Source organism: Diadema antillarum, unplaced genomic scaffold (genome assembly GCF_040938485.1).
Source record: "Diadema antillarum isolate AM-2024a unplaced genomic scaffold, OU_Dant_1.0 seq00000720_RagTag, whole genome shotgun sequence".
Classification (NCBI taxonomy): domain Eukaryota; kingdom Metazoa; phylum Echinodermata; class Echinoidea; order Diadematoida; family Diadematidae; genus Diadema; species Diadema antillarum.
Window position 1 is genome coordinate 2380922 of NW_027271624.1, and position 128314 is coordinate 2509235.

The window sequence follows — 128314 nt, forward strand, 5'->3', positions numbered from 1 at the left end:
GTACAAAATCAGTTTGCTAAAACTAATACACACCAGCCAAATGAAAATTGTGCATAAGTTTAGTCAGGTTTGCACAGATCCTCTGATATTGGAAGTTAATTGCAATGTTATCATAATTTTTAATGCCAAACCTGTTTTATTCTCTCCAAGATTTTCAGGTACACATTGCCTCCAATACAGAATCCAACAGTTTTCACTCATGAATGGGTAAACTATAATTTTGCCTTTATTTTATATATTGGCATTTTTCAAAACTTTTACACCCTTTCAAGGATATTTGGACCATGGAATGTTTCAGGAAATTTATTAAAACTAGAAAATTTGACTAATTATCATTTTGAGCTATCTTACATGAAAGGAGGTAGTGTCCCACCATGCTGTAACCTAATGATAGCAATGAAAACTTCAAGAAATTTTATGAAGATTAAATTTTCTAAAGTACTGTATAATATTTCATGAACAACGTGATTGCTATGTGATCTAAGTATATTAAAGCTTCTTAAGAAGAAGAAGAAGAAGAAAAGAAAAACATGTTTACTGATAAACAATATGATCTGTTTAATAGTAATGTCTCATGTGTGTAAATGAGTTTGTATGTGTGCGTGTGAGTGTATATAATATGTCAGCGTTTTTATGCACCTGTGTATGTGTAATGCACTGATCAATACATGTATTATATCATTGTGTGTGTTCATGTTTATGATCATCTTTTTTATGATGCTGATGTGATAAATGGCCAAGGCATGTAGAATAATATTTTAATACACTTGGGTATATTGAATCTTCATAACTATGTGTGTGCGTATGTGTGTGTGCATGTGAGGGTGTGTGTGTGTGTGTGTACAATAAGATTCTCCCACATGCACGCGGACACACACACAAACAAACGCACTGAATTTTTTCTCTTTTTTTTTGCCTTGAATGATTAGTCATTTGATTAATAACATGTTTTTGAACAGAATATAAGGCATTTGCCTTGACCTCTGACGGTCAGTCAGTGCTCTCTCTCTTATGGTCTCGAGCCACTTTGCTCTTGTCTTCCTTTGCATAGCCAGCATCAGGAAAAGCTGAAACATGAGATATAATGCAACTATTAAACCAAAACTTTACTTTTTTTTTTCTAGGTATATGGCTAAAAGCAGTGCTTTACAAATGTGTATACACTGTATGTATTTCAGCTTAGAAACACCATGGGAACTATACTGCGGCTAGCATCCCCATACGCATAACTGCGGGCAGCAGCCCCATACGCATAGCGTCATGGGGCTGTGAACTGTAGCATACAGGATCATGACGGAAGTTTTATCGCGGACAAATATCAACTTAAAATTGGGAAAAAAATCTTCAATTTGAAGACTTATTAATAAATTTGAAGTATTGATAACAGAGTTCGTGCAAGGGTTGCTTCTGCAAATAGTTCCTTTCTGTTCAAATTGATGACTAAATGTGACTCGGTCGAGAGGAAACTGGGAGAACTACACTGAATTGACGGCCAGCGCATGCACACACAGACAGCTTAATATCCAGTCAATGGATTCGAAATTTGTGCGCAGTGATGTGTGCGCCTGCGCTGACCGTCAATTCAGCGTAGTTCTCCCAGTTTCCTCTCGACCGAGTCACATTTAGTCATCAATTTGAACAGAAAGGAACTATTTCCAGAAGCAAACCTTGCACGAACTCTGTTATCAATACTTCAAATTTATCAATAAGTCTTCAAATTGAAGATTTTTTCCCGATTTTAAGTTGATATTTGTCCGCGATAAAACTTCCGTCATGATCCTGTATGCTACAGTTCACAGCCCCATTACGATATGTGTATTGGGCTGCTGGTCGCACTTTATAAAATATGGATTTTCGCAAAAACTACAGGATATTTCGAGGAGAACTTTTTACAGTATATTTAGGATGTACAAAACATCACATTTCCGCATTCAGAAAGTAGTGCCAGTGTTGCTGGAACGAAACCCATTTTCTAAGCCTCTTTTTCAGCTTCACCCCATGGCCTAAAACCCACAGTAAACGAATCAACCTAACGAGGATGGCCATGTACTGTCTCTTTCGAAAATATATAATTTTCATTGATATTTTCTTGCAGTTATTGATCAACATCTAAATCCCCAGTTTTGTTTTACGGAAGTGATAATATGGGGATTCGATATTTTATGAGTTGTTGACATTTTAACGCATGAACTTTCGTTAATAAACACTTCGTATACATGCTAATAAAAACGCAGCAAACCATATGATATTATGATCCAACTGACTGTGATAGGTTGCAATTGGAAAAAAAAAAACCCCGAACACAATGATAAACTTTTGGTGCAGCCTTTTCAGGAGCGGTCGTATCATTTATTTTTGAGGAGAACATTTACCTTTATCTGTGATTAAAGAAAGTAAAAACGATTTAGGGCTGCGATGATTTTAGTGGTACTCTTTAAAATGTGAATCAACTACAACTCGCCGATGATTATAATGTGTGAACAAATGGTGAAACGCTGTCTCTCTGAAGTGTTTTATAACATTCAATGCCAGACTTTTTTTTTTCTCAAACGACATCTTATGAGAATTTCAAAGAAGACATGCATTTCGAGAATATTTCACTGAATTAACTCTTTACGAAGAGGAGAGTAGTCTTGTATTGTGATAATTATGTAGATTCAGATATAGTAATCACCGTTCGCCAATTGCGTTGAGAAGATGCAAACCTCGCACAATAAGGGGTTGCATCTTTGTGCAATCTTCAAATGTTTATTCAATTATTTTCATAATCCGTTAAAAAAGTTCAAAATAAAGGAAAGTATTGCTTAATGAATATGTTTCTTACGGCCTAACATGTATGTTATGCGGCAACTTGTACAATTTCCCTAATTTAATCAAGTCTTGCGGAATTTAATTTTTAACCAATCAGACAGTTTGATTAAACTTGCTTCACGGTTGGTGGCATGCGACCATTCAGTGTTTAATGCTCAAGCCTATATTTCCAAGCATTCCGTGCTTAATATTGTGTGTTTGTGTCGAATGCATCTGCATTTTATACGTTTTTGCCGAAGCCGATTAGTATTTTTTTTTAATGCATCCTTTTATTTGCTTTGTTGTTTTGCTTTCTCTTCGACTTTGGTCATTTTATTATATCTCATCCATTTGTTTTCATACGAATCATGTAGTGTGCGAATATGTTCTTGTATCCTTCAAATTCTTAGAAGGTCATTATGTCATGTGTTGCATATACCCTCTCTCTCTCTCTCTCTTTCTCTTTCTCTTTCTCTCACTAGTGTAAATGATGTACAAGAACTTTTGAAATGTTAATGTACAGTAATGTGTTCATCGTTTTCTGCAATGCCTTTGCAAAGGTTACGTGTAAGATGAATAAAATTATCATTGTCATTACTTGGCTTTGTTATTTTTACAGGTTTGTGTGCGTTCTTTAACAGTGTCGTCATTAATTTCATAGTTTACGTATTCATCCACCCGTTCTATACAATGTCATAATTGAATTCTTATGGTCTGTTCCTTAAATGCATATTTCCCACAATTACTGACAATAGGTTAAGATGATAGAGCAATGCGAAGCAATAAACGGGCAAGGTAATAATATAGTGTTCTTAAAAACATATCATCGGAGTATGCAAATAGCCGCAGTAGAACACATGCAACTTTGGGGTTTCATGTGTTTTGAGAGCTAGAGAGAAAGCAATACTAATGTGTAGGTGTGGTGTGTGCAGTTGTGTGTTTGATAGAGGTCGAGAGACGAAGGGAAGCCTTTCAACTTCTCTCTAGGCACGAATGAAAGAAAGAAAGTAGCATTGACATATTTTAATGTGACCATGTTTAAAGCTGCATTCAAGGACAAAAGCTAGTCTTACTTCCGAATTCCATGTTCTGTCAGCGCGGGAAAGGTAACGGCATGTAAAGAAGTGCAAAAGAGGTGGATCGGGGAGAATGATGAACACACAGAACGCATTTGACTGGATTAACATATACAAGATTGATATACTTACCTAACATATTAGCCGCCCGAGTGAAAAATATAGTATCATCTGTGGCATTTTACAAAACAGGGTTTTTGCTTTGAGCCTGTTCGCTAAAACACAATGACGAGAATAGGTCCAATAGTACATGCACGACCTCTTTGAGAATAGTAGGTATTGTTCAAATGCGAGATCCTGTATCAAACAAGGCTGACGGCATTTTTCCGTGATCACATACAATATTGCAACCCGTGTATTGCATTTAGTTTTTGCCGCCATGCACGCCTAAGCACGCATTATATAAAAGGTAAAACTACGCCTCTTCCCGTCAATACGAGTAAAGAATAGGAGAGAGGGAGAGAGAGAGAGAGAGAGAGAGAGAAAGGGAGAAAGGGAGAGAAATGGACAGCGAGAGAGGCACTCACGGGCCCAGTATACGAGTGCAAAATAACTCGGCAAACATTTACCCAGCGATGTCGCATAATATGGAGGGCTACGTTCAGTCGTTTTCCCTGCCCTAGGGAAGGACTGAAGAATCCAGGTTTTTTAACCGAGTCTTCTTTCATTCTTCAAGGGGGAACAAAAATGATTTTAAAGCGGTGAAAGTGAAGCATTAGTGCGCGAGCCATGGATTTTGTGTCTCTACTTGGAATGGTCGTACTTTTGGCTGTGGCAGATGTAGCCCTGACCCAGACAGGTAAGGAGTGATTTCTACATACTGCAACAAGTGTTGTTTCCTGTAATAACAAGTTGCAATCATTATAACGGTTGGACTGCTGTCCACAATTACTACTTTATCCTCCCTCATCACAGAATATATACGTGCTATTTTATGTTTCATTATTTTTTGTTCTGAATACATCAGTATCTCAAGTTCATGATATTCATTGCAAAATTGTTCATATTATTAATGTGGGAAGAATCACTACACTACTGTTAAATGCGTATCAAATTCTTAAAATGTATGTGTTGTGTGTATGATTATCATTTATATTTGTGTGTATGATTACCATAATATTCATATGTGTGTATAATGCAGGCCCTACGTGTATAGCATTCTTATGAACGTGGAGGTGACGAGGCCTAAACGGAAGTCCAGTCTTTCGCATACTGCTTCTGTTTTTATTGCTGCTCCTATTGATCTTAAAAGTATACATCTAACGATAACAATGATCACATGTTTATAATCATCATATGCATAGATTATAAACTGTCAGCGGAAGAAGGCATAAACAAAATACATTCAGTCCTTGGTTTTTATTTTCATAATACACTTGGTTCTAATGACTTGGGGGAAGGGAAAGGGAAAGCAGACGAAGTATTGTCACATATCTTTCTGAATGTCGTTACCCCGTTCATTCGCTACGTTGGCGGACGGTGTCACCCATGCGGAAATCACTATAGGAAACTTAATGTTACATGCAGTTCGATCTCTGTAGGGCCTATACAGTCCAGCAAAAGACACAATTGCATTGCCCCCCCCCCCCCCGGTGTAAATAGATGATTAAAGAAATAAAGGAAAAGAACAGTTCTCGTTGTCCAGATCAACATTACACTTCTTTATTTTCGTTACCAATTTATGCTCTCTCCAAATTGCAGATGCAGGTTGCGGAAAAGAGCAATTAGCCTTCATGTTATCTTTCACCAGATTTTATAATATCTGTTAACTCTATAATTACAGTATACAAAGGTAAAAGATATAAAAGAGGGTGGGGGAGAGTTGTAGTATGCCTCAAGTATTGCCCACAGTTCATAGGCAGTTAACAAATATTATGACACTTTTGCCTGGTGTATCTAGTTACCCATTCATTCTCACATTGGCACCCATGCATGCGGAAACATTCCCGAGAGCGGTGGTTTCGTTTACCCACGGCGAAGACCAGTATTGTGCTTTTAGATTCACACAATGACAGGTCCTGCGAATACCACTCATTCAGCCATGTCCCCCAGTGTGGAAAAGCGCATAGTGTTGGATCTTTTTTCATTCAATCCTTTTGACATATAAACCGAAAAAAAGTTTGTGGACAAAGCTTTGTTCCCGTCATTCTGAATCTATAGCTTGCGCATAAAGGACTGTTTTCACTGAGCAGGCGATGGATTTGCATGCGAAGGATGCGACAGTTGAAAAAATAGCAAAATTCCAACATTCGGAAAAGATTTTATTCGAATGTGTCCTGAAAATGGAGCCGAAAATCATTTCTGCGCAGTTTGTGCTTATATAGTTCTCACGACGTATTCGGAAATGGCGTGCGTTTCAAGACGTTTTTGAGAACACTATGATGAGCAAATCACGACCCAGAATGTGGACAAGTTCGAAAGAAATTTCATTCGCAAATCTCTGAATGTATCCAGGAAGAAGCATGAATTGTGTGTGTTGTGGTTTAAGACAAACGACGCGAAAGAGCAGTTGCTACAAAGTGATTGAACAATCTTTATAGGGATTAAGATAATTGCCATGCTTACAGTCGCGCGTGAAATGGATACTGGTCCTCCTAAACAGCGGGTTTTTAACCCATCAGGGTTTCTGACTTTGTCCTACAAAAATGCGCTAATATGTAGGGGTGCCTACCATTATCCATCTCTGTATGTCTGCAGCTTTGTTGTATGAGGGGTGATGAGGAAGTGTATAGCTCTACCCCTCCGTATGGAAACGCAAAAGACTGATCAGACACGAAAAAAGGGACGAATTCCCAAATGCGAAACGAGGGTGTAGGCGAAGAAAATAGACTAAGACACGCAGACCTTCACACATAAGCACACGCACGCACACACACACACACACACACACACACACACAAAGTTGGCAAAAACCCAAAACATATTACACTGAGCAAGGATGATGACAAAGGAGGCTCACATATTTCAGTCATGTAAGCAATGTAATTCCTTTACAATCTAACTTGCTTAACAAGTTAATCTGTATAGTACGCACACTTTTTTTTTCTTTTGTTCTGCTTCCTTGAGTACCCAATGACGCATTCTTATGTGAAGCTGCTATGTCATCCTTGTTCATTGTGATTTGTTATGAATTTTGAAAACATTCTCATTCCTTATTTCATTATTATACTAAAGATTATGTTAAAACTCTGTACCTGGTATAACAAAGTTATAGATATTCAAATATAAAAGTCTAAAAATAATCTGGAGGTCTCCTTTAATCGTCTATGATGAGTGCACCGTGGCATAGTGGATATGACTCCCGACTCCCAATCGGAGGACTCGAGATCGATTCCCGCCCAGTGCTTATGTCCCTATCGACCCAGATATAAATGGGGACCTGGCAATGCTAAGGTAGTAAAAATGGCAGGGCCCTCTGGTACAGAGAGCGGTAACAACACTGAAGAGGCTACGCTGGATAAAGTAGACCTTATTATTGTTATTGTTATTGTTATTATTGTTATTGTTATTGTTATTGTTATTGTTATTGTTATCTCTTTTATCATTATTATTATTATTATTGTTGTTGTTATTATTATCATCACTAGGCCTATTACTATACTACTATAGTATTACTATTATTACATTATCATCATCATCATCATCATCATCATTATCATTACTACTACTATTAATGTTCACGTGATCAATTATGAAAAATGGTGTATCCAATCTCCCACGCGCGTGGGAGATTGGTTGTATCCAATCACCCACGCGCGTGGGAGCATTTTTATTTTTAGAATCGAAAATCTGCGATCTAGGCTCTGGTCCATGAAAAGATGGAAATAGACGTAACTCAGAAAATCAAACGTATTAATGATCAATGGCATGTATCGACCAAAAATGAGAACTGAGTATTCAGAGACCAATGTCGAATTTTCGGGCTTTATATTCAATTCAATTCAATTCATTTCATTTATTTCATTCTTCTCTTTTTTTCCAACAGAACACAACACAATATAAATTAGGAATTATATCACAAACGTATGCATACAACTTTGCAAATGATATCAAATGATACAAATAAAGTGTTATATATATATGCATGCATACTTGCAAATATAATACAAGGCTATGTTTCAGTTGAGAAAAAAAGAAAAGAATTGAGAGGTCCACTAGAAAGCAAGCTTGTAGATTGTGGACCACTCAAAGGAAAATCTAATGAAATTCTTTTTTGTATATACCTAGCAAAAATATGATTCAAGACAAGACGGAACAAAACAGGAGACACAGCGACATAACACGACTAGACAGAATGGATGGAAAAATGGAAGGAAAGAAGGAAAAAAGAGAATGCCTACACGCTGATCAAGGAAACGAAAGAGGGAATTGAAGAGGTGCTTCAAACAGCTGGTGGCTGCACACCGTGCAAAGATTATGATGGCTATTTCATTATAATGAATTCAGAGATTAATTGATTGATGGTTGGATGATGAACCCTGTGGCTGATGAGACTTAGCTAATGAAAACGAAACATCAGAGAGGGTTTAACAAAAAGGATTTCAACTTCCGCTTAAAAGAAGACAAAAAAAAAAGACCAAAAAAAAAAAAAAGACAGAGGAAAGTTTCATTTCGCAGCTTAATGAATTCCAGAATCTAGGGCCTGTGTATATAAATGTACTCTGAGCCAATAAAGTTCTCAGGAGGGGTAAGTGAAACTCATTAGATTGCCTAGTGGGAAAATTATGAAAAAAAAAAACTGGTTCCGTGTAAACATTGAATTGAATATACAGGGCAGTGCATTTGCGTTGAAATTAAACTGATCAAGTTGAAAAAAAATACAAATCTTTGATTTTTAAAATCTTATATTTAGCAAATAATGGATCTGTATGGGAACGTGGCGGGACGCCACAAATACCACGAAGTGCCCCCTTTTTTTGTAATAACAGTAGTCTATCTATATGGGCGCTACCCCATGCTAAAAGTCCGTAATTAAGATAAGGTAAAATCAGAGAAAAATACAACGTCAGCAAAGAAGACAATGGAACATGAAACTTGAGTCTATTAACGATACCAATATTACGTGAAATCATTGTACTAATGTTAATAATAAGAATGTGGCCTCCATGAAAGTTTATCGTCCACTGTAATCCCTAGGAATGTTATATGAGATATACGTTCTAATTGAGTGTCACCTAAAATAATATCTTTGCGTAAAGCTTCTGTGGAATTGCTAAATAACACATACTTAGTGTTCAAAAGATTAAGTGATAATTCATTAGCTCTTATCCACTAGGTCACTTTTTTTCAATTCGGAATCAACAATGACCGTGTACGAGAGTATCTGGATTTTGATGTGAAAAGAAAATATTTGGATCATCAGCAAAAAGTATAAATGACAACACGTCGTATGATCTGCAAAAGTCATTGATATAAATGATAAAAAGTAACAGTCCTAACAGGGAGGTGGGAAGAGCACCTCCCTGGTCCTAATAAGCTACCCTGTGGGACGCCACATTAATGAATTCGAGACTTGAAACGTTCTCGTTCAAAGATACGTATTGTTTTCGGTTTTGCAGGTTGCTCCCGAACCACTCCAAGGCTTTCCCCCGTATTCCATAATGACACAATTTGTAAAGTAAAATTTCATGATTAATTGTATCGAAGGCCTTGGAGAAGTCCAGGAATATACCAATAAGATGAGAATGATTATCAATAGTATGCGCTGCGTGGTCGATGAACGTCAAAAGGGCATGAATGATACTGTTTGATCTAAACTTTTTTTTTGCAACAGTTGAGCTCTGATGCAAACTGTTTGAGAAATCACAGAATTTTTTTGAATGAAGAAGTAAGAAAAGTAAATACTCAGGGGAATGCGGAATGGCTAAATCGAGGCATGACTATTAAAATGCATTGAAAAAATCCAGTCGTCAGTGTGTGATATGAAAAAAACAAAACAAAACAAAACCCTATTCCAACAAGTGGCCGCTTCTCAAAGGCACAATAGGCAACCCGCCGGTGAAATAGATGGTCGCTGATGTAACGATTATGTTACTCCTTCCTGCCGCCCCTCACGTTCATCGATCATAATGCTGACTGCAGAGTATAATATCGATATAATACTAGTAATGGGTGTGTGTTCATATTGTATTTCCAGTGCAACAGTTGGAGCTTATCTGAAAATCATGTCGTATACAATAATTGAACTTCAGAGCTTCGTGGATTAGAATGACATTATCGTAATTTGAATCTGTGTATCTCGGGGAGAACATAATTAAACAGTAACATATTTGGGGAAAAAAAGTTAAATCTGCATTAACTTCCTGTCATTAATAAAAAAAGAGCACCCAATGTTTATTTAAATTTCCGGAGTAATCCATGTAAATACAAGCCCTACTTCAATTGGATTTCCCACGCATTATCTGATTATTTTGGTTGCATGCATTGTACATGTATTTCGTATATTGCTTGATAACCTCAATTATTATAATAAACTAGTTTAGCTTATGATGGAAATGACAATTATCTTGCTCTTTTGCTGTTAGTCTACCAGTTATGTAAGCACGACTCTGTCATTACTTTTTTAGTAGAAATGTGTTTACCAAAATTCATTGAATATCACAATCACAATGTTTGAAAACAAAAAGAGTTCTTTACTCCGCACTGCGTTTCAGCTCCCTCCTTCAAAAAATAAAAAGGCCGTAAAACACACCCACATAATACTAGTGAATGCTTCCTCCAGATTCTTAGAGACACACCAAGGATGGAAATAGGTCAGAATTTAAACCTCTATGTACGGGCTTTTGGAAGGGAAGACAAGGAAAATTACCTCCTTTGCACAGGTTTTTGGAAGGGAAGCTGTACAGTGTACGTGGGACCCTGTGGAAGAGCAGTCATAATATTGCAAATATGGCTGAATGGGCAATCCCCTGTTCTTTGTTATATCCCCCGTTATGTATTTTTCTTGCAAATTGTGTATATCGAATCTGAAGACGAAAATAATAACAACAACAACAACAACAACAACAGTTGCAGTGCATCTGGCGAAATGTTCCTACGAAAAGAAGGCTAGCTGTGTATGTTTTGCAGTGAATCATGCACAGCAAGTTATAGTAGGCCTACGTACATTCAAGAGAATCAGGGCAAACACTGAGAAACCGTATGACCCCCTTTTTTTTGGAATTTTTCATCGGGTTGCAACTAGTACAGTACTAGTAACCATATATATATATATATATATATATATATATATATATTTTTTTTTTTTTTTTTTTTTTTTTTTTTTACGTTACGGTTTCGTTCGCTTTCCATCCTCATTGTCGCAATATAAAAGGCAGTATAACAATACGAGAAAAATGGAGCTAGACAAAACAGTATGTACGTTGTCTAACACTATGTACTGTTTTTACATATGCTATTGTGTTGGATTTGATAAACGTGTGCTATTTTTAACTTGTTTTTAAAACTAATCCGTCTTTAAAGATTCACTATTTTGTTCCTTTCATAAAATGAAGATCCACCGGCAGACCCATGCGATAGTGATCCTTGTGAAAATAGCGCCGCCTGCGATTCAGGAGGGGGCAGGTTTCTCTGCCACTGCGTACGGAGTGAGGTAGTTCGAGGGGAATTCATTACTACCTTCGCCTATCAGGGAGACACCTGCGAGCAGTCTTTTGGTAAGTTGTCCTATATACTTTCATATTCAAGAAACCACTTCAGGTAAATGAAGCAGAAGCAGATTCTGTTAAAGGGTGTGTACAGTTCTGGTCGAGGCGAGGATTCAGCTTTTAACATTTTGCGAGATAGCCTATTCATAAACCACTGTGTGAGATGTAAAAGAGCATGCAATTCTAAGGGGTATCAAAAGTTTATTCGATGAAAATCGGTTTTGAAATGGCTGAGATATCCAAAAACAGGGTGAAAAAGAGACCCTAATTGAAAGCGTGAACTGCGGTCTTTAATTATCATCACTTTTGGGGATATCTCAGCCATTTGAAAACCAATTTTCATCAAATAAACGTTGAACCCTTCTTAAAATTGCATGCTCTTTCATATTTCATAAGAGGTTTATCATTATCTCACTTAGGAATGTTCAAAACACGAATCCCCACCTCAACCAGTACTGCACAGTCACTTTAAAACTCATTATAACATAATGTGATCAGTATCTGTCAATTTAGTAATTAAAATTTAGTATAGAGTAGAACTATATAACGATAAGAGGAAGATAGAAAGTGCATGAAAGATGAAACGTGTGTGTGTGTGTGTGTATGAGAGGTGTCGGGGAGAGGCAGCTTTGCCCAGCGGAGAATTACTGACGTACCTTTCAAAACATCTCAAATATTCTGAGCAAATGTATTTAGACTCTCTCCTCACTTTCTGTCTCTCTTTAATAGCGAGTTATCAGTTGGTATTTTGAAATGATATGATACAGATATAGAAAAGGGAATGACTGAAGACGTTTCAGTGTGCTATATAGTCAAGACGGAGTAAGAGTTGAGACAATGACATGATGGACACTCGAATGACCAACGAAGTGACGAAATAATCGAGGGAGAGAATGATGATCACGAATGCATTTTTCTTCTTCCCTTCCTCCCCTCGCTTTCTCTCTGTCTGTCTCTCTATAATCTTGTGTGTGTGTGTGTGTGTGTGTGTGTGTGTCAGACAAACATACCACTATTTCATGAAAAATTCTCTAGCGAATTAAACGGATGATTGATGTGGCAAGTGAAGGAAGTAAGGTGCATAATAATGCTTTCGTTGGCACTGATCTCTTTGCAGAGGTCAACTGCGGGGAAGATTTTTCCACCCCGACCGGGGTAATCACTAGCCCCGACTATCCCAATGATTATCCTGCCTCGAGCCAATGCCTGTATCTCGTGCGAGTCATCGGCGCCATCGACATCATATTCACCGTCAACGACATGGCGATCGATGCCGGTGATGACCTCGTAATAGGCCCGGGTCCTACTTACAATGTCAGCTTCAGCGGGACAGAATCCGTTACAGGAGCTGGGACACAGATCACTGTCACTGGAGATCAGGCGTGGGTGTACTTCTTGTCTCAGAGCACAACACGAAGAGGGTTTAATATTACCTTCATAGCAGGTATGAAAGTCAGTCTCTTAAGTCCACGTCTCTATATAATTCATCTTGATCCTCAAATTTTGACGTTTGAGACTATATTTACAATAGCTGTTATTCATATTGATATCTATTGACAGAGTAGGGACGAAGAGGTAAAAATGTCTACCTGACATGGATAGTCGACTTCATCAAAAGTTTTAATTGAAGATGTTGTTGGTATTAACTTCAAATCTACAATATCCCAATATCAGATTAAATGTTTCTCGTCTTTTTTATGACATTCAGAGAGAGAAAAATCAAACATCATCAAAAGTCAAGTAGGTAATAGAAATATCATTTTCTACACCGTTCTCTCGTGTGTAGAGCACATAGTTGATTTGTTACTAGGATAACGCTGTAATCTCTGTAAGCACCGTTATGTATGTCATCGTGACGGTCCCCTGCATTATAGTTTTAGCATTGTGAAACAAAAAATGCACAATTCTTGGTATCCTGTATCGAAATGATTTATTGAAAGTTTGTAAAATGTAATTTTTCTCTCAAATTTAACATTTTACCACAACTCAAATTATCATTAGTGTATTAAGGTTTGTATATTGTATTCTTGAAAATGAATGGCAATGGCAATGAATTCAAATCGAAATTTTGATTGTAATTAAAACTGACTTAAAAACATAATTCTATACTTTTGTATTTTTTTACCATTCTTTACCTTCCAATCACTTTCTAGTGATTTACATGATCTCTACGATTTTTGTATGTCATATATGATGCACTGTCTGCCAGTGTTTGATGATGTTGTTTTGTGTACGACCCATCCGAGAAAAATGCACCAACTATCTGACCGTTATAAAAGTATCACTTATACCATGTATACACTCACAGAAAATATTTCTGTCTTTGGCCAGAAACTGATGAATGTGCCGAAGATCCGTGCCTTAATGGAGGAAATTGTACAGATCTCCTCTACGACTACCAGTGCTCATGTATGCCCGGATGGACGGGGGAGAACTGTACCATAAGTAAGATAATATCATAAGAGTCTGTGGCAATCTACTGAAGTTACTTCCTATATGTGAGGAACATTCCGTGATTCTACCTGATACAGTCGTCATGGTCGTATACTTGTAATGGGAGCTTTTTCCAGTACTTTGATAATCTGGTTTCGATAATGTGTGACCAACGCGTTTAAGTATAATAGTTGAGCCAAAATCGCGTCAGATCTGATAGACCTCAGATTTGTTAGAAGGTACACCCGGTCCCCTTTGATGCTTTGAAATCCCACAAGCAAGCTAGGTGTTAAAATAAGCCCCACTTCCTTACCAAGTTTTTTAACGGGGACAGGACCGAGTATCAAACTGACTTCATTCCTCTATTCTACCTCGGAAACGTAGGTACTATGTGTAAACTAATTAAGCCAGCACCACAAAACATTTCGAATACGTGTATACACATAACTGTTGTTCATAGCACAAGCCAAGACATATCTCACTTTGCTGTTTCGTCACTCTCGGTAAATGATATAATTACCTCGTTGTTTATTTAATGGTTATTACCAGCAGCGTCATATGCAAAAGTCCGTTCGATTCAGAGCAATCGTGTCTTTTTAGGAAACGAATAACAAGCGAAACTCTACACTTTAAGAAGAGCTAATGCTCGCAGACCTTTAAAAAAAAAAATGGTGTATCGCATTCACATGCACGTTTTCATAATCACAATGTTTTCCACATGGTATCAAATGCAGATATCAACGACTGTGTTTCGTTCCCGTGCATCAATGGCGGTGTTTGCATTGACGGAGTGAACGAGTACACGTGTGACTGCTTGGGTGGATTCACTGGAACCTTCTGTGAATTGAGTAAGAAACAAGTGATCCTTAAAACTAATCACTTCATCAAACTGGCTTCCCCTTCTCAATTTTCTAGTTACGGTGATTAGAATATGTTAGATGTGATTATCATGTGATAAAAATATCCCTAACTTAAAGAGGAAATCCATCCCGAAGTAAATAACTTCAAAAGAAAGAAAAATATTCCCTACAGAACGATACAAAGATGGCAAAAATCGGATGAGACATAAGGAAGATAGTAACTTCGTAAAAGCCCCTGTTCCACAATGCCGTTCTCGCTACGATTTGACAATTTTCTCAGATCGGAAGGATCGGATAAAACCTGAGCCGATGTGGACACAGTACGATGTTAAATTGCGTCAAATGATCGTGGTGGTAGGTTGACGGTCAATGACAGTCCCATTATATTTTGGTTTCAATTGCCATTCTCACATTCTCAACTTTCACTAGGAAAATCTATCATCGATATTGTCTGTTAAGAATGATAGATATAAATCCACAAGAAGGTCAGTGAAACGGTCAACAAAGTATTCTACAATGATGTTTTCCAGCCATAAATTCTGATCTTTTTAATCGGCTTTATAGATTGGAAAATATATATCCTCCATCCAGAGAGGGTAAAGGATCAACCATCAGCTGATGTTCAAGATCTATTAACTTATTTTAATATGTAAATGAAGGGTCATGCTGACCCAAAAGAAGAGAAAGTGAATACATGGGAAGCGGGGTGAGAAGCAGACTCATCACAGACAACTGTGTGGAACATACGAATTGCATAATCATTAATGCTATAGTATTATCATTGTTCTTGACGTATCCAGTATAATTGGTTGCTTATAATGGATTGAAAGTAAGAATTCCCTGTCGTATCCAGATATCGATGAATGTGACCCGAATCCGTGCCAAAATGGAGCTTCTTGTTTCGACGGCATCAATGGCTACACCTGCCTCTGTGTTGATGGATACACTGGCGATCAGTGTGAGACAGGTAATTAGAAGCAGACCAGACAAACAGCCGACTTTAACGCACATTAAAGAGGAAAATCCAGGTCGGTCAAAATAAATGCGTAATGCAGATATTCTGTGACACATTTGCACGTTTTTAGATACTTCGATGAGGATCAATACAGAGGAATTATTTACATACAGCATGATATTTGTACAATAGGTGTTATACTGTGATTGTCGCTGGAATCACTTCATCTTATACACGTACAAGCATAGCTAACATTAATTCCCAATATTTGATATTAGACAGTCCTCCAGATGGGATGTATAGGCTTACATCCATCGATTACTCGCTTTTAAGTCTCTATTCCATCTTGGCATGAGGCCACGTAAAACAAGTTTACAATTATAGTTCAATTAATTTCAAGTCAATTCATAGTACATGAACATATAAACATTCTAAATTCAAGAAACGTTGCATTATATTCTTACTACTTCAAACATTACAACACTCCACATCTAGTTTTCTTCTTCAAATTTTCTTATATACTTTGATTTCCCATGTACATGCAAATCAGATGATTATAAAGAGATTATTGTCAAATTTTCCCCTCTAATTGGCAAGGTTGTTTTAATATGTAAATGGAAAATTTGTCTCCCAAATAATTTGACTACTATAGAAATCGACGAATGTCAGTCAAACCCGTGCTCACCAAACGGTCGCTGCAATGATCTGGTCAACGCTTACTCCTGTACCTGCAACCTCGGATTCACGGGGGAGCGCTGTCAGACTGGTAATGTGAACTCTATAAGTCAAGCATTAAACTTACTTTGCTTTCGTTATTTGTAGATCTGTTCTAGCTGTGCTTTCAGATTCAAATGGCGCAGATCTGTGCTACAAGTACATCATGCACACAGTTTCTCCCTCTCAATGTTATGATAATAACGATTATTACTACAATTTTTTTTTTTACTGACAATAATGATGACAATAATGTGCTTTAGCTCGACGCGAAAGAGACCTCATGGCTCCACAAAGTATAGGCACATGCAAATACATTGAATGTCCAAAAAAAAAATCTTATTATTTGCCTTACATGGAGTAGCTATGTATGATCATATTCCTGTTCTTGATTTTTCTCATCTGAAAAAAAAGCGCTCTCATATCTATGAGCCTGTTGCAAGTAAAACATTTGCTCTCACTGGGAAGTTCGTGGTCTAATGCGAATCTTTGTTCCAAGGTGACTAGCGGCCCAATGCGGATGCAATTTCGACAACGAAAAATGATGATCATCAGGTGTACAATAGTGATGTTTCATAAAGGTCGAGTTCATGATTGGGTTTTTGCTTGTTCCCGTCTATCGTAATAAAGCCCTTTTTCCTGTGATGTGGACACACCTGCACCCTCCATTTTCTTTCCTTTGGTCCTGTGTATCATACAAACCAGAACAGCAATTCAGAATCAGGAAAAGGATAAAAACGGTTCAGAAAATGTTGAGTTCCAGATGTTTATAATAGTGATATAATCTGGAGTCACGAATTGGAAAGCAAACGAGATGATGTTTTCATCGTTTTCATCTCATCATTTTGTTACATAATACATAATACACATCGTTATGATAAACCATCTTTTCCTCTTTTTTTCGAACAAAGCGACCGACCAAAAATGCGAGCCGATGGGGAACTTGTGAAGGCATGACATAATTTCCCCATTCACTCTGCATGTGTGATTGTCAACGATATTTCTGTTTCAATGTAATGTGAAAATGTATACACAATTCCGTAACCTTCCTCTTTCTACGATATCAATTAAGTTTTCCTGGTTCTAATTGGTATATCAAAACCTGTTAGTTCGTGGAATGGAGTTTCAATTGAATTTTCCTTGAGGAAATAAAAATAAAATAAAAAGAATCGTTATCTGAAGTATTCATCTTCCCATCGTCAACCTATTCCTTGTCTAAATGGACTTCTTATTCTTTCACCCTTTGGCATCTCAAAGACATCGACGAGTGTGCAAGCTCTCCGTGCCGGAATGGGGGCACGTGTTCAGACGATGGTCTCATCAACGCTTACATGTGCTTCTGCCCATCAGGATTCACTGGTCCTACGTGCAATGAAGGTAAGGGAGATTGGCATGACTTGATTTTTGAACCTCTTTTCCAGGCCATGTACCCAGCTCTTCCACACACAGTCACAGGGGAGGATCTATCGCCTCTCCACAACATTGAATGAAACAGTTTCACGTGCTTATTTACTCCTTGCAAAGGTTCATCTCCGATTCTTTTGGCGGTCATTCTGTTGACGAGAGTAACGATTAAAATTTTAATACCAGCATACATCACATTACAATTATGGTATGCAATGTGATACCGAGATCAGTTCATTCTTGTCCACTGCCAATTAGGAGGTCTGATTTAGTGCCTTGGCCTACATTATGAAAAAAAAGAGAAATGTATTAGAAATGCCAGTTATTTATCAAATGTTTTTATTCCCAATACCAATGTAAGGATTACATCAATAATTGTGGACCATACAACAATTTCTCTCAACAGAAATCAACGAATGTGCAAGCGATCCCTGTCAAAACGGTGGAGAATGTACCAATTTAGTCAACATGTTTGCATGTAATTGCAGCGAGGGGTTCACTGGAGTAACGTGCGACACAAGTAAGGCGATTAACACTTCATTCTGCTTTTTTCCTATTTTGAAACCGACATATTTTTTTTTTAGCGTGTATTTCTAACGTGTATCAAAAACGTTTATTTTCTTTCAACTTTGATGATAAGTTCTAGAACTCCTAATACGACGGGAAAGCTACTAATAAGATGTGATTCTCTATGTTTCCTTGTGTTGGTAAACTAATGTACTATACTTATTGTATATTTTTTCGTTTTTCATTTATTTGTGTATAATATGTATTTTGTTCTATGTCGATAAGTACTCCCTCTGTGTCTCTCATTCTGAAAAGACATCGATGATTGTGCCAGCAACCCTTGCGAGAATGGTGGGATTTGTTCTGACGGTGTGGCTCTATACACCTGCGATTGCCCCCAGGGTTTCACAGGCTCGCGATGCTTAACAGGTTCGTGAACATTTTGGTAAAGTTCATACATCTTGTGAGAACATGAACGCGTGAAATATCACAACTTGTATATAACTTGAATTTGTTAATACAAGGCCTGTCTTTTTAGGAAATGATTTCAACCAAGTGGATGAAGAACGAGATAGCTCAAAGCTCCCCGTCTGTGCTGGCGACCTCTAACGATGATGACGATCCCACTATGTTTTTAATATCTATTTTTACAAGTGTGAAACATGATTAATTCATGTTTTTCCATCATTTTTTCTTAATCCTCGAAATGTTGACAGTGAATTATTGCATGATTTGTGGTGAACGATGTCATCACCCTTTTGTTTACACAGTGATAAGTTGGGGGTTTTTTTAGTCACCTTACACGCTGTGCTCTGGAATATTGCATTTGCATATCGCACATTTCGCTTTTGCTGAAATGATAGCATCAGAGTCTTGTGAACAAACTAGCTTAATGTATTATGGAATGGAGACTTCTTTAACCTGTCTTTGAAGCAAAATCAGAATAGTCCCTAAATGAACCATTCACCTTCCCATGATATTCCTCCTCTGAATGGACCCCTATTCTTATGCTCTTCGTAAAGACATCGACGAGTGCGCAAGCTCACCGTGCCGGAATGGAGGCACGTGTTCAGACGACGGTCTCGTCAACGCTTATGAGTGCACCTGTGCGTCAGGATTCACTGGTCCCACATGCAGTGAAGGTACGGGAGATTGACTTAACTTTATTTACAACGTGGGAGGATCTATCACCTCTCCACAACTTTAAGGAAGCCAGTTTAACGTGTTATTGAAATGATGGCAAAAGTTCCTGTCCGATTCCTCTGTCGGTCATTCTGTTGACGGGCGTCAAGACTAAGTACCTTCACATCTCATCGCAGTGTGGTATGCAATATGGTCCAGAGATCTTTTACTTCTTGTAATAGGATGTCTTTAGGATAGAAGTCTTTACATAATGGAGAAATCTGTATTAGCACTGTCAGTGATGTCATTACTTTCCCCTGCTGTTTCAGTAAGTTCTTCGGACACAACTAGAATTCGTGTTTGGGGTGATCTCTATTTTCCTTGCAAAAAAAAGAAGAAGATATTGAGTAAATATATAAATCTATACAAATCACAATGTCTCTCATTTTGATTAGGTACTTTTTAGGGCCACACTCATTCACATCCAAGAATGAATTCTCATGGTGTACCGTGAAACCACCCACCACCAAATGTTGAACCACCATGGAAACCCTCCGAGGATAAATCGATGTGATCTCAACAGAAATCGACGAATGCTCAAGCAATCCCCGCGAAAACCGTGTAGAGTGTATTGAGTTATCTTCTAGTGTTTCTCACACATTTTATTCTACAGTTGACATGTTTAGTCATAATATATCCATGCATGGCGTCAACATTTGTTATACTTGAAACTATCTCCGACTTGACATGATGGCTAAAAAAAAAATACATTCACGAATGAAATATTCTTGTACATTCCCTTCCCAGATATAAACGAGTGCGCCAGTAGTCCCTGTCAAAACGGTGCCACCTGTCAAGATGAGATCAATGGATACCAATGTGACTGTCTCCCGGGGTTCACTGGACTAGATTGCGGCACTGGTAAAAAGAAAAAAAAAATAATGATAATGCTTTTTGGTTCAAAAAGTCAGCCTAAATGTAAATTTCTTGTGCTCGTGTTTGTGTTCATGTGTTTGTGTGTGTAGTATGAGAATTTTTATGTCTGTGTGTATATGTGCGTGCGTCCGTGTGTGTGTGTGACTGTGCGTGTGTGTACGTGTGTTTCCTTTGCGAACCACTGTCTATGCCACTCAACAAAAATTGCCAGAGTGTCATATTGATCATTTTGATCTACCTTTTTTTAAAGCACTTTTAAAGATAGTTGATTTATTCATATCTGCAGTAATCTGTTTACAGCATGAAGAGCTTGAGGCGTAGTGGCAAAATACTCAAATGTGCTCCCTTTCGTTTGTGCCATATTGTGATGCAGGGATGCTATCCCTTGATGATGCAACGAATCTAATTCAAAATACCGACGCAATTCCCTTCGCGGTGTTTTGTTGTATGTATGTATGTACGTACGTATGTATGTATGTATTATGTATGTATGTTTGTTTACTAATGATGAGCTTCAAAGCAGGGGTTTTGTCAAGCAGGCCTTACTAAAATCATAGCTCTGCATAATTGATACATCACTTTGCATCAAGAAATTTCTTAACCATGTTAACAAAATAAACATTTATTTTAGAATATCAAGACTAAAAGCAATTAATGTCTCTTTTACGTAAGTAGTCCCCCTTTTTTTGAAACAACATGAAGCTCCTAAAAGTGTATCCTTTACCTGTGTCAGCTAAACTATGCAAAGCGAATTTTCCATATTTAACTTGGAAGGCTTTGAGGGAAGGTCATGGATGACCCCTCCCCCTCTCCCCCCCCCCAAAAAAAAAAACAAAACAAAACAAAAACAAACAACCAAACAAACAAACAAACAAACAAACAAAATCACTGGAAGAAAGAAAATTTTATAACGACCACGAATGCATCTGTTTGCGTATTATTACTACCTTTAATGTCATTTTTTTTTTTTTACAACAGATATAGACGAATGTGCCAGCAATCCGTGTGTGAATAATGGAACCTGCATGGATGCTGTGAACGGATTTGTGTGCTACTGTACTCCGGGTTACACTGGTGAAAATTGTAGCTCAGGTAAAGAAATTACTTTGATTTAGAAATATATTACTTTCTGCATTTCAATGACAGTTTGTAAAAATAATCGCATCATCAAGTTTTGTCATAAATGTTTGTGTTTGTGGTAAGCAAACACACACACACAAAAAAAAAACAACAAGTAAGGTTTGCGTACTGCGTTTCATTTACCAAAAAGTTCGAAATGAAACTCGTGATGAGTGTCTGATGTCATTTTTTGTCTACCTCTTGTTTTAGATAATTTAAGGAAACGAGGTATAAGTCCTTTCATTTAGGTTCATTGTGACTAAAAACAAATAATCCATACATATTTTCAGCCATGTATTATGTAAAAATAGATTATCGCTTATATTCTGTTGCAAAGTATGATGAACGTGACAAGTCAACGCACTTTAATGTTGCTTCCTTTCGTCTATCTATCTGTCTTGTCTTGGAACATACAAAGACATCGATGAGTGTAACAGCTCACCATGTGAAAACGGAGGCACTTGTATGGACGGCTTAAACTACTTCACTTGCCTGTGTCCTGATGGGTTCACCGAGTCGCGCTGCCAGACGGGTATAAGTTACAAGACACATGAAACAATTAAACTCTGCATTATCTTTGAAGAGTACAGAGACGCTTACGCCGGACAAGTGCACACATTTCATAATTCATTTATGCCTTTAGACCAATCCCATTACTCCTTTCTAACGATAAAGTTCTTTTTTTTTTAATGATTATTATAGCAGTAAATGCTTTGTTGGCCTTTTTCTTGATATATGCCTGGATCTTTTTACACTATAGCACACGTTTTGAAGTGTCTCGATCGTTTTTCTATTTGTAGTTGTTTTTATTCTTGAAACATTAAAACAGATGGGAAAGGTGGGACCCACCTTTTATCAGGACCACTTTATTTTACTTTAGTTTTTTTTTTTTAACATCTCAGCCATTTCAAAACCGATTTCATCAAATAAACTTTGAATTCCTGCTCTTTCTTATTTCATATAAGTGGTTCCTAATTATCTTGTAAAAGATTAAAACCTAGATCCGCTTTTTAACCTAAACTATACCATCCCTTTCACGTCATTTTGTTTTCCAACAGATATAGACGAGTGTGCCAGCAATCCGTGTGCAAATGGTGGAACCTGCGTAGATGCTGTAAACGGATTTGTGTGTGACTGTCCTCCGGGTTACACTGGTGAAAATTGTAGTTCAGGTACAAGAAATGACTTTGATTTAGAAATGCATTACTTTCTGCATTTCAATGAAATTCGTGCAAATAAACTCGTTATCAAGTTTTATCATTAATGTTTGTGTTTACGGAAACAACAACAACAACAAACAAAAAAACAAACAAGCAACCAAGCAAACAAGGTATCATGCGTTCGATTTAAAAGAAAGTTCGAAATAAGACACATGGGAAAACATGTGGTATTATCTTTTGCCTGCCTCCTGTTTTAAGTAATGCAAGGAAGCATAGTTCAAGATACTTAATAATTTAGTTCATCCTGAACAAAAAAATCCATTAAATTTTTCAGCAATCCGCTTTAAGTAAAGTTTTAGAATCGATGGCATTCCTGGATCATCATGGCAAGATCGCTTCTTCTCGTGCTGTATTGCGAGCTAAGTCAAAAAAAAAAAGAGACAAATTGACGTTTATCAATGTTGCCTTTTGCTTTCTATCTATTGTATCTGTCTTGTCTTGGAACGAAGACATCGATGAGTGTGCCAGCTCACCATGTGAAAACGGAGGCACTTGTATGGACGGCTTAGATTCCTTCACTTGCCTGTGTCCTGATGGGTTCACCGATTCACTCTGCCTGGCAGGTAAAAGTTGCATGACACATGAGACAAACTCTGTATTAACTTTAAAGAGTACAGAGAAGATTACGCCAGAGAAGTGCATCTATCCCGATAGATTTTAAGACTCCCATCATTCCGGTCGCCCTTTATGAACTAGAACGCTCATTTTTGAGAGATTGCCATTGCAATAACTATGTATCAGCTTTCTTTGGCCTCTTTCTTGATACAGGCATGGATCTGTGACGTATATAACCACATATTTAAACTATGGCCAACATAAGAAGTGTCTCTATCACCTCATTATTTGTAGTTGTAAATTGTTCTTGAAACAGACAAACAGATATGCCTAATTCATCTTCATCTCCTATGCCAGATATAAACGAGTGCGCCAGTAGTCCCTGCCAAAACGGTGCCACCTGTCGAGATGGGATCAATGGATACCAATGTGACTGTCCCCCGGGGTTCACTGGACTGGATTGTAATACCGGTACATAGGAACACAAAGAATTCTTTTTCAGATTCAGATTCAGATTCAGATTTATTCAACACTTTCAGTAAATAACAAACAAACAGGAGAATACAGAAAATTGACAACACCATAATAACAAGAAAAGAATGATCACAATAAGCATCAGTACGAAAATACAATACATTTGAAAGTGTTCGGAGACAGACAGAAAGGCTATGCCTTATATAAAAGTCCTGTCCCCATACTATTTCATTCATAAGATATTAAAGTATTGAATGAATACATTTCTTTATGAGTTAATACACACATACATACGCGCACACACACATACACACACTGACATATTTTACAAGAAAAAAAGTTTATCACACCATTTCGGCATACTGATTTAAAACATGCAATCTTAATTTTCTTTTAATCTTCTTTTTCATCGTGTTCTGCGATAAATTACGCATAAATCTGTTTTTTTTTTCTTGATATCATTTTTTTCTAAATCTTACGACAAATCATATTGATACGTGGGTGCGCAGTTTAGTTTTATTGTATCATGAAATGATGTTTCAAGTCTGTCATTCATTTTGTCCAAATCCTTTGTGTATGTTTTGCGTTCCATGTCTTTTTCCACAGTATTTGTTCCAAGAAGAATGTTTGGTCGTATTTAGGTAATGCTTATGACCCCGGCATTTAAATATACAAGCAGCCTGATGATACATACAGAGTACTGTGTAGATAGCTAGAACACTTCCATGTGACTCGATCACCTGAATGGATATAATTGTCCCTTCATTTTGGGGAAAAGACAATGTCTAATTCTTCTGCTTCTTCTTTGACAGATATAAACGAGTGTGCCAGTAATCCCTGTCTAAACGGTGCCACCTGTCGAGATGGGATCAATGGATACCAATGTGACTGTCCCCCTGGATTTACCGGACAAGTTTGTGGAACGGGTAGATATTTATGCATGTGTTTGCATATTATTATGTGCAGGTCAGGGGTTTGTGCTCAGGATAAAACTTACGAAGCTTACGACATACCGGTATCAATCAATGGTAATGATTTTCGATACTCATGTATAGGACAATTCCAAAACACATCAAATATAGATTAATCTATCCAGTTGACACGTTTTCCAAGTGTATTTCATTATCAAGATTTCATTACCATTCACAGAGCCATTGACGTGAAGTCAGGACGGATCTAAGGTCTGATGTCATACGTGGGTGATTCAATGCAATGTCCCTTCATCTTTATGAATTTAAAATCATTGCATTTTTTACAACTTTTGAAACGGTTAGCTAATATATCATACTAGATTTCCATGTGATGGCTCAATTGTCTTTATAGGCACGATCATACCTTGCTCTTAGAAAGACTAAAAGAAAAATGTTTTATTCTTTCCAGATATAAACGAGTGTGCCAGTAGTCCCTGTCAAAACGGTGCCACCTGCCGAGATGGGATCAATGCATACCAATGTGACTGTCCTCCAGGGTTTACTGGACAAGTTTGTGGAACGGGTAGATAAAAAGACATTACGTGTTATTTATGTTCATGTTTGCATATTATCATGTGCAGGTCAGAGGTTTGTGGTCAGGAAAAACTTACGAAGCTACGGTATACCGGCATCAACTAATGGTAGTGGTCTTCGATACTCATGTATAGGACAAACACATCAAATGTATAGAATAATCATTCCGGTTGACACGTTTTCCAAGTGCATTTCATTATCAAGACTCAACTGTAAGAGGTAATGCAGTCAGACTGCATTACGTCTTACAGAGTCAATTACTTTAGGTAAAGCCTGATGTCATTAAATACGTAGGTGATTTAGTTCAATGTGCCTTTATATGTATATATTTAATAGCCTACCATTACATTTTTACAACTTTTGAAAATAATGATCAGCTAATATACCATAGAAGATTTCCATGTGATGGCTGGATCGTCTACATAGTCATGGTGATTTCTCGTCCTTGGAAAGGTAAACAAAAGTTTCGTTTTTCTGCTTCTCCCTCCCAGATATAAACGAGTGTGCCAGTAATCCCTGCCAAAACGGTGCCACTTGTCAAGATGGGATCAATGGATACCAATGTGACTGTCCCTCCGGGTTCACAGGACTAGATTGTGACACTGGTAAATAAGAACACAAATAATTGTTATTTATCGTTTTCTGCGATAAACTATGCATAAATCTGATTTTTCTTGGTATCTTTTTGTTTCTAAATGTTACAGTGCAATGCTATTGATATGTGTGTGCACGTTTTGGTTCAATTTATCGGCCATTGATGTTTCATATCTGTCATTCATTTTGTCTGAATCATTGGTGTATGTTATGCATTACATGTTTTTTTCCTGACTATTTACTTCAACAAGACTGTTTGGTCCTATGCAGATCATGTATAAGAGCACAGCGTTGCCGAAGTAAAGAAATAAGCACGCAGCCTGATGATACATACACAGTACTATTCCTATTGTCTATTTGTTATTTTTTTTAAACGGCATACCAGGTACCTAATTCTTCTGCTTCTTCTTTGACAGATATACCCGAGTGTGCCAGTAATCCCTGTCTAAACGGTGCCACCTGCCGAGATGGGATCAATGCATACCAATGTGACTGTCCTCCAGGGTTTACTGGACAAGTTTGTGGAACGGGTAGATAAAAAGACATTATGTGTTATTTATATTCATGTTTGCATATGATTGTGTGCAGGTCAGAGGTTTGTGGTCAGGAAAAACTTACGAAGCTTATGACGTACTGGTCTACTGGTATCAATCAATGGTAGTGGACTTCCAAATATCATGTATAGGACAAAACACATCAAATGTGGATTAATATCTCCGGTTGACACATTTTCCAAGTGTATTTCATTATCAAGATTTCATTACGTCTCACAGAGCCAATGACTGTAGGTCAGGACGTGAATAAGTCCTGATGTCATACATGGGTGATTCAATTCAATGTGCCTTCATAATTTAAAATCATTACATTTTTGCAACTTTTAAAACGATAAGCTAGTACACCATAGTAGATTTCCAGGTGATGGCTCGATCGCCTTCATAGATACGGTCATATCTCGTTCTTAGAAAGATTAGAAAAATGTTTCATTCCTCTGTTTCTCCTTTGCCAGATATAAACGAGTGTGCCAGTAATCCCTGCCAAAACGGTGCCACCTGCCAAGATGGGATCAATGGATACCAATGTGACTGTCTCCCGGGGTTCACTGGACTGGATTGTGACAATGGTAAAGAAGACAACGATTCATTATTCATCGCTATGACTGTCATACAATGCAAGATATTGCCAAGTTCTCTTAGTCATAATCAAGATGATGTTATGCATTTTACGTGTGTGTAAGAAAAATAAGTGCAAAATCCAACTAGGCCTATAATCCCAGTAATTCACTCCCATGTGTCTTTCCCTAATTGCACGTGAAAGTAAAGTATAGTATTCATCATAGGAAAAAAAATGGGTTCAACGCGAAGTGTCGACTTGGTATATAGTTATGATGAAGATATAAAAGTTCATTCATGCCTGTTCTTTCTTATCAGACATAGACGAATGTACCAGCAGTCCATGTGGAGACGATGGAACCTGCCAAGATGGCGTCAATGGATTTATGTGTATCTGTCCGTCTGGATATACTGGAGTCAACTGTAGTTCAGGTAAGACACAAAGTCTGACAGCACATCTGGCTGTTTTTTTCTTCAATAGATTGTCCTCTATCTTTTTGTTTGTTTGTTTGTTTGTTTGTTTGTTGTTGTTGTTTTTTTGTTTTTTTTTTTTGGGGGGGGGGATAATTCAAAATCATTGAAATAGACAGCACATTTGCGTGTAGGCCTAGAATGTGCATGCGTGTGCGTGTGTGTGTATAACATGGCGCCAGTATCTGAAATTTTCTATCATTCCATTATGAATTGTCAAAATGAAAATTGAAATGCAATTGTGCTTTTTACTTTTCTTTTAGAGTACTGAATTTGAATGTGGATGATGCAACTTGCCAATGTCTTTATCGACATTGAATCAGTAATATGTAATATGAGACTTACCAAAATTCAATGTCTGTTTACAAACCGTCAATTATTAGTTTTTTTAAATCAAGAATAGGCCTACTTTTTTGCCTCGTCACATATTGGGAGCCAAATTGTCGGCCATTTTAAAAATCAATTCTTACGTCTTTTTCAATGTACATATCGAAAGTGTCAGACTTTCATCTTTAAAAGCAGCTTGTTAATTTCAGTCTATTGTCTGTACGAGTGAAGACATCCTGTGGGGCATATATTATCATTATTGTGGCGGGCATGTACAGAAAGATACGATTCAATTCAAAGTTTATTTCATTTTCCGACATAACATATGTTTCACTTCTTTTGATAACAGAGAACAAGGTAAATAGAACATAGTGAAATGAAAAGACTGTACAATAATTGAGGACCTTTAGTAATCATACATTGTATAGTAAAAAAGAAACAGAAGTGATCGAAATGAAGTACATGTATACCGTGCGAAAAATGGAGGGACCCACTAAAAAGACAGAGCTTGTAGTGTGTGGGCCCCTCTGGAGAAGAACATTGATGGAATCGAATCATCGTAGATACAAAAGATAACAAAGTGGAAGAAGTCTGGATACAAAAGATAATAAAGTGGAAGAAGTCTGGAAGCCCACTAAAAATTAGATTACCATATATACACTTTTATAGACGCGAACAAACATGAAACAGGACTAGACAACGAGACAACTACTGAAAAAAAAAAGGTTGTACAAGACAAACGGAATGGACAAGACTGACAAACTGAAGACAAAATAGCAGACAAAAATGCACAACAGAAACAGAAACAGAACAACAGAAACAGCGATCTTCGGCAGAAGCATGCCAAGAGAATAAGAGGATAGTTGTAGGGGAAAAGTAATATTTTGACGCCTGAAATAAGACAAGAAAATAGAAAATAGAGGGACGTATGAACAGGAGTCACATACGGAAAGTCAACTTCAAGACGCTATGGGCAAAATGGCATAGGTGACAACATTGCGAGCATCCAGGAAAAAGATACCATTAATTCTTTGAAGAGGGGACAAAGTGAGCAGGTAAGTGTAACTGAGAAAAAAGGCCAAATGGTTAATTCGGTATTGTAGAGTCGTACGATTGCAATAAAAAAGACTTCAGTCTCCTCTTGAAAGAACATATGGATGGAGCGTTTTTTATGTCTTGATTCAAAGAATTCCAATAATTTGGGCCTACATAAATAAGTGTGTTTTTAGCAAAAATCGTTCTTAAAAGAGGTAAGTGAAATTCATTGGAACGCCTAGTAGGATATTCATGAAATGATTGATTTTTTAGGAACATAGAGTCAAAAATAGACGGAAGCAAGTTATTACAATACTTGTACATAAATTGCCCTAAATTAAACAAAAACAAATCTGCAATTTTTAAGAGCTTGTTGGAGGCAAACAACATATTTGTATGAGAACGTACAGGGGAATAACAGATAACACGTAGAGCTTTCTTTTGTAAGAGGAACACTCTCTCTAATAAATTCTGATGCGTGTTGCCCCAAACTAATATTCCATAATTAAGATGAGGCAATATTAACGACGAATATAGCATAAGTAATGATTTTTGTGGAATATGAAATTTCAATCTATTTACAATGCCTATATTACGTGAAATTATATTGCAGACATTATCAACATGTGATTTCCAGGAAAGTTTTTCATCCACAATGACACCTAAAAATTTGATATGTGAGACTCTTTGTAGATGAGAGTCATCTAATACTATATTTGTACTTAAACTATCAACAATATTACTAAAAAGCATATATTTTGTTTTTTGAGCATTGAGTGATAGCCTATTGGCCCTGACCCAATTTGTCACTTTTTTCAATTCAATGTTAATTTTATGAACAAGAAAATCAATATCATTATGGGCAAAAAATACATTAGTGTCATCTGCAAAATGAATAAAAGAGAGGTTTTCGGATACGCGACAAAAATCATTGATATAAATAATAAACAATAACGGCCCTAAGAGACTTCCCTGTGGGACACCACATTTAACTTCTCTGACAACGGAATCATTGTTTTTAATTGTAACGAATTGTTTTCTATCAACTAAATAACTCTTGAACCACTCCAAGGCCTTCCCACGTATTCCATAATGCGATAACTTATAAAGTAAAATATCGTGATTGATAGTGTCGAAGGCCTTGGAGAAGTCCAAGAAAATACTAACTAGATGAGAATGGTTATCGATTGCGTGAACAACTCTATCAACAAAATGCAAAAGAGCATGCGTAGTACTATGTTTCTCACGAAAACCAAACTGAAAATTCGTAAAAACGTCGTGTACCTTCAAAAAATTGATCATTCTCTTGTAAATAAGTTTTTCTAAAACCTTAGACAATGACGATTATAATGAAATTGGGCGATAATTGCTGACTTCGAACTTATCGCCTGCCTTAAATATTGGGATTACTTTAGCTAATTTCATTTTATCAGGGAACACACCATTAAAAATTGACAGATTAAATATATGAGCAAGTGGATCAGCAATCGAGGAAATAACACCCTTAAGTATGAAATTATCTATCTCGTCATAACCAGAACTTCGTTTATTTTCAAAAGAAGAAATTATATCAATAATTTCAAATCTGTTAGTTGGTATAAAAAATATGGAATCAGAATTACGCTGACCTAAAAATTCAGTAAAATGAGAATCTGTTGCAGGAATGTTTTGAGCATAATTTTCGCCTATTTTTGAAAAATAAGAATTAAAAATATTTGCAATATGAAGAGGATCATTAATCGATTCATCATTCAATTTAATTTTATCAATGTCAGAGTGTTTACTCGGAACATTCATGGCCTGTTTTAGGACTTTCCAAGTATTTTTCATATCAAACTTATATTTCGATAATTGCTTAAAGTAATATCTTTTCTTTTCAGAACGTAAAATCATTGTCAAAGTATTTTTATATGATGTATATCTATTCTTCGATCGCTCAGTTTTTTCCAATTTGTACTTGTAATACAAACGATTTTTCCTATTAATTGAACGAAGAATTGATCTGGAAATCCAAGGTAATCTAGGTGTCTTTTTATACTCTGTTCTATTTCTTTGTTTTGGGATTACATCATCTAAATGATGATTAAAAGTTTCCATAAAATTACAAAAGGATATATTAACATCATCGCTGCCAAATACTCCTGACCAGTCAGCATTCTCCAGGGCCACATCAAAACTAGCTAACTTTTCAGGTGAAACTCTACGTCTAAACAAAAGAGGTGAAATAGGTTTAATATGAGCTGGTGTTTTAAGAGTAAAACAAGTCATTATTGGAAAATGATCAGTCATATCTGAAAGGATTATAAAAGAGTCAGGGAGGGGTAGAATATTACAAAACAAGTTGTCAATGAGGGTGGCAGAGCGATCTGTAACACGTGTGGGTTTAGAAATAAGAGGAAGAAAGGACGAGGACAGAAGTGTGTGAAGAAAATCACTAGAGATATTATCATGCTCAGACTTCAGCAAATCAATATTGAAATCACCGAGTAAAAAGCAATCCTTATTTCGGAAAACGTGTGAATTATCAAGATCTGAAAAATAAGTTAAAAAATCATTGGCGTTTGAATTAGGAGGTCTGTATATAATGCCTACCATAAGATTTCTACATCCTGGGATAAGAATTTCTATAAACAAAGATTCAACAACATTGTCCATTCTAGAAATATCTTCATGAACAATAGTATCAAAGGAACGTGATATGTACAATGAAACGCCCCCTCCATTCTTATCAAGCCTATTGTTAACAAACAAATTATAACCCTCAATTGCGAAATAATTTTCTGTATTGGAAGCTAACCATGTCTCACTTAATCCGATAACGGATAGCGACTGGCTTGCATCAGATTCTAATAGAAATTTTAAATCATCAAAATGTTTATTCAAACTCCTTATATTTAAATGTAACAAAGAAAACGTGTCCTCAGAAAAATTATGAATCATATCTTTGCATTGATTCACTGTAATATAATTGCACAACATATTTTGAGTGAAATCATTACTAAGATCATGAGGCAATTCATTTGCAGCTGTATTCAGGCTATCGGTAACAAAATCATCGTAAGGGGTGGTTCGTGTACTGGTTAACCCACTAACTGGGTCAGAATCTAAGCTTGTGTTTCTAAACAATTCAAAAAAATCATCGTTCGATACGGAATAAAATGGAGCATTCAGAAAATTAGCCATAATTAAAAATACGAGACGAATTTTTAAAAGTCTGCGTTATTAACAAAACTAGGATGTCGTGAATAAGTGGACGATACAAGAAAATACCCAGTCGCCGGGATGTGGCAAGACGCTGGAGTAATCTACGAACATGGGTGACGTCAAAATTATGATAAGCAGAAGATCGCTGAAGAGACGTAGAACGTGAAACGAGAAAGGGCTGAACAAGGTAAGTAAGAACACTGAGAAGCATGGACAGAAAAAGACATAGAACACACACAACATAATAAGAATAAATCCAGTCTCTCTGTGGGCTTCCGAGACGACAGCAAAAACATACATACACAAAAATTTGAGCCGACATTAGACAAGGACAAACGTGGCTTGGCTATTACATTCGATCAATTTCCGGATCATCAATAATATACGATAAGTACAGAATAGCTCCAAAAAACCCCAGGCCAATAATGTACCTTCTCGGGCACTTGTTAGCACACCGCAGGTCTGAATACGAAACATATTTTCACACCAATGCCGCCAATGGCATCATTATAACAGTGGTAGTGTGTGTATGCATGGCGTGTGTAAGCAGTGTTTTAACATGCGAGAGTATGATTGTGCTTGAGAGTGTGAGATTTGGGTGTGTGTGTGCGTGTGTGTGTGTGTGTGTGTGTGTCTTAACGTGTGTGTGTTTGACGTGGGCGTGGCTGCGAGTGTAGTCAGATAAGCAAAGGGTTCGGTTCAGTGCAGACGATACTGGGACCGTACAAGTGAACAATTGCTGTACAAGCAAGTACTGTACTTCACATTACACCAGTTTGGCAGAATGATGAGTACGCAGGAGTTGTGCGCATATGAATATGCAGACAAGCGATAAAGATCTAACGTACGGATAAAAACTTGTAACTTTTCCAAAAATTGTCACAATTAAGAGGGGGATCAGACTTGTAGTAATAATCATCTCAAAAACAAAATGGATGGGGGGGGGGGGGTCGTTTATAAAATGCAATATATTCCTCAACTGGTCAAAGTACAACCCAACAAGGATTACACATGTATTGAAAATATGATACAGACAACTGAAGTTAATACACACTACAGACACAATCAGTTGGAACCCCTGGAAATCTTTTGTTCCATTGTGTAAATATGGTGGGGGGGGGGGGGGGGACACTCGCAACTGCATAGCCTTTCGGCACTGAAAAAATGAAATTCACTATTGTCGTGTACAAGATATCACTGCAATATTCATGTATATCATTCATTACATCATAACATCAAGTTTGCGTAATTCCCCAACACCAACAAAAAATAGATAAAAAGAAAGAAATCCGAACAGTTACATAAATCTAAATTCGTAAATCCAATTCATCTCTAATTTTACAGGATTTTCAATTAAAGCATACCACAACATATCATATTGTTAAACAAAACAATATTTTGTTGGCATTACCTTATATATGTATATATATTTTTTTGAAAATAGAGGAGAAAACTTATGACCAGTAGAATTATCTATCCTGATTGCACTGTTATGTTTTGCAAAATAATCAAAATTATATGGATATCCTCATCAGACCCGACGGCAGTTGCTGTCAGAAAAACAGTCGAAAACACAACCGCAAACAATATCATATTGTTAGACAATAACATCACATTGCTAAACGACATATCCTATTGCTAGACAAAGCAATACTTTGTTGACATTTCCATATATATATATATTTTTTTTTGGAAAAAAAAATAAAGGGGAAATAACTTGTAACCAGTGAGAATATTCATCCTGATAACATTTCCATATATATATATATATTTTTTTGGAAAAAAAAATAAAGGGGAAATAACTTGCAACCAGTAACAATATTCATCCTGATTACACTGTAATGATTTGCAAAATAATCAAATTATAGGTATTCTCAATTCAGACCTGACGGCAATTGTCGTCAGAAACACGGTCAAAAACACAGCCGTAAACAATATATCATTTTGTCACACTATACATCATATTGCCGAACAACACTGTTAGGCAAAGCAATATCTTGTTGGCGTTTCCTTACATTCTTTTTTGAAAAAGGGAAAAAAACTTATAACCAATAACATTGTTAATCCTGATTACACTGCAATGTTTTGCAAAATAATCAAAATCATGGATATTCTTACTTCAGACCTAACGGCACTTGCTGTCAGAAACACGGTCAATGACACAATCGAAAACCATACATTTTCATTCTAATGTCAATAAATTCCATATATATTATTTTCATTACACAAATTAATTGATCTTCAAGTGTGTTCACACGAGAACGAAACTTTACAAACGTGACAGTAATTTTCCATGTAATGTCACATTCATAACACTCTGTAAAGTTGTCTATCTGATCACATCAAACACACAGGGAATACATACTATATCAAAATGAAAATTTGAATTCCATGATCACAAAACATGAGTTTTCATCTATTAAACCATAGCAAGTTGCGCAATACAAATCCTGCATTACGCCAAAATTCATTTTTGTTATCATAATATACTCGGATTCTTTTTCAAAACGGATGTACCCCGGTTAAAAAAACAAAAACAAGAACAAACAACAAACAACAAACAACATTGCATCCAAAGTCATATCGTATGACATAAAAACGTGTCATCCTTTCATTATATTGATGTGCAACTGTTCAGACACGTTTTGTATTCAAGTAACATGCCCCCTGTATTCATTTTGTTTAACCATTCACCATAATATATACTTCACCCATCAATTATAATTCTAATGAACTTAATATACTTCCATATCAAAACTGCACCATGCATATTATCCATGATAAACCAAAGATTACTCTTACAATAATCTTCCAAAAAGACCGAAAGCAACACAACACTATAATTGGGCTTTAGCACATCAGGTAGTTTTCCCAAATAAGAAATACACACTTGAGAAAGTATATTACTTAATCAAAGCTAAAAATAATTTACACAGGAAGTTCACAATAGGTTCTGATCCTTTTCAACAAAAAAAGTACACTACGGCCTCTATATTACCCAATAAAAGAGTGTGAACATATTTGTGGAGGCCAGCCATGCAACGAAAATACAAAATCCACATTATTACGCAACTAAGTTGTGTTGTAACCAGCAGATATGCGACCATGAACACACAACCAGAACGTAATACACTGTAACGTTGACTCTTGTTTTGTCAAGTTCCTAATGAACTGCAGTAGAATTTAAACAAACAATGTCCTATATTACAAATTCCAGCATTTCGGGTGAGAGTCACCTTCCTCATAATCTCGGATCCTTTTCTGAGAAGAAAAAAAAAACACACCCTAATTCATGTTCCATCCAGTTGCCTCATAGACACAAAAACCAATTTATACATTCCAGACCATGACCGCATCACTTTGCGACTCTCAACTCAATGTTCTGTTGTTAACTATATATACATTCCCGTTACTTGGCACATAATGCCGCATATACACAGATATGCATTCGTGTTGCCACCATTTCTTTACCAAATTTACCCCCTACAAATGACCTTAACAAAACACAGTGTTACAAAATACAGTGTATCAGTTTAACCCACTACAAATGTCCATTACACAAAAACTTTGTATATTTGTGGAGGTCAAACCAAATAAACAACGACAAATATTACCCCCAAAAATTAGATTGTTTTACAGCGTTGATTGAAAAAAAAAAAATGTCTCGTCCTTTATTACTAGCTGATACATAACCATAAGCACACAACCAGTACATTAAATGTGAGGTCGATGCTTGTTTGCAACCATGAATACAAACCAGTGCATGATATACATTCCAGAGCATGACCGCATCACTTTGCGACTATCAACTCATTGTTCTGTTGTTAACTATATATACATTCCCGTTACTTGGCACATAATGCCGCAAATACACAGATATGCATTCGTGTTGCCACCATTTCTTTACCAAATTTACCCCCTACAAATGACCTTAACAAAACACAGTGTTACAAAATACAGTGTATCAGTTTAACCCACTACAAATGTCCATTACACAAAAACTTTGTATATTTGTGGAGGTCAAACCAAATAAACAACGACAAATATTACCCCCAAAAATCAGATTGTTTTACAGCGTTGATTGAAAAAAAAAAAAAAATGTCTCGTCCTTTATTACTAGCTGATACATAACCATAAGCACACAACCAGTACATTAAATGTGAGGTCGATGCTTGTTTGCAACCATGAATACAAACCAGTGCATGAAATACCTGTAAGGTTGATGCTTGTTTTGGCAAATCTCTAATAACCTCGAACAGAATAAAACGAAGGGCTTCATACATACTAAAATCCAAGTATTCAGCAGAGGTAAGAATCGCTTTCCTCTTTAACTCTTCTCCCTATTACAATGAATACACACTAATACATATTCAGTTCCGTTGACTCGTAACCATAGGAACCAATTTATGCACTCCATGTCTCAGCTGCATTGCTTTGCAACTTTAGAATGTCTGATCCTTCTGTTGTTATAGTTTGGGTGTTTCACATTCCCGGAACGCCGCCTGTAAGCACCCTGCGCACAAGATGCCATTTATAATGAAGTCGTGTTGCTCTTATCAGCTCACCTGAAGAATACAATGCCCAATTTGTTTACTACTAGAATTCCTGCCGACGAAAGTTACAATCATTAGCTACAACAATAACGCAGACATTGAAGACAAATTCCGATTTCCGTTTTCCAACACAGATAGGACTCGAAGAAAATTATGAATTCAAACTTAACTTAATCATTTTACTGTGTATCGCTGTACAAAGGGAAGGGAGAGCAAAACGATGGCCGCGTTTCATTTGGCAGAAATCAAACTGGTCCTGATCAATCTGAAACTCAATCTCCAACTACCCTCCACGCCGATAGGGAAACCTTTTCTCTGCATTCCAACAGAACTTTCACCCCGACCACTTTTATTCTGGTTGATTTATTTTCATTCTTCCTCATGTGATAGGCCTTTTGCTCCAACTGAAAGCGTTTCTTTTTGAGTGACGCTGGTAAGTCTGTTGCGAGCCGGAAGTTAGGTCGAGCAGGGGCTTGACCTCTCGTAGTGGCGGGACGCATATGCATTCTCTGGTACGCATTCCAAACCGCATCTCGATCAAACATGGCGCCAAACCTTACAATAATCGGGTCAGGGCCACGCCTGCTCTGTTCGTCACTACCAGCCACCGGACGTCTAGGGAGGCGGTGCGCATTCACCACAAACATTCCTTGCACTTGTTGCTCAGAAAAACCAAGCTGTTTAATTACATCTCTCACAACTTCAACAGCCTTTTCGTTTTGCCGATTTTCTACTCCATAAATCAACAAATTAAGTTTCCTGTCATGCAATTCCATTAAAAGTATCTGTTCTTTCAACTCAGCTTCCATCTTCACTCTATCTCTTTTCATCTGGGGTAAAGTGTCATTCTCAATGGTAGTAAGTCTTGCACTCGAGTCTGAAACAGCAGTTTGCAACTCAGTCAAGGTATTTCGTATGTCAGATACTTCAGTACGAATTGCATTAACGCTCACTGAAAGCGTTTCCAGTTTATCCATAATTTTTTCAGTGACCCTTGTGAATTCGGATGTACCGGTATTGATTGTCGCATTTGTTGGAAAATTATACAGATATTTCTCCTATTCTCAAGACAGTGTGTTGATGTTGTTGTGTAGATAGCAAAATGTATGACTGTTCATGAGTCGTGCTCATGGTATTGTTGGTATTATTGGTATTTAGTTGTTCGCGATAATGCCAGTGGTGGCTTCCTCTTGTTCCACCATTCACTATCGTCGAGTTGGTATTGGTGTTGTACGGAATTGTGACGGAGGTGTGATGCACTTGTTCCGCCTCCCTGTTGTGTGGTTGCTGGTGACTGTGTGTTGATGTTGTTGTGTAGATAGCAAAATGTATGACTGTTCATGGTATTGTTGGTATTATTGGTATTGAGTTGGTCGCGATAAGGCAGTGGTGGCTTCCACTTGTTCCACCATTCACTATCGTCGTGTTGGTGACGGAGGTGTGATCCACTTGTTCCGCCATCCTGCTGTGTGGTTGCTGGTGGTTGGGTGCCCTGCTTCTGCCGTGTATGTTGGTAATGTTTGGGGTTGTGGTGAGGGCTTGTGCGGCACGTCTGTTAAGGTCTTAAAGTGTAACTCGGTGCCTAGGCTTCTGAAAATGTGTCTCGCATATAGAGCGCCACCTGTTAGTGGGGCAGATATGTGAAAAAGATGCTCACATCCGGCGGAAAGTATGAAATTTTGCCTATAGGGGTATGTTGAGGCGCTGATTTCAAAAATTGCCGGATCCAAGAGATCTGGCCACGGGGTCTGCCGCCATTTTGAATTCCAATATGGCCGCCGTCAAAGATCCCTATCTTCAATTCTGAATGACATTAGCCATTGGAATTTGATGTATAAAAGCATGGTGACATGACGACTTTAATAACAGAGTTATTTGATACGTCTTACAAGCTGCATGGCAGCCAATTTGAATTTTTATACATATTTGCCATGTTGGAGTGTTGAAAATCTCTATCTCGGGTTTGTAAATTAGGCTACCTGATTGAGCGCGCGTTTGTAACTGATAGAGTGCGCGCTGCTGTATTTACATTGTGACGTCAGTGAAAGGTGCATTATGCTTCCTTTTCGCTGCACTTTTTGACATGCCCGTGAATGTTAGTCGTGATGTTTGTCTTTGTAGCCACATTGGAATTCAAAATAGCAGGCATTGCGTTTGTCAGACACATCACATCAGTTATTATTTTAACTCAGTATGTTAAAATACTTGTTTACACCTAATTTCAGGGTCACTCACCACTTAGAAATCGAGATAGGGATTTTGAATATTTCGTCGAGGTGGCCATATTGGAATTCAAAATGGCGGCCATTTGATGTTTGTCAGACACTCCAAATCAATCTGTCATCAAATTCAATGTGTCAAAATGCTCTTGTGTACCAAATTTTGGTGGCACAGGTCATTCAGAACTGAAGATAGGGATCTTTGAATTTGTTTTGTGATGGCGGCCATATTGGAATTCAAAATGGCGGCCGACCCCGTGGTCAGATCTCTTGGATCCGGCAATATTTGAAATCAGCGCCCCAAAATACCCCTATATGCAAAATTTCATATTTTCCGCCGGATGTGAGCATTTCGACCAATTTTTGCTACATATCTGCCCTACTATGTGGTTTTGGATAAGTTTATAGGCCAGTTCTTTCTGTCGTCTGCTCACATACCATCCATGGTTTTGAGTACGTTATCAGCCAGTTCTTTCCGTCTTCCGCTCGCTTGCTATAATAATTGCACTTTGAAAGTTTTGAAAATGAATGGCAGAGTATTGTTATTGTGGTGTTTGTTCCTGTTTACATCGCTATTTGAGTGTCAGTGTCAACCACGTCCAGGCAGAAAATCATATGATGATGGCGAAGAAAGGTTCGGCGAATGGCAAGAAGATGGACAGTCATTTGCGTGTCGAGGCAGTGGTGATGCTGGCATTCCAGCTGCAGTATTTCAAATCCAACCTACTCGGCGTTAGCATTCCAGACTCATTTTTTTGTACTTGCTGTAGTAGTGTGTGATGATATAAAAAGCAATGGATTGTACTTAGGACTATAATCATATCGATGATTGTTCAACTTGAGTTGTTTTCAGTTGCCAAATAACCTCTGTGACTTGGAAGTCATTCTGACTGGGACTGTAACAAGTCTCCCAATCTTGCCATTTCTGATGTATACATGCATGTATATGTTAATTACATTCCAGCTATTCCACTTCCAGTTGACCTATTCAGCATTCTATTCCACGCTGTAGTATTGTATTTGTTGTAGTAGTGTGTGACGGTATCTAAATAAACTAATAATCTGTACATATTCTACGATCGTCAAAATTTACAATGTAAGTTGCATTCAGTTGCCAAAGTATCCTCCATGAAAAGTTTTCTATTTAAACATTTGTTAAATATCTACTTTGGAGAGTCATTGTACCTGGGAGTGTGACAAGGTTTCAATCTTGCCATTTCTATAGTCATTTGTTTCACGATTTCACGGGTATTTCAGCTTTTTATCAGCACGTATTTGTTTATTCATATAATTCCTTTTTTTATTTGATGCATTAGTGTGCAAAAATATTGTATGTAAATGTTCACTGTTACCATTAGACACAAGCAAATTCGGAATTTGTAATAGGCTGGGTTTTTGCTCTTTTTGTTCTCAGTGTCTTAATAAATATTCGCTAAAGATATTTTCTCAGCTTTTGAGTAATCATAATGGAATCTTACACATTAGAGCCTTTGAGGGCAGATTTAGAAACATATAATATGCATTGCATTGTCGAAAAGGGCATTATCAGTGATGGCATATGACGCAATACAGTCGATGTGTAATTCAAAAGAATAGTGTGGTAATCCTCCCCTCCCAAACAATGGCGGAAATTTTCAATGACTTTTTCTCTTCAATTGGAAAAAAATCTTTCTCAAAATATTCCTCTTTCTAGTAAATCTTTTAATAATTTTTTAGATACACCTAACTCCCAAACTATATTTTTTGACCCAACATATAAAGAAGAAATAATTAAGATTGTTGCTAATTTGAAAGAAGGAAGAAGTCCTGGCCATGACGGAATTGACAACTATTTGATAAAAAACATAATTCCTCAAATAGTGGATCCCTTAGTACAACTCATCGCTTACAAGTGGCCATGTGCCAAATAGCATGAAAATTGCGAAAGTAATTCCTATTTACAAGAAAGGGGAGAAGGATGATGTCAATAACTGTAGACCCATATCTTTATTATCTTCTATTTCTAAGATTTTTGAAAGAATAGTTTATATCAGGACAGTACGTTTTCTTAAAACCTTCGACATATTCTTAAACTTTCAATTTGGATTCAGGGAAAATCACAGCACAACACACGCACTACTTGCCCTCATCGACAAAGTCACACACGCACTCGACACGCTTTCACACACAATAGGTATCTTCTTGGACTTCTCCAAGGCCTTTGACACGATTAACCACGGAATACTTCTTGCCAAACTGTCTCATTATGGAATACGTGGAAAGGCCTTGGAGTGGTTCACGAGTTACCTATCAGAAAGATCCCAATTTGTACATGTCAACGGCTTTGACTCTCAAAGTAAAACAATTGCATGTGGTGTTCCACAAGGGAGTTTATTAGGCCCATTGTTATTCATTATTTATATTAGTGGTTTTCATAGATCCTCGGAGAAACTACATTTTGTATCATTCGTATTATTCGCGGATGACTCTAACCTTTTTTTCTCACTCTGACCCAAACATGTTAATAAGAACAGTCAATGAAGAACTGAAAAAGGTTATACAATGGATATACGCAAATGATTTGTCATTAAATATTCAAAAAACAAAAGTTATGCTTTTTAGTAATTCTTTAGATAGCCTCCCAGGCAAAATAACATTTGATACTTCTCCTTTCGAAGAAGTTTCTTCTTTTAAATTGCTTGGTGTTTGCGTCGATAACAAGCTTTCATGGAGGAATCATATTGATAACATATGTAAAATTATATCACGTAACATTGGCGTAATGAATAGATTAAAATATTATCTTCCTTCATCCGCATTATTAACTCTTTATTCTAGTTTGATACTACCTTATTTAAACTTCGGGATTCTTGCTTGGGGTAATGCATATCAGATGTTACTTGATAAACTTCTTTTATTGCAAAAGAAAGCGCTAAGAATTGTTTTTTATTTACATACCCGAGAACATACAGATGCTTTGTTTTCTGACCATAAAATATTAAAAGTAAATGATTTGTATGTGTTTCAACTTGGCCAGTTCATGTTTAATTACAACAGTAACTCTTTACCTAAAATATTCCACGATTAATTTCATCGAAACAGTCATGTTCATAACTATCCCACGCGACGATCCGACGAATTTCATCTTCCATTAATGAGAACCGCACATGCCCAAAATATATTTCTTTATACCGGACCCAGACTTTGGAATAATTTAGATAATAGTTTAAAAGATTCCCCCAAATTTGTTACATTTAAATACAAACTCAGAAAACATTTACTTTCTATTTATTATCTTAGATAATTTAAATTGTTTTAATTCATGCTTGAGCTTTCACCTGTCCTGATGTCGCAGCACTTGGCGTGTTCTGTTTGCAGACTTATCTTCTTTCTTCTCTCCTCTTCCTTTCCTGTCTTTTGATCTTCGTAGACTTGTATTGTTACCGTCTTTTGTTCTTCGTAGACTTGTATTGTTACCGTCTTCTCTCCTCTCGGTACTGTCTCGCGTCTTACAGTGTATACGTGTGGGTAATCGAATGTGTGTACGAACGTGTTGTCTTTGTTATATTTTCCCGGTACACGTGGTTCAGTGAGCAGTGTCCGGGCACTAGCATTGGTATTCTATATTTTTTTTTTTCCCAACCGGTGTATCTCAAAATAATTACATGTTTTTATATCAGTTACTCATTATTTGTCTAGCGATCCACGTCCGACAAGCTTTGCTTTTTAGTGGATCACTATTTTCCATAATCGAATTTATTTTCCGCTCGCCCACGAAGTATTTATACAGTGTTTTTCCTAAATATTTTACATGTTATATGTTGTTCTATAATTTGTCTCGTATATACATGTATATTACATGAACCTTTTGCAAACGTTTGAATAATATTATTTCATCACATGTATACTTTGTACTAAGTTTTTTTGATTTTCGATGATTGGAAATAAACTATGATTGACTCCGTGATTGAATGCTCAGGAGGGGACTGAAATGGGCTCCATAACATACGTGTGTGCAATGTTTCCCTTGAACTATCAAAGTAGATTATTGCACACTGTAAAACGTACATACACATGTATTGTCACTCTGAGGTGACCAACCTTATTTATGTATGATGCACGTCATGTCAAGATACATTTTAATATTGTATTGCTCGGAAAGGATTTGATATACTGTGCAGTGTGTATAAGCGACTGTCAGCAGAATCACGTTATATTTTCAAAGCTTACCAACTCATTTATATCAGAGCTTTTATATTTGCTATGGTTTTAGAATAGAAAAAGTACATTTATTTTGCATGCCTATATTTCAACATGTCATAAATAAAGAAATATTATAATTTTCTTCCCTACTTACAAGATTCCATCATTATAATACAGTATGAAGTGCGCTTATTTCTTAAGAGGCGTTATAGATGAAGAGGTGGATGACAGATGAGGAGATGACGGATTAAATAGCACTGAAAGGGGGGGGGGGGTGGAATGACAGGTATGTGTGCAAACCATCATACTGACAACCTAAATTTAAGAAGTGAAAATTGCCATCTTTTCACAATTTGGTTTGGCAGCTAATCTATGTATAACTTCATATATGTGAGTGTCTCGTGTCAGTGTGTTGTTAACGCGTGATGTGCATGCTGCGAGTGTCTTGTATGACTTTAAGCAGCAATATGATACTTGTAGATGTTAAAACCTCTACAATAGTATTTGATATACCAAGCAACTTTTCCTTATCATAATGACTTGTAAAATGTTTGTACACTTAATAATCACAATAGGGATGATCATTTCTGTATGCAGGATATTTTGTGGGGTGTTTTCGAGAACAATCATGTGCAATAAACCGCACATTACTTGGAGCAGATATCAATATGTAGGTCTACACGTCAGGTCCTATGTGAGCAGTTCTTTTCTATCATTTATTATTGTTTCTGTTTGGTATAATGTATCAACAAACACCTTCGAAAACATACTTATTTGTTCACCATTAATCGTGGCTGATTTTGCAAATGTGAAATAAGGAAATCATCAAGAAAGAAAGCAGAGATAAAATAAAAAGAAAAGTGAAAGCATGGGGAATGAAGTTTGCAGTTCCAGATATAATTGTGGATTTTACCATACAAGCAGTATAGATACATCACCGATCAGCAAAAAAAGAAAGACAATAAAAATGATGAAATCACTTTCCTTCGCTGCATCAGTGGCCACCATCTGGGGTTTTAAAGTGAAAAACCACGGAGGACCTTCCTCATCTTGGGATGTAAAACAGTCAGGAATGTGCTATAGGCAAAAATTGAGCAAATAAAAGTCCACAAAGAAAGAGTTACAAGCCAGCAAAACCGTTACATTGTTTATGTAACAATACAGTGTTAGGTGTTGAATTACTCTGGGGTTGCTACCTGCCATGTAAAGTAAAAATCTTTTCAAGAAGATGTCAAAAATATGAACATTACCCTCCTCCCCCCCCCCCATCCGACATAGCAAATAAAAATTGTATTTGTATCACGTTGGAATTTTTATGTATAAGTTGAGCATTGGCGATCTTCCTAGTTTATTTTCCTTAATGTTTGTTAAAAACAGTGAAATTCATAGTTACCCTACAAGACAAAGTGGATCATATCACTTTTCCCCCGTTCGTACCGTCTTAGCCCTTAAGACAATTACTTCTACCGGTCCTTCTTTCTAGAATGAGTTAGATTCTGTTCGGCTGCAATCAAGTTCTCTAAGTTCCTTTAAGCAAAATCTAAAAGCCAATTTTTTTAATTCTTATGTATAGTTACTTGCCGTGACCATTTTGATGTATCTGTTCTTATTTGCAATGATGCCTCGCTCGAATGACATCATTTTGACCACATATCTTTGACCAACGGAGCAATTAGTAGCATTGAATCCCTGAGTTTTACCTTGAACATCATAAACTATTTTGTACATTCCGTAGAGTTTATTATAATCTCGACATACCGATTTTCGCTTGTGTTTCGTCATCTTTCGTAATTAGCATGTAGTACTAAACGCTTATATTATTTCTTTGGAACCTACATCACAAGCATTGCTTTTTAGTAGGTTCCTCATATTTGCACATAATTTTATTACATGTCCTTATACATTTGTGAAATTATGTCTAAAATTGAATGTTGTGTTATACATATTTTACTCCGAAATCAAATGGAATATGAAACCTGAGTATGGAATGTGGAATATGGAACTTGAATTTAAAAAAAAGAAAAAAGAAAAAAAAATATCATTCATACATTCACCTTCTAATATAGCATTGCATCAACTCTGTTACTTCTGGTTCTGGAGAAGATTTGGGTGTATTTTGTTCAAACAGTCCCGTATGTTGAGGTCTTTGGATTTGGTGCCCCATCAAACAAAGTGAGATTCCTTTACCCAGGGATGCTATCTCCCAAATTTAAGTTTACTTGAGATGTGTATGTCATAATTATATTTTTCAAGAAGATGCTGGAAATGTGAAAATTCTACCTCCCCCTACCATGGACACGCCTGGATACCGCCATAATCTAACATGAAGCTTCTAACTTAACTATATATTAATTTTGCCTAACTCTATCATTTGGTTCTTATTATTGAATACCAAAAAAATCCATAATTTCTTATGTAATTATTTGCACATTAATTTTGGTAATGCAATATATTTTGATAATAGAATTATTGTGCACATTCATTTTTTTCCTTTAAAAATCATGTACATAGTAATCTGATATTTTCTGAGATTTCGCTGAACGCTGAAAATGATTTTGATTCATAATTTATAGCAAAATATGTCGAAGAAAAATTAATAAATCATACAAACAAAATGAGAAATACATTATGAAAAAAATCGTAATTATTCTATTTATCGTTGATTTTGTTCTTTTTTCTTCATTTTGTTCTTTTTCTTTTAATGTATCAAACCTATAGTTCATGTCTGCATCCCCCTTCCTATTATATTCTGAAGTACAGGCATCTTGTCCTCATATTGTCCGTGCTCGTATGTCTCGAGATGTGGTGTGCTGCGTTGTATAGTAACTATTTTCATTCCTTAGTTCTTTGTGCAAAAAAAAAAGAAGAAGTTTGTTTCCTTTCTTTTCCTCTCTCCAGTTTTCGTCTAATCTATTTCTTTAGAAAGGTTATACTCTGAGGAGTACATGTCAAGCTATTGCTTTCTAGTGAACTCCTACGTTCTTCAGTACGTGTTATTAATCTGTAATACTATAGTTCTTGACATGAATTTTGTTATTTCGTTGGTAACAAGGTAAGGTCCTTTGCCTTTAAGTAGTTTGTATTCTTTAAAGATTTCATTTATATCATATTGAAGAACTAGTGAATTCAATTGAATTGAATTGAAATGAACGTGCTTGATGATGACAAATGTATTATTTATCATGATATACCGCTAGTTTGCAGGCACACACCCTTGTAGGTCGTAAATGAGTCTGCACCACAGGACCACTGGCACTGAGCCTCTCTCCCATGGGAGATTGGCACAACGAAATGTGTGCTCGACCGCTGCATACGCATCGCTCTGACACATTTTCAGAAGCCTAGGCATCGAGTTACACTTTAAGACCGGGTGACACTTTAAGACCTTAACACACGTCCACTCATGGCGACCACCAGGGATAATTCCGCCCGACCATCCGGGGGTTGCATCTCTTTTATTGACTTCTGAGTCTTCTGCATGAATGATCCCGAGAAGTCTAGTCTTTCTTGCCAGCCGTTTTCTGTAACTATAGAGAACAGAGAGTTCAACAACCCGAGTAGCTTAGTCCTTTCTTGCCAGCCGCTTTCTCTCAGATCCAGAGAGGACACCTGTGTCCAACAGCACAATTATATTATGTGGGGTGATGTGGAAAAGACTTGAGTGTAAAGATCATTACCTTTGTTGTCCGGATCAAATGCTCACAATGCAGCCACAAAATAAAGAATTAACCCCCTCGAAACCACATTCCCAGAGTTCGAATGAATCTGTAAACAGCAGGTTGTGAATATAGTGAGGACATTTTCAATACACCTGTTGGTAGACCTTACCCGTCTCTGTAAAGGATCTTTGATGAATTAACCCCCTCGAAGCCACAATCCAAGAGCTCCAGTGATGCTCTAAATAACAGGTTGTGAATGTGGGGATGACAGTTTCAACAGACCTTTTTATAGACCCTACCCTTCATTGAAAAGGGAGACCATGTAATCTTTAGGCTGCGTTCACATAGTTTATTCGGGTATTCGGGCTCGTTTTTCGAGGGCACGCGAATAGCTTGAATCGAACGATAGGATTTCCTCACACCGGTTCACATAAGAGGGCACTATTCGAAAGTACGAATAGCTGCGAAAAGTATAGCAAAGTGGGAATCGAGCTTGTTCGATTTTCTTGCAGCGTATGCCGTCTCTCGTTTATGAAATAATGACACTTTTGGTCTGGATTTGCCCTTTAGCAAAAATAAGCATGTAGACTGACATTCTGATGCAGTTTAGAAATTGTTAATAAGATTTGCTGGGATGTAGGAGGAAGAAATCCTCACTGCATGGGATGGTGAGTTGACGGTGCGGGTGGCGGTGTATTCGGTGCCCGAATACCGAATAGCGAATAGCGAATACCGAATACCGAATACTTCTATGTGAACGCAGCCTTAGGTACGGTAGAGGAGTGAAGTTCAATACACTGGAGTGATCAATGGATAATGCAAGCCGGGTTTTCTATAGGGCCCTACGGATTACGTAAGAATTCCACTGTTAAGTGTTGATGCTTTTCGCCTGCATTATTTGCGCAACATGTATAAGAATACAAGAGTCACTCCCAAGCCATCACTTAGCACAAGGCTCAAATTGTTCCTCTCATAAATTCAGTAGACCTACTTGAAGTTTGAGGTCTAATCCACACCTAACACAGATACTACTGACAAGATGAGGCTGCTCACCTTTGCTCATCAGAAAACTGTTACGTGTCGGGATATCCGCTTTGAGATATAGATATTCCTTTTCCATAATGCTTGTCATTCTCCCGTGTACTCGTCACTTCCGCTCAAAATCAAAGTACTGTACTAATAAAAGAATACACACAATTTGAATGTAGCCTCAACTTCTAATATTTGATCATTTAAAAACTAATGTAGGCTGTACATGTATTCAGGAATGACAATGGGCCTAATATACCAGCGCAGTCGTGATAAGAGTTGTTGTTGTTGTTGTTGTTGATGGTGATGATAATGTGGTTTTAGTATGTCTTACTGTTTTATAGGCATGTCTTACCATTGCAGTTGTACCAGAATGAGTGAAACATTAGGTATATGTTTTGTGCTTGGCCTGCATTGGTTTTGTTGTCTATAATGGAGCTAGCGGTCGTGGCTGTGATAGGTAGGCATGTTTACCATCACAGTTGGTTCTGCAGAATGAACTCCATGAACACAAGGGAGCATATTGTTTGCGTTTACATATATAAACATTCAAAAAGCTGCATCACTTCAGTTATCCCTCGCATTTATCCCCAAGTTGATTTACATCCTTCGTGTTTATGGCAGGTTAATGGTGTGTTAATGGTGGTAAAAAGAATCAAATATATCGTACTGTATGTTTGAAAAATGATTCAGCAGCACAAGAAAGAAGAATACAGCTGCTTTCTTTCTTTCTTTTTTTGTTGGTGGATGTATCAATTTTATTGTTAATATGGATTTCACATTGAATGAAGCTCAAATAAAGAATATTATAAAACAAAAAAAGTGTGTGTGTGTGTGTGTGTGTGTCTGTGTGTGTCTGTGTGTCTGTGTGTCTGTGTGTCTGTGTCACACATACACACACCATAGCTTCTGACCATACCAGCATTGAGAATCGGGGGTTTCTGGGTCGAACGCTTTACTAGTACTTTCTATAGCTCAGTCGATAGAGCACCAGTTTAGCAATCATGTGGTTCGAATCCCGATGGAATCCCATTTTCCTTCCTCAAGTTTTTGCCGATATATCATTCGTTTTCTGGTCAGTTTTCCCTTGTTTGCGTATATATATATATGTATATACACATGAACGGGCATACATCAATTGGCTAAAACTATACACGACGGGGTGGTGCGCCGGGGACGTATAGCTGTCATGTACGTACGAGTTGCAACCCCTTTATCAAGCTTTCGAGCTTGGCCCTTCGTCAGAAATTAAGTTGCAGCTGAGTGTAATCGTGTGTATATAATTATGTGTGTGTGTGTGTGTGTGTGTGTGCGTTTGGTGTTTGTATAAAGAATGTATAATAAACATTCCACTCTACCTGTTCACTCTTGATAGACATAGACGAATGTGCCAGCAATCCATGTGGAGCCAATGGGACCTGCCAAGATGGCGCCAATGGATTTATGTGTCTCTGTCCGTCTGGATATACTGGAGTCAACTGTAGTTCAGGTAAGACAAAAAGTCTGACGTCATAAAGAAAGGTAACAAGGTTCTATAATTACATGTATTGAATTGATATAACCTATGGGAGTCGATAGCAGTCTTTAGATTTAGTGTTTATAAACCTTCAAGAAAAATCAAACAAACAAACAACCTACTACCCACGTTGAATTGCAGCTGCCTATGATATCCCATTAAGGAAAAAAAAAAGTTCTACGTTTGTTTGAGTTTGTTTGTCGTGTGCAGCTACATGCATTTGTCAAAACTCCTTGTAACCATTCATGATAATCAGTCGCATATTAGAATTTTCCCCACTGGAAGAGATATAGATGAATGTGATCCTTGTAAAAATGGAGGAACATGCAATGACAAGATTGACGGATTCCAGCGTTAGTGTTCGTCTGGATTTTGGAGCACCATGTGCGATCAAGGTGCGGGTTATCCTTGTTTATGTGTGTTTGTTGTGTAGGGGTTTATTTTAGTCTTATTGTGCACAGGAGAAATTTACACGGTTGAAAATTTTGATTGCTGATCTACTCTAACGAAAAAATTAATAGGCGTGTGATTGATCTTTTTAGTCGATCGATTTCCAGCCTCAAGATTTTACTGCAGATATGAAAAACACATGAAGTTAGTCAAAGCGTGTTTTACGAAAAAACAAAAGGGGGGAAAAGTTTGATTCTTCTGCTTCTCCCTCTCAGATACAAACGAGTGTGCCAGTAGTCCCTGCCAAAACGGTGCCACCTGTCGAGATGGGATCAATGGATACCAATGTGACTGTCCCCCGGGGTTTACTGGACTAGAATGCGGCACTGGTAAATAGACCACACCGCGATTTACTGGTTGTTGCTGATAGTGAAATATGCAACATTCTACTCAATTTGTGACACTATGTGACCATGGACGTAGATGTTATAAATGCTGTATATTTTTTTTGATCATGTCACGCTATGGTGTAAATAGCTAACTTTTTATTTTCTTTTAATCTAATCTGTACGTGTTTCCCCGACAACTTTCACTAGTGTATATTTTTGGTGATATCATTATCACAAACGTATTCAGCTGTTACGTTACTTCATTTTTTAAAAGACTGAGCGTATATTACCTATATATTTCATTCCTTGCAAATTCTGATTTTTTTTTCCTGTCAAACAGACATTGATGAATGTGCTAGCACCCCTTGTCAAAATGGAGGAATGTGTGATGACGTAATCAACGGATTCCAGTGTTCGTGCCCATCGGGATTCACGGGCGCCACGTGTAACCAAAGTGCGTGTGATGTTTGTTTTATGTTTGTTTGGTTTTATGTTTACATTGTTTTTATTTAGTTAGGTTTCTGTTCAGTCTGCTCTCTTCGCGCGTTTTTTTCAACACTGTAGCCACGGATATTAGTTTGAAAACGACATATCATTAAACACAGGTCTCTAATCACACTTTCTGATCAACGTTATTACATTGCTATACGGCTACCGGAAGGTTCATGCTTATGATCAATCCTGTATACTAAACACGTGTAGATAGCAATAATATGAAAAATGTATATAGCGCATATTACAATATGTTCCCAGCGTTTTACAGAAAATAAAGCTAATGACCATTGACATTGAACATTAACAAAAGAAACAACTACGAGTAAAAGAAAAATATCCATGGATTTGGTATCGGTTTCATTTCTCAAATACTGATATGTATACGATGACAGTAATCCTTGCAATGCAGTGGGGCAACATGCGTTGTTGGGTCACGGTGTGTATCGGACTTTTGAGGAATTCTATATGGAAAATGACGAGTTTTGTTTTGTCTGATATGTGCACGTTCACATCCATGTGTTATTTGACATTTCTCTCTTTTCACATGCCACCAAAGGCTAGTCGTTTTTCATAATGATTTGACAAAGAGCTGTTAGACCTATAGTGGAAAAATGATCGTTGCACAAAACAAATTAAATGACATGTATTCGATTAAGTTTACAAGTATGCAAAGTAGGTTTCAAAAGAAGAGCGCGTTTGAGAAAAGGGAATTGAATGTGTGAGATGTTGGACATGTTGGACGAAAAAATACACAAAGCCCATTTCAGTATCATTCCAAATAATTAAAAAAATCCCTGCATTGTTATTATGTTCATTTTATTTTCTGTTTGTCTTCCCCAAATATTCTAGACATTGATGAGTGCGCGAGCATGCCATGTTTGAATAACGCCACATGTCTGGACAGCATCAATGCTTATATGTGTGACTGCCAACCTGGCTATACTGGAATCAACTGCAACAATTGTGAGCGAAATTTATCTACTATTCATCTATTTATTCATTTATCTATTTACTTGACCATACATTGCGACATATCATACACACAAAGGTACATTTATAAAATGTAAGAAAATTATTTAAGGCAATCTCCTTGCAATGTCGTAATGAAATCCAAAGTAAACACAGCTGAACTCCACGAAGCCTAACGATATGCGTTTTCATGATTAATTGACAAATTCACAACAGCAAGATGTATGTGGCAGAATGACACATCGAAAGCAGTGATCTATTATAGTCTCAGCTATGTTGAGAATGCTGAAGGATCAAGCCTATGACAGGAAAGATGGAATGATGTGTTTTCAACCTGTCTTGCTTTATGAGCTGATGCAGCTGATTGTGGCAAGGGACATAAAATAAGATAGGTAGTCATAATACCCGAAAACACAATTTCGTTTCCTCGGTATGTTAATTTTGTTTTTCTATATTTTTTGTTTTGATTTGATTTGTTTATTTGTTTGTTTGTTTTGGTCTTCTTCCTTCTTGTAGAATTTCCTTCTTGTGAGGGCATTAATTGTTTCTTACGAATAAGTGGTACTTTTCGTTCTTACATTTTTTATCGTTTTCAGAAACACCAAATCATTGTCTGTTCATACGACGTTCGGATATACAACGTACATGTATTTATATGAGACCATTCAGACATAGTCATACGTCCTAATATACATGCATGTGATACGATAATCTTAATGGCTGCAGACCTTGCGTATTATTATGTTTCATAAGAAAATGAGTCTCTCTGTTACACTAAATCCATTCTTTCAATTTATGTTGTGCCAACATACTAGTATATATACGATGTATCAATATACGTCCATTCACTCGCATGAAAGACGTCCCATATCCACCCGTCGTATATCCATACAATAACTCTTTAGTCTGAATAAGAGCAAGGGCGGAGGAGGGACTGACTAAACAATTAGTGTTCAATAACGATACATGGTTCTAACTTTAACTATTTGGTTCGAAACGCAACATTGTTAATATAACGGCTATTGGGCAAAAAAACAAACAAACGATTTTTACAATTTTACAATACAATATTCACCCTTCTCGTACACAGACACCGATAACGACTGCGCCAGCAACCCTTGTCAAAACGGTGCTTCTTGTCGAAATGATGGCGGCATGTTCGCGTGTGAATGTCTGCCGGGATTCGAAGGGGAGCTTTGCCAGACAGGTACAAATTAGGGCGTGGCTTCACGTCACTCTCTATATCAATAGTCTTCTTTGATTAATGCTATTGACATTAGATACACTGCAGTTGTCCAATAAGATTCCCAAGATTATGATTTAAGATCTGAGTTTAATCTTAATTCAATCTATGGTTTACGTGTCCTTCTCGACCAGTAACAATTATTGTATACTGTCTTGACTGAAGAGCCTAATTGATGATTCAAAACTTCTTTCCTACTCTTTCTTGTAATGACTTCATCCGTTTCTCAAACTTCAGTTTCACCTCTTTGAGTGCCTGTGGTTTCATTTTTTAGAAGCTCAAAAGACTCAGAAATTTGAGTCATGAAACATAACAAACGTGATTCAAACACTGGTGCAACTGGCAATATTGAATGTGTAGAACACACATTATTGGTTTACACGAGGTACAACAAATCATGGCGCTACTGTAGTTCCGTGTTGTGGCTCCATTAACAAATGATTTAGCGCATCAAATCAACAAAAACGCTAAGAAATAGATTACTTATTCACCTAAAATTTATGATGCTCTATAGTCCGATTTGGAATCAGATTATGACTGCTATATGACATTCTCGTAGAAATCCTTTTTTGATTTGTTATTATCTCAAGAGGTAGACTTTATCAAATTCACTTCACATATGACTCCTGAGATTCCATAAAAATGTCGTTCATAATGTGCAACCCAGATGTTGATGAATGCGCGAGTAACCCGTGTCAGAATGGAGGTTCCTGTGAAGACGGCATCAACAGATTTAACTGCGCATGTGCAGCAGGTTGGACCGGCGTCGACTGTTCGTCAGGTAAAAAACATATAAAGAAAGGGAGAATGTGAAATTTCCTTCTACTGTTGAGGGATAACCACAGACCAATGATTGTTTTCTTTCGTATTTCATTTCATTTCCTTTTATTTAGTGGCTTTGGACAACTTTTCTTGAACAAACTTTTACCAAAAAAAAATATATACAAAATATGGAACTTAGGTACATTTTATATTCGTGATAAATATGAATGTAATACAGGTTTATCATAATTAATGAGCAGTATAAATATTTTGTCCGAGTAATACGACTTACACTTTAGTTAGCATGACTATCGTAATAAACATTAGATAATCATGAAAAATGCATCTAAGAGATCGATACAACTTATGTATTAGTCTTGATACGAGATGTAGAAATTTCACCTGCTTTCCATATTCTGTGCTATATTCTTCAGTACTCCAAGCCTGCCGGGATTGGCTGTGTGTTAACGGAGCAACGTGCGTCTCAACCGGAAGTGGTAGGGACGACTACATTTGTGAGTGCCGTCCCGGATTCGACGGGAGAAGTTGCGAAATCGGTATGTCGTCGAGTCAGCAAACATTTCCAGCTTTGTGGGCTTTCTACAAGCTCTGCGGCGACAGTGTACAATTTTCAATAATACTGGGTTTCCGACTACTGAATGACTGCTTTTATGAAAAACAATAAAACAAAAGAAATTCACAAAATAATTATCTAATGCAAGGCACATAAGGGAAAATCTTTGGCGAATGTTTTGCTTTCATTGTGAATAACAGATGACACTGTACAAAAACAACAACAACAAACAACAACAATAACTTGGGAAATGCATCGGTGTTTGCAAAGAGACATCATCCTTGCTCGAAAGGGATTCTTCGGGTTGCCGGTGGCAACCTCTGTTGAAGTAGTATGCATGAAATAAACCAGCGGGTTTATTCAACTGTATGCAGTTCGTTTTTATTGTGTAAGTAAATGTATGCATGCTTTCGGGCAGGGTAGGTCCTTGGCGACCCAATGGCTTGCTGGAGGTCCGCCGGAGGCCTGCCTGAGCGTGGAGACGGCGGGGTCATGTGGTTGGCTAATTTTTAGATTTTCTTTCCATGGGGCCTATTAGTATTGACGAATTTCCTTTTTCAGCTGTACATTGCAATGGTCCTGTGGAACTTACCACTGTGCACTCGTCGTCGCTATGTCGGGTGGGCCTGGGCGGGCTTTTGGACTGCCGAGAGTTATTTTGTCCTATATTCGAAATGGAATTGAATAACTATGTGAATGAAAAATACTCTTGTCTGCACTACGGAGGCGGGCTGGTAATAATCAGCTGCTTTCGTAGGTCCCTGGCAAATCACTTTTGGTTGGGTGCAGCCATTTGTCTGCATTATTGTGTACCATTGCACGCATGATAGAAATAAAGATACTATAAATAGTTTTCGGCATGATATCCATCGAATAATAATATAGCATTTATAATGAGTTTATGTATTGTGCATTGATGGTAGAAAACGTTATAATTAAAGTTTATCCCTTTATTGTATCTTTGTTAGTAAGGAGTTACTTGAATATTTGAAAAAACAAAATGAAAAAAACACAGATAAGTGTTTAAATTGTCTGTACCAAAGAAATGGCTTTATATGGTGTTGAAGTAATAATTATGTATTTCATCCATCCTCTGTATAATTATGTTGCTTCGAGAAATCAATAAGTTCTATCATTTGAAAAAAAGAGACATTGCACGTAATTCTGAGCGACATAAGCTCTTTGTTTAGTAATCAGACAGAAAAATTTACAGGAGTGAAGAGGGTGGTAATGTACAATACTTATAGGTGTAAGTTATAGAAGATCATAAACAAGTTACATGGTATTCAACAACCGATTGGATAAAAAGTTTACAACTGAGTGAGCGGCTGGCGCAATTAAACGAGAAATCCTTAAATACCATGTTGATTAAGAAACTAAAGTGTCAGAGATTCATTAACATAGAATCTTTTCTCTCTAAAGAACACCCCTCCTGAAGAAGTTGATATATCACGACTTTCGATGATGTGCATACAAGCAATGAACGCATCAAATTCGCCAGATGAAATCGTCAATGGATCGAACGGATCATTTGAAATTTATGTTCGTCCGCCATTGAGACTTCTGCAATGTTTAAAATGATTTTCCTGAATTTCCATATAAGTAGATCGTGTGTGTTTGTGGCGGATGGAGCTTGATGGGTTAACCTTGTCTTATTGTCCAAATTGGTAATATATTATGTAATCTTTTTGGCAGATATCAACGAGTGCAGCAGCCTACCATGTCAGAATGGAGGGACGTGTATCGACATGCCTGGCTCATACCTTTGTCAATGTCGACAGGGCTATAGCGGGGTCAACTGTCAAACGGGTAAATGTCGCGCGCATATCTTTCTAGTTTGTAACAGCAGGTCCATGGTAACAGAAAGTCATCGTTTTGCGTAACTAAAGTCGACCATCTTTGGAGAATATTTTTGACAGCTACATAAGTCACCATCTTGGGTTTTCCCCCCTTCATTCTCTTCCAGTATATTTGAAGCACAAGTAGGCCTATGACGATAACGTCAAAAGAAGTTTTGATATGGGTAGCTTGGAATGCGTCCACAATTGCATGACTGTTCTCGTTGATTTCAAATGTCATACAGTATTCATCTGTGACGTTTACAGTGAATAAAATGACATGATTAATGAGATCGTATGGGGACACAAATATCTAATCTCTATGATTTTACGAGTATGCATATAATGCTCACTGTAAACCCTTAGAAGACGTATGCTTCGAGTTACGACACGGCAGAAAGCTGAAATATCAATAACAACGGATATGTCTCCTTGACTCCGTATTGTTCTTCTCTTACTTTAAAGATCTACTTGTTCTATTTTCTCTTTTAAAAGTTGGCTTCTGTGACATCGAGGGAACGTGGTTTAACTCGTGCAATGATCGTATCACCATAACGCACACAAATACAGGATTGATCCTTGGTGAATTCATCACCGACATCGAGGTCTCACAGGGAAACATGCGTATGTATCAACAACACCTGTCTAATTAATCATAATCAGGTTATATCTAATGTCTGATCTGAGAACATCATCACTTTGGCCTGCCTTTGCAGGTGTTAGATCTATTCTCCTGGCGTTTATACCGTCTTTACCAGATTTACCTGATACATTTGTAGTATCAATGCCCTAGAGAAAGGCATAAAACAGGAAAGTAAGAATAACTTCTTACAGTTAGAAAAGAGTGGTGACCCATCCACAGTTATGGCAACAATGAACTTATATATGGAGGCATCATTATTTTTTGTTTTTGTTTTTTGTATAAAAAGCCAAGATGCTGTGACTAATATAATATATAGCTTTTGTAAGTACAAATTTGCAATGTTAGACACTCTTTGCTATAAAGATGAAAGCTGAACGACCAGATTATGTGAGTGTGTATATAAGTGCGCCTATGAGTGTTTGCATAAAATTATTTACATGTTATACATACATTATGAGCCAATGCAATTCGAAACCTGTTCCCGAAGACATCACTTGAAAGGTATAACTGCAAATTTTATGATATTACTTGCGTCATGAAATCAAACAGTGTCAAAAGCACAACTTCAACTTGTCCGAAGAGAACGCAAGAAAGAAGAACAAAATATGACTGTTGTGTGAGCCGGCAATCCTCAATATCTATCATCCAGGTTACTACAAAATAAGTCGATTCACGCGTATCTGCATGTATTGTCTCATAAACATTTACTGTAGCTTCGGGATTTTTAGTGGGGTACTCGAACAGACGCCGCTGTCCCTCAACTCTCGGGTTCACGATTTCGGAGAACTTCGGCCAGATGACTACGATATGGAGCGGGCAGTGCATGCTGTGCGGGACCGAAGAGGTACTCCACACCACGTGGTCCTCAAGCACTCGCGTGGAAAGCTGTAAGGATATTAAGAAAGCCTTCAGGTAAGACATAATGTTGATGAAAAAAAAATACTGTCTCCTACCCCATTAAAAATCTGTGCTACTCTGCCAAAATTATCGCGATGATTTGTAACGTGCTGTGGAATTAAGTGATTTGCAATGATCTTCTGGGGAATTTCGTCTGAAGTGAGTCCACTTTGGATGTATAACCAGACATTTTTTATCAAGCATTTAAAGGCCTTTTCTTGTGTATGTGCATATATCGAGATGAAATTTATCTAAATCTGCCTTTGCATCGATCCGTAACAGCGCCACCATTCGTTCGTGCTGAAAATAACATTACCCTTTCATTGTCCGTAAAATGGAACATTAAAAACCTTTCTACCTTACCTTAATTTTGGTTCGGCTGGATTTCATATCAAAAAGTGTAGTAACACGACAATTTTAGAAGGAAAACTCTTCAAATGCATGAAATTAAAGATTCATATTTCTGGTCTTGTATTTTTGATTTCGTGGCATAGTACATGAAACATCAACTGTGATAGCTAGGGAATCCAATCAGATTGTAGCCATAGGCAGTTGGTTCAATGTGCTATCAGCGACTTCCACAATAATGTAATGTTATTATCATGATCATGGCTGTGTCAATAAGTCTTGATGTACTTTCTCATAACTACTTCTGTAAAAATAATATATACAGTGTTCTATCATTTTTCATCTCAAACTCTTTCCATTGCCATATGCACGGTCTTACTTTCCCACAAACCACTAATTCAAGGATTTGCACATGTACTAATTTTTTCTTGTGTTTTTTTGTTTTGTTTTGTTTTTTTCTCTCTGTGCAGGGTTGGGCAAGACAGGTGGACACGCTATAGACAAAGTCTCGCCCCTGCTGAAATACCGTAGAGGCACTTTAAAGGAAAAAACAATGAGAAAATAAGCAACTGAAATATTTAATCAATCATACTGGCGTCCCATACATTCAAATTGCAAGTATACTATCCCAAAGTATGTGCTTAATGGTCATTTAGACTTTGGTAGTCTTAAATGCTTTATCAATACATTATTGCAATGGCTCTTCTGGAAAAAGATGAAAAAGATGTAGTCGTCATGGAAGCAGAAAGAGGAGGAGGAGGAGGGGGTTGGGAGGAGGGGGAGGCGGGGGGAGGAGGGGGAGAGGAATGAAGACATGGAGATGGTTTAGAAGGAGATGAAAATGATAAAAAGAATACACCAATATGTGGAATATGTCAAGTAGTTGGTGGGGAACAACCCCTCCAGAAGAATTCATTACGCTTTGAATTTGAACATGTAATGAGGTTTTTTTTTTTCATCATATTTGTTTTTATCTATTTACTTTTAGTTTTGTCATCTTTATTATTTTGGGGAAGGATTACTCAGTATCAAGGCCTCGTAAACTTTGCCTTCATCATGTTTAATGAGAAGATTGTACGGGTGTGCAAAAAGTGAAAAGGCATCTTTCTGTCGAGTAACACAGATAGGAATTTGTCCGTTTTAGGATAGTTAAATAAGAAATTGAATATCTGAATATGAAAACGACCCAAATCCATTACAGAAAATTTAGAAAAAGTAGCAATCATCAAATAATTTCCCAGGGCTTTTAGCCAGTTAGTGGAATGTTATCTATACAAATTTAACTGTAAAACATTCATTTGACCGATTATCTACCTTTGTATGACTTCGTGAAAGGTCTCCAAGGGCGATAGCCAAATTTTGAACTTGGGTCGTTTTTATATTCAGGTATTCAATTAGAAATGCAAATCGTTACTGACTTCTGGACAAACATTGACTCATTTGAATTTCGTAGCAATGTAATCTAGAAATTATTGTGTCCTTTCCTGGAGTTTGCATGCCATCACATGCTGTGAGAGCATGATGTCGCTTTAACCCTGATTCTGTTTTCTTCCGTGATCACCAATGCAGAAAGATCACAAAAGAGGAAGTTGAAAGGTGTATACATTTTGAATTCTCAAAAGAAGTTATTCTTCTCATGTTCCCTCTTCCAGCATTGGAGCCAAGGGTGCTTTTGATGAGATTGTTCGCATACCACGTGAAAATGAGAAAAATGTTATCTCGTCCCCTGAACAATAAAACATGCAGCCTTTTTTTATGGGATCTCAGCTCCGTTGATGATTAATGAATACATTTTTATTTTTCATATGCTGGAAATACGTTGAAGTTAAAAAAAAACACGAAAGGACACAATACACGATATCATCGGATACGTACAAACATTAACACACAGAGAACACACATGCACTGACACACATGATATATATATGCATAGATACACGATATGTTGGCGTGTAATGGAATGTGAGTGTGTGCGTTCTAAAAAAAAAAAAATGCCTCCTCGTCTGGTGCTGGGGACAATGCAGCTAGTGCACAATAAATGTGGCTTTACAAAATCAAGCTTGCAGGGCATGCAAAATGATCTATGGGGTACACAGAACGGTAAGATCGAACAAAGGAGAACCTTATCAAGGATCAACGTGTGTAACGTTAGAATTTTGCTCATATATCATATATATAGATTTTTCATTATCACTTTCCGTAACAGTTTCCGTGTTTGTTTCAATCTATTGGATATGATGCGACGAAAATGTCATGTTACATAGTTGACATTATTTGGGGAAAATCATGGCACAGGGATGCCAGTCACAGATTTGGGTTAATGAATACAGCCACCTGTATAATGCCTAATAGGAGTTTACCCAGAGCTGATCATCTAGTCACGCTTGATATTCTGTTTCGTGGGAATTATTCTGGTTTACACATATCAACATCTCGGTATATAAATAGTGGGCACATTCGTTCCGTGTGGTTCTGTTCATCTAGGCACATCGTAGCCTTTACCACGCTTCGAGTACCAGTGCTAACATACATGTGCGAAAACAAATAGCACTTTATTTTTCTGTAATTCGAGAGAACAAAGTGCTTTTCAAAAGTGAACAATGAACTTATCAGAACTGTTAAAAAAAATCAAATTCTACATTTTTGTGGTTGGGGAGACGTCTTTTTATTTTTCATATGTCTTTCGTATGAGCCATATGTCATTTATATACCTATGATGTAAGTAGCAGAATCAAAAAGCATCTCTTTCTCAAAGTTTGCAACTGATTCTCGAATTGAAAGACATATGAACAATTAATGAGATTGACGTTTATATCTATCTCTCAACACAGAAATAACATTTTGTTAATTTGATGACAAGATGACGATTTCTGAAGCAGCTCTTGATGGCTTAAGTGAGCAGGCAGTACTGATCAGTGCTTAGCTAACCTGGAATGGAATATCATTCTCACTTTTGGAATTCGGGAATCCTCCCCCCCCCCCCCCCCCCCCCCCCCAGTCAACTGAATAAGATGTATCTTTCAGGCGATAACATACATGTATTTAGATCGAGGTGATACTTGCACACACATTTACACGTGTATGATCATAATAATGACATAATTCGAAGTTCAAACGCGAATAATCTTGCGTCGAGCTATTCGTGTGTGTGTTTGGGGTATAGGGATCGTTATTGTAGCCTGCAAGCCAAATGCTGATGTCTTTTGATGTTGTTTTGTACTTTTTATTGTATACTTCATTTTTTTATGATTTGTGTATTATATTCCAGTATGTTCCTGTATCATGTTATGTAACTGTTTTTTTTTTTAAACATGCACTGACTTGTGGAAGAACAGCATGTGGCTGAAACAAGTGTCCGTGAAGAAATAAAATGAATGAATGAATGAAAGAATGGATGAATATCTAGCCTGACAAGCATTGTTCCGGACTTCATCTGTCCTTTTATCTGCGATCTTTCCCTACCCTTATAAATATTCCAGTTTACCAGTAGTAGGGCCTACTTATGGACATAAAAGCTTTATTAAAGGATAATGAAATCCATATTAACACACTCACACACACACACACACACAATCATATATATATATTTATATATATATATGTTGATAAGGTAGTCCACGTGTTGGCAAGATAAAAAGATAAGTAACAAAGCTGCAACAAAGTTCATGCTGTATTCACCAACGGTTTATTTCTTCACACAAATTTTCGAGCGTCTCGCCGCCCTTTCTCAAGTGTTGATACTGAGAGAACAATAACAAAATTAAGCCATAACAATATATTGCAACCGTGTTACCAAGGATGCGCGCTTTAACGCATCCATGCTAGGCATCCTAACACCCAGCGCGCATCCTGGCAACAGTGCAATGTTACGTCATAATGAAATTACAATTAGTATAAAGCATACATGAAAAAACTTGGCACGACTGATACAGAAGTAATTCCTCTGAATACGCAGCTGCGGTGGTAATGTAAAAGCAGTGCATTATTTCTTTCAAAATTCAACATACACATAAATTAACTTTAATTCTAGTGTATAGATAATCTTTACATAATCTGAAATTATCATGATCAATATAAACATTCGATTTTTAAAATCAAACTGAATCGTCACACTGATGGTTATGCAAAATATGTGCAAGCAGTTTACCATTCCTTTCAAACTTCAGCATACGCATACATTAACTTCCAAATTCTGGTGAGTAGATAGTCTTTAAATAATCTGAGACTATAGCATGAATATGAAATACGTGAAAAATCATATCTTTCTTCTTTTGATTAAATAGATACGTCACAATACGTCTCGGAGTGGAAAAAAGACTGGTTCCAAGAAATGGTTAAAAGGAGCGTCAGCATTATATCACTCAAGCAATATAATGATAAGATCTATTGCAGCGGGGTAAACGGGAGAACATACAACAATAAGCGGCGCACCTACTTGTAAAAAGTGTAGTTCGTGAGCCATGATAGATCTATGTTCATGCCCTGTCCCTGGAAGCTTCGTGTGCGGATGATTGTTTTTAGTTCTTTCACGTGTCTTTCTTCAAATGCTTCCATGTCCTTGTATAAAATGCAACATTGCAGATCTGTTAGTGTGTGATTTGTTTTGTTGAAGTGTTGTGCGACTGGATGTTGTGTTTGACTTCTAATGATTGTGCTTTTGTGATTGTTGAAACGTTGTCTAAAATTTGTTGTTTCTCCGATGTAGACAGCCAGGGGACATTGCTTGCATGTAAGGCTGTATACTACATTCTTGCTGTTGCAGTCCCCTGACGTCGGATGGAGGGTGTGGCCGGAGCCAAGTGTGATATCTGTATATCACAGTAATATAATGCTGACGCTCCTTTTAACCATTTCTTGGAACCAGTCTTTTTTCCACTCCGAGACGTATTGTGACGTATCTATTTAATCAAAAGAAGAAAAATATGATTTTTCACGTATTTCATATTCACACGAAGCTGGGGCAAAAATTCGTTGCAGCGGGGTACCCGTTAGACATTGTGCAAGCAGGTAGGGACCGCGCGATAGCAAAAAGACGCTCATCCTTACTACATCATGATAATCTGAAACCCAAAGACTCACACACACGCAAAGTCTTTGTAACAACATATCATCCCACATCACAACAGTTCATGAAGGAAGTGAGGAAAGAATGGCCTACTCTCAAACAAGTCCAATCGGTAGCTCCCGAGTTAACAGCACGTCCCTTACATGCACAACGACAGCCACGCAACCTGAAAAGTTTGCTTACACGATCTCGAGTCAACAGAAAAATTAATCTTACTGGAAATCATAAATGTGGAAACAAACGATGTCAAATATGCGCTCACCTAATCACAGATACAGATATCACACTTGGCTCCGGCCACACCCTCCATCCGACGTCAGGGGACTGCAACAGCAAGAATGTAGTATACAGCCTTACATGCAAGCAATGTCCCCTGGCTGTCTACATCGGAGAAACAACAAATTTTAGACAACGTTTCAACAATCACAAAAGCACAATCATTAGAAGTCAAACACAACATCCAGTCGCACAACACTTCAACAAAACAAATCACACACTAACAGATCTGCAATGTTGCATTTTATACAAGGACATGGAAGCATTTGAAGAAAGACACGTGAAAGAACTAAAAACAATCATCCGCACACGAAGCTTCCAGGGACAGGGCATGAACATAGATCTATCATGGCTCACGAACTACACTTTTTACAAGTAGGTGCGCCGCTTATTGTTGTATGTTCTCCCGTTTACCCCGCTGCAATAGATCTTATCATTATATTGCTTGAGTGATATAATGCTGACGCTCCTTTTAACCATTTCTTGGAACCAGTCTTTTTTCCACTCCGAGACGTATTGTGACGTATCTATTTAATCAAAAGAAGAAAGATATGATTTTTCACGTATTTCATATTCATGCTATAGTCTCAGATTATTTAAAGACTATCTACTCACCAGAATTTGGAAGTTAATGTATGCGTATGCTGAAGTTTGAAAGGAATGGTAAACTGCTTGCACATATTTTGCATAACCATCAGTGTGACGATTCAGTTTGATTTTAAAAAATCGAATGTTTATATTGATCATGATAATTTCAGATTATGTAAAGATTATCTATACACTAGAATTAAAGTTAATTTATGTGTATGTTGAATTTTGAAAGAAATAATGCACTGCTTTTACATTACCACCGCAGCTGCGTATTCAGAGGAATTACTTCTGTATCAGTCGTGCCAAGTTTTTTCATGTATGCTTTATACTCATTGTAATTTCATTATGACGTAACATTGCACTGTTGCCAGGATGCGCGCTGGGTGTTAGGATGCCTAGCATGGATGCGTTAAGGGCCGTTCACATTGGAGCGGTTTTGCGGCAGCGGCAGCGGCAGCGGTTTGCCGCTAAACTCTGCCGCTGCGGCACGCTGTTCACACTGGAGCGGTCTGCCGCGCGTAATATGCAAATCAAACTGTTTCCCTTGGCACCTGCAGTTTACTAGTAATCAATTACATAATATGCACATGTATACCGTGAATACATCACCTGGGCCTGAGAATTAACAAAATCCCTTTTCCAAAATGAAACACACAATCAAGGGAATCAATGATTCGTAACATGCAAGAAGACTATTGGGCAATCAGTATTGGAATCTCAGCTTTTCAACTTTTTGCTTAAAATACAAACAAAAACAAAACACTTTCAACGCGGACTGTTCAATGAAACTGCAAAATATTCCTTGTGTTACTGATACCTGGTACTTGTACGCACGCAGAAATGATTGCATCGGACGACCGTCATATATACTAAGACGGCCGTACATAAAAGGTGTACATCCAACAACTCAATATCTCAAATATATAGTACAGTATGCGAAGATGACCCTTTTTATGCGTTTTTTTTTTTGTTTTTTGTTTAGTTTTTTATAACTAATTAGTCAGCATCCAAAGTAATATCTTATTTTGCTTTGTGCTGATGTGAATATGACAACATTTTTTTTTTTTCTGGTGTTGGCAAAGTAGTCAACCGTATGAAAGATGAGCTCTTAAAAAAATAAAAACAGCAACATACTTCTTTACTTGTCATTCCAATCTTTACCAATGAACTCTACGGATTGAATGTAAATGTTTGATCTGATATCTGTCACAGTTCATGCTCTTTCTGGAAGTGTAGCTACAAAGGTAAGGGGAAGTCACCGTAAAGAATATACGCTGCAATGGATAAGTTTTAGGTAATATGCCTACCATTCACCCTCCTACTCTCCTACTAGACCTACGTATGTAGAGTATAATGTAGTCCACAACCCGGAACCGGACCTACAAACTCGCCCACCAACTAATACCTATGGAAAACAAGGGTGACATTTTCACTATCTACAACATGTGTTTTGTATTATGCATGGGGAAGAAATTAATGCCGGTTTTTTCTTAGAAAAAAACAAATAAACAAAAACGAAAACCACACACACACACACAATCTCACTTTGGATTTCAAATTCATATATCTGTATTTAAACCATCAAATCTACACTTTCAGAACTCTGGACAGAATTTTAACAGACAGTCGATTTCCAGGTGTACCACACAACTGTTAGGTAGAGTGATTACCAAAAGCCAACTGAGGTCGGATTAATCTAAAGCAAGTTTTGTGGAATTGCACTAAATCATTTCTTCGTTTAATTTAACCACCGAATGAAAACATTAGTTAACACGACTTTTAAAGGGACTGTACAGTACTGGTTGAGGTAGGGATTCATGTTTTGAATATTCCTAAGTGAGATAATGAAAAGCCTCTTATGAAATATAAAAGAGCATGTAATTTTAAGAAGGATTCAACATTTATTTGTTGAAAATTAGTTTTCAAATGGCTGAGATATCCCCAAAAGTGCTAATAATAAAAGGCGACATGCCCCAACTTTATTAGTATCTCTTTGTTTCACCTTGTTTTTGGATATCTCAGCCATTTCAAAACCGATTTTCATCGAATAAACTTTTGATACCCCTTAGAACTGCATGCTCTTTGACATCTCATAGAGTGGTTTCTGAATATCTCACAAAACGTTAAAAGCTAAATCTTCACCTCGACCAGAACTGTACACACCCTTTAACCAACTTATGTTGGTAAATGACAAACATCACTCGAAATACACATCAAACAATACACATACACTAATACAAACCACACATGTCAAATTTAGCACTTGAGACACTATTTCAGGACAATTGTTACAACATACATTCTCATTTGATGTCATCTTATATGGCAGTCAGTTGCAGAAATAAAGTACAGTGTATACATACTGCTGACATTTGGAAAGGGAATGATCATATTCTGTGTTTCAACACTGCTAGCACATTCACATGTAAAAGGAAAATTCACAAGATCTGACATTGTATGAGCAACTTTGTAAATCTGAATGGATATGCATGAGTTGTCAAAACAATATAGTAATGGTAATGGATTTTATGAATGATTAAAGTACATGTATGATAATTAACACCAATGTAATTTGTATCTTGGACCTATTTTCTATAAGCATAAATATTCTTATCTCCTACATCTGAAAAAAAAATAATTCAGTGCAAATTCCTAGCAGAAATGCATACTTCACAACATAAAACAAATCAGTTGTTTACATTTCATCTTTCAAACCTCATAGGGACCAATCTTTCTAAGTAATAAGAAACAAAAAGTACTTGTATTACATGTACATACATGTAGGACAGGGGAAATATGAGAGAACAGGATTGAGAGAAAAGAGCAGTGCAGAGTTCATCAAATGAAGTGAGCAAGAAAGAGCGAATACATAGGGGTGGATGAGGCTTGAGATTTACATTGATTTGGACATGTACTGTAGTTACAAACACAAACACAAGAAAATCAGGATAAGCAAAGGAATACAACAAAAATGGGCACCTAGGTGCTTACATGGTTCAATTCAGCATCTAGTCAGATAACAAAATCAAGTAACAAATAGAATAGCAACATATAAGTATAATGCAATGATCCGTTATGACTTATCTGACATCAAATACTAACTTAATGCAAGGAAAGTACAAACTGAGTGTTCAAGATTATACATGTAATGAAATATTCAAAGCCATGTCAACATTTATAGATTTGGGTTTCAAGATAAACTTGGAAGCTTTCAAAAATCTGTAGTAACATGCTTCAGGTACATGTACACTATAAAGTGCTTGCTCTATACTGCTAATTATTTTACTCATTGCCATACAGCATAATACAATATTGCATCCATACTCCAGAGTCAAATAAACACATGTGACAGATAGGTGCATAGTGAAAAGGTGGAATTTCATCACATGTTTGAATAGTATGTTGGCTACTGGCCTACCTGGGAACAATGCAAAGAATTCCTGTGTTGTGGGCCTGTACATGTATATGCTACGTTTCTCCTGAGTCGAGTTCTAACTGCAAAGTGATACACATTAGCCTGCCTTGTATGATAATCTTGGGAGAACTTGATCACTTCTTACAAACATAGATGAAATTGCTTGGGATACATCTTCACTACTCAAGTGATACATGAAGGATTCCAGTTAAAGACAAATATGTATTTTGTGTTTTCAAAATACCATTCACATTATAAAGACTGAAATTAGTTTGATCCACAATATTTTGGTTACATTTTCTATAGATTTTTTTTCATTACCATGGCAACACATTAATTACAGTTGTACATACCACATTTACCCATAATAGTGGCCACATATGCCAAATCCTAAAACTCCTAAAAAAAATTCCTAAAAAAGCAAGAGAGTTGTTGTAACTTGGGTTGGAACCAGGTGCAAGCATGGTTAGCAACAATAGTGTTGACAGATATTTTGGCCAGGTGAGGTTATTACTTTAGAACTAGTTTCCACGGCGATGTCACAGTTTGGTGCTCTATGCATCTCTTGTCAACTTGTACACACTACGTGTGGGCGTGGTGTGTAATAATGGAATTAGCAGCTTATCACATCTTCAGTACATGTGTACATGTGTACATAATCATAAGTAAACTAACTCCTTGAAAAGTGAATACATGTTTCAAAGCAGCACTGACCACTAATAATATCAATATAAACGTACCTTATCATTCATACCTGGTACAGGTGTATAGTCAAAATGCAACAATATCCAAATGGCAAATGGCTTGTGAAATAACATGGTCACTGTTATGAGGAGACCACAATTAAAGGTCAGTGCCTATTTCCCTATAACATTGTAAGCAGGGTGGTCCACAACTTGAAATTTTAGCATGTTGCAAGCTCAGAATCTGAGAATATTGCAGAAATTGAATATGCGCGGAGCGCACACGATGAGTACGTAGTACGCAATATTTTGCTGCTTATCTCTCTTTGTGCTGCTTACATTCAATGTTCTCTCTCATGTTTTGCACACAAATATCTAAAGTACCTAGGCCCTAAGGGTAGTTTGATGTTTCTTATGTTATGCACATGTTTTGCACATTTTTGAATACTTTCACTTTGAGCTTGTTGCAAATTCTTGAGGATGTTGCATAGCATGTTGCTGGCTTTTTAGGATGTTGCACAAGAATTTTAGCATGTTGCAGCGACATGCTAAAACCCCTCATGAACCACCCTGTGTAAGTACTGGTACTTCTCAAACAACTGCTGTTTTATTATGCAGACTTGATACGGGAAGGGTGAAGATGATAAATAAATGGTTACGTTATGGTTGACTTGGCAAATTTAGAAAATAAGGGATGGATGGCAAAGTTACAAATCCTCCTTGTTTGTACAGAAGTCCGTAATGGTCCCACTGCCATGCAATGTGGCCAGCAGTTGAGATTTAGAACGAAGATCAACTTGAAGACAAGATTAGCTGCAGCCACAATGCCATGACTGTGCCCTGTGCTCCACAACTGCAGATATATGTAGCTGAAGAGGGTATAATTTGCTTTCTCCAATAAGAAGGATGAATAGCTGTGACTGCGGATGTTCTGTGTTACCACATATGAGCAGTTAAAACAGTCCTTCCTGGAAGAACGAAAAAAGCAAGCATATGAAAACAGTGTAAACATTTTGAAGACATATTGATGTGCATTATTTTCTTACACCTTTATACACATGATATTTCCAGTAATTTTGTATCATATACTGGTATTCATTAGCAACTCCAGCAAACTAGGAGCAAGAGTGATCAAGATCAGAAGGTCATGCTTTAAAGCTGAAGATCTACTATGCACATACAGGAGTGAGTCAAACATGATATCTGGAAACAGGGGGGGGAAATTGTTTCAGAAGGGGGAGGGGAGGTAGTACAGGCCTGTAAGAAAGCTACAGATCACAACAGAACAATTCACACCTCTGGCCTTCATGGTGATATTTGTTCGGGTTTTTTTGCATGTCTAGCTTAATTACAAACCAGATCTATTTTTGTAAAGAAGTTTAACTTTGTCTAAAGTCATTTTTTTTTAGGACCACTGCCCCCGCCCCCCCCCCAAAAAAAAATAAAAATAAAATAAAAGTGACAGACAATTTTACATTCAAAGTTGCATATGACTTGCACTTTTCATGTCCTCTGAAACTGATTAAATTGGCATGGGCCAATTACTTGACCTAGGCATCTATGGTACACTATAATATGTGACCGTGCACCTCAAAACGAACATAAAGTCGCACACACTGATTTTGCGTGAGGACTGAAAATAAGTGAAATGGGTCAACCTAGCCGAACTTGACTTTTTCATATTTTCTGAAAGAGCGGATCTTTCTTTACAATATGCTAAAATTTGGTATCATAAAACGGGCAGAAAAATGTGTTTTTTAGCAGTTTATCTCGAACATTTTTGGTAGAATAGTGTGATTAGGTGTGTCTTTAGAATCCCTTTTTCATTTCTGAAAAACCTTGTCCACACTCTTCACTTTCAACTCTAATAAGTTTTGAAAAGATAGTGCTACTGCTTTTAAAGTTGGCGTCAATTATGTACAGAATGTGTTAATGAGGCATGATTAATTTCAGTTTAATCTGATAATCGCTTCATTGTTGTTGCTCTGGTGGTTTACTTCCTGTTTTTTGTCCCATTCATCGCACAGCCAGCACGGTTTGGTAAAGATTAAGCGCTTGAATAGACACTGTACTTCAGAGCCTCTTTTCTCAGTTCACACTTTTCCTGAGTATGTGCTTTCTTTCCAATATTTAGATAGGTTAGGAGAGTCCATTTGATTTGAGTTATACGTCATTTTAAAGCTTAAAGACCGCTCTTTCAGAATATGGTCGTAACTAAAAATTCATGTCTGGCGACTTTTTGTTTGTTTTGAGGTGCAGGGTCACATATACACTATTAAAATGATTGATTGGTCCACGCTGCATATTATGATATCTGTCAAACGTATGGGATGTTGCCATATACAATATAAAGAAAGAGAAGAATCTACGTACATGTACATTTTCTTGGAATGAAGGGGCGGGTAAAGATTAAAAGATGTGCCTCCACAGAAATTTCACTCTTACGTTAAGTTCACTCTTTAGTTCTAGGTGACATACAAAATATGTACCTGTGTTGTAATTAGAATTATCAGGTACGGTACAGTACATGTACCATCACTTCCAAAATAAAGTTGTTTTTTCCTCCCACAGGAGTAAGGTTAAGTTCTGAACAATGGTTATGGTATACATGTACCTAGAAAGTCAATCTTTTGAATAATGCACTTTCGGTAAATACTGAAAGCTGAAACTCACAGCTTTCCAGTCAATGAGTGAGCTTGCATATCACAGCCTGGTCAGGGATGCAGCCTCCTTTGCATGGTCTTTCCGCATTCGCTGAATAGGAGGGCAGCAGATTCAATCACTGTTTACCTGAGGGTAAATAATATTTATACAAGTGATGTGTTATACGAATAATGTGTTATACAAGGCATTATAACGTGATTTCCTTACATGAATAGGGGGAACTTTTTACTCAGCACAAAGAAAATGTAATATAAAGAGGTCTCTTTTAAAAAAGCACCTTAGCCCTTCACTCCCATAACCAACACCACATGCACGGATTGCCTGAACTTTTGATATCTGATTTTTGCTCTTAAATTGCTCATTTTGCAGTACAGTGTAAGTGCTACTAAAATGCCAAGTGCTTATATCAATGAAACTATTCATGAAAATATACATTTGGTATTACTACCAACATGAATTAACGCACTGAATTACCTGCAGAACACAATACAGAGAGTCATCTTTCCTACCGAGGAACACAAAGGACTGGCACAGCCTCCCAGAAGAAGTAGTGGCTGCTTCAACCCTTGATACAATATGTCAAGGGTCAGCAATTAACCAACCACTGTCACTGGCATCTAAATTGTATGAATGAGGGTACCACCTATCGGCACCCTATGAATTTGCAGCTCGTTTATTCCAAAAGTATAAAGCAAATTTGCCTAGGTTTTTCCTCAAATAAGCTGTAAATACTGCAGTTTAAAATCTCGTAACCGTTCTGTTGATTCTGAATCTCCGTTGTAAAATCATTCAATTTTAGTGCGTGCGATGCATTTTCTTCGCGTGGCTGAAAAAGGGTACCTCACGATCTGCACCCCTTCCCTCCATAGGTAATACATGTGAATTTCATAGTCATGCGTTGTTACTGAGTGGATGTGTAATTGAAACGTGTTTAGTTTGTTTTGTTGGCTTGATTTTTGTTTCTTTGTTACCTGGTACTGTTTTCATAGCTATAAAATGGCACTTAATCCCACGCGTACCTTTTTGTTCTATACGCAAACAGCCATGATACGCCGGGTGTCGATGTACCCTGCCGATAGCTGGTACCCTTACCATACATTGAAGAAACCGTCCCAAGTCTATCGATTGTGGGAAATGTTGGCATCTGTGGAAAGGCAAGACAAGATAATGCACATGCTTACCAGCTACAGTACAGTTACAGTTAAAGTGATTTTAAAACATTACCCTTAACTTGGTCAGACTCAGCCTGAGAAGATTTGATTCACTTTCTAACAAGACAAATCAGTCCTACTTCACTGCCTGTCTGATGATGCGAGACTGAACGCGAGTAAATTCAAGTAGATCGTCTTTATCATGCCAATGCCAACGGAAAAAGTTGTGGTTATGTGTATGCATTTATACCAGTGCGGTGGCAGTATGGCAGTACAAAAACACCTACGTAGTACGTGACCTAGATCTAGGCCTGTATTGAGGCAGAGTCAATACCCAGAACATACTACATGTGTAGTATCTTTTTTAGGGCCTAACGCACGTTAGGTCTAGAAACTTTAGACTAGAGTCTAGAACTATGTCTAACGTTAACACCTTGCAGTACTATCAGAGTATCAGGCCTAGAGGCTAGGTGTTTCTGTTGTTTTTATTTGAATTTATTTGCCGTTTGTCATTAATCATTTTTTCCCTGTATTAATTTACGCCAAATTTTTACTTATGAATTAGAATCTTTAATTCCAAAATTTTTCCTAGGCAGGGCCTACATTATTTTAATTTCATTAGAAATAATTCAAAAATACTCTCTCTATGATATCAAATATATCTAACGTTAGAGTGTCTAGTCTACTAAGAAGCATTAATCAACAACAAAAAAAAAAAAACGTTAAATGTGACAGTGCACCTCAAAACGAACATAAAGTCGCACACACTGATTTTGCGTGAGGACTGAAAATAAGTGAAATGGGTCAACCTAGCCGAACTTAACTTTTTCATATTTTCTGAAAGAGCGGGTCTTCTGTTACATTATGCTAAAATTTGGTATCATAAAACGGGCAGGAAAGTGTGTTTTTTAGCAGTTTATCTCGAACATTTTTGGTAGAATAGTGTGATTAGGTGTGTCTTTAGAATCCCTTTTTCATTTTTGAAAAACCTTGTCCACACTCTTCACTTTCAACTCTAATAACTTTTGAAAGGATAGTGCTACTGCTTTGAAAGTTGGAAGTAATTATGGACAGAATGTCTTAATGAGGCATGCTTAATTTAAGTTTAATTTGATAATCTCTTCATTGTTGTTACTCTGGTGGTTTACTTCCTGTTACTTGTCCCATTCATCGCACAGCCAGCACGGTTTGGTAAAGATTAAGCGCTTGAATAGACACTGTACTTCAGAGCATCTTTTCTCAGTTCACACTTTTCCTGAGTTTGTCCTTTCTTTCCAATATTTAGATAGGTTAGGAGAGTCCATTTGATTTGAGTTATACATCATTTTAAAGCTTAAAGTCTGCTCTTTCAGAATATGGTCTAAACTGAAAATTCATGTCTGGCGACTTTTTGTTTGTTTTGAGGTGCAGGGTCACAAATAGGTTGTATACGCCTAGAGTTTTACGTAACCTTTTCTTTCTTTTTTTAATGAGGATGTTACTGTTACTAGCTATATGTTAGGCCCTACCGCCTGCCTACCGGTATACAATCGACTATATTGTGGTCCATTTATCATATGAGAAGCCCTTCCCATCTATGGACCCCATACATTACTGGTCATTAGTAGGTGTTGGACTAACGTTAGTCGGACAGTAGGAGGTAGTGTTCCTACTGGACCTAGTAGTTCTAGATCTACTCTAGACTTCAAGGCTTCAGTACCACGTTGGCAGAATACTATATCAGACATAGATAGGCGTATATGGGACTGTGATATTGATAGACTGCTTTCTTTCGCTGGCGAGTCTGCGTCTATGGCAAAATACGTGGAAAGTTACAATCTGCAATGTAGCCTCTGCAAGAGAGTGACCGCTGTAAAGGGTCGAAACAAATGGCAAAACCTTGAGAAAACCATACGAGCAACTTACTAGCCCGATTTTATCACCAATGGTCTCCAATTCGATATTTTCCTCAGGAGTGTTTTTGTGAACATAATTGAGTTTATTGTACAAAAGTTGTCTTTTCTGGACGTCTTCGTTCCGCTCTTCGATCGACGTGTTGTACCTTCGCGAGACTCTTTTTTTCAAGCTAAAGTTTATGACCCCACCCACATAATAACGTCACGAACTATACTCTAATATGATTGGTCAACAGCAACCTCGCCGCAGCGGCAGACTAGAAAAATCGCTCAGCGGAGCGATTCGAGAAAACCGCTTGCGGTTGCCGCTCTGAAAAGTCACCGCTACCGCTCCAGTGTGAACGGTTGTACATGAACAACACGCAAGGGATTTTTGCGGCACGCCGCTGCCGCTGCCGCTGCCGCAAAACCGCTTCAGTGTGAACGGCCCTTTAAAGCGCGCATCCTTGGTAACACGGTTGCAATATATTGTTATGGCTTAATTTTGTTATTGTTCTCTCAGTATCAACACTTGAGAAAGGGCGGCGAGACGCTCGAAAATTTGTGTGAAGAAATAAACCGTTGGTGAATACAGCATGAACTTTGTTGCAGCTTTGTTACTTATATATATATATATATATATATATATATATATATATATAATTGGGCCGTGACGCGAGAAAAGGGCCCTTAGGGCATTAAATACCGAAAATGAGGTTTCACCTCCACATTGTAGAAGAAACTGTGACGCATGTAGATATGTAAACCTTTTTCTGAAATTCCAATCCTAAATGACCCCATAACGACCTTCAAAAAAAGCATGTTTTGCCCAAATCCTGTCACTTTTTGATACGTCTATGCGTGTGAGCGTAGTTATATCCAGTTGATCTTTTTTGCGCGTATTGCTTTGTCAAACTTCCGCGCAGTTTTCGGGCGTTTGCGCGCAGCGGTGCTAAGGGCCCTTTTCTCGCGTCATGGCCCAATATCATGTGTATACATATGTAGTTTGAGTGAATGAACCAAGATTAGTAGAACACAGAAGTGGGAGTTTATGGGAAAATTGCACTATCTGTGCAAAAGTTATGAATTGTTACACTTTGTGACGATCACATATGGGACACGAGACGAAGAAATAAAAAGATAATTCAACACATTTTCACTTATTCTGGCATAATGAAAGAGCACTTACGTCTTTCAGGAAGCTGAGGGAATAGTAATACCCTGAAATTTTTGTTAGTATAATGTATCAAGTCAAGGAATGCATACTGTTCCTTACAAAATTAATTTGTTTGGAATTCTCTTTATATTTTCTGTATATTATTTTCCATATGCAACATCACGAATTGTATACATGGTAGAGTAGTCATGTTCTCATCCAGCGATGACTGGATCATGATTTTAAAGTAGCATAACTTTTGAACGGCTTGTCCGATTTTCGTCAAACTTTGAGTTATGTGTTCTACTAACATTGCTGCTTTAAATGTATGATTTTGGGTTTCATTTCCTTTTGATAAATTGTACTTTCTTTTGTTTCGGACGGTTAGACTTTCAAGCTCTGCTTACAGTGACGTCCGATATTTCATTCGATATTACGTTCGATATTTCATGTTTGCTTGTTGAACTGTGGACAGATGGTTGTGGTAATTTTTTGTTTTTCTACTATATTTCCCAATCAAGTTACTACTTTTATCTGTTTTGAGAACAAATTTATGCATTGTGTAACTATTTCATTTGTCCCGGGACTTACATAGGCCCTAATTGTCTTATATTTCCTACACTTTTTTTTTTTGAAGGAAAATGCGTTGCATGATAAATCGAAATCGAAAACTGAAAATTGAAAACTTTGAAATCTTTGAAATAACAGTGAATTCGCATTCCTACTTTAACCATCCATGTAACTAAAATGTTTCCACATATTCCAAAGATTCCATATAGACATGTTTATTTCTAAACATTTAGGGTGTGTCATGTTGCTATCTTACCCTAAGATAAATTGAATGTCATGAATGGAGCGTGTGTGAGTCACCGGTCAAAAATCCCGTGCCGACGCCCCCTTCAGAATACACCAGAAGTTAGTTATTACAAAGCACAGGTAAAACCAGAGAACATACATAATGATGTACGTCTAAAGTACAACCTGACAATACATTGAAATTTTGTCATGAACAAATGACAGGCAGAAAAGAAAAAAAAAAATGGACGCATTAGTCACATTTCGCTGAACTCTATTTGAGAGCCGGACACATACATCTTGCATGATAGACGAGATGATTGAAAAAAAAAACACTGACGAAGGCCGGGGTCCTTATTCTGATTGACAATCCGCAGATATTGTCACTGCCATAAAACGTTTTCCGCTTGACTTGTGTATGCTCGGCTGTGCGTGTCGCTTTCTCGACCGTTGAAAATACGCGATGAGTTTCCGTGTACAGACTCGCACCACCCTAGAGTAGATGAAAACGGAAACTCAAAAAGAAAAAAGAGAAGACGAGGTCACTATTATTATTATTATTACTATTATTATTATTGTTATTGTTATTATTATCGTTATTATTATTGTTATCATCATCATCATCATCATTATTATTGTTATCATTATTATTTGTGCAGCTCGAAGACAGAAGCTTCTACAAAGAGAGTCTTCTGATGTCATGAGCTTCCCTTTATCGAAATTCTAAGGGCTCTTCCCTCTCTTCTAGTTTGACTTGGGAAACATCCACACACACGTGTTGATGCCACTTGGAGAGTGGTCCTCGTGAAGACTTGAGACGATCCACTCTGAAGGTTAATGGCAGATGACGAAATGCTGTTTTTCTGCCGCAAGTGTAATCTCTTCAGTATTAATGTTCCTTCTGTTTTTCCGGGGGGGGGGGGGGGCGCCGCCGATATCATCACCCCATGCACTCACGCCCTGCGCGAAATTCTCACACCACACCTGTGTAACTTTATATCCAACAATCGCTTGAAATCATTCCGGACGGGATTCGAACCGAGAAACCGCTACCCAGTGTAGCACTGTGGTCCCACTTGAGAAGAGAAAGAGAAAAAAAAGAGATGGAGAGAGCTAGAACGAGACAGATAGACAAACAGACTAGACGCAAAAACAAAAGACAAAACAAAACAAAACATCAAAAACCAGTTGAAGGCCCATACTTATTTTTGTCTTCACATCAAATAACTAGGCATCTTTTAGCTGTCGAATCAAATACCTGTCAGCATGGATGCTAATAGCGCGAGTAAAATATGCCTACGACTCGGCTGAAAGGAGACAACCATGATCATCGCCTGTTTCTAACAGGATAACTAATATAAGTGATTATTCATATTAGTAAACACTGATAACCAAACATACCATGTACACACGGATATCAGTCACGCCGCACTAATAGCTGACTAGACGTTTTATGTGTGTGTTCTCCACGCCTTTTAGCAATGAGATGTTTCCACATTCAGCGCAAATAATGGTGTTGAAGTAGACACACCTACGTGATTATTAAATGGATTTAATATTTGAGTTATCAATAATCTGCATACTGTTTAGTTACTTCTAATCACTTGAGTTTTATGATAGTGTATAATTATTGTAAGGTGGTACAATCATTGTACATTCTTTTCATGTTACATAGTTTACGCACCTTATTTTCTGTTACAAAAAAAGTGATGTTTATATTTTTGTCGAAAAATGAAATAAAACATTGAATTGAATTGAATTGATGAAAGGTAAACATTCTTTTGAATATCTTTCTTTGACAAGCGGAGAATAATATATGCTCATATTTACACTGCTCGACATCACAATTGCGTTTGTATTATATACACTCACCTTGGTAAACACTAAAACTTCGAAGCTACATAAAAAAACAGCTTGTTCATAGCTAGTGTCATATTCAATTAAGATAAAAAAACACAACATCAGAATATTAACATATTTTATGGAATTATTGTGTTACTCGAAGTGTGAGGAGTCCACCTTCTTACTCAATCTTTCCAGTTACCAAACGTAAACACCGCACCTTTCAATTCAAAATATGCAACACAGAGAGCGCATGTCTTCAGTCGAAGTCAAAGTTTGCACAGTCAGATTTCATTGACCAGGAATTTCTGACTCAAAAAGGGATAATGGATTGTGAAAGCGCACAGAAGAAAACATGTAAAGCTTATATTCCGGTATATTCATTCATTCATTCATTCATTCATTCATTCATTCATTCATTCATTCATTCATTCATTCATTCACTCATTCACTCATTCATTAGAAATGCAGATCGTTACTGACTTCTGGACAAACATTGACTCATTTGAATTTCGTAGCAATGTAATCTAGATATTATTGTGTCCTTTCCTGGAGTTTGCATGCCATCACATGCTGTGAGAGCATGATGTCGCTTTAACCCTTCTGTTTTCTTCCTTGATCACCAATGCAGAAAGATCACAAAAGAGGAAGTTGAAAGGTGTATACATTTTGAATTCTCAAAAGAAGTTATTCTTCTCATGTTCCCTCTTCCAGCATTGGAGCCAACGGTGCTTTTGATGAGATTGTTCGCATACCCCGTGAAAATGAGAAAAATGTTATCTCGTCCCCTGAACAATAAAACATGCAGCCTTTTTTTATGGGATCTCAGCTCCGTTGATGATTAATGAATACATTTCTATTTTGTATGCTGGAAATACGTTGAAGTTAAAAAAAAGACGAAAGGACACAATGCGATATCATCGGATACGTACAAACATGAACACACACAGAACACACATGCACTGACACACATGATATATGCATAGATACACGATATGTTTGCGTGTAATGGAATGTGAGTGCGTGCGTTCTAAAAAAAAAAGATGCCTCCTCGTCTGGTGCTGGGAACAATGCAGCTAGTGCACAATAAATGTGGCTTTATACAATCAAGCTTGCAGGGTATGAAAAATGATCAGTGGGGGTACACAGAACGGTAAGATCAAACAAAGGAGAACCTTATCAAGATCAACGTGTGTTTGGCAGGTTACAATTTTGCTCATACATCATAGATTTTTCATTATCACTTTCCGTAACAGTTTCCGTGTTTGTTACAATCTATTGGATATGATGCGACGAAAATGTCATGTTACATAGTTGACATTATTTGGGGAAAATCATGGCACAGGGATGCCAGTCACAGATTTGGGTTAATGAATACAGCCACCTGTATAATGCCTAATAGGAGTTTACCCAGAGCTGATCATCTAGTCACGCTTGATATACTGTTTCGTGGGAATTATTCTGGTTTACACACATCAACATCACGGTATGTAAATAGTGGGCACTTTCGTTCCGTGTGGTTCTGTTCATCTAGGCACATCGTAGCCTTTACCACGCTTCGACTACCAGTGCTAACATACATGTGCGAAAACAAATAGCACTTTATTTTTCTGTAATTCGAGAGAACAAAGTGCTTTTCAAAAGTGAACAATGAACTTATCAGAACTGTAAAAAAAAGTCAAATTCTACATTTTTGTGGTTGGGGAGACGTCTTTTTATTTTTCATATGTCTTTCGTATGAGCCATATGTCATTTATATACCTATGATGTAAGTAGCAGAATCAAAAAGCATCTCTTTCTGAAAGTTTCCAAGTGATTCTCGAATTGAAAGACACATGAACAATTAATGAGATTGACGTTTATATCTATTTCTCAACACGGAAATAACTTTTTGCTAATTTGATGACAAGATGACGATTTCTGAAGCAGCTCTTGATGGCTTAAGTGAGCAGGCAGTACTGATCAGTGCTTAGCTAACCTGGAATGGAATATCATTCTCACTTTTGGAATTCGGGAATCCCCCCCCCCCCCCCCAGTCAACTGAATAAGATGTATCTTTCAGGCGATAACCTACATGTATTTAGATCGAGGTGATACTTGCACACACATTTACACGTGTATGATCATAATAATGACATAATTCGAAGTTCAAACGCGAATAATCTTGCGTCGAGCTATTCGTGTGTGTGTTTGGGGTATAGGGATCGTTATTGTAGCCTGCAAGCCAAATGCTGATGTCTTTTGATGTTGTTTTGTACTTTTTATTGTATACTTCATTTTTGTATGATTTGTATATTATATTCCAGTATGTTCCTGTATCATGTTATGTAACTGTTTTTTTTTTTAAACATGCACTGACTTGTGGAAGAACAGCATGTGGCTGAAACAAGTGTCCGTGAAGAAATAAAATGAATGAATGAATGAAAGAATGGATGAATATCTAGCCTGACAAGCATTGTTCCGGACTTCATCTGTCCTTTCGTCTGCGATCTTTCCCTACGCTAAATATTCCAGTTTACCAGTAGTAGGGCCTACTTATGGACATAAAATCTTTATTAAAGGATAATGAAATCCATATTAACACAATCACACACACACACAATCATATATATATATATATATATATATATATATATATATGTATATATATATCATGTATGTATACATATGTAGTTTGAGTGAATGAAGCAAGATTAGTAGAACACAGAAGTGGGAGTTTATGGGAAAATTGCACTATCTGTGCAAAAGTTATGAATTGTTACACTTTGTGACGATCACTTACATTTTGTGACGATCACATATGGGACACGAGACGAAGAAATAAAAAGATAATTCAACACATTTTCACTTATTCTAGTGTTACCCGGGTCTCGGGTAACTGGGTTGACTTTACACTCCAATATCACTCTTGATCTGTATGCGGAGAAAGATAACACACGTCCAGTCAAGATGGATGCAGGGATGAAAGTGTTTCTCTTTATTCTGGTATAAATCACACCGAGTTTCAATAATGATCATATAAATCGCAATCAAAATAATTATCAATACTTCTTTTCATCAACACAACGTGAATGACACATACAAATTGCTGATATGAATATCTAATTCTTCTTCAGTGTGATTGATAATTTACCTTGCTCAATATTATGATGCTTGATTTATACCTCAAAGAGTCTCTAAAATCAAAGGTTAATTATGACACTTACTCGTAACAATCAATCTTAATATTCCTTTGTAGTAAGCATAATTAACTGTAAAATTCTCCTTTAACAAAACAATCTTATAGCTAAACATTAACCAATCATTTAAAATACAATTTGATTTAATCAAATAAACGCAACTACATATCATTTGATTAATCTCTGTTTGTATCCATAAACGAAACACAAATGATTAAATAAACCTAAACCTGGAATGCATTCACTTCTTTGGCAAGAATTGTTTTGAAAGCAAGAAGGAAACTAGTCATCTTAGTACACTGCAAAACAAATCTAACTTCTTTAGTTTTCCTTTGTGTCTCTAAAAGCCAGGTTTTCTCTCTCTTTCCTGCTCGTTCCTATATTTTATTCCTCTCATATAAAACAAAACGCTTCTATAACATCTTTTACAGCATAAACTTTAACAACATCTGAGATGATCCCTGCCGTCAGGCAAAAGCGAAAGTATTTCGGGAATGTTACTACAGTCGCTCTGAAGACCAAACTTTGGGGACGATCCCTGAATAATTCCTTTTAATTTCTTTATACCAAGTGAGGGACTGGCCAAAAAGTGAGGAACTGAGAAGCTGGGAAAGTGAGAGAGACACTGACCACAACTATAAACACACCGTCCAGAGAGCTAGTGGTCAGAGCTCTGGCCGATAAGGTGCGGAGGTTGGCGTGAGTCATCCAAACTGTGTTCACACCGACCCTCCGTCTCTATCTCTATTCTACCTGTATCTACAAATGTACACTATTATCACCATCCGTCACTGTTTCCATTCTGCACAATGCTACACTACTATTCCATAAGCATCATGCCAAATATCCATGTATTTACAATTAGCACACTCGTTAAGGCATTTGGGCTTTCAGTCAGAATAACATATACAATGTATGTCAGTCACTTCCCAGTCATTCCCAAGATAGCCTAAAGGTAAACGGACTCTTACACGGCGCACCGCCTAGGAGAGTGTTTACACTGACCATTCTACTCTGTCTCTTCCACAGGACAGTACAGCCTATGGCTTGTTCACACTCGCACAAGCAGCACTTAATCCGGCATTAAATCAGCTTAAGTTGTAATTTCAACTCTTACATCATGAAAACTACTAAATCACTAGACAAATATAACAGTAACACCATTTCTATTATTCACCAACACTGGCATACCAGTCTATCTAGCTGTAAGTGACGATAGATTTGTACAAATACATATACTTAATAACTTCACTGAGAACACCATTGGTGTTCAGAATTCCTCTTTTCTGAAGGAATAACCATTCAATTCAACTACAAACACTAAACATCATAGAATCACCGAATTAACCAATCGGAAGGAATGATTTTGAATAATTTAAAAGGGGTAAAAGCAAGGTTTCTTACCTGTATGCGGAGAAAGATAACACACGTCCAGTCAAGATGGATGCAGGGATGAAAGTGTGCTCAAAACCACATCCATCTGAGTGATGTCATTTTTCTCTGAATTTCAAGCAGTTTGGTTAACTCCACTCCGGGCTTTAGGGGTGGATGGATCAAGTTTGTGAGGGTATGTTCTTTCTTTTAAATCAGTGCAATTGTCCAAAACTTCTAAAAAAATGGGGGGGGGGTCTATTTTCTTGGGGTATCACATCAGCATAATGAAAGAGCACTTACGTCTTCCAGGAAGGTGAGGGAATAGTAATACCCTAAAAAAATTTGTTAGTATAATGTATCAAGTCAAGGAATGCATATTGTTCCTTACAAAATTAATATGTTTGGAATTCTCTTTATATTTTCTGTATATTATTTTCCATATGCAACATCACGAATTGTATACATGGTAGAGTAGTCATGTTCTCATCCAGCGATGACTGCATCATGATTTTAAAGTAGCATAACTTTTGAACGGCTTGTCCAATTTTCGTCAAACATTGAGTTATGTGTTCTACTAACATTGCTGCTTTAAATGTATGATTTTGGGTTTCATTTCCTTTTGATAAATCGTACTTTCTTTTGTTTCGGACGGTTAGACCTTCAAGCTCTGCTTACAGTGACGTCCGATATTTAGCATTTCATGTTTGCCTGTTGAACTGTGGATAGATGGTTGTGGTAAATTTTTGTTTCTCTACTATATTTCCCAATCAATTTACTACTTTTATCTGTTTTGAGAACGAATTTATGCATTGTGTAACTATTTCATTTGTCCCGGGACTTACATAGGCCCTAATTGTTTTATATTTCCTACACTTTTTTTTTTGAAGGAAAATGCGTTGCATGATAAATCGAAATCGAAAATTGAAAATTGAAAACTTTGAAATAACAGTGAAGTCGCATTCCTACTTTAACCATCCATATAACTAAAATGTTTCCACATATTCCAAAGATTCCATATAGACCTGTTTATTTCTAAACATTTAGGGTGTGTCATGTTGCTATACCCTGATATAAATTGAATGTCATGAATGGAGTGTGTGTGAGTCACCGGTCAAAAATCCCGTGCCGACGCCCCCTTCAGAATACACCAGAAGTTAGTTTTTACAAAGCACAGGTAAAACCAAAGAAAATACATAATGATGTTCGTCTAAAGTACAACCTTACAATACATTGAAATTTTGTCATGAACAAATGACAGGCAGAAAAGAAAAAAATGGACGCAATAGTCACATTTCGCTGAACTCTATTTGAGAGCCGGACACATACATCTTGCATGATAGACGAGACGATTGAAAAAAAAAAATCTGACGAAGGCAGGGGTCCTTATTCTGATTGACAATCCGTAGATATTTGTCATTGCCATAAAACGTTTTCCCCTTGACTTGTGTATGCTCGGCTGTGCGTGTCGCTTCCTCGACCGTTGAAAATACGCTATGAGTTTCCGTGTACAGACTCGCATCACCCTAGAGTAGATGAAAACGGAAACTCAAAAAGAAAAAAGAGAAAGACGAGGTCACTATTATTGTCATTATTATTGTTATTATTATTACTATTATTATCATCATCATTATTATTTATTATCATTATTATTTGTGCAGCTCGAAGACAGAAGCTTTTAGAAAGAGAGTCCTCTGATGTCACGAGCTTCCCTTTATCGAAATTCTAAGGGCTCTTCCCTCTCTTCTGGTTTGACTTGGGGAAACATCCACACACACGTGTCGATGCCACTTGGAGAGTGGTCCTGTGAAGACTTGAGACGATCCACTCTGAAGGTAGACACCACTAACTAAATGGCAGATGACGAAATGCTGTTTTTCTGCCGCAAGTGTAATCTCTTCAGTATTAATGTTCCTTCTGTTTTTCCGGGGGGCGCCGCCGATATCATCACCCCAGGCACTCACGCCCTGCGCGAAATTCTCACACCACACCTGTGTAACTTTAAATCCAACGATCCCTTGAAATCATTCCGGACGGGATTCGAACCGAGAAACCGCTACCCAGTGTAGCACTGTGGTCCCACTTGAGAAGAGAAAGAGAGAAAAAAAAAGAGATGGAGAGAGCTAGAACGAGACAGACAGACAAACAGACTAGACGCAAACACAAAAGACAAAACAAAACAAAACATCAAAAACCAGTTGAAGGCCCATACTTATTTTTGTCTTCACATCAAATAACTAGGCATCTTTTAGCTGTCGAATCAAATACCTGTCAGCATGGATGCTAATAGCGCGAGTAAAATATGCCTACGACTCGGCTGAAAGGAGACAACCATGATCATCGCCTGTTTCTAACAGGATAACTAATATAAGTGATTATTCATATTAGTAAACACTGATAACCAAACATACCATGTACACACACGAATATCAGTCACGCCGCCTTAATAGCTGACTAAACGTTTTACGTGTGTGTTCTCCACGCCTTTTAGCAATGAGATGTTTCCACATTCAGCGCAAATAATGGTGTTGAAGTAGACACACCTACGTGATTATTAAATGGGTTTAATATTTGAGTTATCAATAATCTGCATACTGTTTAGTTACTTCTAATCACTTGAGTTTTATGATAGTGTATAATTATTGTAAGGTGGTACAATCATTGTACATTCTTTTCATGTTACATAGTTTACGCACCTTATTTTCTGTTACAAAAAAAGTGATGTTTATATTTTTGTCGAAAAATGAAATAAAACATTGAATTGAATTGAATTGATGAATGCATCACCTCTTACATAAAAAATGGTTAGGTCTGTTCAGAAAGAGAAAAAAATATGTTTACACTCACGTGCACTCGTATCTATCTGATACAGAGGCAAATCAACCACAAACTTGCATAGGTTTTATTAGTTTATGCCCAATATCTTAAATGATATACACGGTATAACGAATGAAGCTAGCTCTTTCATCAACAATCTACTTTATATATATATATATATATATATATATATATATATATATATATATATGTAATGATCTTATATTTCTGTGTGTGTGTGTGTGTGTGTGTGTGTGTGTACCTGTGCTTTCACATGTGTGCACTTCCAAAGATTGTTTGTTGTCTATACTCTACTGAAATTAAAGAGCGATTTCCGTTGTTCAAGGGCAAACTCTGGCATTGATCGCAACCTTTGTGATCCTAAAGGTAAACATTCTTTTGAATATCTTTCTTTGACAAGCGGAGAATAATATATGCTCATATTTACACTGCTCGACATCACAATTGCGTTTGTATTATATACACTCACCTTGGTAAACACTAAAACTTCGAAGCTACATAAAAAAACAGCTTGTTCATAGCTAGTGTCATATTCAATTAAGATAAAAAAAACACAACATCAGAATATTAACATATTTTATGGAATTATTGTGTTACTCGAAGTGTGAGGAGTCCACCTTCTTACTCAATCTTTCCAGTTACCAAACGTAAACACCACACCTTTCAATTCAAAATATGCAACACAGAGAGCGCATGTCTTCAGTCGAAGTCAAAGTTTGCACAGTCAGATTTCATTGACCAGGAATTTCTGACTCAAAAAGGGATAATGGATTGTGAAAGCGCACAGAAGAAAACATGTAAAGCTTATATTCCGGCATATTCATTCATTCATTCATTCATTCATTCATTCATTCATTCATTCATTCATTCATTCATTCACTCATTCATTAATGTAGGATGTACAAGCACAACGCCCACACATTATAGTCTATCAAATATACAAACCACACGTGTTCACATTATTATATGAGTATGAAGATCCTGTGTGTATAGGTTTGTACACACATGCATGTTTTTATTTATACACATATGTGTATGCACACACGCACCCAATAGCGAGTCTTAGATCTGCAACGCGAACGCTACGACGAAGATAAGTAGGCCAGAAAAAAAAAATGTGTTCTACGCATGCGCGAGACAACTGTTTAAATACATTTTCTAACCCGGAAGGCTGCCTCGTCTTAAGGCCCGGTCCCACTGGCCGATGGACACAAAACGTATGCAGAAAGGACACAGCGGACGAGCAAAATTTCGGGGATGGCTCCATCCGCTTTCATCCCCTCCAGAAATTGACAAAATTGGCGAAAATTGGCGCAAACAGAACGGAAAAAGAACGGACGTTGGTAGTATGTAGCGGTGATGTGAAACGGATGTTCATCGGAAGCCTGGCGGATGAAAGCGGATGGAAGTGGATGACAGCTCCGGAGGGGTTACCGGAGATAATTGCGAAACGGACGCATAGCGGAAAGAGCGGATGAAGCGGATGCATCACGTACGCCTAACGGAAACAAACGCTTTTTCCGTTCTGAATACTATATGTACGAGATGCATACGCTTACATCCTTTCTATTTCCATGGTATTAACGATATATAGACGTTCCATGTACCATATCTTTCCTCCCTCTTTCCGTTTTGAGCTGCAGCGGATGTGAGTTGCGAGGATGCCCAGAGGATGCAGAGAGGATACAGCGGACGTTTAAAGGATGATAACGGACATACAACGTCTGTTGCTCGTATGTCGCGGATTTACATCGTTCACGGCGGAAAGTTCATCCGTTCTAAAAGTTTTAGGCAGCTTAAAACTTCTTGCGCGGATGAAATCACCATGGACGGATGCTCGATGGATAGAGCATATGAAACACGTATGCGATGAGTACACAGCGGATGCGTAGCGTTTTCCAACGGATGGCAAGATTTTTTTTTTTTTTTTTTTTTTACGTTTTACATCCTCTTTGCATCCGTAAGTGCAGTGGGACCGGGCCTTTAGCAGCGTTCGCCCAGCAGATCTGAAGCTCGCTAATGGCCAAGCACAGGACAGCAGAAGATAGCATAAGTCAGTGACATTTTCAAATAAGACTTGATGATTGGGAAAGCGAGAGATTAATACTTGGATAGAATAAGGATTTCAGAGTAATGCTAATCATCATTTCCGTCATTTTTTTTTCTCTGTCTTTTGCATATTTATACAGGAGTCTAAAAGAAAAACGGGCCAAAAAAGTCAAATGCTATATGGAGACGGAATGTGCGTTTGTTTGCCTTTAGGTTTTAGGTGTTATTCATGGAAAGACTGCGTTTAAAATGCACGGTACGATGATTGCAGTCAAAATGCAGCCATAGAAACTGCAACCATTGTAGTTCTGTAATCATTGAGGAGTATTTTGGTACACTGGAGGTTGAAGCTGAAGGGCACGTCTAATCGTAAAAGTGGATTCACCCAAAGTCCACAGGGCTGTTCTTTCATCCGCCCACGAGCAAATATTATGTGAAGGGGTTTGTTGACGTTTTCGGAAAACTATAGTTCTGGCGTACTATTGTGTGGTCTTTATGGTATGCCATGACTTCCGTGAGAAAGAAAAAAGAAGGATACCTCCGACTTCTATAAATGTTAGGCCTACTATTTTTCTTGTCGTCATGCTTGGGCAATAATGAGACAAACATACAGACCTAACATGTCTAAGATCAATCAAACGAGTGCCAAATGTTGCGCTAATTTGAGTTTGATTAACAAGACCAGCCGCAGGATCCTTGGAGACAAGAAGCGGACGGGCAATGGTCCGAAACATTTTGCACTTTTAGTGGATGCATCTTCCTTTTCAGTCACATAATGTCGACTCATGATACCCAAACAATCACCTACAGTAGTCCACGCGGTTCTGACTGGGTTAGATGAGCATAATCTCAGACACTAAAAAAGCTATTCCTTATCATTATTTTCAGGAAAGATGTCACGTTATCGATCAGAGTTTTTTTTATCTCAAGTCGTTTCCGCCGCCTGCGAAGACATTGCTTTAACTAGGCTTTGTCAAATTGAGACAATAATAATTGTGCGGATGTGTATGCTTACGACGGGTTCTCGGAATGGATACAGTGTTGGCCACGCTACATAACAAACGTTATTGCGATTTCATCAAACTTAAATCATTTTTTTATAAAGAAAAGCTTATTTCTAGTGAAGGTGTCTTTCTATTAGCGCTATGTACATATAAATTGTATGTAAACTGGTTTTAGACCGTGAATCAGAATGATTCATAGGTCATATCGACGACTCCACTTATGGTCATATCTGCGCCTCCATTTATGGTCATATCGACGCCTCTAAAAGTCGCTATATAGGTTTTTTTAGAGCAATCTTTAATGTTAACCTATTTTAAGTATAACTATGACTTTCTGTTCTCAACTACCAAACCTTTTTTTTTTGTAATCCTTCTTCTTTGAGTACTGTGGGCAAACCCTCCGGGAGCAAACAGTGATGGCGACTGGTATTACAAAGTGCAATACCACATCTTGTTCCTGTTGGCTGTTGATGAATTAAGTATAAGTGCAAAGAAACCGAAGAAGTTTTGGGATATCCATCACAGTCAGACATAGGAGGAGAAATTTATGACATTTCAAATAAGTTTCATCATGCGTTCGGAAACATTTCAATCATTGATTTTCATTTGTTTTATTTCCAAAATCATATAACTTACAGCATAAAATTTGCAAATACACATTTGTATGAAATCAACGTGGATCATTTCTTATAATAAGGGAGACATGTTAAGAAATACAATCAAGTACTGTGACTCTACTGTATGCAGGTATGCAAGAAAAGTTGATGGAAATGGAAAACAGTGGTGTCAACTACAGCAACAGCATTAAAAAATAAGATAAATTGATAATGTCGTGCTGTCGCACGTTCCCAAAATTTGTACTTTTACACACTAGTCTTTCTAAGATTCCTTTTCTGAGATGAAATCAAAGTGAAAAAAAAAACCCACTTTGATACAGTTCTCTAAGTGTTTGTGTGTTTTTGTGTTCAATGATAACAACCTTGTAACAATGAGTTTTAAGGGATCAGGTTGGTAGTTGTTAATCGTATTACATACAAGTATATCAACTAGATCATAGTTTTCTTTCTAAAATTCCTTTTCTGAGAATTTCATTAATGTGTCATGAATACGTAAATTAAGTGTTACATGTTCAGCTCACGTGGGGGCAGAAAGTTTCGAGGCTTTTGGGACTGACTATGGTACTGGAGAGGAAGAATAAAGTTCAGTTGTTGTTACGTACTCCAAGAACGTTTGGTGGTGATCTGTTTGGTGCCACTAAGAATCATGTGTGACGTGTTGTTGAGTTGCCACTATCTTTTTCTCCTCTTGATTCTTGCTTGGGATGCGAGAGATCCTGGGTTCAGTTCCCGGACAAGCCCCTATTTGTTCTGGAGGGGAGGAATAGATGGTGGCAACTCAACATTACAAAGGGTGAGCATCATGGTTGTCTATCTCTTAATGCAACATCCAGCATTTTTAGCATGTGGCATCGGTACACCTACATAGGACATATCTAGGGATGATGTTATGCATGCGGAAGCATGTTCCCCTGAAAAATTAAACTGTTATAAAACATTTCTAAATCGTTTCATACATGGCGTTACATACACGTATATAATCAATTCGGAGTAAAGATTCCCATGTTATGCTGGGTACTGTCAGTGCATAAATCCTATTTCAAATCCAGATGGCCTCAGTAGCAGGGTTGTCAGCTTTGAATCCCATTATGTTTCTTTCGATGAGGACAGGGAGCCTCTCAAGACTATTCTGTAACATTGTTGGTCGAAGAGACAAGGTTGAGCCTTGATTCAATTTGGCACTGATCTTCATCTTCGGCGTCGTCGTAATGACAGCTTGGCTGATTCGGGTGAAAGGCGAACGACCCTGCAGAGACCCCGGGAGAAACGGGTGTAGTTTCCACGTAGTTTGACTTCAAACTGTTGCGAATGGGGAAAAAACAATAATGTCCACATGCGTCTGAAATTCTGCGAATGTCATGACGAGATCTCCAATATTTCACAAACACCTTTTCATGAGAAATGCGCATTAATTGACATTTTGAGCCCTCATTTAATTCTGAATATTTATGTATTAGATGCTTGTATAATTCCGCAATTCAAACTACATATATCTTGGTCTGATTATCTAATGATGGTTAGAAAATGCTGTTGATATTTTTTCTAAGATGTATGATACGAACGATTCGAGAGGCCAGAGTTGAAAGCTGATCTTGTTAAATCTGCATTATAGTCACGATTAAATCTAGATTTCGTTGAAACCAGGCGGAAAAAACAAGAAAACACATTTATACGGAATATGTGAGCAGTTCTAGAATATTATTTAGAATTCTCCGAGCTGACATAACGCCTCAGTTGAGCACGCAGATGCAATAGAACGTCTTGAATGTGTTTTTATTTCTTAATAACGTACAGGTATAGTCGGCCGCCTTTTTCTTAGATTTTTGTTTTGAATTGTGTTTACAAGATAACTAGGGTATTCCCTAGCAGGTTCGATACTTGGATATGAGAAAACTGACAAATTAATTCACAATTTCCCTTCTTTTCCTGTAATATATAGTGCTATTTCAAGTCACGTGCACGCACACAACATACACAAACACTGTAATCATGCAAACGGACGTGGAAAATTCCGCTAAATAGATCGCATCTTTCAACCCCATGTGAAGACCAAAATCGATGTTATGTCAGCTGTCTTCATAGAATGTCCCCGGAGATCCACGTCTTGGGGAGGAATAACAGACGCAGCCTCAATTACAACAACATCAACATCCACGGCGGCTTTCCCTCCCGCAAATAGGACCTTAGAGGGAAACTTCGTGTCTTGTTCGTATGCACTCCCATAGCAATTAGAAGCAGAAAAGTGTGGAGTTCATTTGACAATAGGATTTTAAATATGAAACAATGGTGATATCTGTAGTTCTGTAACACGATATTTCAACCAGTATAGTTAATGATTTATTATCATCTTTTCATAACTTTATCTCATTTGACCAGAAGGATCATCATAGATATCATTTTGTAGATAGTTATGAAATTCTAACATCCCCTGAAAGTCAATGTATTTAAGGAGTACTGATGTTTACAATCCTCTAAATATGTTATAGAATATCTTTTTATTTCTGTACAAGTAAGAGGAGCGATTGTAGGAGGATTGACGTCATTGCCTCATTTGAATTATTCAGGTGATTGCAATCCACCTGACTTTCTGGCTACAACACGTAGGACTTCAAAAGTCTACTACACTCTTGCTTTCCGTCCGACGATGATGAAACGTCATTTGCTGTCTGTTTCAGTCTGACTTCTATATCGGAGCCATGCACCTTGAATGATAAGAAGCGCTTTGCTCATAGATTCTTCTTGATCGCTGGGACATTAAGAGTCGAACAATTGACATTGGTACAAACATCCCTCACGTACGAACCAAATTCTTGCTCTAGAGGAGCCTACCGAGTGTCTCCCACTGACGCCTGGGAAAGGGGTCAGCGGTGCTCCTTCCAATCCCTGTCTCCCATCAGTCAACTGCGCTTCTTCCATGTCTTCAACTTTAAGTGTCACGACGTGCACGGTACTTGTGCGCCGTGATTCTCTCTTTTTCTTGCTTAGTTTTCACTCTGACAGCAGCAGCGCGCACACACTCAAAATCAACCTCAAACACTCCCGCCTGCACACATACATTCGAGTACGCGCGTACGCATACGCATACACACACACACACACACACACACACACACACACCAAAAGTCATACCAAGGTTTACATTGAGAGACATCTATTACTTTCTCCCTCTCCATCTCTACTTCCAACTCCACCTGTTTCACCCCTGACTCAGTAACACTGGGGACCTGGTTGTGTGCGATCATCTATGCCTTTTGAAATGACACAATAACCCACCGTAACTCTACACCAGGGAAGGTGGTCGAAACACGAACATCTTGGTCGGAAAAAGTGAAATCTGGGCTATGCTTTATCGGTATCTGCGGATGTTCTTGTTCCCGATTCGTGTGTGTGAAAAAGGCGCTCAAACGACTGGTAACTAGCGACTGTCTTTCCTTGGAGGATTTTCATTTGGTTGAGTTCTGCGCTTTGGATAACTGCTGCTCAACAATCCTCGGTGAAAGTAAGATATTTATTAACTCATTTGTAAATAACAACACCTACGCTATTCAGTGACTACTTCCTTGAGATGAATTGTGTACATATTTTGTTTGTCTTATGTTCCGTCTTCATGAGGAGGACTGGCTTTATCAGCGCCGATAATTCGCGCCCGTTTTTATCTTTTAGGTCGGAAATAGTGAAGCAGGTAAAAAAATGATGGTTTTCGTATCCAGATTAAAGCTGCTACAAAAATCCGAAATGAAAGGAGAAATAAATTCTCGCATAGTTCCGAGGGTGTTCAAAACAAATTTTGATTTCCACCAAAGCTCAATGAAGAACCTTTCTGGTGCTTAGAATAGAGGGATTTCATGCCCAAATGTGATAATTGTTTCACGGGTAGATCACCGATAATTCGCTCTCGTTTTTATCTTTTAGGTCTTAAAATGTGAAGCAGCTAAGAAAATGATGGTTTTCGTGTCCAGATTAAAGCTGCTATGCCAAAGATCTGAAATGGAAAGAGAAATACACTCTCGCATAGTTCCGAGAAGGTTCAAACTAAATTTTCATTTCCACCAAAGTGCATAATGAAGAACCTTTATGGTGCTTAGAATAGAAGCATTTCATGCTAAACTTTGATGATTGTTTCATGGGTAGCTCATCTAGTAAAAACTTGGGACAATCTAAATCTAAAAGATTTGTCTTAAGCATTGCTCAATCGAAGAAAAACGTAAGGATGTTCCTGGACAGGTACTTTATCTATTCCCTTCTGTAAATTTATCTCAGTTGATCTCGCGATAATCTACACCAAAAGTAGAGCATTAACAGATGAACAGATTGAACATAGAACTAAAAAATTATGGATACCCTCAACTGCTTCAAGGAATAGTGATATCGTTCTAAGCACACAAAATACGAATTAGCTGAGGTGCTGACATAATAATATATATTCCCATTCTCACCTTTACATTGTGGCTGAAAATGTATCAGAAAACTCTGGCTGATGATGTAGCAACCAAAACATTAACATTTCCCTACTGTATGCACATTGCAATCCTATTTCAATATGATAATTGATGTATAAGATTAAATTATTCACTGTGAGTTTATGTCATGTAAGGTAACTTCTTGAGGAATAAAATTTACAGTATTTATCTATTATAATGTTGTCTAGATTCTGTATAAAGAAATTGAAGTAAATGTTTTCCGTAATAGTATTTCTGTTGGAAACGAAATGAACATAATTATGATGAAAAGATACTTTCACCATTGTTCACGGATCAATGGGAAACTCTTCTTGTAAGATGATGGCATCCTATCCGGCTCCCCTACTCTGCATGATATGTACATTATAAGGTGATTGTTACCTGCATTACTGTTTCGTCAAGTTATGCTGTAGCATTCTGTTATCTTTTCCCGGTCAAATTTTGATGAAACCTAACATCGTGTTTGTTTGATTTGCTTATTTTGATGAAGATTACTTGAATATGCTGTGGAATTCGCTTTGTTTTCATCTGATAGATATTGTATTTTTCAAGAGTATTTCACGTCCAACATCATCCAAACCATCTCCTCTCTCTCCCTCCCTCTCTCTCTCTCTCTCTCTCTCTCTCTGGATTTGGATTGAAACATGCCTGTCAAGAAAGATTGTTTTCGGATCATTTTCGTGTCACATGCCTCCGAACTTTCGCGAAAGATTTCTCCCGCGGCGGGAGCAAATTCATCCCGCCGTCTATTCTGTTTTGGTTGTCAGTGATTCGCGGGACTCGTCTTTTGTTTTACACTGGGACAATCGTAGCGGGACGTTAATTTCCCGCTTTCTTCCCGCGTTGATCTATGCCTTCCAATGTTGTTGCTGCTGCTGGTTTCTGCAAGGTGTAAGAGCGATAACACAGACAGGAGAGGATTTCATACATTTTTTTGTTTTTTAACGGGTAATAAGGACTACTTGCATAGATCATGACGTAGGGATCGATGCATCGGGGCAGGCAGGTTAAAGCAGATATTCGAACATTTTATCGCTCATCATAGAATGTCGCGGCAAAAACTTAATTCCAAAATATTTACGTTAACGTGAAGAGACCTGACGTACCCTTACAAAGAAGGATACCATCAAAATAATGATTACAAGACAAAAAAAAAGAATGACGGAGTTCATACCTTGATGTAGCCATTGTTAGACTGATTACGATGTCGAGACCGACGTCTTGCAAAAAACAAACAAACAAACAAACAAACTTGTCATAAATAACCCACACTGTACAAAGTAAGTCCCAAATTTCTTGAATAATCATGTACTCACCGAAATGGATTTGACAGACAAGCTGAAGAGGACGACGTTACAAACAACTGCATCATTGTATCCGACAGGAGAACCTCGTCTGTGTGTTCACTCTCGTAAACATGGTATAAATGCAAGGAAAAAACAACTTTCTTAAATGCAAATCTAAAACAGTTACATGAATTCCATAAGAACAGGGTATTTTAATAAACACCAGTAGGCCTACCAGACATTAATAGCATACAGGTACAGAAAACAAGGGCGACTGATTGAGATTGCGAGAGGAAGAGAGAGAGAGAGATCAAATCATAAAATTGAAATAAAGAGGAAACAAACTGACGCTTATGAAACAAAGTCAAGAGGATGTCTCAGAGCAGCAGTCTTGATGACGTATATAACCGTGACGTCACATCCGTCATTTCTATCAGTAACTTTGGCCTTGACCTGAAAAGAATTGCAGCGTACATATAAAAGATATTGACTCATTTTAATCTAAGGAGTCATCTTTCTATGTTTTGAATATTATACACAACAATGGAGATTTGTAGATAAGATTTCATTCTCAAGGTATGAGGAAAAAGCGATATTTCAAGTCTAAAATGGACATCGATGTCGAAGAGTAAAAGTTCAAGATCACTCTCATATTAGATGACGTAATGATATTAAAGTGGGATAGAACTACCTTTGATCAGAGGTTCTTTGTTTGCTCGTTTGATTTTTTTTTTTCGATTTTCCTCTCTGGTTGAAATGAAGCCTTGTCTGACGTGTTCTTTTTTAGACGATCTCGATTTTAAACAACTCAAATATAACATTAAGATGTATGCACATCACCATGAAAAAAATAACAAAAAACAACGACAACAAACTCGAAATAAGTGAAATGAGCTCTCAAGAGGAACGTGTAAAAAGTGAAACAAAGTGAAACAAACTGGGAGATTAGTTTGAAAGAAATGAAATGAGCAGAATACTTCTTCTCCGAAAGTTATCTCATCACCTGCCCCACTTTCATCATAGGTGTCCTTTAAAGACACGCGTGTGCATCTGGCACCGTCGCAGCTGCATATCTGCGCTGCGGCTGCACTCGGGGTTAATTCAATCAGGTGACCGTGTACGAACTCTGAAATCGACTTAATAGGAGGATAATGGAAAGCGATGACTTCGGCACCCAAATTTCGTCTCACAAGCTAGAGATTTCATCCGGATGTATCAAAGTCACTGTATTGGATGTCGTGGATAACTGATGTGTTGAAATCACAGTCTTGACGTGGTAATGACATTTTCATTGTGCTCAGGCAAATTTGCTTCTGTGTGAGCGCTTGGGTGAGAATTGTGCTAGATGCCAGTGAACCGTGCAGAAAAAGCCGACTGGAAATTTTTAGCAAATTCTTCTCGTCTTGACAATCTCGCCTTAGTTATTTCTCAGTGAACTGATATCTGTCTTTATTGTTGGAATGAAATCAGGTATAAACGTATGTATATCTGTATATCATTGAATACATAAAAAATAGACAAACAATAACAAACACATAGTAAAAATAGAATACATTTTTTTTTTAACGTTGTGATGGGCAATGTTGTATTAGATGGCACAGGCTTGCATGTTTCTCACAACAATCAGCAATTATTTAGTCAGTCATAGGAGTGAAATAGAAGGGGTCTTTGTGCGAGAGGGCAGGTCAGTCACTAGCCCCACCCCCTCCTCATCTTCTTGTATGCCTATTACTCCACTGTGATGCGGCTCCATAAGCCGTTAAAACGGTTCCCACAATTTGTTCTTTCTTTCTCCTATTTCCCTACCTATGTATCTCTTCTCTCTCTCCCTCTCTCTCTCCCACAATATTACTCTCCCAGGCCATGACGACTGTCTAAGATGGTAAAAGGTTTACCCTTGACCCCCTTTTTTCTACAAGTCACAGTCGCTGTCTAGTTATAAGTCTTCAATGTCGTATCAGCCAGGTTTTCCCTCAGTGCCCAGTACAACTTTTGAACTCCTGTCAAATGATGCAAACATGCTCTACTTAGAGTGGGTAACTTTCCCAGTCGACGTTGCGCAACGCCCCTTTAAGGAACCGTGCAAAGTCAAACCAAAGTATCCACGAAAGAAATTAAGGGGATTCATGCGCCAGTAATACTTACAGCTCAACCCCGCGTAGTGTTCATGCTTATTTTGATTTATGGAGAAAACTCAATCGAACAGAATATTGTCGAACACGATGAACAAACACTTGATACATAAAAGTTTGATGATCCGGTTCTTTCGCAGCTATTAACGAAACAGCAAGGTTTTTACGATTTCATAGTATAAATGCATGAAGTGTTGTAGCTTTGCTGAAGAGATTCGGATGAATTCTGGTAGGTAACTAAACAATGCTAAAAGTACTTTCTGTAGGTTAAATTAAAAAAGATACTTTTTAGACATGTTAGATTTCGAGAAAGATTTCAGATATCAGTCATAACCCCATATATCTGATATTGGCACTGGAACATGAGATTGACCAAGATTACCATGCTCTAAATACTAGCGCGGTCATGTGAAAACCGAGCAAATATTACCTATGGGGGAGAACGACCGTTTCCGTTGCGAAATCATTCAATGGAAACGTGATTTTGATATCTTCTTTTTTATAAAAATTTGGAGATTTTTTTTAGGTAATGAAATCATTGCCTCTTCCAATTTGCGTGTATTTTCATAGAAATATGTGAAACTTTGTTTGATTTTTATCATTGTGATGGTCTTGTTTGACTCTGTTTTGTTTTCAGTTTGATCTCATTTCTGCATTTTCCCATGAAAACTGTTTGTCAAAATCCTCTGGAGCGTGGTGTTAGATTGTGCTTGATCCATGTTGTCTCATATTCGTACATCGTATTAAATTGGTGCCTTCTTAATCTATTCTCCTTTTCACCTTCTAACTAATCACAAGTAATCACGGGTTCTCATGTAGCGAAGAGATTGTTCCAGATTACATGGTTTATGTGCTTTCAAAATATTTGAATTGCTTGATCTTATAGAATTAGTTATTTAAGCATATTTTGACAAAACCGTTTTGCCCATCGCTTAGATGTTACAAGGGGCTTACGCCTCAAGGACCTAAATGATCTGTATCAAACCTCAAGCGATAAAAAGTAAAGAACAATCAGAGGTTAAAGAGCCGATCAATAAACATTAATGACACACTTTTCATATGTCAAAAGGGATGAAGATGCATTAATTCTTTGTGTGTATTCACTGAAGTAACATCGATTGATTTAATGCTGATGTATAATTTTTAACAAAAATGATTAAACCATGGATCTGTCTATCTTTTATAAATAAATGTTAATGTATGTGCCTACAATATTTGATTGTACATCATTAAAAGTGCCGTTTCAATGCAGAGATCAATATTTAATGAAGAAATATGAAAACAACATTTTACTATGCAAGAATCGCTATAACTACGATTGGTAAAATCATGCTCTTTAAATTGCTCTACTGTCGTAGGGTGTCCATACTAGTGCGTGCGTGCGTGTGTGTGTGTGTGTGTGTGTGTGTTTGTCGCGAACTTACTGAACACAATTACTGTAGGATTCAAAACGTAATTAAACTTTGTTTTCGAGGTGAGTTCTAAGAGTTAATTAACAACGTACATACAGACAAACAGAATAGAAACAAAATATTAATTTTCTTAATGTGGAATTTCAATATGTTCTCGTTGAATTCTCGTTATGGGTTCTATGAAATATCCTAGAACACCTTTACCACCAAAGACGACGTGAAACAGGTTACTTAATATCAGCATTCACGATCATTATCATGTCATATCAAATATACATCATGTTCATGAAAGATTAAGAAGGTAATGGGTGTGGTCTGAAGATAGACTAACACAATGTCACGATTCGTAGTTCGATCATTTTTGTCTCTAGGAATTATCTGACAGGAGGCCACGCTCTCCCTTCAAACGGGGTCAGGAAAATAAGGGTGGTGGTAAGGTAGACTAACTCAATTTATTCAGCTCATCTTTGTCTTGAGAATGACTTGGAATGACTACAATTTAGGTCTTTCAAAAAGAGAGACAAAATTATCAAACTCCGAAAACTGGTGGCGGCAAAGACGACGCCACCCCTCAACAGCTGCTGTCTTCTTCTCTCTATATCATTTCTAACTTTAACTAGCCCCGCCATCAAAGAGGATAAATTTGATCAGTAATTCATGAATTCCGCTAGCAGTGGGCAGCATCCCGAGGTCGAATCTAAGAAGCGTGGGAAGAGAGTGACGTACTTCAACGTCAAAGGAAAGAATATTATAACAATAATGAAAAAATGGTAATGATAGAAATGATAACAATTACATCGGTCAAAACAGTGTATCGCGCATATCTGTTTGTCGTCGCTGACCCCAATGACATCGTCGAGATGAGAGGCAGGCAGGATGATGAATAAACTTGACGACGAAACTGAATATTATTGGACCCGTTGAGAGATAGGAGGAACTGAAATATGAACGGGTGTGTAAGACTGACATACATGTATGTTCCCTGCAGGGATGGAAAATTTGTCCGAAAATGAAATAAAGATTTAAAAGTTCACCACAACTTGCGTATCATCCTAAGTTTACCTGGGGATGGGTACCAAAGGTTTCACATGCAGTGGAGGACGAAACATTAAAATGAAATGATGGAATAATATAAATACAAGTGAGAGATTCATGCCACCCACCTGACCAACTGGGCAAGATTCGTGCGTGAGGTGTGTGTATGTAGGGGTCTAGGGCAATTATCCCCTGGACAAGTAGGCCTACTCAAGACCCTTCCCCTGATCCTAACCCTAATCCTTATCCTGAACCTATTCCTAACCCTAACCCTAATCTTTACTCTAACCTTATCACTAACCAGTTTTTATTTGGGGGGGGGGTGGGGGTAATTGTCGGGGAGAGGGGGCAATTGCCCTGATACAGTATGTAGATGAATGAAACTTTTATTCGTTTCATTTTAACCAGCTCTCATATCATGACATTGTCCAATGCCTGCCCTTAGAATACAGTATATGATTATGTAAGGAATCTATATCTCCTTCTTTCCCCTCCTCTCTCTATCCCTCTATATTAATACTTATGAATATAATTTTGCATGAATTTATAAATGGTTATCAAATGTATACATGTGTTCCTGTGAATACACATCGTGAAGAAGTTTCTTCTTTCCATCATCACGGAATTTTACTGCAGAGCCCGCAAAAACACTCCAGACTTCAGGCATAGTATCTTACTTCATAGTCTGTTGTCTGTCCTCTCTTCCGATCCAGGTACTGAAGTGGGGGCTAAAGTGCGTCATGGATCACTCCGCCGTGTCCTACCTCTCCATGCTGGCAGTCAGCGCCTTATTTCTCGGGTCCCTGGCGTACCAAGGTGAGGCGGACGCGGGTCGACTGTTGCCTCATTCCGCTGCTAGGGTTAATCCTTCCCGAACCAAACTTTTTTTTCTCTTTCCCTCAGTTCTTTAGCTCCAACACCTCTACTCAGGTGATCCTAGACAATGAGGGTTGTGGCATAAATGATGGAAATCCTCGTAGAGTGTTGAGTGACAACGTACGCCTAGCAGCGTTAGAACAGTTCGCTGACTCAAGCAAAAAGCGAAATATAGATTTAACACTCTGTCTGCATGGGGTAGGGGGACCTTCAGATATTATGAACGGTTTGATTCTTCATAATCGAAGATTATGTTACAATGTTTGGAAGTTTCAATATCCAAGGACACTGGCTTCATTTCTACATGTCTATATTCTTGTCTTTATTTAATCCTGGCAGTCAAACATCAGACAAACTCCTTATTGAAGAGTGAAAAGAAACGAATTGTTAATGAAAACGAAGCACAAAGTCCCTGCACTGGGAACTAATGACTTTTACCTAACACTGTGTTGCGGTGTCTTCAGGATCTCTTGAAGAATTCATAACTACAATTTCTTGTTTCAATCATTGAATTGATTGACACTATTGCGTCGATTACCCATTCAATAATCAAGGTATGAGTTACGATCTTACTATTATCGGTTATGTATCTGGTCTATTTTCTTTGTAGTTTAGACAGCATGCTAACTTAAAATCCCCCCTTCGCTTATTTCGTTGTAACTCCACAGATACAACAAACTGTGGGTACCAAAGAGTCGATCTTGCTCCGGAGTTCTCCATAACTGGAGGGCGCTTCGCCCAGGACGGGGAGTGGCCGTGGCAAGTGGCCTTGCTGAGAAATGACGGGTTCCTCTGTGGCGGTCAGCTCATCAAGGAGGATTGGGTTCTGACGGCCTCTCATTGCATGTACGCAGCATTCTCTGTATAACAGACTTACCTCAAAGGGATGATACAATTCAGTTCAATTCAATTCACTTCAGTTCAATTCAATTCAATTCAATTCAGTTTGATTCAATTTTATTTTATTTTTCGACAGGAACATATAAACATCACTTTTTTTTGGGGGGGGGGGGGGTAACAGAAGGTGCGTAAAACTATGTAGGATGAAAAGAATGTACAATGATTGTAGCACCTTACGATGATTATATACATTATCATAAAACTCAAGTGATTAGAAATAAGTAAACAATATGCAAAATTCGAAAAATGGAGGGACCCACTAAAAAGACAAAGCTTGTAGGATGTGGGCCCCTCAGAAGAAAAACATCAGTTTAAAGCAAAGGAAAAGTCTGGAAGCCCACTAGAAAGAGAGATCAACAAAACAGACAAATATAGACCTACACACGAATAAACATGAAACGGGACTAAAATAGGAGTAACAGTACAACGGAGAGTTGACTATGAGACGAGACAAAATGAGACAAAACTAGGAGAACAGAACAGAACAGTACAGTTCTGGTCGAGATGGGGATTCAGTTTTTAACTTTTTGTGAGAAACTTAGAAACCACCGATATGAAACATTAGAGAGCATAATAATGACTCTAAGGACAATTCAAAGTTTATTTGATGAAAATCGGTTTTGAAATGGCTGAGAAAACCAAAAGCAAAGTGGTCCTAATAAAAGGTGGGTCCCATCTTTTATTTGGACTGCCATGAGGAAGTTGGATGTTGGTGAATCAGCCACTTTGTGAAGATATTTATTCCACTTGTGCTTACTTTAGTCCACATAAAGTTTACTTTACTGGTCATCCCAATGATTACAGTCCTATATAGTAACTAACTGTTAGTCACCACAATCATACTTTCATTAAATAAGACAAAGCCGCAGTGAATAGATACATTGCATGTACATAGAATTATGTACGTAGGCCTACATAATCTGTATTTTCCTAGTATACATCTCTCTATCTCTCGTTTATTATACGTATATACAAATAAATTCTATATGAATTCCTTGCACAGAACGCATCTCAACGATCCCACGTCTCATCGCATCATGATGGGGAGTACTAATCTGAACAACTTCACGGACGAGCCGCACACGCAGATCCGCAACGTGCTCGAGTTCTACGCTCACCCCCAGTACTCGACGCTCATCAGTGACTTCGACCTCGCACTCATCCAGCTTCAAGAGCCCTTCGATCTCGATGATTACGTCACCACCATCTGCCTCGCCCGTCGGGGCATGGAGTCCATGTACGATGCTGGAACCGCGGTCTGGGTGACTGGATGGGGCGCGAAGAAGGACATGGGTAAGTGAACGTGAGTCCTGGTGGAACGATAATTTCTTGATATAACAAACAAGGTCTATTCACCCACGTCTCTGGCCATTTTGTGCCCGACAACACATTTTGCTAGCTGTATATTGAAATTCATCAATGCCTCATTTGACTGTACTCAAACATTGCCAAAGTGTTCATAGAATACGAGGATTTGGCAGTTTTTTCAGGAAAGTAAAGATGTTTATGTCCTGATTCATTGCTTAAATAGCGTTGGAATATTTCGTGAAATTCTGTGCTCAGTCCTATTCATTGCGTTGTAGGACACCGAACAATGTCTCATTCAGCAAACTGAATTTTATACCTCTGTTGATAAATCATGGATTTTGATTGGTTGAAATAAGGGACACTCCCGATTTCGGCAATTGCCTATATAGCGCCACAGTGCCCCAAATAGCCCATAAGACTAAACCGCCCCATAGTACATAACTGCCCTCTTTACGACGTACAGGGAACGTACACTGTACGTAATCGGTGCGTATGTACAAGTGTATTTTTAAACGCTTGACTTCCATAGAGAGAGAGGTGACCCATGTCGACGTCTGATGCAATCGCAGTGCAAACGTCTATTGGCAGCGCCTGATGTGTGAACTAGATATCAAGATTGCAATTGAACAAGAAAAAAAATCGTATGATTTTGTTCAGCATTATTATGATATAAAACAGACTGTTTTGATTTGGAGCAGAGTTGACATTATTGTCCCTCACGATCTCAACTTCATGCAACTTTTTATGAGCGAGTTCTTCTTGTCATAGCATGAAGGTCAGATCTCTCGGGGTTTTCGTATCAACAATGCCCAGAAAAACATTCCATATCTGTATAATATAATCCGATTATCACGCGTACAAAAAGAAGAACAAGAATTCAGCGAACCTTGGATGATTTACCCCATATTCCTCACAAGAGGGTATTTTTCTCTTTCTCTGTTTCTTTTCTTTTTCATTAATACTGGATGACAAACCAACCTGAATATTTGTTCGTCTCTGAAGGGCCACTGCCGAAAAAGCTGCACGAAGTGGAGATACCAATCGTTGACCATGAACAATGCCATACCATGTATCTGGGCGAAGATAACATCACCTCGAATATGGTTTGCGCTTCGCCCGAAGACGGAGGCAAGGGGGCTTGTGCTGTAAGTCTATACGTGCATAAACGTACATTGTTCAATGGATTAAAAAAAACACATAGGAATGTATCATTCTGGAAGAGATTAATTGAAAAAGTGAAAAAAAATGTTTAAACGCATATATATTCATGCAAATATATATTGATATATATATATGTCATTTCGTTTTCTTATTTCATCCATTGTGTTTCTTTTTTCACACATGCAAAGTAAAATTACAAAACAACACCCTAAATCATCACTAGATAAGGTGACATAAACATTTTGAAAATTAATATGTAACTGTTCGTTTTTATTGTTTATATTATATTGTTTGTATTAATGTTTGATTATATTGATTAAAAAACTTGTAAATGATGTCATACAGAGAATAAATAAATCAAATCAAATCAAATTAGATAAAACTAGAGCAGCAGGGGTAGCTAGGGTATATGACATAATTATTTATTAGACAGATATTCAGAAGAAACAGAGAGAACAAGGCCGCGAACAGGAGGATTTAGAACTAACTGAGTAGACAATAGGAGTGACCATGACCCTTTAATGATGCATAAAATTGAGTCAAAACAATCCAGTGACAAACAATATTATGTGTCATGCTCATTTCTTGACAAGGACCATCGGCTAGATCTCAATTTTGGATAAGATACTAATTGTCTACCCCATCACAATTAATTGTATTTGCGTTTGAGTTTGATGCACAACTACAACAGACGCAAGGCCCTTTTTCAGTGGAAAATTACACGCATGAATTTATACTATACCGTGTTTGTATCACTCCATATGATTCTTAACATAATCATATGTATGTATATTGCTTTTTTAGTCATCGCGAATCTTTATACAGAGTGGCCTGATTAGCATAAAATACACATATATAAACAGAATAAGATGGACAAAATAAGTTTCAAAACGACTCAAGGTAGACACACATCAAGCATTTAGGATACTTAGTAAGTAAAATTGCACATTCATGAAGACTTAAAATAGACTAACTACCGGTCTTCCTCAGGGCTCTGTCTGTGTAGATGTACCTAATTCATCATAGATACATGATAGGCCTATCATTAAGTGCATAATTATATGCTTGGATGCATAAATACTAGGTGTTTCAAAAAACATTTCCCACTTTTAATTCTTAATGATTAAAAAACTAGATATCAGATAACATTGTCATTGATATGAATAATAGCTGAATAGTGTACAATTTGGTTGAAGGTGGTTTAAATATGAAAGCATTAATCGGTTTCATAATATCTCTGATTAATCTCACAGTTAGGTTCCAGATTTTGCTCTATTTTCAACCCTCTGTACAAAATTTCACTTTGCACAGGGGTCAATGGGTGTGTATGGGAGTGTGTGGTTAACACCCTGACAATGGTCCTGAACAATGGCCAGGGTTTGAATTATTTCATTATTTATTTATGAGAAATTCCACTATCTATTTATCTACTATGTATTTTGCTTCCTAAACTCTAAAACGCCCTGTATATTCATTTCTCCACCCATGTACATTGCCCATGTAGGGTGACAGCGGTGGACCGCTGGTAACTAAGATAGGCGACAAATGGTGGTTGGCCGGTACCGTACTGGGAGGCAATGGCTGCGGTAGCCCGGACTTCCCCAGCGTCTACCAGAACGTGATAGCCTTCCAGGACTGGATAGAGCCAATATTTCGCGGCCGTCACCCAGAGAGTCGTAAGGGCAAAACTCGGGGTGTTTGTTTTTGGGTGCTGTTGTGTCATGTTTTTGTATTGTTTTGACTTGTTGTGGTTTTCCCTTTTCACAATCTGTTGGCAAATAGACAAAAAGAAGTCCTTGATTATACACACAAACGATATGACAACCCCCAAAATATGCCACAAAAGAGAGCCAAAACAAATATCATCAGTCGGTCCAGAATGTTACGAATGACAAATACAGTATTTGGCATCACATACAACGAGAAGTCGTTGGGGATATTATACAAGGTTAGATGAATTTGAAAAGATTTCAAGCAGTCAGGTCTAGAGAATCTTACGTGAAAAAAAGAAATAATAATGCCCATCTTCCATTTATATCTTTAAAATTCTTTCCTTTTTGTCTATCAATTCAATTTAGTTCAAATGATTTTATTTCCATATGAAGTTTATAAATATAAAATTTCCATATAAAGTAATACAAAGCAATATACAGAACGCTTACGTGAGTACATAACATATCGCGCATTTAGGCATGATACCATTGCCATGGTACCATCATCTGCAGACATGGCGGTGTCTGGACAGTGATGGAAAGGAAAGACCTTTTGTCTTTAGACGTTATCAAGAAACCCTTCTCATGTGCAGACATTGAGGATAAATGGCTGTTCGTGATTTCAGTTTTGAGATAACAGAATGAAGTAGTCTCATAATTGCTTGTAACAATATCACTTCCAATGGACGCGATTCAAAAAGGATTGCGAAAAAGAGGTGTTTGGCATTACACAATGGTTCTTGTTACTGGTCTACTCCCTGACGACAGACTTCTATCCTTAAAGGAGACCTCCGGATGATTTTCAGATTTTTACATTTGAACAACTATAAATTAGTTATACTGAGGACAGAGTTTCAGAATTTATGATAATTGGGATGAAGAATAAGAATATTTTCAAAATTTAGAACAAATTGCAATGAACAAGGATGATGACATGGCAGAGTCACCATAAGAATGCATGAGTTGGGGCTCAAGGAAGCAGAACAAAAGAAGAAGGCATGCATAGATTATACACAGTTGAACTTGCAAGCAAGCAGTATTGTAATGGAATTACACTGCTACATTTCTGAAATATGTGAACCTCCTATGCCATCATCCTTGTTCAGTGTAATTTGTTTAAGGTTTTTCAAAGTATTGTTTCTCTGCTCAAGCACCACAATAAATTTCACAAATCTATACATGGAGTTGTCGATTTGTATACTACATGATGTGAAATTGTGAAAATCATCTGGAATGTCCCTTTAACTTTGCCATCCAGAGACCACTCAATGCACGAAGGATCAATTCAAGTGTAAGGAAGGATGGTGCCTGGACTACTGGAGGAGATGTAACGTGCGAGAAGACTGCCAGCTAGGCACGGATGAGCTTTACTGTGGTAAGATACCCTTCTCATCTGCCAATGTCGTCTTCTGCAACCGTGACTATCATATACTATATCACGACTACGACTACAACCACCACCACTACGACTACTACTACACCATGTGACCACTACTGCTTCAGCCACTTCAACCATTACTACTATACAGGGTCACGGAAGGAGGGGTGGTAGTATACCCCCTCCCCCCCCCCCCACAAACACACACACCTTTGGCTCTAAAACCGACAAACGCAACCAATCACGAGCTCTTACCTCCTCCGCCCCGGCAGGAGTACCTCCTCATTATAATGTACATTATACATTATACTGATAACTGTACATCTGGGCCTTACAAGTTTTGCCATCATTTTTTACAATAGTGCAACTACTGCCACTACGAACTATGGCTTCATGATGACGGCACACGGATTTAAACAAAACTTGATCATACGTTTGGAATGCGTTGTCCGAATGTTCTCAAACGCAATTGATGTGTACAGCTAATTTGTTTGCATTCACTGAATATACATAATATTTTATATTGATTAAATTGAATTTGAAGTTGTCTTCCTTTCTAATGCAAATTGTATCTCAGAGTTCGATAGTTTTGAAGGTGATCATTGTCCAGACTGTCGCGTGAATGACTTAACCTATTGTATTATTCTACATTCCTGGAAGATAGATGTTTCTAAAGGCAATGAGTTAACCAGAGAAAAGCCCCCCCCCCCCCCCCCCCCCCCTTCAAAAAAAAATGTTATCTTCAGTCACGATAATGCTTACTATACGTTTATTGCCCCTGCTGTCACAACATTTACGTGGATTTCATATTTTCATTCGTGTGAACTTGACACACGAAGAGAGGGAGCTGAAATTGTTCGACATCCGCTTCGATCGCCGACTCAATCGCCGCACGATCCTCCGCAACGTCACGGTGGCAAATTCCCTCGAGTGCGCCCAGCTCTGCTTGCGCACGATTTCGCCGATGAAGTGCGGTGCTTTCGACACCAGACCAAGCGCCAACAACACCCGACTGTGCTCGCTGGGCAGTGCGGCTTACACCATCCAGACCATAGGGGTGGATGAACAGGAGAGAGACCCCGTGTCACACTTCTCCTTCCGGTTCAGACCCGGTGAGCATCACCCCTCCCTCCAGTCTAACCCATAACCTCCTAGAGACCAGCCATGGTTTGTTTATTTATTTTTTTTGTTGTTGTTGATATATCACATAACTTGAGCTTTAAGGGATGAAATCCCCTTCAGGTTCAGGCTGACTTCATTTGGAACAAGTCAATACAACAGAAAAATCATCATTTCTCTGTCTCTTCCCTTGATTGGTTTTGTATTTTCATTTCCATCATTCAGTATTAAAAAGCTTCGTGCTAATTCAGTACATCACTGATAATAATCAATTCCTTTTGAATTTATGAAAAAAAAGAATGAGCCTATTGTATAGACGGACTGGCGTTCATGACAGTTGGAGACTTGCCAGATAGTAGCATACCACATTTCAATAAAAAAAAAATAAATGTGTAAAGATGATCAGCATTAGTGTAGAAAACAAAAGATAAGTACAAAAACTCGCACGGCTTTTTCTGTATGTCAGATTCAATTGAAACACTCCCCTTCTCTGTTTGTTTTCTGTTTGGTTGTGTTCAGTTGAATGTCGGCTTGCACTTTTGTGTGGAGTTAATGACGTGGAAATATGTTAATGAGTGAAAGAAATAATCTCAACTTCAGTCCCCATTTTATTTTCGTAGTTAGAAACGTCGGTATGTTTATAATGTAAAGCCATTGTTTTCCCAAATTGATGTGCAAACAAATGGAAACCTTTGTTTGTAATATTATGGACTTCAAAATATGGGAGAACAACAAGAATTTATATAGATTTCTTCGGTAAAGTCCAAATGGAATGATTGACACAAATTCCGAAAACACAATGATTTTGTTCAACACAGGTTGGTAAATGATAATATGCACTTACTTAATTTTCGTTCTTTTCTGTTATCAAAATGTGCGCTTTATATTTTGTGTTACAGTGATTTCTTGGAATACCTGTATTTGTAAGAACTTTTGTAAATTGGAAAGAAAATTTGAATGAAATGAAATTGACTTTAATACACACTAATTGTGATGATGAAAGTTATGATAACGATTATAATCGATTTGGGACGATTCTTAAGCAAACGAGGATGCACCAGTCGCTGAACCAGGTGCTCGCGTCACCTCGCGTTTTCGTCTTAAAACTTCAGTAAGCTTGAATTTAAACATGAATTTTTGAAAATCTCCCCCTCCCCACTATTGGTAGAACCTGGTAGTGATCCAATCACCGAGCACATTGGGATGATTATGTCGCCAAACTCCATGGGCATCCGGAAGACCGGACAGTTCTTCTGGGTCCTCAACCTTGATGCCCCGAACTCCAACACCATCGTCTTTACCATCCTCTCCGTCCGCTCCTCCGCCGACACCTGCGACAAGGTGAAGAATATGGCCATGCTTGCTGTGAAGCCGGGGGGCAAAGGGCGCCGCCGGAACCGGAAGAACCGAAACAAGAACAAGAACAAGAACGGGAACGGGAACGGGAACGGGGAGGATGAGGAAGGGCTCAGTTTCTGCCTGGGCGAACTCTCAGAGGGCGACCAGTTCCGGATCCACACACTACAAGCCCGCGTTGTCTTCTACACCACGCACGCCCGACGATTCGCCTTCACCATGGACTACAAGCCAGGTGACCTTAGAAATCACAATCAGTGATTTTGTGCTTTTGAGTTGTAAAATATCTACAAAACACACAAAAGTGCACACACAAACACACACAACACACACACACATAGATATACAGGGCACAAGAATCTGCCTGATCACTTTGGTTGTTTTTGCTCTTGTTTGTCCAAAGTTTTGCGCAAGGAATTCTTAGTTATACTTTCAATTTATGTATTTCGCAAACCCTGGTGGGTAAGCAATTTTCGTTCAAATTTCAGACAGAGAGCACATTCAACACTGAGGACATCGGTGTGCACTCATCAAAGTATTGTTAAATGTCCCTGATGAAGCTAATTAAAACATGACCGAAACGAGGAGGAGGAGGGGTTATCCACAGGACATCATTTGCAGAAAAGATGATGTGGATATCATCTGGGAATTTCTTACTTCATCGATCTTGTCCCATTCACCACGAGTCAGTTTTGACATCTTAAAAAAGCGGTTTGTTTACTCCACCAAGTAAGGATTATACGACAGATATAACTGAACTTGGGATTTACCGACAAAGGTGACAAGGGCAAGATTTTGTCCCTAGCCCGCTACACGCTAACATTCCCCCATTTATTTTCCACATCATATAAACGTGTTACATGAGCTGAGTTTATGAAAGCTCAGAACATACTGGGTACATAACAGTTTGAATAAATCCGTATCAAACAAAAGGAGGCGGGTTGTGTGTGTGTGTGTGTGTGTGTGCGTGTGTGCGTGTGTATGCGTGTTTGTGTGAATTAATGAGTGTCGTGCTTATGCTGTGACAAAAGGCGTGTAGATAATGTAGATGAAACGAAGATACAGTTCGGTAGACAATTTCTGGTGCAGTAGTCGGAAATAGGCGGGAAGGTTTTAGACAGTTCAGGCTTGAATTAGGATGAGAATTATACTAGATAGACATATAGATAAATGAATAGATGAATCAGTAGATAAGATGAGGCAAGATTAGATAAGATAAGGTAAGATAAACATATAGATAAATAGATACGAAGATAGATAGAATATGTTTCAAGAGAATTGTATTACAGAGACAAAGCGACACAAAGGGAGAAACTTTCCGTAAAACAAGATAGGAAGTCATAGTGGGATGACCGTCATGTCACGGGCTTCCCGCAGTCACAACTCCTTTTCCTTTTCGACCACAGAATACAACTGCACCAAGACCCTGAAATCAGGGGGGCGAATCAGATCACCGAACTATCCCAGCAAGTACCCGCCGACACTCGAATGTCAGTGGACATACAGGGCTCCTAGAGGGAAGATCATCAGTGTTGAAATGGATGATTTCTTCGTCGAGAAGGTCCCAGAATGCGAGTATGACTACGTAGAGGTATGCTACTTTCACTTTTCATTTACTCTTTTTTTTTCTCCATTGGATTGTATCGTGTTTAGTGCGTAATTGTGTTTAATTTACTTTTAAGATTATGTCATTGTCCTTTGTGTGAAATTGCGAATTTATGTATCAATAATACTTAACCTAATCATCGACAACTCCTTAGAAATTCTCATTCAGTCGCATGTTCCCTGAGAAGGAGACCAGAAAGAAGTGTCAAATGAATTAGAGAATTAAAAATACGCTTTCTTGAACGCCTCAATGAATGGCCGAATGAGTGAGTGTGTGAGGTAGTAAGTGAGTGGGTGAGTGAGTGAGTGAGTGAGTAAGTGAGTAATTGAATAAATACCTTGACCTTTTATCTGCAATCATACAGGCTCTTGTTTATGGTTCAATAACTCAAGTCCGTGCACCGGGGTGTACAAGGCTCCTGACCGAAGTTTTGGTCTCTGTCATGGAAGAAAATTGGGCCCAGTCCTTCTTGATACTTCCATTTTCGACAAAATGTTTTCCCTCATCAACGTAAAATTAAAAAGAAATAGATTTTTGTTCTTGCAGTATTAGAGTAAGTACAACTCTCAAACGAGCAATTTCTTCTCTTTCAACAAAGAAAGAACTCAAATTCAGTGAAATTACCTAAAAGCCTTGAGATATTAGCTAAATATAATCATTTAGCATAGTTGAAAGTAGTGTTCATGTATAATATAACTAATGAATCACAGCGGGGGGGGGGGGGGGGGGGGGGAGGCGTTTCACTTTCTTACTTGTGCATTCGCGCATGTGTGGATATTTCTGTGGAGTTTATATTTGAGCAAGTGAGAATCTCGTAATGACATTGATCTAGGGAGATAGCATGTTGGGGATATTTTGTGGAGATGGGAGCAGAATAAGACATGGGCACCCCCAGCACTCTATTCATTTCGAAGCTATTCGAAATTTGATATAAACCGAAATGCGATTAAAAAAAAAAAACAGACAAAGAACGGCATGCGATTTGTGAATATAGACAAGATCATGCAAACAAACGTCTTCCCTATATTGACATGCGGTAGATGTGTCAGAAGAATACGCATATTATGTACTCTCGGCGAGGATTCACCTTTGTAAACATTGTTTCGGTGGGCGTGTTGGAATTCTGTTGTATATGGAGGCTTGAGGTATTTCACTCCTTGCACCATGGGTGTAGTGGCAGTGGTGCATGGATTTTGATTAGGCTCAGAATCTGAGCATTTCATGAAGAAACTGCTAATGTAAAAATACTGTAAATTGAGGGTCAAAGGTTATGTGTTATGATACATCACGTACACTTCCTTTTGACGACATTGATTGTGATTTGTCTGTGATTTTCTAGAATAAATGATATGTCGCTATTAATCCATTGAACAAACAATTAAAGATATCTTATAACGGCAGAAGATCCAGTCAGTGGTGGTTATTTCCCTTGAACGCGATTTTTCTCTGTGTTGAGATGTCTGCTCGACCCGGAGAGTAAGCTCCCGTTTCCGTTTGTCGTTTTCTAGTTTATGGAAACTATCTTTTTAACTGAGAAGATTATTGTATTAAGCCCTTAAAATGCTTAATTCACTGGACAAGACTCGAACCAGATACTTGAGATAACCCACGGCGTTTCCACTATGAATCAAAATTATAAAGTCAAAGAGAAGATTTTGAGCATTGGGGGTGAGACATCAAAAATAGCTTCCAAAAATGACCCCAATCCTCACCCCTCTGCTTAGTCCCATTTCATTGAAAACTGGGTATGCGCGGTGTTAAGTCAACACATTCATCCATCAGTACGGATTAAAAAGAATGAAAAAAAAAAAACTTACTGTGCTGTGTGCAGTTCTTTTCTGCATATCAAGCTCACAACCCGCTATCCTGAAAAAAAAGTAGCTGTTTTCTTCCGTATGCGCAGTGTAGAGTATTGAATAATGAAGTGTTTTTCTGTGTAACTAGTATATCCATAAGAAGTGCTCCGAACTGCATTTTCCTTCGCAGGTGTACGATGGAAGTACAACCGAAGCGCCTCTGATAGGAGAGAAGAGGTGTGGTCGAGACTTCGGGGGTCCAGTCCGCTCCACCGGCAACTTTCTCCTCATCGTGTTCGTGTCTGACTCGGAGGTCTCCAAGACTGGATTCCAAGGACGCGTCAGCTTCGAAAGACGTGAGAAAACCGCCACCAAGAATGCATTGAGTTGCCAATTTTTTGTTTTGTTTTGTTTTGTAGCTTTTCCCCAGTGGAAAAATGCATGTTACATTGTGTACAAAGATCTCTATATATGGGGCTATTTTGTAGCTGAAATCCACGATTTTTTGTTGTACATATTAATTAATTTTGGGGCATTATGTTTACAAAAGTTAGTTTCTCTTTACTAAAGATTATGTACACAATACTTTGCTGTTCTATGAATGCGCGTTTATTTCGTGGTATTTTTGTGTATAATGGCTCGAAACACCAGTTAAAGTGCTCCAGGAATTTAGTACATGACCGGTATTTTTATTATAAACAACATATTGATAACTTTGTACTTCCAGGTGATTTTTTTCATTGAACCCAGTTCTGCTGTTTCCAATTTTTCAGCCCGGAGACCGTACTCACAGCGGCTTGTGGCTGGAGATGGAGACGTTAACAGCTACGCAGCGGCAGCCGATTCGGACAGCAAAGTTTACCTCTATAGCCTTTGGGGTACAGGTGCCGGAGCGCTATTTGTAATCTCTGTGCTGAGCGTGGTATGCTACAAGCTGAAAAAACGGCTGGACGCGACGACTGCCCTTGTTCGAAATATTAAAAGAAACAACGTCGTGTTAGATTCACACTGAGTGTTACATACTTCTAAATCCCTGTACATGTAAATAGCTTTAACATGTGTATTTGCCCATACGTTGCATTTTCATGCAGTACCAGTTACAGTTTCATGCTATTGTAAAGTACCAGTAGATTCCTTAAACTATACACCTTGCTCAAGTTGATTCCTGTAAGAATAGTTATGTGATTTAAATAGGACAATCCAAATATCGTGTGGACTGTACGACGATCCGAGAGTACTGGAATTTGAATTCAGCCCCTTCAGTACTGATAACAAGTTCAATCAAATTCATTATACTATATCCGACGAGATGATGGCGTAATTGTCCCACAACACTCGTATGCTTTTATCATGCAGATTTTATGAAATCACTCTTCTTGTCAAATTGTTCAGCTACTACCACCGCTCCTAACTCGGTATAGTTATCACCGCTAATTCTTCTGAACATTATGCAAATAGTGACTTTGTTCATCTTTCTTGATGTGATGTTAAAAGAGAAATTTAGTGAAGATTTGTGAGCAACCGAAAAAGAATCTTGCAAGGGCATGATTTGATCGTCTTATGTAATTTTTATTACATGCGACCATCGCCGATAATGTTATGACTATTCTAAGGGAACGTGTGGAAATCAAAGTTTCTTAACTTTCCTATTCTCAGAGTGAATTAAATGACACTCTTCTACTTGGTTATATCTACTCTGTATTATCAAGGTCTACTCGACCACCGAGTATATTTCATTCATATATCGCTCCATTTATCTACATGAAATCCCTGCTTGAGAATTTTTTTGTATATTACTTTTTACAGCTGAGTTCTCATGCACAATTTTTCAGTTATTGAAAAACAAAGCATGTTCTCGTACCAAACGTAATGGTCGCTAATGCTTGTACATAGCTTTGAAATGGAAACTATGCTATAATTCAAGTTTTTGTATCCACAGAATAAGAAGGAACACGTTTCGCTGTGCATTTGTAATGGCATACTGGCATATATAAGACTTCCCATGTGTGCGAGTATACTCTCGGGAGGTTCTGCACGGTACAGGAAGAAGAAGAAGAAGAAGGAGGAGGAGGAGGAGGAGGAGGAGGAGGAGGAGGAGAAGGAAGAGAAGAAGAAGAAGAGGAGTAGTATAAGTATACATGCACAGACTATGTCCGTTTCGGGTTTCATATTAAAAAAAAAACGGGTCCGCGATAAAATTGGTTTATTGCTGAAAGAGTTCAAGTATAGAAAAAGACAAAACAAGACAATGAGAATCGACCAAGCAGCAATGTTATTAATAATCATATATATAACATTTTGTATAGGTAAGAAGCAAAACAAAGGTGCTATTTTATATTGTCATCTGAATGTAATTTACAGCTTTAGCTGTCCCTTTGGGGGTGAAGACACTGTTCAACTTTGTAGCTTGTGGGTTATTTTGAATAATGCTGTCTATGAGCAATATTTTGATGATCAAACGGCTGACAAAAAAAAATGCCCTAGAATGATAAGAGGCACGAAATATAGCCATGCTGATAAATCGTTCTGAGATATTTTAATCTGATGCGAACTGATCAATGCCAAATTAAAGGGAGTGTACAGTTCTGGTCGAGGTGAGAATTTAGCTTTTAACGTTTTGCGACATATTCAGAAACCACTCTATGAGATGTCAAAGAGCATGCAATTCTAAGGGGTATCAAAAGTTTATTTGATGAAAATCGGTTTTGAAGTGGCTGAGATATCCAAAAACAAGGTGAAACAAAGAGATCCTAATAAAGTTGTGGCCTGTCGCCTTTTATTATTATCACTTTTTTGGATATCTCAGCCATTTGAAAACCAATTTTCATCAAATAAACGTTGAATCCTTCTTAAGAGTACATGCTCTTTCATATTTCATTCAGGTGTCTCATTATGTCACTTAGGAATGTAAAAAACATGAATCCCCACCTCAACCAGTACTGTACAGCCCCTTTAAGTGCGACAAACTGAATTACTTTTTCCTGGAGAGCTAAAGAGCATTTTCATAGCTGTATATGTAAGCCACATCAGAAAACTTGTTCAGGTAGAATCGTTCAGGACACATCTTCAAAATTTGAAACGTCGTTTAACGATGTATCAAATCCTGACAGGTTTGAAGGGCAATTTTCGATTAAAATGCATGTTGAAAGTCTTGCAAATATTGCAGAATCATCCAGTATTTAGGGATTAAAGTGGCAACAGATAGTGGAGTACGTTTCTTCCTACATAATTGGGTAGGCTTTTCCACGTACTAGCAACATGTGTTTTCAAACTGAATATCTAAATCTCTATTCAGAGATTGAATTGAAGTGAAATTTAAGTTGAATGATAAAGCTTGTTTTTGATAGATGTTAGAATTCTGTTAAGTTTTCATGACAAGACCTATGGCAAAAACAGTGCCTAAATCATTGTAAATAAATCCGTTGTAAACGTCATTTTGGAAATGATTTCAATAAACTTACAGCGCCTGTCTCTTTATTTTGTTTATGCCCATAGAAAACAAATTAATTCGTTTCATTTTATTTCCAACAAACAAAGATACAATGACAGTAAGACATCTAGATACACATAATCAGTATAATGCCGGAAAATACGCTGAGATGAAGTGCAATAAATGTTGTGACTTTTATGACAATACGAATCAAATTGTTAGAAATGGGGAGGCTGATAAAAAGCAGAGCTTCTATTTTGCAGACTCCTCATAAATAATAACTACTTACTGAACTAACAAACTAGACAAATTGCCTTTGGAAAAAATACCAAACAAACGCATACTTATACACATACACATACACATGCACATACACATACACATACACATACACAACGCACAAACACGCGAAACTAACACGAGCCAGCTCTCTTGTTAGAAAGAAAAAAGGTTAGCTTTGAAGGAGTAGGACAAAGAAAAGGGTTACACGTCGTCTTCTTTTTTTCTCTCAGTGAGAGAGAGAGAGAGAGAGAGAGAAGGATGCTTTTTTTTAGACTGTGAAACCAGTCTATACGTGCGTGACAACGAAGATAAATAGCAAGGTAAAGATATAAAAAGAATGTGACTAACCTGTGATATTTTCAGATTCAGTTTGTTTAATTTTCCTCTTGAATAAATGATCAAAATATGCCAAGTCAACCGCAACATTCTCATCAAACTATATATGATAGTACTTAAAGAGTACTTACACGATTGCATGAAAGCAAAACACACGTATATCGCATTTTAAGGTACAGTACACTCTTAAAGAGGAAATCCCCCCAAAAAACATAAATAAATAAAAGAAAGAAAAAAAAAACCACAGAACATTCCAAATGTTGCAAAAATCGGATAAGAAATAAAAAAGATATGAAATGTTGAAATTTCACTTTTCCTCGGAAAGCATTTCTTGAACAGTACTTATGAATATTAAAATGAGCCAGTAGATGATGACATGCCCTTACAATTTTTCATGTATGTTATATATGAAATTCAGAATTTTTTTTCAACTAGTACATTTAAAAGCATATTTCATTACCAAACTATGTCAGAGTTAACATTTCTTTTTTTTATTTTGGGTGGGTTAAGACAAGTTTAATATCTATACAGCTGAAATATGAGACTTTTGTCATTTCTGTATATGAAATTAATAAGAAATTGTGAGAGCATGACATCCTCCACTTACTGATTTGAATAATCATAACGACTGGTCAAGAAGTGTTTTTCGAAAAGTTTGACATTTTAAAATGTCATATCTTCCTTATTTCTTATCCAATTTTGATCATTTTATGCACTGTTTTTTGCAGGGTATTTTGTCTCTTTCTTTTTGAATTTATAAACATTTTGAGTGGATTTCTTCTTTCAATACAAAAATGAAATTGCAAATCAACATATTAAGGATCGTCACAACTGCAAATGTTTGCTTAATGTTAAATTCAACACTCAAAATGATAGATTTGCCATTTCCGAAATGGTAGGTTAAAATTTTGAGAGTTGATATCAATATTTTTTTTTTTTCGATGGTGATTATAATCAGAGGAGACAATCATCGACAAGCAGTTTGCTTGACTGGGATAACGGCTTTGGACAAAAAAGTGTCTTGTAATGCTCTTTTCTTTTTCTTTTCTTTTTTGTACAATAGGAACAAAGCACACACACACATACACGCAAGTATACACACAAAAAAAGAAAAAAGAAAAAAGAAGGCAAAGAAGTAAAACTGTACAGAGACGAATGCGAGGTGACATAGATTGGAATACCTGAATTGAGAACGGGAATTTAGAGGAGATAAGAGACAATAACAATGTTAAGTAATTTGATGCTATATTCTAATCATTGAAAGTGATTTACTTCCATAGTTTGAACCGATGACAATGAAAAGCTTATACTTTTGAAAAAAGTATGATTACGAAGCTCTGTGATGTGGAAGTAAATTAGTGAGCTATAGGCTGTATTTCGAGAGGTAGGTTTATATTGCAAGGAAAACTTTCATCTCTTTTTTAAAGATGATTCTAAACATTGAAGAAAAGAACTGCACCTTTAAGATCTTCATATAGTGAATTCTTTTTATCAGGTATATGGCTATGTAAAGATTGCTTTTCTTCTGAAATTTTATGATTTTCTCAAGGATTATCAGCTACATGTGGGTACTAAAAGGATATGAATGGATGATGGAGTTTGAAATAGAAAAAGAATTATCGTTGAGTTGAGTGACAGAAGGTTTGTATATCATGCAAAAAGCTAGTTCATTTGTCAAGCAGTATGACATTGTTTCATAGATGAATACAAATCTACCAGGGTGTCTCCAAATAGTGACAAAAGACCCTAGTACTTTTGTTTAATAGACCCTATTGTCGTGCTGGGGTAGGAGTTGCTAGATAAAAACAAAGAGTAATGATTTGTAGTTACGGTTGGCTTGATTAGTGTGGGCTTCGCGGTGGTGTTGTATAGTTGAGAGTGTGGGGCAATAGGCAGCAAACGTGATGCGGGTAGAGACGCCATGGTGTGGGGTGGATATACCAATATCACATCTATGTAACCGCTGGTCGTTGCTGTTCTACATAATCTCGTTTGTAAATAGTGCATTCTCAGCTGAAGAAGTAGTAATAAAAAGATATATAGAATATTACATGCATCATGTTATCTTTGCGAGTCTCGCCGTAAACCTTGTTTTGTTTGTCTTCTTCATTTTGCTTTGCAATTAATGAATATTCGTTGAGAGTTCCCTTTCCACGGAAGACAAAATATATCAAACAATGAGGGAAGCATCATAAGTTATATTGTCGGGGACCAGCCATTTCTTATTAGGTAAAAACTGCAATAGAAACTTTCACTAAAGTTATCTGCGCTAAAGTGGAATGAAGTATATATCACACCTCGTGATGCTCGTTATTCCCAGGATTCGTTAATCGTAAATGAAACAAGGTTCGTTATTCTGAAACACACGAATTCCAGATACCAACAGATGTTCGTTAGTCCATAAATGAAGTAGGGTTTGTTGATCCGAATATTTTGTGGCGTGATCAGGAAGGTTTGTAAATCCGAGAATGAAATACATAGTGGCTCGTTCTTCCGAAGGTTCGGTGGTCCGAAAATAGCAAAGTGCGTAATTTTGAAAAAGAAAGAAAGAAAGAAGAAGCTACGACAAACCTTAGGAATTGTGCAACTTATTTTTTTTTTCAGGTTAACGACATTTCTGAATAACGAACTTTTTTTTCTTAATTTTCGGACTTACAATAATGTACGAACTTCGGAACAACTTGCATTCGCATCAACGAATTGTAACCATCTGGTGTAATCATAGATTAGCTTTGAGACAAATACGATTCAATTTAAACCGAAATGCTGACACAACTTACATTTCCCTGAATACTAAAATACAAACAGGCCCACAAACGCGAATCCTCGAGTAGAATTATGAAAGTGAAATTTAGTACCACTAATGCTAGTGCATACACTGCCCAGCGTTCTCAGACGTGTGGCGGTCAGTACCACGAGAATGAGCGAAGATGTACTTCTAGGTTGACGGTCACGATAGCACAAGGCTAATGACACTTTTGTTGAAAACAAACATTTTTGTTGGCTCTAACATTTCTGGCTTGGAACACCATAAACTGAAGAAAGATTCTTCCGGAGAAGACATTATTAGATACATGCTAGTTATAACATCGCGCCGAGATGCACCATCACTGTATGCATTTATAGAGCACGGCTGCAAGCATCCTCGTAAAACTACATGCTTATGCTCTTTCAGGAGACTTCACTTCTGTTGTGCACCCCCCTGTGCAAGGATCATGGCGATCGAGTTTGTCCGGTGTCGCGATGTCATGTTTTGGGTGTGTGCCTCCAGCACGCTTAGAACCTGAACAATAAATTTAATAACACTTTTGAGCAAACCTACACACACAAGCAAGCACAAATATAGTACACATACAGTAAATCATTATGTACAAGCACACACAATAGCACACCACGCACGTACATAGTCAGTGACTGTCCGTCCATCGGCTTTCGATATAACCGCGATGTGAAGTTTGGACCTATCCCTGAAAATGATCTATTATATTGTATTCTATCTGAACAATACCCTGTGGAAATATCACTTATCCACACTGCTGATATTCTAGTTCATTTCCAGCCAACCTGTGTTCAATGTGATCATTCTGTTACGACATAATGATCTTATTATCTCAGTGCGTCCATGTGAGAAGGTGAGCGAACACTGGATAGCAATTGATCAATGCACATCATGAAAATGCTGCCAAAGAGGTCATTTCTTTGCTAAGCATTCAGGATATGGAATACCTTTAGGCCCCTACTACTCCCTTGGGCATCGATTTATTTCTAAACCCACACTTTTTTTAAGTCCACACGGTTTCTGGCAGCAGAACTTTGAATGGCAATATACTACGAATCAGTCACGCGGAAAGATGTTGTAGATAGGGAAACAACCAGGCTGGTACAAAATAAAGAATCTGCTCCCCTACAAAAATCAATGAGTGGAATATAAGGGTATCCGAAATATTCCATTCAATTCAATCCAATCCAATTCAATTCAATATGGTTTATTGGGCAAATATGAAATAACAATCCAGCAGCTCGAATTAAGGCTGATACCGTTGCTTTACATCAGACTCACAAATGGAATTAGAATAACACTGATAATGTAAGCCTACATGAGAATAAAATACGTGATATTCAAACACGTACATCAGACCAGAGCATCAATAATGATCATTAATATCTCTCGAATTGACTATGAAAAGGCATACAAAAGCGATGTGATATATAAAGCAATAGTTATCTGATCTTACAATGTAGCTTCATCGTGTTAATTCATGGATACTTATTTCAATCCATGCAGTTATTTGACAGGTTCATTAAACCTGCAGAAAGAGAAAGAAAGAAAACAAACAAAAACCCTCTTCAATATGTGCAGGTTATAATAAAACGACAACTTGGGTATATTATGTATCTGAACTTGACAAGGCCTGGACTGTTAAAGCTGTAGTGAATTTAGACAGCATGCGTATAGAGTACAAACCAAATGACAACAGTAATAAAGGCAACCAACGTCCGTTTAAAAGTCATGAGAATGCTGATCTAGTACCTTACGGTACCATCCCATAAAAGGGTAGCTGGTTCCACTCAATTCGGTGTTTCCATGAGGCAACCAGGCTATAAAGGAAGGCTTACTCTAATTTTTTGTGTAACATCTTTCATCCGCGTATGATGACATAAAATATCTACCACACCTCTTCTCTTTATTCTTTGGTTTGCCGAGTTCTTTTGTGGCTATTCGGTCCAATGCATTCCTGCGCGCTCTGATGTCTGATATTTTCCACAATAGGTATTCCTCATCATTCTTTTATCCCTGTCTGAATATTGTGTAGGATCAGGTTCAATGACTGCGAAAAGACTCGAGTCCATGAGTTGTGTATCGCACACCACATCGTTGCTAATCTGTACAGAAAGCAGGAGGAGGCTGTTAGAAGTCGAGGCAGATTTATTGATATTAAACAGGCCGTAAAGGAATTCGGTAAAGTCGCTCCGGCAAAGCCGCACCTATCAAGCCCGGCGTCCCGGTGTACTGCGAAAGGTACTGCGGAGAAATTTGCCAGATCCAGTGGTTTTTCGGATGCAAATCCTGTAGGAAATCGATGGAAATGTATCTCTTCGTAGTCTTCCTAGGGGTCTTTGCACTTTTTGTATCCCCCAGCGCTGCACAGGGTGAGTCCCAAAGATATAATTTTATATAGATTTACTTAAGTGAGGCGGGTGGAACAGTTTGTAGCTTGAGTATACATGTATGCCACATAATTTAGTAACATATAGATTATGCATACTATCTATCGGAACTTGAGAAAAGTGTGTGATCGTAACAATATGCCACTATACTATCCATAAATGAAGCAGAGATAACCTCTACACAAATTTTGAAGAGTATGTTTTTGTTGTTATCGAGATATAGCACAATCTTACTCAGATTGGAGCTGTCTGGAATGCATCTCACATTGGTAATATGCATGCACGAACATCTCTTGTTTAGGAAATCCAACAATGCTGGTGAGATGTCTCCTTCATGGCTCTACGTCACCATTACGCTGCACTTGGGCAGTTAATCGCACGAGAAATGAAATCACTTGTGTTCCTTTCCTCTTCCCGTATACTTGAAAGAGTGTTGTCATGAGTATCGTATAAAATGAACGTGTGTTCCTGCAGCTCGATTCTCCCAAATATGACATTTTTTTCTTTCTGACTGAGCAAACATTTCCGGTCGACACTGCACTGATTGACTTTGGACGAAATGATTCCAAAGATATTTCCCAGTTTGTCCTTCCTTGTCCTGTTCAAGATCGTACTCTCGAGAATGCTCTTCTATACAAAGTTTTAAGTCGTCCTATCAAAAAAAAATCGCAATGTATCACTCGAAGTAAAAATTATGCTCTTATTAGCTCCCAACTCATGAACATTGTACTCTGGCTTTTCTTTCTTTCCTTCTCTTCTCTTCTCTTCTCTTCTCTTCTCTTCTCTTCTCTTCTCTTCTCTTTCCTTCTGTCTAGTTTTCCTATTCGGGTATCCCCTTATTCTTGTCCTTTATTCTCGTTTTTGGCCTTCTTGATCCACCTTGTGTTATCCTTTTCGGTCAAATGACATTGAAAATAATTGAAACCTTACTATATGTATTCTCTGTGTATACGTTCTGTTCTGTTAAAGACAGATAGAATAGTTACGAGCAATTTGCTTATCGACAACGGTCTCTTACACCTGTATGCTTAAAGATTTGCCATGAGATATATCTATTATCAACTTGATGATATATTTGTAATGATAATTCTTTTTCATCAATTTTTCATGTCTTGTGGATATTTTTGACATTGTCATATTCTTTTTTAATACAAGTGGAGAAATATAATGGACGTAAACTGAAACTGAAACTGATGCTGTATGACAACATACAGCCAAAAGAATAGATCAGAACACATGACTAAATCCTGATCAGCTGATGGGAATACTAAAAAAGTCAGAAAAGCTCGAAAAGATATGCCCATAAGGTGCAGATGAGTCATATTTCTTACATAGGAATTATTTTAATGATCACTGATACACAATTCCTGATATCTTCATCATATATCATACTATTGTCTGTATCTTAGATACAATGATTTAAGAAAGGGAGATTGGAAGTTGATGAAGAAAAGGGAAGGAGAAAAACAGCTTGTGAAAAAGGAAATAATTGAGAGAAGGAAGACAAAGAAAAAAGAAAACTATTAGTAGTCGGTTAAGACAATCAATATCAAACTCTCACAGTTATACTTCTGAACAGAGAGCTGCACAGAGCTTTGCAATCAACAAGGAAATACTAATTAAATCATGTGGAAGTGTCATAGTTATCCAGTTGGTTATGGTGATGATGATATGAAGGAAGAGAGAGTGAGGAGGAGGAGAAGGATGAAGAAAAGGAGCAACAAGACGAAGGACACAAGCAGGAAAGAGAGAGAGAGAGGAATAGCAAGAGATAAAATTGATAAAGCAGAATATAATGCACTTGCAGCAGTTCTCTATTTCTCTTCTTCTCTCTCTTCTTTTGTTCTTTAAAACAACAACAACAACACTTGCAGCAACAATGGTAAGAAAAAGAAGATCTGCTCTCGATTGCCTGAAATCTAAGTTCATTTAAACAGTCACAGCGAGAAGGAGAGACCTTGGAACTGCACTAGGCTAATAAAATCAAAAGAAACCACAATTTTGCTGAAAATGGCTAAAGAAATTGGTATTTTATCAAGACCATTACCTATAATGATTATGATAATGATAATGATAATGATAATAATAATAATGATAATAATAATGATAATGATAACGATAATAATAATAATGATAATAATAATAACAATAATAATAATAATAGTAATAATAATTATAGTAATAAAAACAATAATAATAATAAAAATGATAATAATAATAATGATAATAATAATGGTAATGATAATAATACTACTAATAATAATAATGGTAAGGTACGTTTATAATGCGCCGTACCTATCATTACTGATACTCTCGGCACATTAGAGCCTGTAAGATTCAACATATATGCTGTGTACACATGAACAGCTAATAGTACAACCCTTCAAATCCAATCCATATCCAATATTACATAGAAATTAACCAAGACTACAATTGAACAAATACGATTCGAGGAGAGTTTTAGAGTATGATGAAGTTTTTTGACGGATATTGAGTGGGAGAGTCTACCATAGATGAGGTCCAATGTCATGTATGAGTGGAGGTGGTGGGATATGAAGCAGACAAGAGGTTGAGGACCGTACTAAAATAAAATTAAAAATCTCCCTAATTCTTAAGATTCTATCAACCACCCCCTTCCCTGTAATCAGCTTTGCCTCTTAAACCTAGGGAACCATACAGATTATGTGCACAAATTGTCAGCTCTGTTCATCAATGTATTTGTCATATTTGACTCTGAAACAGTAACCATACCGGTCACCCTGAACAGAATGATACAGAAAAGTAACCAAGTGAAATAAGATGGTGAAAATCCCCAAAGAATCAGTGTTGACAGATAAGACCCCCAGTAAACATAACTCTACCTGCTGCATTACCTGCAGGGGCATAATGCATCACGCTCTATTCATGATATCCTTCGTAATAAAGTGCTGATATATTGTGCGAAGAAAATATATAGAGCCGGGAAACTTGAAAAGGATGGGGAAAAGCTTGCAGAGAATTGCCAGAGTTTGTTTGTTTGTTCATTTTCCATCTGAGAAGATGGCTGGATAGCCCATATTCAGCTACGTTAAGCTGCATGGTCTTCCATGGGGTCCAGTTGGATTTGAGGTGGGACCACTTCACCGGGTTAAACACCCTGCACTTTACGATGAATGAATGAAGCGGGATCTTTTACGTGCATGAGCTGTTACTCTCTCATACACGGGACCTCCATTTTATGTCCTATCCGAGGGACAGAGTGTTTTGCCTCTTGCTAGAGGGGACGGTATGCTTACACACAACATCGCTCAGTCCAGACTCGGGTTCGAACCCGGGCCGCGTGATTGTGAGGCAGACGCGCTACCGACTGAGCCAACTCAGCGCCCTTGATCTATGAATAATCCAGTGTGACTGACATTTTACCTTTACATGCGTAAATAATAATAACAATGATAATAATTACATTTATAAGGCGCTTTATACTGATGTTTCTAAATGGGAGCAATGATTCGCTTAAAGTCGTAAGGGAGAATCTTGCAGAGAATTGATAGAGTTTAAGGGGCACCAATTGAATTATAAATATCATCGGATCTAGTGTGATTGACATTTTACTTTTATATGCGTAAATGGTTGTAATGACTACCTTGCAGTCACATACAGTTGTATCAAATGTAATGAATTATGTATATATGTACATGTATAATATATATACATATATATATATGTGTGTGTGTGTGTGTGTGTGTGTGTGTCCTCGCAAAAGAGCGGTCATAAACATTATAGTTTATATCTCGTTATGGCTGTATATCGTGTAACTACGCTTCCAGAAAGGATTTTCGATAGGGGAAGTTCATTTGAAAATAAGTCCGGGGCTGGTGCTATGATTACCGGTACATTTTCCATTGTAAGTTCACAATGGACTGTGCGCTTGAATGTAACATCTTTAATGCGATAGCAATTCATCCCAAGAGATTACCTCCCATCATGGGTTCCCCTTTGATGTACCAAAGAACGAAATTTCAGAGAGGGAAAATGGCATTTCCGCATACAAATATCACTGTTTTGTAACTAACTTCAACCGGATGAAAATCAATTCGTCAGTCGACATTTTTGGAAATTTTTCGTTGTGTGTATGTGTGTGTTTTAGATGGATATTCCTGAATGGAAAATTGTTTCTACGATAGTTCTTGAGCTGTGTGTGGGTAATTACCCTGGGAGATCACAGTAAATATTGTTGGGTTACTGTGATTTTGTTTCGATAAAGGTTTCTTCCATTTGCTGATTCATTCTCAAATGATTCATCAAAAATAGTTTTGTGACTTGTGTATGCGTACGTAGGTGTTTATTTGTTTGTGCGTGTTTTAGAGGTGGGAGATACACAGCATTCTGAAACAGAACGTCACTTTCGCTATATGCACCTTCAATTCTACCACACACACAGACGGTAATTTGAAGACAATCAGAAACATTACCATTAACGTGAGATTTTCGTCACTGAAAGAAAAGGTTCAAGTGTTTGCGTATTGTCCCAAATTTATATTTCGACTGTAAATTATATCTAATTGATAGTAACATTCTGAATGCAACTGCGGGTGTCGATCAGATGCAGCGGAAAGTTTTGTAATGCAGGCGCGTGTGTGTGTTTGTATGTATGTGTGTGTGTGTGCGTGTGTGTGTGTGTGTGTGTGTGTGTGTGTGTGCGTGTGTGTGTCATCTTATGTTTTACAAATCAAAGATGACCACAGTAGCTATGATAATACAAACAAAGAAATAAAAGATCTTTTTATTAAACCGAGTAAGTGTACATTGATAAGAAAATATAGAGAATTTCAATTTATGATGTTACATGGCGTAGTTTACACTAGGGAGCGTTTAATGAAGTTTGGTTTTGTAACAGACAGCCTTTGTTCCTTCTGCCAACATGAGCCTGAAACTTATCTGCATTTATTTTTACACTGTGTTAAAGTGAAACCGTTATGGGAATTCATAATTAATTATTTTGATATAAATGAGTTAAGGAATATGAATTGGAGAGATATATTTGGGGGAATTTCTGGTTATTCAAATAGATCAAAATGTGTAAATACTTTGATTATCTTAACAAAATACATCATTTTTAAATCTAGAACGGGAAATAAGTTACCCACTGGAGAAAAGATGCAAAAGATTATTGTTGAATTAATAAATGAGGAAAAAATCCTTGCGACCAAGGCTGGGAAGCTACATGTACATTTACAAAAATGGGAATATTTTGAGACTTCGTTGAATAAACCAGTCTGAAGCTACGTGCAACGTCTGTGACTTTTATGAAAATAGTAATGTTTCCATAGTATTCCACTCTTTCTTTTCTTCATTTTTTTCCCTTTCCTTCATTCCTCCTCCTCCTCTTCTTCTTCTTCTTCTTTTTTTTTCTCTTGTGTTGTTTTGTATTTTCTCCCCCTCCTTTCCCATGCGTTCCTGTCAGCCTGTTGGCGGGCTGATTATATAACTATATTTACTATATTGTGATGTGTAGGCAAGAGCAGTTAACCAAATTAGGTGCATGTGTATGTGTGTGTGTATGGGTGTGTTTGTGTGTGTTTGTGTGTTGCATGTGTACAGATAGGGGTGGGGGAGGAAACAGGAAGGGAGGGAACTGGTGGGGGTGGTCATCGCTAGGGACTCAGTAAGGGATATGAGTTAGTAGGTGGGCGGGTATTGGTTGATAAATAATATGATTCCATTATTTATTACTGTATAATTTTGCTGCATAATTCATTTGGATGATTATTAAGATTAATGCTAGAAGAATTGAATTATCACTGTTAAATTTAAGCAATTTTTTTGAGAGCATAGGGGAAGTGACTGTATGTAAATTGATAATTGTTCATGAAAATGTAATTTTTGTTATATCATTATGTACAGCAATAGCAAATTTGCTATTATGATCACAAATGTATATTTTCGTCATTTCAATTGTAGCAAATGAAAATTGTTATTTTTTTCTATTACTTTGAATGGAACAGAATAAACATTGTTGAAAAACAAAAAAAAAGTGTTGTGTGTGTGTGTGTGTGTGTGTGTGTGTGTGTGTGTTGAGGGGGTGCTCCCTAGGTGTTCCCCTCCTTCCTTCCGAGGGTTGAGGAGGGCGGATGAAATGCTCCTAGTTGGTTGGGTCAAGGGTCAATGCTCAATGCTCACTTATCCTTCAAGCCTTCTGCCCCACCGCATTGATGGGGAGAATCCATGGCCGTAACCCCCCCCCCCCCAAAAAAAAAACAAAACAAAAACAAAAACAAAAACAAAAACAAAGACAACAAAAAAAAACTCGTGGGTTTCTGGTGTTCGGGTTTTCCCCATTTTTTTCTTCTGGTCATTCTTTTTTTAACCAAAAGTTTGCCACCCCCCCCCCCCCCCCTCTCAGGCCAACGGCTCCACGACCCCCGATGATACTTCATGGAGCTACGATGATACCATCACTCAATAGTCTCTAGGCCTGTATTGTTCTCGAAGTTCTTCCATGCCCTGATTGTTTTATGGTGGGCGGCAAACAGGAATGCAGCATATTTATCACCAATAGATGGGTTAGGCTTCCTCACAAATAAAGAACAAAGAACATTGTATGTTGTAGCATTTTTTGCGCCCTCTTTTCTTTGAGAATGAAAGTTTGTATATTGGTCATCCAAGCGCGATAAATATTGCATTGCCAGAATTTTCGCCTTATTTGAGCTATAGCAAACGACTAGAGGAATGAACGGAATGAATGCATAATCCACGTCCCAAGTTTTAAGTTGGAGAAGTATGAGTTTGAAAATCGCCCGGGGCTTCATGCACTGAACCTACCTGCCAATGCCATACTCGGTAATCGCATGGTGTGCCTTTGTGAAGAGCCCGCAATAATTGGTGAGTGTAAGGCACTCAGGTGAAGGCGTGGCTTTCGTCATACCTGCGTCATCTTGTGGGCGTGGTTTCACGCATGAAGAAATGTGAGATAGATCCCCGCGTCGAGCAGCTAGACAGAATATGAAATCTAAAAGCTTTAACACACCTTTATCTCTCTATTTTTTTTTTGGGGGGGGGGGGTGATGAGATGTAAATGAGATAGAAAATTTTCAGATACAACTGTTCGGTCAAGAGTGGCACGTGTTTTTAATTTTCAGACACGATAAGGCTATTACAACATTCTCCCATTTCTCTAAATCACCACATAGGCACTTTAAAGGCGTTCCGGCGACATAGATAGTTCAGTTCAGTTCAGTTCAGTTCAGTT

The 128314-nt window shown here is 37.6% G+C and overlaps 3 protein-coding genes across 3 annotated transcripts; all 3 read left to right on the top strand.

Moving 5' to 3' along the window:
• The first annotated feature begins 4595 nt into the window (after positions 1–4595).
• LOC139738062 (uncharacterized) lies at positions 4596–50001 on the top strand. Its single transcript, XM_071648723.1, has 20 exons — positions 4596–4665; positions 11360–11521; positions 12630–12956; positions 13844–13957; positions 14680–14793; positions 15659–15772; positions 16413–16526; positions 17732–17851; positions 18285–18398; positions 20315–20428; positions 21981–22094; positions 22621–22734; positions 23695–23808; positions 24624–24737; positions 25192–25305; positions 25808–25921; positions 26917–27030; positions 27338–27451; positions 49074–49187; positions 49880–50001. The coding sequence occupies exons 1-20, from the start codon at positions 4596–4598 to the stop codon at positions 49999–50001; spliced, it is 2511 nt and encodes an 836-aa protein (XP_071504824.1).
• Positions 50002–50374: 373 nt separating this feature from the next.
• On the top strand, positions 50375–58293 carry LOC139738064 (uncharacterized). Its single transcript, XM_071648725.1, has 9 exons — positions 50375–50447; positions 51338–51451; positions 52548–52664; positions 53368–53481; positions 53897–54019; positions 55732–55845; positions 56370–56498; positions 57231–57429; positions 58233–58293. Exons 1-9 carry the CDS (start codon positions 50375–50377, stop codon positions 58291–58293), a joined length of 1044 nt encoding a protein of 347 aa, XP_071504826.1.
• Positions 58294–91616: 33323 nt separating this feature from the next.
• Positions 91617–113316, top strand: LOC139738060 (uncharacterized). Its single transcript, XM_071648721.1, has 12 exons — positions 91617–91831; positions 99371–99473; positions 100202–100379; positions 101437–101726; positions 102744–102886; positions 104407–104578; positions 105873–105989; positions 106832–107104; positions 108280–108702; positions 109874–110058; positions 112060–112225; positions 112643–113316. Exons 2-12 carry the CDS (start codon positions 99398–99400, stop codon positions 112879–112881), a joined length of 2262 nt encoding a protein of 753 aa, XP_071504822.1. The 5' UTR covers positions 91617–91831; positions 99371–99397; the 3' UTR covers positions 112882–113316.
• Positions 113317–128314: the final 14998 nt, after the last annotated feature.

What these genes read in the sequence shown, in the direction of transcription:
- LOC139738060 (XM_071648721.1), top strand. Translation starts at nt 99,398, where the DNA reads ATGGATCACTCCGCCGTGTCCTACCTCTCCATGCTGGCAGTCAGCGCC. An exon ending in GCGAGTATGACTACGTAGAG is followed by an intron (nt 110,059 to 112,059) that starts GTATGCTACTTT and finishes TTTCCTTCGCAG; the next exon opens with GTGTACGATGGAAGTACAAC. An exon ending in ACGCGTCAGCTTCGAAAGAC is followed by an intron (nt 112,226 to 112,642) that starts GTGAGAAAACCG and finishes CCAATTTTTCAG; the next exon opens with CCCGGAGACCGTACTCACAG.
- LOC139738064 (XM_071648725.1), top strand. Translation starts at nt 50,375, where the DNA reads ATGTGTGATGACGTAATCAACGGATTCCAGTGTTCGTGCCCATCGGGA. An exon ending in CGGCGTCGACTGTTCGTCAG is followed by an intron (nt 53,482 to 53,896) that starts GTAAAAAACATA and finishes TATATTCTTCAG; the next exon opens with TACTCCAAGCCTGCCGGGAT. An exon ending in GATATTAAGAAAGCCTTCAG is followed by an intron (nt 57,430 to 58,232) that starts GTAAGACATAAT and finishes CTCTCTGTGCAG; the next exon opens with GGTTGGGCAAGACAGGTGGA.
- LOC139738062 (XM_071648723.1), top strand. Translation starts at nt 4,596, where the DNA reads ATGGATTTTGTGTCTCTACTTGGAATGGTCGTACTTTTGGCTGTGGCA. An exon ending in TGGAACCTTCTGTGAATTGA is followed by an intron (nt 14,794 to 15,658) that starts GTAAGAAACAAG and finishes TGTCGTATCCAG; the next exon opens with ATATCGATGAATGTGACCCG. An exon ending in TGGACTAGATTGCGGCACTG is followed by an intron (nt 20,429 to 21,980) that starts GTAAAAAGAAAA and finishes GAACATACAAAG; the next exon opens with ACATCGATGAGTGTAACAGC.